The sequence below is a fragment of the Perna viridis genome, chromosome 6 (assembly GCF_037379345.1).
Source record: "Perna viridis isolate PV_CMFRI_1.1 ecotype Kerala chromosome 6, ASM3737934v1, whole genome shotgun sequence".
Lineage (NCBI taxonomy): Eukaryota > Metazoa > Mollusca > Bivalvia > Mytilida > Mytilidae > Perna > Perna viridis.
In genome coordinates this window covers 12,154,067-12,270,096 of record NC_142450.1, presented here as the reverse complement: position 1 = coordinate 12,270,096, position 116,030 = coordinate 12,154,067, and the positions used below count along the sequence as shown (strand labels likewise).

The 116,030-nt window shown below is 33.4% G+C and overlaps 5 protein-coding genes across 11 annotated transcripts in view; 4 read left to right on the top strand and 1 right to left on the bottom strand.

Moving 5' to 3' along the window:
• Window positions 1-2,988: 2,988 nt before the first annotated feature.
• LOC148613678 (peroxisomal targeting signal 2 receptor-like) lies at window positions 2,989-13,974 on the bottom strand. The gene is made up of 9 exons (XM_088587182.1): window positions 13,797-13,974; window positions 11,193-11,365; window positions 10,730-10,765; window positions 9,660-9,737; window positions 8,135-8,243; window positions 6,757-6,866; window positions 5,742-5,855; window positions 5,293-5,348; window positions 2,989-4,628 (listed from the first exon to the last, which is right to left on the bottom strand). The coding sequence occupies exons 1-9, from the start codon at window positions 13,897-13,899 to the stop codon at window positions 4,460-4,462; spliced, it is 948 nt and encodes a 315-aa protein (XP_088443308.1). The 5' UTR covers window positions 13,900-13,974; the 3' UTR covers window positions 2,989-4,459.
• A 168-nt stretch (window positions 13,975-14,142) lies between these two features.
• Window positions 14,143-40,294, top strand: LOC148613677 (uncharacterized). Of its 2 annotated transcripts, XR_015923423.1 has the most exons (14): window positions 14,143-14,291; window positions 16,685-16,855; window positions 17,569-18,654; window positions 19,027-19,246; window positions 20,197-20,314; window positions 22,855-23,052; window positions 23,682-23,775; window positions 25,792-25,860; window positions 27,496-28,301; window positions 29,735-30,209; window positions 32,503-35,249; window positions 35,959-36,231; window positions 36,504-36,533; window positions 37,221-40,294. XR_015923423.1 is itself a non-coding variant. In XM_088587173.1 (13 exons), exons 1-13 carry the CDS (start codon window positions 14,237-14,239, stop codon window positions 37,287-37,289), a joined length of 6,138 nt encoding a protein of 2,045 aa, XP_088443299.1. In that variant the 5' UTR covers window positions 14,143-14,236; the 3' UTR covers window positions 37,290-40,294. The 2 variants fall into 2 exon arrangements, 1 of the variants encoding a protein (XP_088443299.1); XM_088587173.1 differs by lacking the exon at window positions 35,959-36,231.
• Window positions 40,295-45,033: 4,739 nt separating this feature from the next.
• Window positions 45,034-61,734, top strand: LOC148613676 (solute carrier family 67 member A2-like). 3 transcript variants are annotated; one of them, XM_088587172.1, is made up of 6 exons: window positions 45,034-45,136; window positions 47,495-47,582; window positions 53,118-53,161; window positions 53,737-53,866; window positions 54,444-54,653; window positions 61,352-61,734. In XM_088587172.1, exons 1-6 carry the CDS (start codon window positions 45,101-45,103, stop codon window positions 61,354-61,356), a joined length of 513 nt encoding a protein of 170 aa, XP_088443298.1. In that variant the 5' UTR covers window positions 45,034-45,100; the 3' UTR covers window positions 61,357-61,734. The 3 variants fall into 3 exon arrangements, with proteins under 3 accessions (XP_088443298.1, XP_088443296.1, XP_088443295.1); XM_088587170.1 differs by lacking the exon at window positions 61,352-61,734 and adding an exon at window positions 55,975-56,874; XM_088587169.1 differs by lacking the exons at window positions 45,034-45,136; window positions 47,495-47,582; window positions 54,444-54,653; window positions 61,352-61,734 and adding an exon at window positions 50,271-51,665 and having other exon boundaries at window positions 53,737-53,869.
• An 11,508-nt stretch (window positions 61,735-73,242) lies between these two features.
• LOC148613675 (uncharacterized) lies at window positions 73,243-76,479 on the top strand. Its single transcript, XM_088586124.1, has 3 exons — window positions 73,243-73,344; window positions 74,806-74,842; window positions 75,537-76,479. The coding sequence occupies exons 1-3, from the start codon at window positions 73,254-73,256 to the stop codon at window positions 75,796-75,798; spliced, it is 390 nt and encodes a 129-aa protein (XP_088442250.1). The 5' UTR covers window positions 73,243-73,253; the 3' UTR covers window positions 75,799-76,479.
• Window positions 76,480-103,383: 26,904 nt separating this feature from the next.
• The window catches only part of LOC148613674 (uncharacterized), an 18,197-nt gene continuing 5,550 nt past the window's right edge, over window positions 103,384-116,030 (top strand). For 2 of the 4 annotated variants that reach the window (XM_088587168.1, XM_088587167.1), the window contains exons 1-6: window positions 103,384-103,685; window positions 108,804-108,854; window positions 112,073-112,093; window positions 112,829-113,182; window positions 114,449-115,339; window positions 116,024-116,030. The exon at window positions 116,024-116,030 is cut by the window's right edge and continues 72 nt beyond it. In XM_088587168.1, the coding sequence (XP_088443294.1) occupies window positions 103,646-103,685; window positions 108,804-108,854; window positions 112,073-112,093; window positions 112,829-113,182; window positions 114,449-115,339; window positions 116,024-116,030 (1,364 nt within the window). In that variant the 5' untranslated portion in view covers window positions 103,384-103,645. The remainder of the gene's footprint in view (window positions 103,686-108,803; window positions 108,855-112,072; window positions 112,094-112,828; window positions 113,183-114,448; window positions 115,340-116,023) is intronic. The other 2 variants (XM_088587164.1, XM_088587165.1) reach the window with 2 other exon arrangements.

Here is a 116,030-nt window from a genome sequence, read left to right as displayed (position 1 = left end):
AAAATACCGTCATTCACAATTTCAACATTGACCGTTGTTTATCAAGTACTATTTTGGTTGCTGAGCGAACCTATATGCGTAAGGAGCAAACATTTGATTTTAAGGGGTGGTTCAATATGCTTTCAAATGCATTAGGCGGTGGTGGCGGATCGAGGGAGGGTTCCGGGGGTTGGACCTTCCTTTTTGTTTTTAATTTTTGTAAATTTCGTGCAGTTTAAAAATTAAAGAGCAAAAACCATAGTGTGGACGCCTCCATTTTTTACAAAGTTCTGGACCGGATTCCCCTTTATAAATGTATTGGTCCACCCTGCTAGATATGGGAACATCAGATTCAAAAAACACAGTAATTATAACACCAGTGCAAATACAAATATTCAGCTATCATTTCAGCTCATAAAAAAAAAATCGAAATACTTTCTTAACTTCCATTTGTCTTGTAAATAAGCCTTTTTAGAGGATGATTCCGTTTCATCTAGGTTTTAAAGTGAAAATATATGTGATTACCTCACCCAATTAGATTTCTGCGGTCATAGGTTTCTTGAATCTGTGAATGCATATAATTGAGGATACCAAGATTTGAAAATCTTGAAAATAAGAGGGGTGAGAAAAAGTGGGGTTCTAGGCTATTATCTGGTCATTTTTGCAAAGCTTTTGCTCGAAATTAATAAGAGTGGGTGAGTTCGTCCGCCGTAACTATTCTGTAATCTATCACTAAATATTACATACTAATTGTAAGCAACAGAGGGTTAACGTTTAGAAATAAAGGATTAATTTCAACTATCGTGTGTTCCTGTTTTAGGGTTAAATACGGTTTTTAATTACAGTTTTATCCACGTTTTCTTTCGATTTGATTATTTTTCGCACCCATTCTTTTAATTTGTTTAAAACACGACATAACCAAAATTTAGCAGATTCCATTGATTTGGACGATCACATTTACCGGACATTATATCATTATACGAGGGAAAGTCAAGCCTTTCTTTTACTTAAACCATTAAAAAGTAAGGTAGTCATACCTACATCGTATACAGTGTACTATTTATAGGACCATAATATATATAGGTTTTCCAGTACGGACTTATTTGGTCTTTTGTGTACTAAGTGTTTGTAAGAATCAGGCAAAGTGGTCAAAATCAGAAACATACATATCAAAACCCCACCGATATGACAATGTAATATTATTCAAGGATACTTTCTGTATTTGAAAAGACCATATTTTATCTCTGTATCACTGGATTTGCTCAGAAATTTTTCAATAGAATATCTGAAAAATTAGGTTTTTGACAGAGTTATCTGCCCTTGAAATGTTCATTTTCAGTGCATTTCAATGAAATTGTAACTTAATGGTCCAGCATAATATGGACAATCTTGTCGGTTTTCCTTGATTCTGATGGTGCAAATAGTCAAATTAAACTATCGAAATGGTGTTTTTTTTATACCAGGTTTCACCGAGTGCCTAATTCTTACAGATACTGACATTCAATATAGAAAATGCACTTTGAAGTTTTTTAAACTGACACTAACAGTAGAAATAGGAATGAGCTAATGGGATTAAAATTTGCATAGGCTTATTTTTAAAATGCATTTGGCATAGACCATCTACTATTCGTGTATTTTTCTTTTGTTTGAATGAAACAATGAAAATAGTGTATACACATGTACATGTATGTACCGACGTTTAAATTGGATATAATATACCAAAAGCTGTAGTCGTCAGAACAAGTCCTTATTTATTAGATCATTCACTTTCAATTTCAACTGGTTCACATGGCTTTTGTTAATCTTGCGGTTTCTGTAGATTTCTTCCGTTTTGAAGTACATCAATAAATTAATAACTTCAATAAGGTTGGAATTTTGGTCTGATGTGCAAATCAGAAAATAGTGACCGCACACCTCTACTTGGGGATAAAAAAAATTAAAAAAAAAAAAAAAATCTTTTGGTCTACGCCTAAAGGGATATGCTATATGCGAAATGGCCATTAATTTTTGCAAAAGTTATAAATCCTCAATACCATTCATTGCTACAAAGCTTCACATAAACAAAGATTAGTAAGATAATTTTAATGCCCTCTTTTTATACATTTCTGGATTGGACCCCTCCTTAATTCTTTATTTCTTTTTATAAATAATTGGATCAATCTCTGTAAACTAAGACTGTCAGGACATCCTCAACCTCAAAACAATCGGTGCTACATGATCCACATTAACAAAGATTATATGGTAAGATAATGACTGAAATCTTATCTTGAAACCTAATTTACCCCCCCCCCCTTTTCCACACATACACACGCATACACACTTTAAAAAATATAGAACGCAAACCTCTCCCCCTATTTTTTTAAATAAATATCCCGATCCGCCCATAAAAATAAAGAGTTCAAGTTGGGTATTAAGCACATACATCATCAAATGGATCGGAACATCAAAATAGTCGTGCAGCTTATTTAAATAGACAGTTAAGAAATAGACAATAATAACAAATTTGTGTAATAAAAATAATCCTACTTCGTGAACTTTGAGTTCAAGGCGATATATGAAGTAAGATAAAGGAACAGGCGGTGTTATTCTCGTTTTATGCTCCATCATCTTCAATTATATAAACTAGAACGTGAAATGCTTGGTCAGGCTTTTGTATATCAAATGTCAATTTTCCTATATCATTGTAGTTATTCGTACTTTCAAATAAGTTTTTAGTGATACGATTTCAGTCTTATATGTGTTTATCATGAAAATTTATGGCTGTAATTTTTACTGTGCTACATTTTAGTACTTTTGAGTTAATAATCGTTGTCTTTAAGTTCTTTAATTGTATGTATTTATCATACAGCGAAATGCTGACATGAAAAAAAAAACAAACAAACAAACAAACAATAAAAGTGCACAAGAAAGTAATTAATAAAACCGTGATGTATTTTGAGATTTTTCAAACCAGGAGGACGGTGATTAACACATTTTCAGGACGCCAGGCAAGCCAAAGAAAATACAATCTTTTCTTTATATTTAATTCTACTTTAAATTCTTAAAAAAAATGCACTAAGAGATAAAATGGTTTTAACACTAGACTTTACTTCACGTGAGCTGACACCTAATTTTGGGTGAGTTTATTACAGGTAATACTATTAGCAAACTCACTAAGAGAATATTCATGCAACAAATGGAGTTAAATGTCAAATGTAAAACCCCTAAATTCAATTTTCTCCATTTTGAGTCCTCCAACAGTAATCATATTCCTTTATGCTTACATACTTATGATGTCCCATCTTCCTATTAAGTGTGCTAGTGATTATTATCACAGGGATTGGATATGCAGGGGGAGTCGAAGACTACTGCCGCTGACTAGCCTACTTGTAGGTGGAAAAGAAAGCCGAGTGCGTAAGTCTTTCTTGTCAGTACAAAGCCTCTACCAGTCTAAGACCTCTACAGTGCCTCCTCGCGACAGCATACGGTAACTAGGGTCTAGTATCCTAGGCTAAATTGTAGAGGATCTCGGAGTATCAAGTTCCCTAGAGATGCAATGTGTAGGCCCATCGGCGTGTGGATACGCCCTAGCACTCATCAACCTTGATCCAGCTATGGGTTAAATAGCATCACACTACTGCCTTGTAGTAGGTTTTGGACAGTCAAAGGCTATGGGAGAAAACCCAGACAGAAAATCCGTAAAGATGGTACTCGTTAGCATGGTGATGCATCCATCTAAGGGAAGGGTCCCACTACAGAAAATCTACTGGTCCTCCAAGTTATGGGGGTTAAGCTTAGGGCTAACAACCCTAACTTGTAAAAAAGATATGTTACGGAAACAGCAACAAAGAAAAAATCTACAACTGTGGAGGAGAGCCCCCACCGCACCAACAGTGGAGCTTTAATGACTGTAGGTAGAAAAAGCCGAGAGGAGACTACCAACATGACTAGGGAGGCCCTCAACATGGTAAAAACCAATACAAACATCGGGTGTTGGAACGTGAGAACGATGTATGCAACAGGCAAGCTCGCACAGATAACAGCTGAGATGCAACGGTACAAACTACAAATTTTAGGTGTCAGTGAAAGTAGAACAACAGGAGAAACAGAAATAAAATAATTCCTGTCACATCATGACATTATGGTGATTTCTCACAATACAAAAAGGCTTACTGGTATCAGAATACAAAAATTTGGCACATCATATATTTTGTACTAAGTGAATAACCATTTGATTTATATTAGGGGAAGCTAGGATCAAATTTTGTGTTCTTGATTTTTTTTTCAGCATAATTTCTGACATGACATTAATTTTTTTGGACTCTAGTCGGTCTTAGATTTACCCAATTACTCATCCTGGAATTGTTTAACCATACATTATCACCCTGTACTCCTATTTCAAATTTGATCCCAGCCCATCCCTACTTTACAAATCAGAAGGTTGCTCTATAATAATGACCAAGTATATAAGGCACAGCCTCAACCAAACTCCATTTTACCACTAGTTCACACCTGAGAGTAACGATTTGGCAGTATAAACCCTAATAGACTCATCCCATGCACAGTCAACTACTTGTCCTGGGTTGTGCAAGTTGTGATCTATCCCGTACACAAACTCTGTATGGTGTTCTATTGTCTCCAGAGGTGAAGGAATGGTTATGTCCCATGTTCTGGAAAAAAAAATTAAAATGCATAATGTCTCTAGAACTCACTGGCCATTTTTTGTTTTTCTCTTTTAAAAGAAATTAAAAAAAACCTAAAAAAAATTAATGGGAAGGAAGAAATGCAGATAAACCTGTTTTTACCTTCAAAAGGAGAGCAAAATGATGGTCACATAAGACAAGTGGCCTATCTCTATATATATCTAAAATGTACAACATTTAGGTCTGAATATTGAACGTTAAAATGTCAGTATTCAGAGGAAAAAACATTTTGCTTTACTGGATTAACCGTTCAGTTAACCCTGGTTCAATATATCTTTCAATATGAGGAGATAGACCTAGGTTAAGGGACAAAGCTCTTGAAATCAGTGAAATGTTTGTATCATATTCATATCATATTCAATTTCACAAAAGCCTCTCAAGCTTTCCTTTGAAACAGAATGAAATCAGTTAAAGTTACTTTGATGCTTACATGAGATTGATATAAAATGGTAAATACAAACTTTCCACTGATTTGTAAGAGTTGTGTCCCTTCGCATAGGTCTACCTCCTTAAATGAAGGGATTTCAAAAGTGTCTGGATTCAACAGGTTTTCATTTTTTTCTGTATTTGGTTTGGACAGGTTTTGGATTATATAGATTCCATTGCACATACTGTCTTCTATAAGACTTACCTTACAGTAAAATCATAAGAACATGATAATATCAAGTTTCTGTTAAATGGTGATGTCTGAAATGAAATGAACATACTCTTTACTTTTGTGCTAAATTTAGTTGCTTTGTTAGGGAACCTTAAAATAGTTTTCCGAGCCATCCATTGTCGCTTTAAAAAAATCTTTATATTATTTGACCTACATATGATATAAACATTACATTGAAACAAAAAATTCAGTGGGATAAAATTACCATGTGCAAACCATATCGTAGGATCTGCCTGACTTTTACATGGACAGACTCATATACTTAACAAAATGTCTTTAATGAAGTAGCAGTATAAAGGCTCATTTAAATCTGTTCATTAACACAAAGGATGTAGGAATGGAAAATGCAAGGTTTCCATTGAAATGGTGGGAAGACATCAGTTCAACAAAAATGTTTTGCAAGATAACTTTGTACATTATACCTTGACTCTCCTTACAGCATACTGGTGTCCTCTGAGCTCACAGACTGGTCCTTTTGAGTTCCTTACATCCCATCCTCTTATTGAGCAGTCCACACTTCCAGTGTATAGTAAATTCTTGAAATATATAACATTAATGAATGATCAATACAATGTAGCAGAAAACTTTTTGCAGGGTGTCTAATTTCACACTTTACTACTTATTAAAACCTGTGTAAAAATTTAAGCAGTTGTTTAATTTTGCACTAAGAAAAAGAAAACAAGAAACTCTGAGATTTGTTACGTGTAGAATCTCTCCTTTTCCATAGATTTGTTGTTCCAAAATATACATGTACTTCAGATAATTATTCAAATTTTTTCAGTTTACTTACAATGCACTTTTGATAAACACAACCCAGAACTTAGCTTAATAACAGTTGTCAATAACATAAATGTGTGTACATGTATATTATATAATGTAAATATCATTGTTAGAGTGACAATATTGACATACCTGTAAACCCTCCCATGTTAGGGGAAGACTCCCACAAAATCAATGAAAAAATTAAGAATCTCCCACATAAAAATGTAAGATTTTTGCATGTTTTTTTTGGTTAAATTACTATATTTTCTGTGAAAAAAAATAAAAAACTGAATTGTTAAATAAAAAATCTGTTTTTACATAAAAATCTCCCACATGAGACAATGTCAGTGGGGGAGAATCTCCCACTTGAACTGTTCCAAAGGTTAACATGTATACATTGAAGGAAGTGAAGTATATTTGGTATAGCCCCATATTTAACCAGATATTCTGAAACTTATCAACAATTTGTCAGTTTGTAGGCCTGCAGGCTCTTAAAGAATGATGGTCCAAAATATCTTTTACAAAACCAAGTAATTTTCTGTGTGCAAAGTAACAAATATATCAGACAAAGTGTCAAACAGAAAATATCATCTTGAACAATGCTATTGCAATTTGTCTGACAGTTTTGGCCACAATTGACTGACAGACTGACACTTTCCTTTGTCATCGACTTACTTGATCATATTTTGACCAATCACAGGTAAGAATTTCTGCATTGTGTGCAGGTATCACATTTGTTGGATAAGCGGAGTTTCTTGTATCCCAAAGTCTCAAAGTTTGGTCTCCTGTAACAAATAGATTGATTTTAATTGTTAGTGAATATGCTAGTTAAGTCTGGGTGGCATTTGTGAGTGCTACTTTATCCTTTTTCAGAGACTTTATCATGAAGAATTAACATTTCAATTGCAGATCATTAACTTGTGAATTCAGCACCATGAAAACTGATCGTTCATTGTGTGATAGTTTTCCTTTCCTCTTTCATCTACCCCAGACTTGACTTTTTATGAACAACTCAACGGGTGTTTCTAGAAAAGCAGAGAAGTCTTACCTTACCGGTGCACCTAGTTCATGCTCCTAGTTTTCAGTGGGGTCCAAGTTGCTCGTTTGCATTGTTACTTTGTATGAATTATTTTAATTACTTAATGTTCTTTGTTGTGTATGTCTATTTTTCATGTTTGGTCTTTGTTCCTGGAATACTTTCTTTTGATTTCTGCTAGAACCATGGTTTCCTTGATTACTCTTAGATAATTGAATCTAAATATTGAAAGTTGCCATGGTTCTATGATGAACAGTGAGAAGTTAATTACTAATAGAATGTAATGAATGGGAAAATTTACATCTTTAAATATGGTATAAACAAATGAACAAAAACTTCCCTTCTCATGGCGAACTTATAAAATAGCGTAACTTTGTAATACTAAAACTCCAAATTGTGCTGTTTGTTTTTCTGTATGTACTTGTACATTTTAATAGTTTCTACGACTGTAACTTTTTCTTCCTTCTGTTTTCTTTCAGTGTTCCTGGCTTTGTGCTGTACCGATTTTCTACCTCTTCAACATATACATGTACTGTGAAAGTACTTTAACTCCTGGGTATCAATTTTCAGGTTAGGAAAAGTTTATCAGTTTGTAGATTCTATAATTCGCAGAATTCAACAACTTTATCTAACAAACGAATTGGAAAATTCCCTTTTTGTTTGGAACCAAATTTCATGGTTTACCAGACATAGGAAAACCACGAAAATTGGTACCCCACAAACAATAATACTTTCACAGTATTTACATTCTTAGTACAACTGAAGTACTAGATTTTTACAACGGATTTACCATGACTGCTTTCTTGGTACTATGAACCTTGGAAAGCATTAATTAAATACGATATACTTGTCCTGCCATTATAAAATCTGAAAGCTTGAAATATTATATGTACTGATATTTAAAGATCAGGTCTAATTATGTAAAAAAAATATGCAAAATGCTGTAAATAAAGACAATAAGTTTTTTTAGGTAGAATACAAAATTTTTGTTTTATTTTTTTAATTATGATGACTTACCAGATGCTGAAGCAAAGCATCCTGGTATATGCGGGGACCATCTCACAGAGTATACAATATAATCATGTCCAGTAAAAGTAGCTAAAGAATTCCGCTGATGTATATCCCACTGAAATAAAAATAAAAAAAAGAATTAAAATAAAACCAATCAGACCATGATTAGAATCACAAACAGAAAATTTATGATCAGAGGACAAATGACCAAGAAAACTGATGAAACACCATAAATGACACAAATCTGACCAAAATAAATCCTATTTCACATTTAAAAAATAGGAAGGGTATGTACATATAAGTAAAACATTTTATTTTACAAAAGCATTTCTTTTTTTTGTTTCTAAATGAAGAAAACATAACAAGAACGACTATAAAAAAAATCCAGATTTTTTTTCAATTGGCAATAAAATGTTTAGGGCCAGCATTAAAAATGGAGGTAAGGTCAGGGGACAGGAAAAATTACATGCAATCAATTTACTTTGGCTTTAATTAAAAGAATATATAACAAAACTGGAAACCATATAAGCTTCCTGTGTTCTATTAAAAACTGTGAGGAAGGACTAGGTGCACAAGCAGGGTAAACTCCTCTAGAAAAAACAAGACTGAAAATATGTCTGGACCAGTTTTATTGTTACCAATATAGATAAAAATTATTATCAATCTAAAGAAACTCTTTTACAGTTTAGATAAAACAATATGTTTTCATTTACCTAGATTTATTTGGGTGATGTTATATGTACTGTAAAAGTAATATTGTTCGTGGGTTACCAATTTTTGTTCTTTTCGTGTATGGGCCAAACCATAAAATTTGGTTCCCAATGAAAATGAGATTCCCATTGATGTGTATACTGAAAACCTCAAATCCACCAAATAAGAGCCCACAAACATGTAGTTCTTCCTTAATGTACGAAAATTGGTGTCCATAAACACTTTCACAGTATGTAGTACTGAAGCAATACTGTAAAACACAATACTGAAAACTTACTGAAACATACTGTACTGAAAATGTACTGTATAACACGTACTAAAAATGTGTTGTAAAAGACAGTACTGAAGACCTACTGTAAAATTCAGTAATGGAACAGTACTTTAAAATTCAGTAATGAAACAGTGCTGTAAGTAACAGTACTGTAACATTACTGTGAATGGCAGTACTGTAACGTCACTTGTAAAATACAGTACTGTTTCAGTAGTCATTACAACAGTACAGTTTCAATACAAAATAGAAATGTATTACTTTGTCATTGGTAAATTATTGGTAGTGTAGAAGATGCATATCTTCACACTATACAAAGTTTGAAATATTCCACTTTAGTTTACTTTTCATGTCACTTGACTAGTAGTAGTAGGGGAATTATTCTATTTTTCAAAAATATTTTACATTGAGTTAATGGGGAAACAATGTAGACTTTAACTGTGCTTGATATATAAAAAATGGCCATTAAATGTTTAGGGTAGGCACAAACAAACTAGGGTAGGTAGAGTAGCAGAAAACACATATTATTTTTTTTGGCCTAACCTTACATACCAATTTGATCAGTTTGTCCCAAGACCCACTCAGAACTAAGTTTTCACTCCTTGTCTGGCTCCAATGTACTGAGTATACCTAAACAATTTAAAAAATAAGAAAATAAATAAATAATATCATACATTTGTATAATATTGAAACCTGTCTAAAATGAACATGGAACAAATCCAAAACCTGTCTAAACCAAACACTGAATAAACCCACAACATGTTTAAACCAGACACCTTCTGAAGTCATTGCATGCCAGTTTAAATGTCTTTCAAATCTGTGTAAACCAAACATCCATCTGATCTGAACACCTGTGTAAACCAAACACATCCTTCAGAAGGGGTTCCGTTTAGACAGTTATCACTGTATTAGTGAAAGAGCTTGTCATGAGTGACAGAATTATGGACCAAAACGATAAATATATCTATCTGTCTGGTTTTTTTAGATGTGGTTTTTCTGATATAGTACAGTGACACTTGTACAAACCAAACCCATTATGGCTTTGAAATTGGTTTGGTTTAACCATGCAATTGGTTAACCAAAGTTAAAAATATATTTTAACCAATACAAAAGAATAAAAAATAGTACCTGTCTAAACCAGACACTTTTTAAAGTCCTTTGTACCATTTTAAATGTCTTTTAAACCTGGATAAATCAAACACCTGTCTAAACCAAACATATTCTACCATTCAGAAGGGGTTCAGTTTAGACAGGTTTACTGTAGAAGTATGAAAGTGTTTGTCATGAGCACCAGAAATCATAGACTAAAATGATAAATCTATCTGGTTTTACAAATAAAGGGTACGGTTTAGGCAGGTTTCAGGATTATTTAGGGTTTGATTTAGACAGCTCTCACTGTATGTGCATATTCTTAATAAACTTTTGTCTCCTTTATTTATTGGCATGTGTTCTGTTATTATTTAGTTTGATTTTGAAAAAATGCTGCATAGAGGTACATATTAAGAGCTCAATGCACTTTAAAACAAATTTTACTAGCTTGATGCAATATGTCAGAAACACACAACCCAATATCATCTGACTTTTACTTAGACTGGGGAAAAATATCCTATAAATACTGTTACCTCTTTTGTGTGCTCTTTGAATGCCTTTATAGGACCCTGAAATAACAAAAATGACAGTGTTCAATTGTATTGAACCTAAGCATGCTATTGAGTGCCCCTAAATCATTATTGAATCTAAAAATACTGTTGGTTGAATTATAACCCATGAAAACACAAGCGATGAACCTTAATATACCATTGGTTAACTTATATCCTATTCCAACAAACCTTCACTGAGCCTGAACCTACTCTTGATTGAGTTATCTCCCATACCATCAAACCTTTATTGAACCTGAACATATCCTTGATTTAGTTATATACTACACCACAGAACCACCATCGAACCAGAGCATATCCTTAGTTGATTTATAACTTATATCCTTTTCTGTCAATTAAACCACCATGTTCACTGAACCAGAACATACCCTTGGTTGAGTAATATCCCATACCACAAAACCACCATGTTCATTGAACCTGAACATACCCTTGGTTGAGTTATATCCCATACCACCAAACCTCCATCACCAGAGGCTGTTACTAAAACATTTTCATTGTTCTCTGCCCAGGTTAGATCAAACAAGCCATCATTCCAGTCGTAAACTGTAGAAGGTACCAGCCCATTAGCTGTCTGGTCTATTATGTATAATGTTCCATTTCCTGTAAAGTAAGAAAAGAGTTGTAAAAATTCAAGTGTAGAGAAAAAGCATGTGAGAAAAAGACATATGTTAAGGATGTTTATTATGCATATCAAACTTGACTTGTATCATGATTACATACATTTTGTAGATATTGACACCATTGACACGTTGCTACATTGTACAATGTACATGTAACTAGTACCACCACAGGCTCTTGTATAGAAAAATAAATGGAAAATGAACAGTCTCTCAAGGAATAAATATTAAGGGCAGGGTTTGACACTAACTCTTCTAGCTAGGTAGCCCAAAGGACTTTCTGATCAATAAATTTGGTAGTCCCTAAAATTATCTTGTGGCCCTGTCTTTAGAAATAGTAAAACTAAGAATTAATTTAGGTAGCCCAAAGGACCTCTCATTAAAATTCCTAGGTAGTCCTCTATCAAATTAGGGTGGCGCAGGACTTAACCGGACCACTGTTAATTTTTACAAAATGAGAAGAAATAATCAGTGTTCTTGTTGCATGGTTACATGACTCATATTTAAGTAGGACAATTTTTCAATCTAAGTAAAGGCCAAAAAGTTTTCAAAGGTCTGAAAAGCCTACATGCATGCTTATAATTCATATTTAAAATTAACTTTAGTTTACAAGAATACTCCATTATAGCAGCATCTTCAGTAGATTTACCCCCATTCATTGGCAAACAATTCCTTACTTTATAAACTTCAAAAATAAATCTAGAAAACTTAAGATGTGCTTTCCAAATATCTGCACAAAAATACCAAAGCATCAGCAGTGGGATTATTGAAATACATCAAAATTCCAAAACATGGCCTAACGGTGAACACTGGAAACAAAGATGATCAACATACACAATGTAATGAACCGAATGAAGCAGTTTACGCATAAAAACTGAAGAAAAGGAAAACAAGACACCACACAAATAAAAAACTAGAAGTGACATCAGGTGCTCTGGAAGGATAAGCATGTGTGCTTCGCCAGTGGCACCTGTCATATTGCAAGTGGGTATAATTCATTAAGAGTTAAGCAAAAATAATGTAGCTCCCCAACACTAGTCACATTGAGGTGCTGTCAAAAAATATTCACATTAGCTGAGCTTAGAAAGGGGGGTCATAATTAGTTTCAACAAAAAATCAAACAGAATTGCCTGAAATAAGTAAAGACTTTCTGAACACCTAATCATAGACCAAATTAACCAGTCATCAGAACGCCTATTTATATTCGTACATACTGATTTATTTTTTATTGCTGCTTTAAAAAAAAACTACCAACTGGGATTAAATATTACTGTTTTGTTGTTTTATACGTCCAAGCACTTCAATGTCAAATTCTAGACTAAAGACAGTGACCAAGCTTCACAGACATGTAAATGCATACTCCAGCAATGCTAGAGGTTGTCTGGCAAGCTATTTTCTGACTTGGTGCCATCCTAACCTCTAGCATCTGACATGTTGAAAGCCACCGCAAATGTTAATTAGTTAAACAGGTGTTTTAAAATACTTTATGTCTTTTATTTACATAAGTTTAACCTACTGGAAATCGAATGATAAAAATCCTAAATATTTGTTAAATACCTAGAAAATATTTGTAATGGAGACAGTTGTCAAAATGACCAGCAATTTTGAATTAGGTCACTATAATTTTACGGAATACAATATACTTTTGACAAAACGAACTTAAAGTTGGTAAAGGCAATTCATTGGTTATTTTGTTCGTTTCGCAAATTTTAAAATCCGTAATTTTATCAACCGGAATTACACACTCAAAAAGCTAAAAACCAAATATGAAGTTCATTTTAACTGCTTTTACAAAGGGTTTCCAGGATTGCTGGATTTTCTCATCAGGTAGGTCATTGCTTTTCTTTAGTTTAGTCACCTTCTCCCGTCTAATGGTAAAGAAACTGTATAAAACATTTTACATAGAAAATAGTGTACTATAATTCTGCCGATTTCAAGGAACAGCGGAACGAGCATTATGCAATATAGCGCTCGGAAGTAAGAGGTTGGGGTATGAAGGAACTGAATTCCAACCTCTTATATTGTAGGAGTAGTAAATGTAAGGCTTTCAAGTTGCAAATGTGTAAGATTTGGCAAAAGTTTAAAAAATCAAAGGCAAAAAAAACAATAGATCAAAGGAAAATTCTGCCAAATCAGCTTCCAAATGTGTGATCAACACTCAAAATGCATGAAACTTGACAGGTCTGGTACATGTACATAATACATGAATTCACCCTTGTCATTTTTCTCCAAAATGACTCCAGATTTGCCTCCAAATAACCTTTTGATGTCAATGAAACAATGTAATTTTAAATTGTGACATTATTTATCTTTAAATTGAAGGAGAATTCAACGCGGAAATGTAATATTTTCGCCAATGGCGTCCACAGGTGTAAACTATAGTAAAAATAACTTGTTGAGGTTGTATTCTTTACCAGCTATCCCATAGTACTGCGATGAAGCACAAGCAAGTCGATGTGGAAAATATGGGGAGAATTCTACAGAGTAACCATGCCTTCCTTTCGTCTGCAGCGTCATTTATCTACATATTCAATATTTACAGTAGTCGGAGTTTTGGGGCATCTTGGACTCCTTTGTCCTAGATATTGAACTAATTGACTTTTTACGACTTTCACATTAAGGAAATATTTCAAATCAAATACAAGAAATATATATTCCGTACCTTTTGGAAGTTGTGAAAATGTAAATTAATATTCGAATGAATTATTTGGAATCTCTGTGAGGATTTAACTTTTTACGACATCTACCGACAATCAAACGTCAACATTGCCCGCCATTTTTTGGAAGATGAGATTTCACGGCCTCTTGATTATAGATATACAAACACAGACAATTTTTTGAAGTCTTATACAAAATGGACAAAGAAGCCCCTTTCTTTCTACCTTCGGAAATTGCAAGATTAGTCCTTGGTAATGAGCATGCCCTTAACTAGTTAAGAAATACATCATTACAATTAACATATACATTTAAACTCTGTAGTTTGTACGCTAACATGATAGACTTGCCTGACCAGTGCTCGGTAATTTTTTGTAATGTTTTGATAGTATATTAATGATGTTTTTAATTCATCACTGACATTATGTTAAGTTCAAGTAGGTAATAAGTCCCTCAATCTTAATTAGAAGAGAGATTCTGGACTGAAAGGGCAATTTGTTTACTAGTTGAATGCAACGACAGAAAATTCCAAAATTGGAGATCACTTAACCAGTGCTCAATATGATAATAAACTTTGAAGACAGTAACATTAGAAAAGTATGGTTGAGCATTTTCTCCTTTACATGTAAGTAACTTTTCACAGTTATTGTACTTTATATTTTGGTCAAAATGAGAAAGTAACGTTTCCTGACTACAAATGTATGTAAAATTTGTGATATTTTTATTTTTGAATTTTTTTTTTTCATTAAAGCCCTTCTGCACACTCTATCATTTTTCTCATTGTTATTTACATTGGAACATGGTAAAAAGGAAAACACTTACACATACATGCCAACCCTACCGTTTTAGGCGGTAGTCTACCGATTTTGTGGTGTTTCTACCACCTACCAACTTCAGAAACTTTTCTACTGATTTCAAAAATGAGTAACGATTTTTTCATCTTTATTTAATTCGACTCTACGTTATGGTCGAGTCCATAGTGTGACGACTTTGCCATTACCGGAGGAGTTTAATAAAGGGGAGTGAAATGCATGTCTGACATAGTATATACAATGTACCCCGACCTTTTCATTGGCTATTTAAATACATGTACATATGAACCAATTAAAAACGTTTATTGGCTCACTTGATTTTGAACTTGGGAAAATCCCTGATGCAATACAAAGATGGGGATGAAGTCCAAGTTAAGAAGCGTTATGACTATACATTCAAGTCCTCATGGACCGATAAATTCACCTTCATAAAGGACTCGGGAAGGGCAAATATGAACAAATAGTAAGTTTTCACTCCCCTTATCAGGTATCTTTTATCCTCCAAATTGTGCCCAGAGTGCAGTGTTTTGCTTCCAGGATAAAAAAAATTTCTGGGGGGCAAACCCCCCTGACCCACCTACTGCTTTTGGTTCCAAAAAGGTTGGCATGTATGCTTTCATACAAAGGCAATTACACTTTTTATTTAGGAACAACACAAAACAAAGTGTTTATCACACACTAGTTGTTATTGAGCATTGGTCAGGGTAGTATACATCATCATTGTCATGTTGAACAGTTGAATTGTTACTTGAAGAAATGAATGGCAAATCTAGGTACATGTATGTGTTACATGAAATGTTAAAATTCTATACCTCTACCCCTTACTAAATTTATTACAGTAAGATTGATGTATGATTTTGTAAAGCTAAGCCTCTTGTAATGCACCATCCTATTGGATTTTTTCTTTTTAGCAGCACTGGAATGGAAAATTTGAGGCATTGACATTCTGTTGGAATTTTCATTTTGATCTATTTTTTTTCCCTTCACCCACTTTAACCACAATGATTTCTCATTCAAAATATCCAGTCACTTGATATAAGTTGATCAAGAATATCAATAATCATGTTCAAAATTTATTACTGACAAATCAAGACAAAAACTTTATTAACACACATTGTAGCGGTCGGTACATACGTATATCAAGTTTAAGAAATGTTCTGTTGAAATGGCGATTTTGCTGTTTAGTTATGAAACAAGAAGATTAAACGAAACACTTTGGATTTTCTACCAAATTATCAATTGAGATAAACAAGTCCAACAAACTGCATGACAAATTTGCACTTTTCATATTGGAATATAAGCAATAGAACATGAATTATTGAAGCTGGAGTGAAGAATATTCATTCTGTATCCTGTCTTAAAAATTTGAAACAAAAAGCGGATTAAAATACTTGCTTGTAATCGAATATTCAATGGATTTTGAAGATTTTTACAATTTATTTTTTTTTTGAACAAGCACCATTTTTGTTTGAATTGTTATCGGAAGAGAGATAACTGGTCAAAATACCGCTAAAAGACAGAGTACATACAGTACTGATCATGGGCAATGTCTGAAAATAAGAGGGCGACTTCACTGCACTTTTGATGTCGTCTGAGGGCGAAGTGGGCAACCCCAGGGGGACTTTTTCACCCGAATCGCCCAGTAGTGTGAGCCTGTACATGTATGTTATCATCCAGCCATTATCTCAGATTTAACAGAAGTTACATACATGATTTAGTTTTGGGAAGTACATTTGTACATGTACAGTGTATGTCATCATTAATTAATGCACCATTACTCATGGAGCCATCTAAATGTATTACAGTGTACAATGTACAGTATTGTTCCATTACAGGTTACTTGGAAGATGAAGGGTATTCAACTACATGTAGATCATTTATGAAGGAATGCATCCACCTGCAAGAGTACTTGGCTTTGCTGAAGAGGGGAAGACAATATCCACTTACTATAAATGGATTTACCCTCATACAAATGATAGAAAAGTTTGCTCAGTTTTATCTTGTTGGTAAGATTTGTACAAATGTCCCAAGCTGTGTGAATTTATTTTTTCTGCTTTTTCCAATCTGAATGAAATCTGTAAATTGAAAAGCCTATTGCAAATATTGTCTTGCTTTTTAAGTTTATGAACAAAATATCACTTTCACTCCATTTTTGCTTAAAGTATGAGGGATTTGTTGTAAACATATTTTACCTGTATCAGGATTTGTACGCATTTGAGTCAACCTTTTAGTACACATGTAACGTACAAACATGGTAAATGTACATGTACATATGTATCACATGAGAAAATTATAAATACATTAGTACATTCAAAGGTTTCTCATTCTCAAGAAAGCAGGGGTTGGCAAGGCAAGGGACCAAAGGCCTTTTGCCCTTTCTAACATAAATCAGTCCCTTCACATAAAAGAAATCTGAATGGATTGTTAACAAATTGCCCCTTTAAAATTTCCTCCCAATTTAAAATATCTTTCCTATAACCTGAACATGGCTCCTTCCTAACCAGTTATCTATCTTGCACAATTACATTTAAACCTGACCAAACCAACCCCTTTTTTGACTTCAAATTTGTTCAGATTAGACAGGAGTTTTATTTAGCCAGGTTCAAAGTACATTTAAAATGCTTCTGGTTAAAACAAGTTTTTGTGGTTTATTCTGAGTTTTGTTGAGACAGGTTTCACTGTATTTAAACCTTTGTAAACAATCTATTTATCTTTTCAGATACAAATAGACAGACCCAAGGCCTTGGAGCGCTATGGAACCAGTTGGAGTCAATTACAGCATGCCTTAAGAGACAGACTTCTTTAAAAAATTTCAGGGTGGAAGGAAAGAGTCAGAATTCTAGAACAAGACGAGCTAATGTAATGGCGAGACTTGAAATTGATGAAGCAGGTGACAATAAACAAAGTAACGGTGCTGGACATCAATGTCTTTCTAGAAATGTTAAAAACCCTAGTAGTAATGTAGAAAGAAATCAACCTTCATCTATTTCAGGGAATATTAGGAATATATCTGGTGAAATTTCTAGTCCTTCTACAGCAATAAATGCCAAAAGTGATGGGAAATCTATTCCGGCTTCTTCTAATGTTGGTATAACTCCAGCAGTTTTGTTAATTACAACTCCTTCTCAGAGCCCAAATCCTGTAATACAGAGTCGCTCAAATATAAAAAGTCAAAAGTTGTTGGCTCCCAAAAGCAGTGATAGTGAATCAGTTCCTAAAAATAGCAGTACTGATATTTCTAATTCTTCATGTGCCATTAGTAAAAGCAAAATTAATAGTGACAGTAAAGGATCAACACAAAATACTTCTTGTAATGCCACCACTACTATTGATAATGATAAAATAGAGGTCCATAATTCTGATGTACATGAAAATGAAGAAGCAGGTTTCCTTGACGAGGAGGAAATGGGCTGTGCATCCCATTTGTCCCCCTCACCTGCATTGAAAAACGACGATGTGAAAGAAAATTCTGCGGATGGTGCCAAATTATCAGTCTGTGATCAAATTAGTAAGGAGAATTTAACAAGGAATGGACTTGATGGTAGGGAGAACTTAATATGTGATAAAACTCAAAAATCTTGTCAAAATATTGGGCATAGCAAGGATGATTTGACAATGAAAAACAACATTGCTGTGATAAGAAAACAATCAACACATGTAGAAAGTCCAATAGTTATTGTAACAGGAAGTGAAAGTGTTACAGATGTTTCAACCCTTAGTAAGGAGAATTTGAACCCTTGTGAGCCAGTGGAAAGTGGGAGCATTGTTACAGAAGGAAGGTCACATATACAAGTTACTGCAATTGGTATTGTATTACATACATTTGTATATACATTTACATGCTACAGTGGAATTTGTCTAAACCAGACACATTTGAAGTCCATTTAAATTAGTTAAAATGTGTTTTTTTTTGCACCTGAGTTAAATTAATAAAAAAAACTATAAAGTACGAAGAAAGTTTGGTTTTAAAAAGTTTCACTGTGTAGTTACTTGATGACACACACACACACACACACACACAGGAAGAGAGAGAAAAACAGGAGCAAAAACTGTTTTCAGATCTTAAATAAAGCAAAAAAGAAAAAAAATATCAAATTGAGAACTGAGAGTAAAAAAATGATGTATATACTTGTACTTGCATGACGTGTTACTTTTAATAGTTTTATTTACATTTCAGTACATCAGTCTGCAGATCTAAATAGCCAAAATCAAGAATCCCTGCATCCCTCTATGCCACAACTTGTTCCTGGTGAAAAGGCTCCTGAGCAAAGAGATTCTACAGTGCCTTCAACCCCCAAGAAAGGAGACTCTAAAATTGGTACAGCTTTAAAAACACCAGTGAAAAATCTGAGGGAGTTTGGATTTAAGGGCCAAGGGAAGTCACCCAGAAGGAAAAGGTTATTTTCTTTTATGCCCCCACAACGATAAGTTGGGGGGGCATATTGGTTTACCCCTGGCTGTCCGTCCCATAAGTTTTCCGCACTTTTTTTTTAAATCCTTGAAGATATTGAACTGATTTTTTGTATGTGAGTCTGTCATGATTAGTTACAGAATGAGTTAGAGTTTCGTTCCACTATGCTGAGTTTTACCAAAAATATGGGCCCTGGACTTTAAAAATTTCATGGAAATAACAGTTTTCCACACTTTTTTTGTAAACCCTTGAAGATATTGAACTGCTTTTTGGTATGTGAGTCTGTCATTAGTTACAAATCGAGTATAAGTTTCATTATTCTACGCTGAATTTTACCAAAAGAATGTGCCCTGCTTTTTAAAAATTGTATTGAAATAATAGTTTTTCGCTTTTTTTTTGTAAATGCTTGAAGATATTTGACTGGTTTTTGGTATGTGAGTCTGTCATGATTAGTTACAGATTGAGTTTTAAGTTTCGTTCAGCTATGCTGAGTTTTACTCAAAACCATATGCAGGGGCATCATTTGTGTCTCGCAGACACAATAACACATCTGACAAAGTGCTTTTTACAATTATGAGTTATGATATATCTGTATGAAGGTTAAATGCAGGGGCATCACTTGTTCTTGTTATCTAGTTCTTGTTTAAAATGAGTCTTTGAATTGAACTACATGTACTACATGATGAAGTCCCAAGAAAAAAAAAGTCTTTTTCTTACATGTGTCTGGAATTCTCGTTCCTTTTTTTCTCTTACCGCATGTTTACCATTAATTTCACTAATTTCTGCTTTCTTTTGGCTTCGTAGAATCAAACTCCACTGTCCTAGGTGGAGACACTCTAACTCCACTCGCAATATATCTACTGTGGTGAATGGAGAAATTAAAATTTGTATTGAAAGTCATGTTGATAATGTAAATTCACATTTATACGTTTACAGGCCACCAAAAAGGAAATCCCAGGGAGAGAAGGCTGCCGAGAGACGGTCCAGTCTACCTGCCTTAAACGATAGCAGTAACAGTAATGAAGGATCTCTTCATGAAAATTCATTTCCTACAGTATGTCTATAAAAGCATAGGTTGAATTGATAGGTTCAGGTCAATTAAAAGTTATTTCTTGGTTCTATGACCCTCCATTGTCTCTTGTGAGAATGCCTAATTTCCCAACTTTCATTGCCAAATAAATGTAAAAAGGAGTGCATCGCAACCTCAATGCTTGTAATGCCCTTAGCGGTTATCTCAGGGTAGCATGCTTGCCACAAGTACAAGAGGATGTGGGTTTGATCCCTGGCTGAGTCACACCAAGGACTTCAAAATTGGTAGCCACTGTTTCTCTGCCAAACACACTATTCATGATATCAGACATGATTTTTTTTTTGCTTTTTTAGCAGAATTCTGCTATTTCAGATCCGGAATTTAACGTTATGATTCTTTTTTACTGTATATTTACTTCCCATTTTGCCAATTTCTGATTTGTTTGTTGACCTGGTTAAATCATCTCTGTGATATGTTTTAGGGGATAGAGTGGTTACTGGTTAGCTCCGAGTCAGAATAATGTCTGACTTGGGTGGCATGCCTACCAGTGGGCCATTGCTCCTTTGAGCTAGCACAATTAAGATTACGTTCAGCGCTTATGGTTGAGTACAAAGTAGGGTCTATTTTCCATGGAGTGTCTGTCTTTGGACATTAAAGTCTATTCAATCTAAGCCATTAGACCTAAGAAATTTACTTTGGATTGCAGGGTTCTCAATAAGTGCCAGCGACCAGTGATTTCACCGTCTACTTTGACATTGGCACTGGCTATGTTGTTGCTAAAAAAAGTTAAATTGAAAAAAAAATATTGGAATGCAGATTAGTTTCCTTGATAACTTTATTTTTTGTCGTGATCGGCATTACAAATAACCAAACTTTAATCGTGGTTAATTCGGCTCTTTTGTAACGGACGTAATTCTTTTTTTTTTTCAAACGCAGTACTGAAAAAAAAAATATTGGAATGCAGATTAGTTTCCTTGATAACTTTATTTTTTGTCATGATCGGCAGTACAAATAACCAGACTTTAATCATGGTTAATTCGGCTCTTTTTGTAACGGACATAATTTTTTTTTTTCAAACGCAGTACTGATTCCGTATCACGGATTCTGTATGTGGGAAGTTTTAGAATCAATTTAACATTTCTGGTCATTATTGCATTGACCAAAGCCATGTCGTGCAAATCTGAAAAAAATCACATACATGTAAATTTTCAAACTTGAGCAAAATGAGCTCCAAAAAATGGGAATATTTGCATCAAGAGTATGTGATCAAAATCATGCTCATGCCCAGATGCCACTTCCTGCACTCTAGATTTTCCAAATTTTCCTGGGGAGGACCCTTGGACTGCCCCTCCCCCTACCAAGCGGGGTTGGGGGGTACCTCCTCTCAGACTCTCCCCCTTGCAGCTTCGGTGCTTGCTTTTTGAGGGCCCTCAGTGGTGCCACCTACTTTTAATATTTCATCTACTTTTAATTTTCTTCCACCTACTTTAAAACTTACTGAGAACCCTGGGATTGCCAGGGCGCAACATAGATATGTTCAACACCATTATTTTTATTGTTAGATGGCTACAAGTGAAAACCTGCAGTTGATTTTACAACAACTGTTTTTTAAGTGTATAATTACTTGTAAGTTATGGAGTTATTACAGAAAACAGCTTTACATTTACATTTAAAAAAAAAATGATTGACAGCCTGTGTCATATAATATTTTGACCCCCATGAAAATTTGACTCCGGTATATATATTCAAAAAGAATTAACATTGCTGAGAACACATGTCAGAAAGAAACTTTAAACACACCAAGGGTACGATTTTAAGGTATTATATAGATGGCAGTGATTTACTGAATTTTTCCCTGTGTTAAAATTTTTGATAATTCTCACTGAAATAAATTCATTAATTTCACTCTCTAATTTTTTCCCACCAAAACGTCACAAAATCTTTCTTTGCATGTATTAATCTGCTGCCCACAAAATTAAAAATTGTATTGAAAATAGCAACCAATAATGGAGAAAATGTATATAATAAATAGGATAATCCATTTGTTATTGTAAATAACCAAAATATAAGCACTATCGTGCCAAGAACACATTAAAATTTAAGATTTCACTTGTATTCAGATTGTTACTTTAAAACATACATTGATATCCCATTAGAAGCAACCAATTCAAACTAAATCAAGAAAGATAACTCTTGCAAAGTACCAATTTTATACATAATCAATATGATTTTGATCTCCAAAGTGCAACAACTGCACAACTAAAATTGACTGGTTATTTTGGTCTTAAATTGTTCCTGAATTTTTAATAAAGTACAATTTTTGGGGTTTTGAGATGCATGAATCACACAAGTACGGACTGATTTTTGCTACTTAACAAATGATAAGTGTACCACATTGTACAAATTCAATGTTGCTAGTCTAGGTTTTATGCTTTTTTTTCCACTGCTTAAATGTCCAAAATTTATGAAAATCCATTTACTTTTTTATTAGAAAATTATTTGTGATGCTTGTTTATTGATTTTCATTGATACCAATAAGCATACAAGTACTTTTATTATTTCAGCAACTGATAGAACAGCTTCTTAACAATCCTCTCCTTCATGAAAGATTGGCTGAAAATATCAACAAGACAATTAACTGCTCTGATTTCAGTAAATCTCAGAATCTGTCAAGTACCAGTATAGAACAGGATACCAGTCAGAAATCAGGACCAACAACTCCTAAACCATCAACAAATCTGGAAGATATCCTTGATCCTCATGTAAAATATAAATTTAACTAAGACATACTGTATGCAAAGTTGATAAAATGACAAAAATATGGTTTTATCACCTGATGCACGATTTTTTACCAGAACATGTAATAAGTGTCAGGCAGTGGGTGAAACACAGTTAAAAAAACCACCATTTTGAAAGTTTAAATTGACTATTTGTGCCATCAGAATCAAGGAAAAAAGACCAGTTTTCCATATCATTTTGATAAGTTGAATTATTATTTCATTGAAATGCACTGAAAATGAACATTTCAGGGGCATATAACTCTGTCAATTACCTCATCTTTCTTACGTTCTATTGAAAAATTCCAAATGCAGAGGTCAAATAGTGGTCTTTTCAAATAATGAAAGCATCCTTGAGTGAATTGTATTGTCATATCGGTGGGTTTCTGACATGCACATTTCTTGATTTTTTCCAATTTGCCTGATTCTTCCAAAACTTGCACTAAAATATAACCCAGGAAACCAAAATGATGAATATACGAATATAAGGAACATATTTTATAAACAAAGAAAGTAAACCTTTTTGAGAAATCTTAGTTTTTGTTTAAGTGCGTTATTGATTATATGAAAAGAAAAAAAAAGTTACACATATGCATTATTTTTCTCCATCATAGGAAACACAGATGACAGAAGATCAGATAAATGACATTATAGAACTCACTAAGCAGGAGAATGTGTTTGATTCGCTTTTTAAAATCTTTAATCATGGTATGTAAAGTAGAAATGTTTGGGGGAGGGGGGCATGCACTGTGGTTTATTAACAAGGGTTTTTAAGTTTTGATCAGGTATGTGAAATAACTAACTTTATGGTAGTTTATGCTTCATTGAATGCAGAGTGGTTTACTTGCCCAAAATTGGTTATGCTAGCATAATTCGGTCAAAAATTAAAACAATCCTTGTAATATAATTTATAATCCTTTATGGTCAAAATTAAGATTTGTCCATTCATCAAAGCCTTATTTGTTTGGAATTATTTGAAATGCCGACTGTGTTAATGACATCACAGTACCTAAATGAGCAAATGGAAAAATACCTTGCCTAGATGACAAATATGCAAACTAAATTATTGAAGTATAAAATGAAATCATACTGATATTTCTCTTTTGGGTTTTTCATAGACATTGGAAGGAAACCCCAACATGTAAAACATTGAATACACTTAAAATTAGACCTATCAATGGTTCCATTTAGTCACTGCTTGTAAGATCTTACATTGCTCAATTCTACTTTCTGTTCTGAGGATTTTTATGACCAGCCAATTCGATTCATCTATCATGATTTTGAAAGGATTATTGAAAGAGAAAAACTGGAGGATTATGAAGATGTCATCAGAACAGAAAGTAGAATGGAATGTTGTTAGATCCTACATTCAGTGACTACATGCAAAAATTGTAGGTCTAGCTTAAATTATATTGAGCCCTGTGCAGGTCCGGGTGTCAAAAAAATAGGTCGGCAGCATCGGTAAGCTCGTCATAAAAGGCAACTAAATAGTGCTCAGAAACCTGGCCTGGGGCTAGGTGCTCTGCCCACAGAGCAACTGGGTTGTGTGTTCAGGTGGTTGAATGGGGTACCCCTGGCATGTTACATGCTGGAGTTGTTAGGCTATAATACGGAAAACCTGACCGCAAACCATAGTAGTACACTGTGTAGGGAAAGATGCCACGTTCCTCGCATGTTAAAGAACCCTGCTGTGGTATTCGATAGGAGTAGGAACCTTTGCGCTCCGCCACAGGAGGCTAAATTGCCCGAGCTTACCCATCCCTCCCTTTTTTCTTATGGCAATTAAAATTTATTGACCCTATTATCCTTGTATCCCATCCCTTTTTTCATTTCATGTTTATTTATCACCCCTTTCATGCTCATCGCCTGAATATAGCTGAAATACTGCTGCTCGGGCGTTAACCCCAACAATCAATCAATCAATCATTAAATTATATTGACTCACTATTCCAAGTGGAAAATTTCTTAAGAGAGAAAAAAACTGTTTCAACTTTTTATTGAAACTTGTAACTTACCCATATTTGTCAGTACTTTTCCTCTCTTTTCTTTTTCTTGTTGCCTATATATATTGAGTTGTGTATTTAAGTAGCACTCCAGCTAAGGATCAAGCAAAATGTGATTCATGGGTAAAACGCCTGCATATTTTTATTTTTTGTTATTTTGTTTAAATTGCTGTAGTAAACAGAAATTAACATATAGTTTTCATATAACCGGTGTTCTGAGGAGAAAAAAATTATATAAAATGCACTGTAGATTTTAAAATTAAAGGAGATAACTCTGTAAATGACGCTCATCTATAATAGAATCAATTGGATTTTCAATGTTGATTATCTCACAAAAAGCAGGCAGATTTGAATGAATATTTACACATTTCAGAGTACAGACCCATAAAACAGTTTAATTACAAAAATAAAAATATGTAGCCTTTTTTGGGGTGTATCCCTTTTTTACAGATTTTGCATGATTCTTACAGAGACTGCTACTTAATACCAACTGTCCAGTATGCCCTCAATGTTTGTGGCTTTAACAACAAGCACTTTGGGGGGAGTTCAGGATAAAGGCTAGTATGTATTCCGTGAAAATTTGCTTATCGGTATTACAAAAGGAAAGTTGTCAAATTAATGTACATGTAGCTGGAAAGATTTTTTGGAATAGACTGCAATAGTCAATTGTTGTTGGATCCAAGCCTGCACAGACTTAATTTTTTAATATTTTTATTTTTAGATGCTACAAAAGAAATGACTGTATCTACTTCACATTTAGCAGAGCATTCTCAAGAACAGAGCAAGTCTGGTAAACAGATGATTTTTTTCTGCTTTTTGGTGGATATCCTGATTTTACTGCAGCATTTCTTTATTTCACCAATTATTTACTTCTGATTTTGCCAATTTCTGCTTACCTGTTATTCCTTGTAAAACCATCTCTGATGACTTTTAAAAAAATTGTATTAGGTGTCTGTGGTAGATTTTTTGAAAGTTTTTAAACAAAAATTTATTTACATATTTTGCCCAGTCACTAAACAACTTTTTCCTGTCTGACTTCATCATTTGAATAAGATTCAACCCTTAGATTTTTGTTAAGTTCATTAGGTACCTTATCGAAATGTTTAAAAGTGAAGAAAAGATTAACAAGTTCTGTATATTCTATATGGCTACCTGGAATGAATGCAAATTAACTAGTGCTAAAATGATGATTAGAGTGATTCTGAAAATGAAAGTCAATAAGACAAAGATTAGAGGAAAATAGAAGCAACAAACAATATATACATGTAGAATTGATATACCTATAAGTAATTAAAAAAAAAAAACAGCATCCCAACTACACAAAAATTTCGTAGATAATCTTTCAAAACAAAATTAAGCTCCAGTGAGAGTGCATAACGGAGAAATCTCAGCAAAAGCAAAGGTCTTTTTACAAGGCTGTCCGTATCTATTATAAGACAATGCTAAGTTAAGGAAACTCACCCAGGTTGTTTGAGATTACAAAGTCTTGTTGCCTATTTTGGTTTTTGAATTTTGATATCTGTTTATCATTGCTGTTTTCAATTAAAAATAGATTTATTTATATACATGTACATGTATATCAACTCAAAATGCATTTCCGGCAACTTCCTTCTTTATCTTTACATGATTCAAAATAAGTTTTACAAAAATCATTATCTTTTCCTCTCTATCACTAACAGAAGGAATGTCCTCCTCTCAAAAGGTAAAGATGAGACATGAGGGATCAACACTAACAATAGTTCTGAAGTCCTGTGCCACCCTAATTTTGGAGAGGATTATTGGAAAAATTTTCATGGTAGTCCAATGGGCTATCTAAATTTTGTCTTATTTTTCATAAGATCTTAAAACAGAACCATCATTACGGTCTGGGAACTACTTGTTTTACCTCAGAAGTAGTCCTGTTGACCACCAAACAAATGAAGTCAATATTAAACCCTGGACATATACATGTACCTAAAAAAAACAAAGAGTTACACCACAAAATGAAATTTAAAGCAGTTTGTTTAAAAAAAAATAGAAAAGTGAGGAGAGTATGGTATGGTGGGCTATTTTGGTGATCTGGCAATTTTGAGCCAAAAAGTACTCTTAAAAAAGCTGGTGTTTTTTTTTTAATTTTGATGGATGTTAATTGATGCACTGAGTATTGAAGTCCAGAGATAATACATTGTATTTAGCTTAATGGTGGAAGACACTTTTTTGCCAGGTCACCTATAGAAACAATTTTAGCCTGTCTATTTAATTCCTTCGTATGTAAAAAAGTGTCAATCACCTATGTATTAATTTAACGTGCCTTTCTCCCCATTCTTTGTGTTTCAATGGAACAACCCTTAGCTGTTTTGTATGGCTGAGACAAAAGTAAAAAATGATTGGAAAAGGTGATTAAGAAAGCACGTTCTTCAGTTTAAAAATCTTGCTTATCTTTCAGCTGTTACAACAGACACATCCACTGAATTCAGACCCATCAACAGTGCTGGAATAGGTGTAAGAGATTTTGTTCCATCTTTTTCTTCAGAATCTCATGCAAAAGAAAAGAGTTTTGAGAACAAATATGTTACTGAAGAATCAATCAATGCTGTCTTGAACTTTTATCCCTCACAAGGCAGAACTCTTCACACACCTACTGATTTTTCATCATTGTCTTCATTTGTGACTTTGACTTCTACTTCTTCTGGTATTACACCTACAGTAACGATATCAACTTCATCTAATGGTGTTCAGCCTTTAGTGTCAACCACAGTGACAAGCACTGTGCAGTCTGGATCAGTTGTGAGTTTTCAAGAATCTTCAGCACGTGGACTACAGCAAGAATGTACTAACAATGTCACTTCATCAACGATGTGCTCAAACCCAAAAGAAACTTATTTGCCTGGAACTTTAACTCGAGATGAAGTTGATGCTGCTGTGTCTGTTTTAAGTGAGAAATCTTTAAGTATGTCGTCTGCTTCAAATTTATCATCTCAACCAAGCCAGTGTAACCCAGTTGACACATCACAAAATCAGTCATTGCATATTTCAGCAGAATCAAACAGGGTATCTAGGTCGACACCATACTTGACCTTTGTGAGAGATGTGTCCTCTTCAGATAACAGCAGTACTCCAGTAGGCCAAAGAAGTAGTCCTATGACTGTGCAGATTGAGGATAATGCTGACACCTTCCATGGTTTACCATCAGAGGTCAAGCAACTTTACTCCTCATTTGAGGAGAATATGACAGATGTTGTTATAAATGAGGTAATTGCTCCTCGTGTGTTTAGGATGTTTTTACATGACTGCCAAATATCATGGTCAAATCATGGTATTGCACTGTCCTCCATGTTTTGTAGGTGTTGTCAAAAGACAATTGGTTTTCGTGTGTTAATTTGACCTTTAGTTATTTGATTTTTTTTCAAAGGTTCCAAACCACATAAGGACAGTGCTCACCTTTAGCCACTAGCCTGAAGCCTGGGGCAAGTAAAAATTTATTCGGGCTATTGAAATGATATGTACTTTTCTTGTTTGGGGCTAGTTGAAACCTATGCAGTCCTCTCTTATTCAGGCTAATCGTTGAGAAGGTTGGTATTGATTAGGGGTTATGTTCCCAACAGTTCATGAAATAGGACCCAAAAAAAAAACATTTCATAGAATTATAAAACTATAAAATTCCAGGAAAAGCATAGGAATGTCTATCACATTGTTCCCCAATGTTTTATACCACAATAGTCAGACTGGTTTTGATTTTTGAGGTTAAGACTTGAACATTTTAGAAATTAAGGGCCAAAAAGGGGATCAGATACAAGCATTTTCCCTAAGTTCAGGCAACAACTTGATTATTAGTGAATAGATCTCCCTGAAATTGTATTGCAATGTGCCAGACGACCTAAGGCAGGCTGGGTTTGATTTTTGGGGATTAAGATTTGAACCTTTTTTGGAGTTAAGGCCCGAAAGGGGTCTGAAACAAACAATATCTGTATGTCCAGACTATTGACTTGAGTAAAAATGAATGGATCTTTTTGAAATTGTATTTATTCAAGGTGCTATATTACAAAAGGAAGACTGGGATTGATTTTAGGTGTGACTTGAGCCAAGTAAGAATAAGGGGTCACAAAGGAGCAATAAACAAGTATTTCTTTCTGATATTTCTGGATAAGAACTTCAGTAAAAGGGAGAATCGATTGCTTTGAAATGTACCACTAGGTGCAATTCCCCCAAAGAAAGCTTGGGATTGATTTTGGAGGTTTTGACTGGAACCATTTAGGAATAAGAGGCAAAAAAGTGACCACTTCCATGCTGGTCAAGTTCTTATCTTGTGTCAAATATCTAACCTGAATCCAAATTCAAAGCTGTATTAAGTTTGAATGGTGAGTCTATACTTGCCCGTCTGTTCAGGGTTTTACCTCTGTGGTCATACATGAATTATGCACCCTGCAAAGCATTTTATTCTCTTAGTAGTAGTAATTTTTAAGATTATTTAAAACTGTCAGATTTCATTTGACAGAGAAAAAAAATAAAGTAAACATAACAATGAAGTAAATGCTGGTAAAATTTTACTGAACAACTTCATTTAATTTTTTCTTCTACTATACACATGGTACATTTTCCCATTTTTTTGCTTGAAAAAGCTACATTTGTATTTGCTAATTTTATTTTTTCCAGTGAACTTTTAATGTTTCTCTTTACTCCTACAGCAGACCACAGAGAGCTTTTTGCCTGGCCCAAAGACCAGATCAGCAAAGAAAATCAATAAAACACCATTTAAGAAGTCACCAAAGAAGGAAAAATTCAAAAAGGCAAGGAAAGGTGCAGGAAAATCACCTAAGTCAACAAAGACAAGAAAACCTTCAGGCAATTTAAATAATTCATACAGGTCACCAGATTTGCCAGCTGCTATAGAAAATCAGGGCAAAGATCAAGAATGTGAAGTATCCCCGACTGGAAGTACAAGTAGTAAACAATCAACTTCTCCAAAGGATGGGAAAACCAAGAGCAAGAAGTTGCCCCCTGTTTCCAAGCTAAAGGAGAACAAATCATCTCCAAGACCACTGATTAGATGTGACCCTCTACAACCAAGAATTAACAACAAGAAAGTGACCTCCACCTCAAACAATAAAGCTACCTCTGCATTAGCTTGTATATCAGACTCTGCTAGTAAATGGTCTGCAGGTACTTAACAAAATTTTCATATTTAAAATTGATTGATAAGCAATTAAGATTTTTGAGAACCACATTTAGAGGCTAAAAACCACTAATTCCACTTTCCATAGGCTTCTATGCTAATTTCACAATATTCAATGGCTTCTCTGGACTTTACCTTAACTTTAACCTGCAGAGGACTATATATCAGCATGATTCTACATATGTCAGCTCACAATCCTCAGAATGGCATGTGGGGTTAGCAGACTTGCAGTGCAGTACTGGTCACCGGAAGTGAAGGGTCTATAAATAGCATAGGAAATCCCAGTGTTTTCACAAGATAGGGGTATATTTAAAAATCATTATGGAGATTAGGCTTCATATCACAAGAAGCAAAATGCACCTATAAAATATACAGAAATGTTTTTGCTTTCAGAAACTGTTTAAATTTTTTAAATAAGATGAGAACTTTTTTCACAGCACTATGAGGAACAGGGGTAATTTCTGCGTAGGACTATTTTTGCGTACGTTCCAAATGCTCATTGGTTGAATTGGTGGTCTGTAACCTAGAGTACTTCCGTTGAAATATAATGTACTTGTAACTGACCGAAAGAACAAATATATACATGTATGTATATTAGTATCTCACTAGGAACACATTTTTTTTCTAACTGCCTGTGTAATAATTGATTTAAACTTGGACGATTGCGTTGAATATATGAACACTAGGGAAAGAATAATCAAGGGAACCGAGGTTATAGCGGTAATCGAAAGAATGTAATTCAAGGACAAAGACCAGACATGGAAAACAGATATACACAACAAAGAACATATAGTAACTAAAATCATACATACAAAGTAACAAAAGCAAATGAGCAACTTAAGACTCCACTAAAAACTGGGAGCATGGACCAGGTGCACTGGTAAGGTAAGCATCCTTAGCTTTTCTAGAAACACCCGCCGAGTTGCTCATTAAAAGTCAAGTTAGGGGTAGACAAACAAGGAAAGGAAAACTATGACTTGTTGAATAAATCAGTTTTCATGGTGCAGATGGATACACCATAACGATCCATGAGTTTATGATGACGACCATAAAACTTCTGTAGTGATGAAATCAATTTTGTAGCAACATAATCTTGTTCCAGAAGCTTATTTGTTAGAGTTCTTTTGCAAAAGCTTATTCAACTACTAGTATGAGCCCTCAGTTCAAATAATTTCCAACATATACACTGTATATAAATAAATTTCACCAAATTTTTGTTTACCTTCTTCAATTTTTACTAGTCTCAAGCGTATAGTCAGTGGCTGAAGACCCTGATGGTCATGCTGTATTTTGAAATAGCAATATTATTATTTTATTCTGAGTTTTTATCTTTGAATTACTGTATAAGTGGTTTTTTTTCCTGCTTGGAAAATTTCACATTTTTCTTAAAAATACTGGGTGAGGTATTTTGTGTAATGTAAATTTTGCGAAAGACAAACTGTTCATTGAATAAGACAAAGATGAATAACTCTGTTTAATCTCATAAGTATTTCGCATGATTTAATTTTCGTGTTCTAACTTTGACTGTGAATATCACGAGAATTCAATCACTGTGAAAATAACCACTTATACGGTACTCTTACGGAAATATTATGGGAAATGTCAACTTTATTATAGGAACTGTATATTTTATAGTCTTCGACTTAAAATTTTAAGAATGCATCTGGTTAGTGGTTTAACATGTAGTATAGCATCCTTCTAAAAATCATTCCAAAAAGTGAAAGAGATAAGTAAAGAAACAAAAACCAAAGAAAAAAAACCCAATTGATTCTTAATCATCTTTTATAGGGGGGCATTGCATCATTAATACTATTCTTCTTGCCAACATGAAATTCAAGAAAAATATTTCTGTACATTTCTTGCTTTGAACATAAAATAATGTAGGGAACCATGTTTCTAGCAGAAATCAAACGAATGCAATCCAGGGACAAAGACTAGACAGGGAAAACAGATACACATGACATTAAATACCATGAACTAAAATAACATGCATAAGGAAACAAAAGTATGTGAGTAGACCCCACTAAAAACTGAGAGCATGGACCAGGTGCACCAGTTGGGTAAGTGTCCTCTGCTATTCTAGAAACACATGCCAAGTTGCTCATAAAAAAGTCATAGAAGAAAGAGAAGGAAAAAAATATGACACACTGAACAAATTGGTTCTTTAAAAATGTTTTAAAAAAACAACGCGTCTATCTTCAATTTTAAGGTCTATGGCCTGAGAACTAATAAATAATCTTTCATATTTATTTACAAAAAATTTTATTTTTATCATTTCAGGATTGTCAGCATTAATAAAGATAGCTTCACCAGAAAAAGAAAAACCTGACTCCACTTCCACAGCTACTCCCAGTGGCAAAAAGAAAAGGTTAGCGGTCACCCAGGCTTCAATTACACCCAAAACTAGTCACCATGGACACAGTACTACTTGTCTAACTCCTAGTGGTAATGGAAATATAACGAAGTCACTTCCATCAACCCCCTTTTCAGGACATTCCCTGGACCATGTTGTACCTTATCTTGGACCAGGGTTTCTTACCCCAAGCCCTGAATCTGCCAAATCAAATAGAATGGTTAACAAATCTGTTTCTTTGAGTAAGGTGAAGAAAAACTTGTCATCTAAGACAATCACAAGTAGTCAAAAATTGATTACTGTAAATGAAAAACCTGTTGAGGATAAGGAAACTGGAGTCATCAAACTTGGCCCCTCTTGCTTGGGCTTTGTTGTCAAAGTAGATAATCAGAAAGGAGACAAGGCAGAGAGAGAGCTGATTGTACCTGCTGTTAAAAAGTTGACTCCAAAAAATACAAGTCCTAACCAAAGAACTATTTTACCTAAGCCTTCAATTCATGATCAAGTACCTCTTGGAGTTCTTTGTACAGCGTCAGTAGCATTATCAAAGGATGAGGGGAATCACCAGGCAATAATTGCCTCTCCAAACAACCACAATGCTGTATCATCGGAAAGAATTTCAACTGAAGTCAGTAGCATTACTCAAAATGGTGAACCATTATTGTCTATGCCAATGTTAGATTTAGGAAACTCACAGGATTATAATTTGCCCCAACCTGCAATCACATCATCATATTCCATTCAAGGAATTAAGAACAATATCAACAAACCTTACAGTGCGGCAGAAAATAGCGTTTCTGCCCAATCTACTCCTTCAAGGTCAAAATATGATGACATGGAGTACACCGAAAACTGTGACTTTCTAGATTCTCCATCAAAGAACAAAACGATATCCCATTCTAGTGAATTAAATACGGGTGGTTCATTAATTAGAGATGCTTTTGAAGTAGCATGTTCTTCAGTGGACGATAGTCCTGATCTACAGGATCAGAATGACTCTGGGTGTACCAGTCAACCACTGTCTGATGGGAAAACCCATGTGAATAAAATGTATATTGCCACTCCACTTCACAGCATAGTAGCCTCACAAAATGTTCAAATCAAACCTTCAAATTTGAATCAAATTGGTTTAGTACAATGCAAGCAAAATCAGGGAGCAGACAATCAAAAACAAAAAAGATATTTAAGAAAATCTGTGAAAATTAGGAGGGGCTTAGCTAAAAATTTGAATTCGTTTACAAGGCCTACAGTAGTGGAACGTACAGGATCAGATTCTTTGAATCAGTCAAATGATTTGTTTCATCCAAAATCTATGGCTTTTCAGGGGAGTGGAGTCAATGAAAATGCTAGTAAAATTTTGAACTTTGAATCCTTAGATGGTCCTCCTACAAATAGTGTAGAAAAGATAAAAGATCAGTCTGTCTATGGACCACTAAGTGAAACTGAAAGTGATAATGACCTGGGCAGGAATTCTCCAAGTTCTAGTAGAGGGGAGAAAACTCCTGCACCTTGGGAAACTGCTGATGATTTTATTCCAGATGCAGCTGGAAATGTCCACTTGAAAAATGGTGTTGTGAAGAAAATAGAAGGGTCAAACTCGAGTGAAGTAATTGGTTCTATTGACCAAGATTCTAGAGGTAGTTCTGCAAAGCATGTGTATGTTATAGGCCAAGATACAGGACATTTAGAATCACAGATGCAGACGTCTGTGAAAACCTTCCAGCAAAACTATGCTTCTGAAAGGTACAATATTTCACCATCTTGCCAAAAACTCATCGGCCAGTTAGGTGTTACATTACAATCTGATAGACTATTAGGCCAAGCCATTAACACTCATTATATGGTGACTTTGAATCAGAATGATACAAGTTCTCCTAAGCCAGTATGTAGTGTACCTTTGCCAAATGTTGTAGATTTACATTTAATGCGGGAAAGTTCATGTGATACCAATTCTGAACTTGAGGAAATATACAATTCTGCACAAAAAAATCAAAATGATAAGGAACAAAATACCAACAAAACATGCACAGTAAGTAAAAATTGTGCTGGCTCAGAAATTTCTAACGACAGTTCCGATATTGATGTGGAAGGTGATTGGGAAAATCCATGGAAAAGTGTGTCTCAGGAAGGATCTTCAGTTCTTAATTCTCCATGTAGTACAACTATGAATTCTACGGCAATAGAAATGAACTTAAATGAGACTAAAACACCTGAGAAGGTTTCTGGCAGTGCTATTGATTCAGAACAGTGTACCAGTATATCAGATTCAGGAAACAAAAGTCATTACCGAAAAGGGCAAAGTAAAGACCAAGGGAAAATGAAGTCTCCAGAAAAGGAATCTCCAACAAGTGTACATAACAGGTTTTTAATGTCACCTCCAAAAAAGAGAGTGACAGCATCCATGAAATGTGGAAGTGGATTGTATTTTGTGTCAACATCTTCTCAAAGTGGAAAGACACAGAAAAATGTAAATGCCAAAAAGACTCCAAAAAAGATGCAAACTATATCTACTCCTGTTAGACAAAGCCCTAGAATTGCCGCTAGTCCTAAAGGAGCAGGCAGAGTACTGCAAGGAAGTGTTGAAAAGGTGAAAAAAAATCTGAAAATAAGGGAGGGAACTGATACTGTGCAGCCTGGATGTAAGAGACCAAGGGAAGAATCAGTTGATGAACAGGTACTTGTAATTTTTAAATAAGTACATGTTGAAAAATATTTTAGGATTGATCCACATAAGAATTTGGCATGGGCTCATTAGTGATACTTTGGCCTTTAGAGGTCTTGCAATTTTATTTTTGTATTCCATCACTACCTGCCTGATTCTTAGATTTATAAAATATGTTATGCAACACTTCACTCTTTAGTGTGGTATTCAGGGGGAAGGAAGTGGGACCACCATCAGGAGAGCAGGTACTGGGGTTAAAACGGTCTCTTTTTTTTCCCTGCATTTTTGTTTTACCCATTAAGTTAAGTTCCATCTGCATACTTAAAGTTTTTTTTTATATTTGGTAATTCATGTCATAAAATATTTTTAAACATGTTTATAAAAGCTTTATAAATCGCTTTACTGTTACCTTAAAAAATATTAAGCATTTCTTAACATACTTAATTTTAATATCTATTCTGATGCATCAAGAAAAGTTAGTTTTCTTTCATCTGATGTAATTTACAAGTACATGTAGGTTAATCAAGGTTAGGTTATATTTCATGTGAATATTAAGTCATATCATGAAACTTGATATGCATGGTCCTTTTGAAATACCAGTAGACATGGTGAATACATATTGTTTTTAATAGCTACACATCATATTCGATACATTTAGGGATTGGAGGGGAAGGTGCAAGGTTGCAAATGTTATTTTTTCTTCATTATACATATAATATAGAAATTAGAGACCTGGTAAGATTGTCAATGAGACAGTCATCCATCAAAAGTCAGGCAACAAACTTCTCAAGTCACCACACAGTTTTTTAAAAATGATGGACAAAAGCTATATATCGTAAAGCAAGCTGTAAAAGGTTCCAAAATGAATGAAGTGAAGCTGTTCATAAAAGAATCAACCTAATGTAAAGAAAGAAAAAAAAATGAATAACAATGAACATAAAAAAGAAAATGAAAAACCACAACTACTGGACTACAGGTTCCTGGCTTGGGACAGGTACATAAGGTATTTGGCGGGGTTAAACAGTTTCGTGAGCTTTCAACCCTCTCGAAAATATAACAATAAAACAAAGGATAAAAATCTGTTGATTTTGGATTAACTCTTAGTTCGATAAAGAATACATTTTGTATAAGCACTGCAAGTCATATGCTTTATATGTATTGATTATAAACTTTTCTTAAATAAGCCATCTTATTTATTCTGGCTAGTAATTGAAGAGCTAGGAATTTGATTCAGAAACTTATGAAGTATGTGTTTCTTGGTTTCAGAAAGAACAGTCGAAATCAAAAGCCAGAAAGGTAAGACAGATACTGCGTCACTTGGCATTTATCATATTTATTACTAGAGTTCTAAGTTCCCAGCCAATGAAGAACTAAATGCAAAATAATTAATTAATGTTACACTTAGTGAGTGATTTTTAGATTTTTTTATACAACCCCTAAAATATGATTTCATTGAATGGTGTGGTGATTTTCCACTTCTGAAAGTTTTTATGGGATTTCTTTTATCAGGGATGATTTTTTTTTTTTTTTTTTTTTTTTTTGCTTTTTAGCGGAATTCCACTATTTTAAATCCAGATTTTACCAGTATGATTCTTTTTTTAAACTGTATATATTTACTTCTGATTTTGCCAATTTCTACTTTGTTTCTTGACCTGGTAAAATCATTCCTGTTTCTTTATCAGCGTTCATAAATACCATTAAACAATAAAGCAGGTCTTCCACTTTATTCTTGAAAGTATATTTGAAGACTTGATTTATTGTATTATGGTATTCATGTGTTTTTCAAGTTAAGGGCAATTCCAAAAGTAAATGTATGGGGGGAGAAGGGGAGGGCACTTTTTATTTGAAATACAATTTTAATTGATTATTTTCTTTCATTCTTATGGCTAACTATCTTGAATAAAAACCAATAATAATAAAATTTTAATAGAGGTGCCTCCTGCCCCTCACTAAAAGTGGTAATTTATCAGTTTGATTTTACAGGTAAAGACACCAGTGGACCTCACCAGTTTGAATGTGGACAAATTCCTGACTAAACTCTACAAGAAATGAAATATGGAAACTTGAAAACTGTAAAATACATATTGCAGGCAGCATGGAATACATTTTATCCATGTAATACTCAGTTTAGGAATTTATTTTCTTCTTAATCTTTGGTTTGTGCAATTGACTGATAAACAATCTTTTCATGGTTTTTTTTTTTTTTTCAAATTATAAATTTTTCATGTTTTTCTAATTTTGAAATTGAAAATTTTTCTTGTTTTTTTATCGTCTATTTTGTGAAGTAGTTTTTTTCTGGATGCTTCACAACATGCATGGGATTGTGAACCTCCCTTTAGGTTATATGATATTATTTTCTTGTCTTCAGATCAAATCATTTTTGCTCCCCAATAGATTGGTAAAAAGTAGGCCATGCCAAAAACTTACCCAGTAATATATTTTAAACATTAATTTTCCCTGTTGACAAATAAAGTTCAAAAGTAATAGCTGCAAGGTTGTTTTGCAACACTTTGAATAGTTAAGTATTTAAGTAGCACTCCACATAAGAATCATGCAAAATTTGATTCATGGTTGGAAAGCCTACATATTTTTTTTTTGGATATTTTGTTTGAAATGTCATAATAAACAGAAAGTTACATGCGGTTTTTCATACAGCCCATGTTCATAGGAGTTAAAAATTATATAGAATGCACTGTAAATTTCAAAATTAAGGGAGATAACTCTGTAAATGACACTCAAATACAATAGAATCTATTGGTTTTTCTATGTTGATTAGTTCCTAAGAGCAGGCAGATATGAATGAATAATTACACATTTCACAATATAGACCCATAAGACAATTTAAATACAAAGATAAAAATATGTAGCCTTTTTTGGGGTGTATCACATTTTTCAGATTTTGCATGATTCTTACACAGACTGCTACTTAAAACCACTAAAATCAATATCTGCAAATATATTACTTGACAGAATCTGAGAAAAATAGCAAGCGCAAAAATCAAAATATCTACATAACTAACTTGTACTTAAAGTGGTAGATCTAGGGTAAGGGAAATAACTCTTGAAGTCAGTGATATGTTTGTATCTTATTCAATTTCACTAAAGCTTTTGAAGCTTTCCTTTGAGTTACTTTGATGCTCACATGAGATTGGTGTAAAATGCTGATTACAAACGTTCAAATGATTTGTTAGAGTTGTGTCCCTTACCATAGGTTTTTCCTTAAAATCCCTTCAATATTCAGGAAACCAAGAAACATTAATATGAGGGTCCTAAACTTAGACTTACAATGGGTTAGATCTAAAAACTAAGGTTACCCTTTCCCATCTATCCAACCCAGAAAGAATGGCTCTGCAAAAAATTCTAATAATGATATTATGAAAGATGATGGGAATAGTATGTTCTAAATCCAAATGTTGAATTTGGATTGTGAAACATAATTATTTTCGTACTTACCTAACCAACAATTTCTCACAGTCTTTGAAGTTTGTATTTATACCCCTCCACACTAAGTGGCAAGTTGTTATGTGACACCCTCCAAAAAGTTGTTTGTTTGTCTGTCTGTACATTCCATTGGGTGTCCAGAAGATAACTTGAGAACAGGTCAATGCATTTTTTTTTAAACTTTGTACAGTTATGAAGTACCATAAAATACAGATCAGCTTTAATTATCAATGTAGTTTTTGAGTTAGACCTCTTTGAATATTCCGCCTTCCTTCATTTTTCAGCATGACATTGCAAAGTAGCACTTGATGTTCCATTAATGCCCTATTTTTGTTTTGTTATAATAATTTTGTGTCAGTGTAGAATCGCATTGTTTTGTTTTAATACTTTATTATTTTATTTACTTTTTATGTTCTGATTTATTTTTAGAAATTAAGGTTTTCCTGATGATTAAAGCATTTTTTTTTATTTTAGTTTTGTAATATTGTAAGAATAATTAAGGGAACCAAGGTTATAGTGGTAATCAGAAGAATGTAATCCAGGGACAAAGACCAGACATGAAAAACAAAGAACATAAAGCAACTAAAATCGTACATACAAAGTAACAAAAGCAAATTCAGGAAGAGAATTGTATTATGATCTTTATCAGAGAACATAGGATTATCTCCCTTTTTTTTTCTTTTTATTTTAGATTAAGTATAAATGGACAAAGATATAAATTCATATGAAGGGTCATTGGTGAAGGTCATACTTAATATCATTTTTGCAATTATTTGACATTTTGATTAGAATCATTTTTGGGGTTGCACATAGTAATACATAGACTTGGTCATTTATGTATACAGGATAATTTTGGGACCAATCTCTTATCTGTTACTCCTATCACACTGAATGCAATTGAATGAAACTTTCACAGAATCTTTATTACATGTTCCAATTGTGCATCTCATTCATTAGATTTTAATTGGAATAAATTGATGTGTTTCACTAAGAAAACATGGACTCTGTCATTTATGAATATAGGGACGTTGGGGAACCAAAACTTACACTGAATGAAAGGAATGGAGGACAAGAGGCACATGTTATCAAATGGGGGGAGTGGAGGGATATCAAAGTTAGTTAGCATTGCTCACAGTTTTTCAAGTATTGTCTTGTATCATGTGCTCCTTTCTTAGCTGAAAATACATGTACACTAAACTGTTAGCAATCATTTGAATTCTTAGGATGACCAGGCCTAGTTACTATCTGGTATATTTCTTTTAGTTTTATATTTTATGTCGTACTGGTTACAAATTTTACTTAATGTTTGGTTTGTGGAAACAATGGATAAACAGTTTTCATGTTTTTATTTTTTTTTTTAATTTTCAAATTGATTTAGCGGTTGTAACTGGATGGTTTCATGGGTAATGGTAAACACATAACATCTACATGTATGTATATAAGGAAATGTATTACATGTACAAGAAAAAAAAATCATACCAGGGATTGACAACTTGTAGCTGGAAAGGAGGTGCCACTGTAGTGAAAAATATGTCTTTTTACAAGTGCAATGATAAGCAGATGCTTTGTTATTTATGTATTTAAGTTAATTTATTCTAAAAGAAAATAATTCTGTAGTTTTGTTGTTTATTTTATCACTAATATACCATTAACCTACTATAGAAAACAAAAATTGATGTGGTGAAATGCAACGAATGCACCAACCTAAAGACGAAATAGTAAATACTTTGAGAGATCACATAAAGGTCTTCAATAAGTGTAAACTAACCTTTAAGTAAGCTCTTTAATGCATGCTACATGTGAACAAAGAAGTATCACAAATTATTTCACCAGATTTTCAAAATACTTTCACATGAATTTCACCAGAATTGAACAAATTAACTTTGTGACACATTTCACGTATAATTTAGGTGCATCGAGAATTCACACGAATTTTTCTCAAGAAACTTGTGTTAAGTGAATTTCATGTAAAGACGCATTAAATTCGTGTGAAAACCATTTGCCTCTGTTCAGGGGCAGATACGGAAATTGAATATAATGAGAATGGATATGGTGAATATGTCAAAGAGACAACAATTAACTCACTTTGGAGGAAAATGCCAGCTTAAGGCCATTCATGGGTCTTCAATGAATAGGAGGGTGTGCTTACTGACCAAGAAGGGGACACGCACTGTTATGCTTCTTTAATTTTATTGCTACTTTCCCAAAAAAAAAAATGGAGGGCACATGCTAGGGGTGCAAGGCCTGTATCCGCCTATGTTATAGAAATAAAAATATGAAGAAAATCCTATGAGAGTATATAACCTTAGGAGAACTACGGATTGAGACTGATCATAATCATTTTTTGTTGTCCGAAGATTTTCTATTTTTATCAATTTAGATCGAAGATCAGAATTGATATAGCAGTCACCAGAGCCTTTTGATTTGTAAAGCCTGATAGCATCTGCAATTATCTTGCACTACCGCAGTAAAAGTCCCATTGGCATACCCCATATCGGTTCAAATGCAGATAGTTAGATCCATTTAATAGATATTTCAAATGTATCAAATTTTATTCTATGTTATTTACGCCAATAAACAACTTTTACTGCGATCTTTATGTGCTGATTAATTAGGATTTGTACATGTGTATTAACAACGATCCAATTAAAAATAGTTGGCTTCTAATCTCTTATCAGTACCTGTTTGTTTCTATCCAATCAGTCGTTCACTGTCGATACATTCAAGTTGTCTTTTTTTATTTTTATACCCATAATATAGCTGAAGTGAAAACCTGCGAGGCTATAAATAGTGGAAAAGGGGCACACTACAGAAAGCTGACAAAAACTACTAGTATTACAAGGCAAGAACATTTTATGGTGGTACAAAAGAACAAAGTCTAATAGTTCAACAATGCAATGGATGGGTTCAATCCCCACCTGACCCAAGTCTTACAACGACTTCTCAATAGGCAACCGATGCTTAATCGTTCATCATTTAAGAGAGAGCTCAGATTCAGAATAATTATCGGAGGTGGGTGACATGCGTGTTAAGTTCTGTGTGATCTTAATCCTTGAGATACCACATTAAAAGCAGTTTGCGGCAGCTCCAATTACTTGGAACTCCAAAGACATAAATCATAGCAATGTTGCATAGTACATTCGTTTGCGTAGTATTAAATTGAGGTTACATTTAAGATCTGAGAGATTTCAAAAATAGTCATACGCAAATGTGTGTGCACTTATGGGCGGACCCAGTCACTATGAAAGGGATGGGTCACCCACGAGCCGGGGGTTTTCTAAAAAGGGGGGGGGGTGCTAGGACATTTGCTATTTTAATTTTGTCAATTTTACACATGAAATTTTCCAATAAAAAGGGGGCTAACCCTCTGGATCCGACATTGACTAGTGAATCATATTCTCTTTATTTTTTATGAGTTCTATATGATGATCTCCTTTTTATACGGCTGCAAAAGAACGCGGTCGTTGAATGGTATCGGGTTGTCGTCGTCCGTCATCGTCGCCTGTAGTGAATGGTTTTCGTGCTAGACCTTGGATATTATTTGATTAATCTTTTTAACATACTTGTATTATAACAAGATGGTCCAAACAACAAAATGAAGAGTGGTATTTAGTTTGGGGTAAAGGCCCCAACCGTTGTGAAATTAGGGACCAAAACAACCATTCCATACACTGCAGTCAAACATATGGATGTCGATGATATGTTTCCGCAATATTTTAAACCGCGAAGGACAGGTTGAGATTTAAACAGTTTAAGGTAGGGCTAGGAACCAGTATTTCCCTATGTTCCAGACAATAACGACAGTGCATGTGAGTATTATAGATCTCTTTTAAATTGTAGACAACAAAAGAGGTATGGGATTAATTTTGGGGAGTTGTGACTTGAGCCGATTATAAGAATTAGGGGCCAGAGACGAGCATTTTCCTTATTTCGCAATGTAAACTTGTGTACAATATAAAAGTAACAACAAAATAAAATTACCGCACTTAAATCACAAATCAGGGGGATATATTAAATAAAAAATGAATAAATTGGCAAAGCCAAGAAATACCGGAACAAAAATGAAAATAGCCATTATGTTCCTGACATGGTAAAGTCGGATATTTCAAGGTTATATGGCTAGCCTAACTTCCCCATTCACAGCGGACATAAGGGTTCCGGTGTAGGTTTGTTTTGTGTGCTCAAAGCCAATATAGAGAGGGAATCTTATAGAAATCAAACCACAAAGTTCTATACCCAAAAAGGAGGCTGTGATTGCAACCATTCAGGAATTAATGACAAAAAGGGGTCACTTTGATTCTGGTTAAATTCTTATCCTGTGTCACATGTCTACATCCAAATCGAAACTCAAAACTGTATCTAGTCTGAATGGTGTGCCAATACTTGCCGAAACTGTTAAAGGTTCGACCTCTGCAGTGAAGCATTTTATTGTGATGTGTAGAGGAATTCCCGTTCTTTTATTTGCTCTTTCAATTCTATGAGCTGGGGTTGCATGGTATAGTCTTCTTCAGGTTAAATTCATAATGCATTGAACTGAGAGAAATAGGCATTGAAGCATATGGAAAGCCTGGATTTCTGTCTGATGATCTAAAGTAAAACTGAAGCATTACAAATATTTCAATATCCAGTCACGATGAGGTTATAGCCCAAAGAAAGTGCGAAATTATATCTTCATTTCATGAAACATTGCTGCTCTTGTACGTGGCGCATGGAGTTTTTATATACCAGCTCATACGTCATGCAAGAGCTTGTCGAAGCTAGAGGGACTTTTTGTTCCCTGCCTAAGCTATTGGAACAATGTAACGTTGCCATAAGACTAAATTAAGTCATCACCATGAACTACTTGTTCGTTATGGTTTGGCTATCTCCGTATCACGAAACACTTCAGGGGTGAATCCAGAACTGTGAAAAGGAGGGGTACCAGCTGGGGTTCCTCAGAAACAGGGGGGATGCTAGGACATTATTTGCTATTTTTTGTAAATTCAAAATGACAAAAAGGGGGTTGCCAACCCCCTGTACCCCCTGGATCCGCAACTAGACTTGTTCATGATGATACCATAGACCTCCTCTTTTGTTTTAATCCTACTTTGATATCATATGAGCAACTTGGCGGATATTTCTAAAAAAAAAAAAAAAAGAAAGAAAGAAAGATCATTGAGTCCGGAATTAGTACCTTAAATTTCTGTGTTGTATTCTTCTATGCTGTGGGGAGGGGGGGGGCACTATACAGTTACAATTAGGCGCAATGTTTACCCGGTCTAATTTGGTAGATATGCTGATTAAACGTAGTTAAGTATTTATATACATAGACGGATGTAAAACAAGTGTAATTTAAATGAAGAAAGTTAATCGGAGTGTTTCAGTCCAATGTCGCATTAGGTTCCCTCCCTAGCATAAGCTGACTGATTTTCAAAATAAATAATTTCACACAAACTTAAGGAATTAAATTGCGAAAAAAAAAGAATCGAAAAAGATGATAATTTTTATTTTTACCCATTTATTCCCTCATCCTCCATGCATGCTTTCATTACGTGATAGCTTCGCATTGCTTTTTTTTGGCTGTTAGTTTTGGAAAGGCAACCCTGATTTGTACGAAAACTCAGTAACATTTTTTTTCAGTATGTTACTATGGCTTCTGGCTTTTATGACAATGTTCACTTATGCACTTTTAAATTACTTGAACCCCACACATCCAGAATGAAAAAAATATGTACTTACAGTATTATGAACCAAAAAAAAATAAAAAAAAATAATAAAAAAAAAAGCCCTTGAAATTTCTGTTTTCACTAACTCAAAACAATTCTAATACAAAAAATGAGACCACATTTCAGTAATGACCTAACCCTTTACAGTCTGATTAATGTTTTTTAATCATATGGTTTTTAGTCCGTTTTCGTGCTTTAGTGCTACTTCGCCCAAATCTAGACTTGCTACAAGTCCCTCTTTTTATATTATAGAATACATGAAAAAGTTTATTGATTGCATGTATCTCTCTGGTAGAAAATCTACCAATTATTCCGGGAGAGAGAAATTAGTAGTGGCATTATCAGAGAGGTTACATGTAATTACATAGATTTTCTGTGTCATTTATATGATAAAGAGGGACTTGTATCAAGTCTAACCCAGATCCTGAATATACTGATCAACGTTCCAGTCTGATATCTTTTTCTCTGATATTGTAAGTGCAAGACAATATATTTTTTATCTGAAATTTTTCAAATTAAAAGCAAAAAATAAGAGTGAAATCAATGGGCTTTACTATAGTTTCGTATCGATCCAGCTATGTCGTTCTTTTTTATGCGTTGATTTCTTAACCTTTTTGCTGGTTTTAGGTATTTTTTGGTATGTATTTACTTCCGGTGTACTTTCGATTTCAACTTTCGTTTTATTGTTGTTTTTTTCTACAGAGCAGTATAATCTGTATGGACAGTTTCGCTCTCTACTTTTCTGGATTTCTTGTAAGTTAAAATTCTATTTCTTTAGAAGGACTTTTTTCTTCGGACATTGAATGATTATCCCTTTTGGGATTCGGCGCTGGGGGTATTTGGTGATGGTCAAACAAACAAAAATATCTCCAGCGCCGAATCACAAAAAGGATAAGGAGTTAAATATAAATCCTTGGTTCAAATCAAATGCATGCATGATGCAGTCCGTGTTTGCGATGTCGAAAATAAAAACGAATTAAAATTAAGATCACTTTTGTGTTCGTGTAGACGAGTGGCAAATATGGCAACGAGTCCGTTGAACGAACTGGAAAGCAAATGAAAATGCGACTAGCATTTTGACTATAAACAACAACAACAACAACAACAAAAAATGAAGATATCCGATGAAAACATTGAAAGATAAACATAAAATGCGTGGGTTTATGTTACAGAATTATGACTCGACATGGCAAACTTTGTAGTTGCGAATTAAGATTGTATATATTCTGGGTCTTTTTAAAATGGGGATAAAGGCTCATATTCCCTGTTAGCTCTCTAAGAGTATATAGAAGGGTGATAGGGAATATGAGACCTTATCTCCTGTGAAGATCCCGAATAAGTTTTAATAGATAAATACTACTGGAGTGTTTAGAAACGTTTACTTTAATATACATAATATATAGTCAAATATGCAAGTCAAGGGGTAAATATTAGGAAATACATGCTGGTAGCCCAGACCATACATTTTTGTTTAATATTTTCTGTATGTTCATGCAACTGAATTTTACCCAAAAGTTTACCAGGTAGCCCAACTCAAAATCTAGAAGCCATGGGCTACTGGCATGGGCAACTGCTAATTTTTATCCATGCGGCGGGAGCTGACGTCTTTTGTGACATTACAATTCAAGGTAGCATGTTTTTTCTTGAACTTCTTATTTAAAAAGAGGTTGCTTTCCCATATTATTATAGTATGTTTGGATACTTATTTTAACACCATAGGCATTAAGTTTCCTTGTCCACTTCCATATCCCAGGGTCTCATAACCCTCGTCAAGCTGACCAGTCAAGTTGCAGGATTACCTGGTGTATTTCACTTCAGTAAACTATATTCACCATTTTTGGATCCATGAGCTGCTCTTGTGATATGCCCTCTTTTGTTTTAAAACTTTGAATTTGGTGCATTTGCGGGAGGGGCAAAGTTGTCTAACTATAGCCTGGAATCTCATGCCAAAATCTCTAAAACTGTGTCAGTTGTTTCACTATAACCGTCTCGGTAGCATTCTATTTTAATCTTGTAATTTCACATGTTTAAATGATGTTTTATTGGTAAACCATACCAAAATTGTAGTAATGTGTGCTTTTTTTTTTAAATTTAATTAAATAAGTATTTATTCATGGAAAAGTATCATGATTACTTGATTAGTTCTTCTCTCCAAACTTTTGACTTCTCAATTGTCACTCTTAATAATTTGAAGTCTCAATTGACGGAATCATTGGTAAATCTTTTGCTTATTCGAAAAAAAAATGTTGCTAATGGTTACAAATCACATAATTTTCTAAAACATCGCAGAAAAGAAAAGTGTGCTACACAGAAAAACAGGTTTGCGACATGCTTGATTTCCTAATTGATACCATATTTATCACATTTTGAGGAGCTACTTTTCAACAACAGGTTTGCATTCCAATGGGCACCTACTGCGTTCGTCTCTTAGCCGATTTTGTTTTTACATTTAAACAAGACTGAATTTCTTCAGAATCTGTTAAAGAATAAAAATGAAAAAAGCTAAATCCTTTAACTTTGCATACAGATATATTGACGATGTATTGCCCATTCACAACCCTTGTTTTTGCAAATTGTTACCTTCAGTATACCCCCCCAAGAGCTCGAGATAAAGGAGACTGCGGCTTGTTCTGCATCTTTTTTTTTTTTTGACCTACATCTCGAATTGACAACAGTGGTCATCTCAACACAAAGATTTATGATAAAAAAGACTGATTTAATGTTGATATTATTAATTTTCCTTATACGTTCATCTCCTGCATATGGTGTTTATATTTCACATCTGATTTCCATGCACGCCATGAATATCTGCGGAAAAGGCTCTTGAATATGTTCTTTGTGCTGATGTGACCGCTAATTTCCTGATTATGACGCAATAATATGAACATTTAATCCACCATTCCGTTTGAAATGCCTGTACCAAGTCAGGGCCATTGCGGTACAAGCTGCTCCGGTGGTGTAATATGTGTTTTGGACTCGACTTGATTATGGATCGGATTAGTGTTCGGTAATTTTGTTATCTTTATTGACCCTTTCTTCAAAATAAATGGAAAACGTAATGGCCTCAAATTGAACCTAACTCTAATATGGTTTACCATCTTTTTTTTTCAGGATATCTTTGGTGTTAGCATGATTCTTCCACTTATATCCCAACATCTACGTGACATTGGAGCTTCATCGACGACCATAGGTTTTATCGGTATTTATTTTTATCTTTAAGACAAGTCTCTAACAACCGCATAATCCAAGCCATGATGCTGAATATAATATGTGCATTACATAACTGGAACTATATTCTTTTAGGTTTTATTATGTTTGAGTTGTAGATATTTCTATTAAAGAATTCAATTAACCATGTCAATCCAGTAATAAGGGAAGCTAACAATATGATTGTCATGAAATTTATATAATTATGTAGTTTTCAAAACACAAAAAGTAGTAGTACTCAATCTGGGTCATCTATGACTAACGTATATAACTTCCTAACAAAGGTTACATTTCGGGGAGGAACGGAAGGGTATGTTTGTTAAAAGTTGCCGATGCTGTTTAGACCTTTTGGTAACACTTTATTTTCAATTAAATGTATTTACATTTTTAATAGGATCAAATTTTGTTGCAGAAAAGTCTTGAAATGCAGTGAAAAAATATATTAACCAAACTCCATTTGGACCACGTGATTTTGACTTTAAAATTGGTTCATTTTTGACTGGTGTTCGATCGGTTTGCCATGTTCAATATACATAAAAATTGGTAGCAAGTGATTATGGAATTTATCTGCTACAAATTCCCCCAACACACTTCTTGAAATGTTTTAGAAACTTGTTATTTGGCACAAGTCTACAATCATTAAATTTTTTAGCTTAATCTTTAGAAGAATTTTCCACTATTAGCCTGTGCGCCATTCAAATTGATGATTAGGCACAAAGTTGAAAAACAAAATAAAAGTAGTTATTGCTTAAATTATATTCGCGGTCGTTAACCGTCCTTTTCATTCCGCAGATTGGGGTTCCACATATAGTCAACCTTATTACAGGGCAATGAGGGTTATGAGGAGTTAATACTTGCTGTTATTAACCAACTACCCAAAATACGTTAAATATGTCTAAAACTGACCAATTGATATGAATTCAAACCTGGCATCTATACGTGGCCAATTTGAAAAAAAAGAGGGCCAATATGGATCAAACCAGGGCCAATACGGCATCATAATTTCCGGTCGTTTGACACTGCCATTTTGATTTAGATATTATCACTTCATTATCCTGCTGGATTATTTATGCATATGTATCTAAACATTTATATAATTAACCAAAGAAATAAAAAAAAACTTAGAATAAGGTAGGAAAACTTGATTTTGATTTGGCGTATAATTCAGATACAATCGCAAGCTCTAAGGAGCTTCAGATCAAATATAAAAACATACATTATGTAACATACACCAGACAAACTAGAATCAAAGGATGAACACATAGACAACAAAAAAAAAAGGAATCCAACATAACTATGATATGCAAACCGATGATTTATTACACCTGGCAACCCTATTGTAATGCCTAAAACAAAAGAGCAGAATATAATTTCAATTGCACATTTGTATATCTAAAATGTGCTTTCAGAATTGTGTTATTTCAGGAACTTTGATCACCAGGACTAAAAGTAGCAGAAACCCACAAAATAAGAATCTTCCATTTTATACAAAAAGGATATATAAGATTTATTAATGCAAATAAGCCTACATGTTCTTGGTAAAACACGAAAACAACTGTTCTACAAATCAACTGGTTGAGTTGGTTAATAAAATTGTCAATAAATATGTAAGTTCATATTGGCCCTGTTATAGGTTTCGGTCAATCATATTGGCCTCGATAGCCGTATTGGCCCTCGGCGATGCCTCGGAACAAATACGACCGCCTCGACCAATATGACAGACCTCAAACCTAAAACAGGGCCAATATGAAATTACGTATTTATTAACATATATTACAAAATGTCGTGCACCATAAATAAGAAAGGAAAAAAAACTGACCGAAAAACTTCCTTCGCCTTTGAAATTTGTATCTTGTTTTGTTCTCAGTGTCTTCGTTATTTACTTGATAATTGTTTGCATTGTTTGATTTCTGCATTTCTTGATTCGCTTAATAAAATTCCAGTAGAATATTTTTAAAACATGAGGTCCTTGACAGAGTTACCTGCCCCTTAAATGTTCATTTTCAGTGCATTTCAATGAAATTGTAACTCAATAAATCGAAAAGATATTGAAAATATTGCCTCTTTTCCTTGATTCTGATGGTGCAACCACATTCAAAATGTTTGGAATTTTCATATCATCTTTCCCTACAGAGGCTGACCCTTAATGCTTACAAATGATATCTTGACAAAGCGTTTCACCTAATATTAGTAATGAATACTTTATTTCTACACTACTTAACTAAGGTTCGTTGTTTACCATACCAGGGTAGTAGCCAGGTTTTCTGAATATTGGGTGCGAAGTGATCACTGATAAGCAATTTTACATGATTATCTGTTATGATTTCACTTTAAGTACAGGCAAAGATAAAAAAAAACAGTTTTTTTTTCAAAAGGGGGGTGGGATCGCATAATAGTGTTGAAAATTAATGATAAATGTTGCATTATACCTACATGTACACATGATAGATAAATTATTCACAAATGAGCTCATAATGTATAAAAATATAATGTAATCAATTGTACGTAAATTAAATTTTTAAGATTCTTAGTCAGTTTGATTGAACTGTGGCTGTTAATAATGCATTCAAATTTCTAAGTACAAGACCTTCCAAGTTGATTAGTTGGGATTTTTAAACAGATTCAAGACTAAAACACATAAATCTATTTATATATACGATTAAATATATGTACAGGAAGAAATATACTAGGTTCATGTTCATAAATCAAAATGGCTGAAAGTGCAGGTGTTGCTCAATCACCTGCTGTTTGCCAGTTTTGTGAGGAATCTAGTGAAATTGCATGGATCTGTTTTCATTGTGATATATATTTATGCAATGTCTGTAACATAAAAATTCATTCAAAGCTGAAAGCAAGTCAAAGGCAAAAAATAGTTGCACTCAAGGACTGTGGGACAAATGGTGCTGCTGATATCCGTCGTAGAATTGACCTTGAAAACTTGACCTGTGAAGTTCACGACGGTCAGAAATGTGAGTTTTCCTGTATTGAGTGTAGGGTGACAATTTGTTTGAAATGTTCCTATGAAATTCATCAAGGTCATAAAATATCAGACCTGAATGACTTTTATGAGGAAAAACTGATGGAGATTCAGAAAATTAACAAAAACTTGGATATAAATCTTTCAACTTTGGACTGTCAAGAAATGCGTCTGAAAAAGATGAGTGAGGACAAAACTATAGAGTACAAAAATGCCAAACATGATATTAACAGGAGAGAAGACGAAATCATATCTATTGTGAAAGAACATGCTAAAAAACTGCACAACGAACTCGACCATGTGTATGAGCCCATGTGTGCAGAAATACAAAATATGCTTTCTGAAGTATTGCATAAGAAAACCCAGTTGAAAGAAAAGAACAAAAAGGTGGAAAATATTTTGCAATCTATCCATGCCGCAGACATCTTGATGTCAAACAAAGTTGATGATGAAGTGCCATTACGGGAACTGTTAAATAAATTTCAGAATACAACGTGCCGTTTTATTCCTTGGGATTCTGAAGATTCTAAAGTTAATAAAATATTTGGAGAAGTCCATAAAATACCTGAACTAAAACTAGTCAATACGTTTGTGACTGACTTGGAAAGAGTCACTAAAGTGGTAAATTGTGATGATAGTGAAAAAGTCATTTCAAGTGTATCTAGCAATAAACTACAGTGGGTTAACTTTCATAATGACATCATGACAGTGTTGAAGGAGGAGGATATGAAAGTATGGGACATGGCTGTAATGGGGAATGGTGATATAGTCATATCATCTGGGACCAATCAGCTGAAGATCTATACAAAGGATGAAACCTTCAAACCTTATAAAACATTCTCTTCCTTATTGACATTAGGGGTTCATGTAAATAGATACAATGAGGTACTAGTAGGACTGGCAGAGTCAGGACCTATTGCTGTTACACAAAACAGCATCAGAAGGGTTGTAGTCCTGGATCAATCAGGGGACATACAACATACATATGAATATGACAGAGACAATCAAAGACTGTTTACTGTACCAAAGAGGATTGTAACTTGTCATGACATTATTTGTGTTGAAGATATACTGAATAATTCACGGGAGGGAAGAGTGGTGGGTCTGGATTATGGGGGTAACTTACAATGGGTTTATGATGGGAAAGGTAATGAAGGGAAAGATGAGTTTTATCCAAAAGATATTGCTGTTACATCTAATGATATGATTCTGGTTTCTGACTCTATTAATCATGGCATACATATACTGAACCCTAGTGGGCAGGTCATTATCTGTCATCAGGTTGGGGATATTTTAGGGGTGCGTGGTCCATTCAGTCTGGAAATTGACAACAATGGCCTATTGTGGGTGGGATGTACAGGTGAACATGGAAAAATCAATGTTATAGTAGTAAATTGATTAAATTGCTGGTACGTGTAAAAGAATTTGTAGTAAAATTTCGTTTTGATTTTCCTTGCATCATCAAATAGGAAAGAAGATGTGTCTTTTTTGTTTCTGATAAGTTCAATCCTAATATTGTTCAATAACTCAAGAATACATTAATGGAAGTAGATTTTAAGTATTTTGATAAAACCGGTTTTGTGGATAGAAACTCTTGCTCCTTTTTTGCTCTCTAGTTTTTGTTTCAAATTTATGACATTTTAGGTTTAAAAAAGGGAGTCATGCCATATAATGTGCTTTGTTTAAAGTACCATTCTGTGTAAGAATCAGGTAATGGGTGGCACATCAGAATTCTGAATTTTGGTCTTTTTTGCCTTAAATATATTCACTACAGCTAGAAAACAACTGAAAAGCTATTTGAATTTGTCCTAAAGCATGTATGACATATTTATTTTTGATTGGTTATGGAAGGAAAGTGCGCGGAAAAATTTTCCCGGCATTTTTTCGTAGTGCATTTCAACTAAATTGGACCTATCAATATCTTAGAAAGGAGAATTTTACAAACACTTTGATGGTTATTTCTGAAGGCTATCAGATATCAATACTTGGTAAATGCAATAAGATCATTGTGTTTTTTCTTCATTTACCACATTTTGCCCGATTTGGTTCTGTGTACACCCCCCAACTTTAAATCATGTATCCGCTATAAATAAAAGAAAAAACAGTATATTGTCGTGTTGAAATTCTAGAAATAAGATATCATACTGACGTCGTTGTCGTAGTCGGCATCGTCTTCCATCGTTGGTAGACATTTTGGTGTCCGGACATTAACTTGAGTATACTAGTAATTGTATAATGACTTGAGTAAATGTAAATGGATTTCTTTGATATTGTACCAAAAGTAACATACTACAAAAATAGAAGACATGGGTTGATTTTTGGGATTATGACTTACAATTTGACTTTTGATGTTAACTTGTTTTGGAATAAGGGACCAAACTGGGTCACGTTCCTTTTGCCAAACTCTTACTCACTCGTAATCGCAATTCAGATCTGTATCAAGCTTGAATGGTGTGTCCATACTTGCCTCAACTGTTCATGGCTTCACCTTTGCAGTCGTATCAATCTTTGCCCTGCGAATATTGTATTGTTTTCATTTTTTAACTGTAGGATCTGTGTACGGAGGAGTGCAGCTTGTATCAAGCCCTGTAATAGTGAGTAATATCATATTCAAACCGTTAGCAAGAAGTCTAAGAACTTGCCGATGGGCTTAATCTTAAGCACTTATATAGTCCCATAGTCCCTTAAGTAGACAAAATGCACATCTTGGTGGGTAACATTCTCCAAGCCTCAGTACAGATTAAAAAATTAGCGAAATATGTTACATGTATATCCATTCGAGATAGGGGTATGCCATTATTCATTTTTGACTCTTAGACTACCGAAAGCACTCTGAATTGGAATTTATATAAATATCATTGTTTCTAGTGTAAAAAGTGCCTTGCTGGTTAAAGCATTTTTATTTTTGCAAGATATTCTTGTGGTAAAGATTTACAGTAAATTTGTAATATTGATCGAAGGAACATCAATTTCATGACTACTGTATAGGAATAGGTACATATAGTTATTAAGTGAGTTGTTTCATTACACTATCATAACATGTAGATACAACGCTGATTGTTATCCATTATTAATGGGACAACATAATTTTTTGCAAGATTCTTAAAAAAATATATACTTAAGGTCAAGACCGAGAGTAAAATTAAAGTTTTATTTTGTTGTTGTTTAGGGACAATGGAGTGATATATCTGGGAGAAGATACTGCCTGCTGTGGTGTATGGTGATGACTGCAATAGGATACATAACTCTGGCATTCGCTACAGTAATTTCTACCATTATTTTGGCGCGGTTTATAACAGGTAATAAAAATGTCTATCCGCCCTTTGGTAGGGCGACTTATTGTTTTTGCCTTGTCCATGTCTACGTATCACACGTTTGGAAGCGCAACTCCCCGGAAACTGCTACACTAAATTTCATGTAACTTTGTAGGTAGTTTTGGTATGAGATGTAGCTGTACCTATTACCTGGAATTTATGGTCCACTAAATTTTGTGGGAGTCATACCCCCAAAGAACTTTAAAACAGGGAGGAAATTTATGTTTTTGTAGACAAAAACAAACTTTAACAATATTAATGTTGCAGTTTATATGCACTCTTGTTGGCTTTCCAAATCCGATGAATTGCTCAAAATGTTAACATTTAGTTGAAGGATCACAATTTCAGACAATTAACAATAGGCTAATTTGTTTATGTGGTTGGTAATGCGAGTTTCCAATTACCCTGCTACCCATCTTTTTATTTAGGTATTGATATTTTAAATCCAAATGAAATGTAATGAAATTCTGAAATTGACATAATTCACATTGATGTAGTTGGTAACTTAGGTTACTTTACTATGTGCTAAGGAAAATGAAGTACTTAACTTCTTTTTATGAAGGTATTTATAAACACAGCCAGAGTATCACCAAGTCCTTTCTTGCTGATGTAACGTCTAAAGACCAACACGCTTCTGTGATGGGAAATTTCAATGCTGCATCAAGTTTTGGGTTTATCGTTGGACCACTGGTTGGTGGACATATTGCTGAGACAACCCATGGTTTTGAAAAAGTGGCAGTATTAAGTGGCATCATTTTTATAGCAAATGCTGGTGAGTTCGACAAATTGTTATTTCAAAATGTTTAGCACCCTTTAGGTTCCTCTAAAGACAAAGTCTAGGACATTTCTTGTCAAAAATGTTTTTATTAATAGTTATCTTTGTCCCTTAAATCATTGGCAGTTCCAGTGAATGGGGTTACAAGGTTTGGACACCCGCTATTTTTTTTTTTGGAAAACTTTGATAAATGCATGCATAACCTGGGTAAAATTAAGCAAATAATAATCTCCCCTGTATTAAATGTTATAACATTTAACCTAAAAGTACTGACAAATTGCTGACAAAAATATTTTAAAGTTAGATTTATTATTTAATTTTCTTTTGTGTACGCCTTATGTTTGTAGTTTACATAACATAGTTGTTATACATGTAACATGTTTTACGAATAAATGAAACATAGTTATATGCTACATTGTTTTCCGTAGCAGCAAAATGTCAGGGGAATATCTTCATACATGATGCATTCTTGAAATTATGACTTAATACTTTGATATGTAATTTCTTAGATTTTTACTTTATGGAAACTTTAATATTAAACTATGCTAGATATTCACGATTGATTTCACTACCAGATGAAATGACATTCACGAATTTGATCAATAAAAAAAGTTAAACGCTCGTGTAAATTTTCACATAATTGATGAATTAATGAATTTGGGGTTTATATGAATGATATTGTTATGCCAACTTTCCAAGTATTTTAGTTTGTATATAGAAAGATAGTCACAAATTCATATTTAACGTAATAACTTTTGAATCATTGTATTGAAAAAAATAAAAAAAAAATGAATATTTTTATTGCAGATTCAAAAAAATATATATATCTATATTAAATAAGTTGACTATACATTGAATTTTCTACTGTTAATTAGCGATGCACAACATCTGATCAAATTCACAGCGAAAATAATGGTATGTATGATTTATGAGGTACGAACCTATTCCCTAATGACTCCACCGCCCCGCTGCTGTCCAACACACTAACCATTATGTCACCTGTCATGCGTTAATTAACAGTAGAACATTCCATATATAGCAAGTATCTGGCACTGATTCACTTCGTTAATTAATTATCTTTTTTGGCGGACAATAGGTGGCGTAGTGGTTTGCTTGCTGGACTGTGGCGGCAAGGCGGGTCGTGCCGAAAGCGAATTCGTATCTCATAAATAAATTAAGTTACAAATCAAATTTACGTAACAAATTACAGTCTGCAGGATTTAAGACAGATCAATCCTCACAATCCTATGTACACATTCTTTTCAGTAATTGCATACTTCTCCCCCTTCAGAAATTGTGTACTTCTTTTTTCTTTCAGTGATTGTATACTTCTGTGTCAAAACAACGGAGGCTTCCAGAAGTACAGAAGTATTGACTAAATCGGAGTCAGTGACTTCAATGAAGAGGTTAACGTCAGAGGAATTAAATTTTAGTCCGAAACTATTTATGAAGACTTTTCATAGTATTAACTGGACGCATACATGGGACTTATTTCTAATCAAGTTTTGTATGGGATTTTCAGTAATACTTTTTAGAAGTAATTTCTCTCTGGTGATGAGAGAATCATTCAATACCTCTCCAAGGACCATAGGTTATTTGACCTCTTTTACTGGATGTGTATCGGCATTTTTTGGTTTGATAGTTGGTTATTTAGCCAAATTTTATCGAAATGATACTAAGCTTTTCTTTCATATGGCTGTTTTCCAAGTTTTTACATTATTTGTATTGTCTTTCATTCAGTCATTTTGGGTATATGTTCTATTTTTAACACCATTAAGTTTCATAACGACTGTTTCGCGGGTGGCTGGTACGAGTTTGACAATACGACGAGTGAGTAAAGGTGAAATAGGAACAATAATGGGATTCAGTCAAAGTGTGATGTCAATAGCCCGTATGTTGGCACCATTTGTATCCGGTTTGGTTTTAGATGTTAACCCTGCAGGCCCGAGTGTGGTAGGAAGTATTGTAACATTATTCGCAGTTATATTAATGTGCTTTGTACCACAAGATGTATGCAAAGAAGAAATGCAGGAACACGGAAAAACTGAATAATTACATCGACCAATACTGTGGACAAAAGGATATTTTCTGTCAACCATATGCTTTTCTGGGGATCAAAGGAAGCTATGAATATTTATGAAAAAAAGTTTGTTTACAAATTTTGGAGAAAATATAATTTGTCGCCAGCAATGTGAAAAAATATTATGTGTAACTCTCATGTCTTTATAGCTTTAGCCGTATATTTGAAGAAAAAAAATCTTCCCGAAAAAAAAGGAGTTTGTTTTTGCCAAAGACGAGCATAAATTCTGTTCTGTTCCATAGCCCCCTACCGAAATCAAACGGTTGGTGCTAAGGTGATAAGTCCACACTTATACCAACTCCTCAGTATGTCTAAATATTGATAAACGAAACACCCAGAGTTATTAAATAGTTTGGAAAATTGTATATTTATATTATATATAAGTGATCTGTAATGAGAAAATAGGTTCCAAATATTTCCCCATAGAATTCAATTACACAATTTTGAGTAATTGTGATACCTTTCAAACCTTTAACTCAGGTCTTATATAAACGAGCTTATGAAAAAAAATGTTTAGTAAGTTGAAAAAAAATCCTTTTGATTTACTTTTTTTCTTTATTTTTAAGAATCTTAGGTCAAGCTGCACTTCAGTGTCAGTCTCTGTAAGAATCAGGCGGAAAGTGAAACATGGTATAAAAAGAACCACCATTTTGAAAGTATAATTGGACTTTTTGTCCCACAAGAATCACGGAAAACGGGAAATATCAATTGGTGAAGATTTGTGAAATGTTTAAGAGTAATTAAGCGTACCAAGGTTATAGCGGTAATCAAAAGAATGTAATCCAGGGACAAAGACCAGACATGGAAAACAAGACATACACAACAAAGAACATAAAGTAACTAAAATCATACATACAAAGTAACAAAAGCAAATGAGCAACTCGGACTCCACTAAAACATGGACCAGATGCACCGGTAGGGTAAGCGTCCTCTGCTTTTCTAGGAACACCGTTAAAGCTCCCTTTCTAATTGTATATTTATTTGCTTGAAGTTCAGGACTTCTATAATTACATTCATTACAAAGGGGGTTTTAGTTAATATAGGACAATGACTAAAAAATGCTTTTAGCAACTTTTATGAATTGTTAATATCACATCTGATAACTAATTTCGAAAAAAAAATTTTGATTTGTCAAAAAGGGACAATTGTTCTGTATAGCACTTATATTTGATATAAAATGTGGTCAGTTTTAGAATGTGTATTTGTTTTATGCTAGTACTAAGTAGCTGCCTAGTACAATTTTACCTTTTAAGCTACCAAGTGGAAAATAATATTCCTATTGCAGAAACTTTCCAATTGGACCAAATAATTGATAAATGATTCCCATTGGAATGATAATGCCGAGCAGTTACTCCCCTTCCGAGCCGAATACAAATACTTTCTATATATTTTCTGTACTACACTAATATTTTGTTAATCCTTGCAATAAGTCAATTTTGATGGCTTTGTGTTGTTAAGTGTAATTAATTCAAAAGTAGAAACCTGTCGTGGGCCCCCAAGCATTTGCCGTTCATTGAAAACCCGCGACAAAAAGTGGTTTTGAGAGGTCCTGCGTATGGAGTGTTCATATCACAACTCATACGTTATGCCAGAGCTTGACGGAACTACGCAGACTTTTTGTATCGCGCTAGAACTCTAACAAAGAGGCTTCTGGAACAGGGTTATGTTGCTACAAGATTGAAGTCATCACTACAGAAGTTTTATGGTCGTCATCATGAACTCGTGGATCATTATGGTGTATCTACCAGCACCATGAAAACTGATATATTCAACGGATCATAGTTTTCCTTTCCTCGTTTGTCTACCCCGGGCTTGACTTTTTATGAGCAACTCGGCGGGTGTTTCTAGAAAAGCAGAGGACGCTTACCCTACCGGTGCACCTGGTCCATGCTCCCAGTTTTTAGTGGAGTCCGAGTTGCTCATTTAATTTTGTTACTTTGTATGTATGATTTTAGTTCCTTTATGTTCTTTGTTGTGAGTGTCTGTTTTCCACGTCTGGTCTTTGTCCCTGGATTACATTCTTTTGATTACCGCTATAACCTTGGTTCCCTTGATTACTCTTTGAGAGGTGGACATTATTTGACGAAATATTGTAAATTGTAACTTTTACTTTCAAACGAGTCATAAACATAACATACATATTCAAAATTAAACAACAATATGACTCATTTAACATGTTTTTTCTGGTGTGAAATAAATTCTTCCGTGACCTACTTTCACTTTTGACAAAGTTATTGATTTGTTGGATTGTGTGTGTGTACACATTCAAAGTCGCAATGTTCAAAGTTACGGCGTAAAACATTGAATTGACACGGCTAGACATTTTTGATTGGGAGAAGGATGGAACAATGTCTTCGGAACACTGTGACTGACAGATCGACGCCTATTTCTGGTCGGTCTGAGTATGTTTGATTCATCCATATTTATATTTGTCCAGTTTAGAAAACAAATTCTGTTACAACAATTGAAAAGTGTCAAAATGCAACAAATCTCCAAGAATTGACAGAAAATAAACAAATAATACAACATTTTAATATTCAATCATTTATTTAGTACATTTTCATAAAAAAAAATGTGTGTAAAGTCTTTGTTACAACAACTGAAAACAAAGACCGTGCTTGTGGACATAATTCCTATGTCTACAAACTAGAGATCAAAGGTAAAAAAAAGTAGTCCGGCTTGTAACATCATGATAATGGGCGGAACTTAATTGGTTTATTCGCTACTATACAAATAAAGCAAAAATTTATTTGACACCCGTTATTTGCCCTTTAATGAACTTATTGCAGGATAAAATATGATCATTGTGTAGATAGTAAACATATTCTTTAAAGTTTAAAAAAACAAAAAAAAAAATGGAAAAATTCATTCCAATAGGAAAATTTGATTTCTAATTTGAATATCGGCTTTCCAATAGGAAAACCAGTTTTCTATTGAAAATTCCCTTTTTCCAATTGGAAAACAAACTTTCTTTGCATTAGAGAAAATAATTCCCGTTGAAAAATTAGTTTTCCCCATTGGAAAAAAATGTTCCAATTGTAACATTATTATTCCAATGGGAATCGTTTATCAATTATTTGGTCAAAAAAAGTTTCTACAATAGGAATTTTATTTTCCACTTGGTAGCTTAAAAGGTAAAATTGTACTAGGCAGCTATTTAGTACTAGCATACAATAAATACACATTCTAAAACTGACCACATTTTATATCAAATATAAGTGCTATATAGAACAAATATTCCCTTTTTGACAAATCAAAATTTTTTTTTTTTCGAAATTAGTTATCAGATGTGATATTAACAATTCATAAAAGTTGCTAAAACATTTTTGAGTCATTGTGCTATATTAACTAAAAACCCCCTTTGTAATGAAGTTATAGAAGTCCTGACTTTCAAGCAATTAAATATAAAAGTAGAAAGGGAGCTTTAAAGTGTTTCTCGAAAAGCAGACGACGCTTACCCTACCGGTGCACCTGGTCCATGCTCCCAGTTTTTAGTGGAGTCCGAGTTGCTCATTTGCCTTTTTTACTGTGTATGTATGATTTTAGTTATTTTATGTTCTTTTTTGTGTATGTCTGTTTTCCATGTCTGGTCTTTGTCCCTGGATTACATTCTTTTGATTACCGCTGTAACCTTGGTTCCCTGAATTACTCTTAAACATTTTACAAAACTTCATCAACATAGCTGAAAACCTAGTCTTTTAACATGTCAATGACAAAGGGACAAAATGTATATACCATGATACCTCGGTCTTGATTAGCTTCTGTTGTTTCTTTCTATGTTAAACTATGCTTATTTGTATGCATCAATGAAATTTGATAGTGATGAAGATTTTTAATAATGGTATTAGATATTATGTATATATGAAAGATTTTTTAACAGTACTTGTATTGACTACATGTACATATATTCCGCAGTAACCATCTCCAAACTTTCTAGACCAATTCCGACAGGGCAACAAAGTTCATTTTAAATGAAGATTGGCATATTGAAACTTGTCTGAGTTCTTTTATTCATTTGTTGTATCTTAATCATGCAGATATGCAACTCCATGTATCTTAGAACGAATGGTTACATTTGTGGACACAGGTTTCCACTAAACTTAAAACGATTATGGTTGGTTTTTTTTTCTGGATAGTGGGGTCACTGATAAAAGGGATTTTTTCAAATGATGTGAGATACATTCTAAAGTATGTGTTTATTTTGCTGGAATCTAATAAAAAAACCAAGGCTATTCGAAACAAATAGTATATTGATATATTATCTATTTATTTTGCAATTGTCCTTTATACCTATGTCTACATCCAGAAAATAAACAATAATTTGCACAAGGTATAATCTACAGAACATTATGTCCATATGCCAACATACCAGAAAGAATCTCAAGGCAGTTACAATGACAAACATTAGTATTCATGGCTTATTTAATGACTATTGGAATCATTAATGTATAACAGAAAGCAAGATTTGTCATTTAAGACAACGCAAGTTTTGTTTAAGTATTTTTAAAAAAGTTCATATCTTGATGTGTATTGCATGGAGAATAATTTTATTAATAAGGTATTGACTGGTTGATTATGACTAAACATCATATGGCAGAAATTTTATGCATTTCAGGATGAGAATGATTGCCAATCAAACAGACTCTGCTTTGTACTAGTCCGACAAGCTTAGCCGGATCTTCATTTGGTAGCTCACAGAGGCAACATCTGTAGGTAGGCATGTCACCCGACTTTGACACATCATTCTGACTCTGTGCCAACCAGCTGTCAGTCTATCTCCTGAAATACTGCTTGCTTGAATGAGATGCAGTAACTGCCAATTTTAAAGTTTTGGTGTGTCAAAGGTGTGATTCGGCAAGGGATCAAACTCATCATCTCCATTCTTAATAATGAGCATACTTACCCGAGACCACCAAGTCAGTTTGTAAAATACATGTAGTAATATTATGTTTGTAGTTAAATATATGCTTTCATTTGCAGTAAACATTTTTTGCTGTTCAGGTGTGCATAATTAAAATGTTTAATTTGCCCCAAATGAATTCTTACTGATTTTGTGACATATCTGAATAAAAAAGGATCCAATAAAAAAATTGAATTTGGACCAAAAACAAAGCAGTCTATGTTTTTGGGTGTGGTCGTTTGACCCCTTATAACTTAAAAACCATTATAGATATCTGTAATGTGATTGAAAAATGCAGACAGGGATTTTTATAAGGAATCCAATAAATATATCTACATATGACATCCAATATCCTATAAAATTTTATCAAAAACGCTAGAGCAATTAAAGAAGAGTAAGCATTACAAAAAATATGGACTGAGGATGAAGGTGATTTCCTTTATTCTCACAACCTTTGAGGGGCAAAACAACATACAATAAATAAAAAATGGTTATGTTTGTTATCTCATCTTCAGAAATTGCCTAGTATAGACAATTCATAACATTAAAATAACACATACAAAAAATTAACATACAGTACCTGAACCAATACAAAGAACCGTACATGTGTTCTGTCATTGATCTGTCAAACCACGTCGCTTCATTTTCTGACATGTGAACAACTTAGCATGGGACAATTGAGTACAGTTAAGCCCTTTTGATTCTGCTTATTTCCCTGTTTAAAGTTAATCCCTACAAGTATATGAATTCATTCATTTTATATGAAAAAGAGTGAAAAATTTGTTCATTAATGAAATAATGCCGTGCAATAATGCCAAGGACACAAATAAGAGGTAATACATTTTTGGTCAAATAAATATATAAGTAGAATTTCTCTTGTGACCGTAGAAAAATTGTTTCGCAGGGCACAGCTTGATATAGCAACAGAAGTTCAACACTACTCAAGCAGATCAAGCTTGATAAAATTTGGAACTTTGACTATGATAAGACATTTGACATACGATCAGAGTTTGACTACAATGGGAACTGTGGCCCCTTTTCGGTCCTTAACTCCTAAATGGTTCGAGTCAAAACAACAAAAATCATTCAAAATCTTCATTTGGAGGGAGGGTGTGGTACAATTTTATTAAGATCCATTCTTTATTTGCTCAAGTAATCCGATAGTAGGAAAATCCTTGTTCAATATTCCTTTTTGGCCCTTAATCCCTAACTTGTTCAAATCACAACCCAAAAAATAAGTCCCACTCCTTTTTTAGGGGTTTACAACTCGTTGTAATTTTAAAGAGATCAATTCAATTATTGTTAAATTATTGTCATGCATTAGGAAAATGGTTGTTTCTGGCATTGTAAAAAAAGATTGGCCACCTCAATCCTAAACGGTACAGGTCCTAACAAAAAAAAAGAACTCAATCCTACTTTTGTGGTATAAATATTGTAGAAAATATCACAGAGATCCATATATAAAGTCATCAGTTAAATATTTTTTGCCTATAATTCCAAACCATTTAGGACAATAACTCCAAAATCAAAACCAACCTTCTTTTTGTGGTTTGGATAAATGAAGATAAATTAACTCAACTTAAATATCAAAGTTATTCCACAACAACTTAGTGTCTTGGGACAAAAATAGCAGCACCAAACAATATAAGACTGCAAAATCTGGAGACTACACCACAATCATGGTCTCTGGAAAAACACTAACAAAACCTAACCTTGTGTTTCACAAGGGTGTTCCTGAATCTACATTTTCAATTTCTGAATGGAAGTTGTCCCTACAAATCATTTACATGTAGTGGAGGGCAGCTTCTAATAAAATAACTTCAGGTTTTGACACTAACAGTGGTCCAATAGTCCTGTCTACCTTACATGTATTTGAGGGAGGACAACCTTTAAATCTAAATTGGTAGTCTTTCAGACACCCTAAATTAATTCTTATTTTTTAGTCCTAAAAAGAAGGTCCAAAGAACAATTTTGAGGACCACATAATTTATCTATGTAATAGCCCTGTGGGCTACATAGCCAGAAAATTAAGTGTCAAGCCCTCCTCAACTTATAAAGCTCTTACTGATATCTCTATTACTTAAACATATACCTTTGAAGTTTTCAGTAAATTTTCAAATTTTTAAGATTTGTGTGGTCTAGGTTTTGTCTCAGTAGTTGTCTGTGCATAGTTATAAAATCTATAAGAAAATAATCGGTTCATTAATTAATTGGCCATAAAATGATTTAACTTTACCTCAGTATTGAATCAAATAAGGTAAGTGTTAGATTCCCACCCCACTTTAATCTTTAATGCCAGCAAGACATATAAAAATATAGAAAGACGGACAGAATAGCATATCTATATACAAGTCCCTCTTTCCACTTTCCAGAGTTCGACCCAATGTCAAATTCATATGTATGTTCCTTTAGAGGAATACGGGTAACCCTATTTAATATCTATATGTTTTTTTCTATAGGCGACAATGGGTAACCAAATGTTATATCTATAGATATGTTCATATAGGGGACCATGAGCTACCCAGAGTTATATGTATATGTTCCTATAGAGGACCATGGGTAACCCAATGTTATATATATATATATATATATATATATGCATGTTCAAATAAGGGGCAGTTGGTAACCCAATGTAATATCCATATGCATGTTCCTATAGTGGATCACTGGTAACCCAATATTATATCTATATGCTTGTTCCTATAGAGGGCCACTGTTATATTTATATGTATGTTTCTATAGTTGACCATGGGTAACCAAATGTTTTATATATATGTATGTTCCAGTTGGGGACCATGGGTAGCCCAATGTTATATCTATATGTTTGTTGCTATAAAGGTTCATGGGTAACCCAATTTTATATGTTTGTTCCTTTAGGGGGCCATGGGTAACCCAATGTTATACAGAAGTTTTGTGGTCGTCAACATGAACTCGTGGACCGTTATGGTGTATTCTTCTGTGCCATGAAAACTGATTTATTCAACGTGTCCTAGTTTTCCTTTCTTCATTCGACTACCCCGGACTTGACTTTTATGAGCAACTCGGCGGGTGTTTCTAGAAAACAGGAGGACGCTTACCCTACCTGTGTACCTGGTCCATGCTCCCAGTTTTTAGTGGCGTCCGAGTTGCTCATTTGGTTTTGTTACCGTGTATGTATGATTTTGGTAACTTTATGTTCTTTGTTGTGTATGTCTGTTTTCCATGTCTGGTCTTAGTCCCCGGATTTCCATCGTTTGATTACTGCTATAACCTTGGTTCTCTTGAATACTCTTATATCTATATGCTTGTCCCTGATCAGATGTACAATTAAAAAAAATGAAAAAATGGAAAAATAAATATGCATGTTATAAAAGTCAATTAAAATCCAACTTTGGAGCTGCATTTAACAGGCTAATCTTCCAACAAATGATTTCATAATCATTCAGTAATGTATTCAACGTCGCTACAAGCAGAGCTGATAGCTGTTTGTCTGTTATAATAACTACATTGATTTTTTGTTTTTTTTTTTTTTTTTTTTTTTTTTTATAATTGTATATTTTGTTATCATTGTTAGTATATTTTAGTGTATACGCTGTCATGTTTATTTTTTCCTACTTTCATTTCACCTGCCTGTATATTTAGCGTATTAAAAGAGGTGGTAAAAAAGACAGGAAATCTCTGGTCATCGTTGAACGACAGAAATACCCTCGTGCTGATGAACCTTAAAATCACAGTCATTTGTTTCATATGAAAACATTGGTGGTCACCTCCTCTTCCTTACCACCATTTTTTTTATACGAAACAAATACCTGTGCTTAAAATTGCTCCCCTCCGCCCTTGACGTGAGATCTACCTGGCTGAAACACTGAGAGTAAAACCCGTCATAAACATTTTTAACCTTCGTTCAGCGTGAACAAGATCAAACATAACACTATTAGGTCGATCAGCTTTGAAATTCTCTGCCACACTTTGATTTAATAGTAATCTGATGACAAACATTGTAAACACAAACAACTGAATGGAGAAACTTCGCGCTTTAAACTTAATCTTCCGCGCGCTTGCTTACCTTATAAATGATAATGATAATTACAAACATTTTTCTGATCACGAATAAAGCACCTAAGTGGCGCCCTCTTTATCAACACGTCATTAATTCAGCTATTTATTGATATCAATAAATGATTTTATAGCATGGGAATAAATATTTATCAATATGTTTACAATTTATTGATATCAATAATTAATTATCCACATGTTGATAAATCATTTATTGATATAAATAATTAATCCTTAATATCAATATATGAATTATTGATATCAATGAATGGGGAATAAATTCCACAACGACTTGCCATAAGGTCATCCCTATTACATTGTACATGTATAATGGAAGTGCCCACCTCTCCCCGAATCAAATAGAAAGTGACACTGTGCTTATGTAAAAATTTGTCACACTTATAACCAGCACAAAAAATGACATTGTAGTCTATCTGTGTTTGGCATCATATCGCAAATAGTTCTATTATAAACCAAGTTAATATTTCAATCATTTCCATAGGCATGTATATAACATATCAAATATACAGGTCTACGATATTTCTGACAACAACTACGTGGTTGATCGGCAATTTATGACATTACACAGAGAATATGTAGTAAAGCAATTATATAAAGTCCATAGCTAGGTTGTTCGTGGATTCTTAGTATCAAGTTTAAGGGGACACATACATTATGGTATGATAAAACCCATAATTTTGATAGTGTAATTTGACTGTTTGCACCATCAAAATCAAGAAAAACAGACAAGATTTCCCATATCATGCTGGTTCATTGAAATGCACTGAGAGAGAACAATTTAAGGGCAGATTACTCTGTCAAAATATCTTTTTTCTAAGATTCTATTGAACAATTTCTGCACAAGGTAGCGATACAGGGAATCAAACAACGGTCTTTCCAAATAGAGAAAGTACCCTTGAGTGATATGACATTGTCAGATCGGTTGGGTTTTGACATGCAGGTTTCTGATTTTTCCCATTTTGCCTGATTCTTACAAACACTTAAACTTAATCAAATTCAATTTAGTATGTGATACCCGGTCCGAATATACCATAGACTCGTAGTCACTACTTCTCCGCCTTGAACGCAGTAAATAGGAAAGACAAGGTGCACCGACAGGGTAAGCGTCCTATGCTTTTCTAGAAACACCAACCGAGTTGGTCACAAAAAGTCAAGTCCAGGGTAGACGAAAGAGGAAAAATCATCTTTCATGGTGCAGATGGATACACCGTCAGGACCCACGAGTTCATGATGACGACCATAAAACTTCTATAATGATGACTTCAAACTTGTAGCAACATAACCTGTTCCAAAAGCCGAATTCTAAGAAGTCTAGGAGATAGATGGACGATCAATTGGCTTGGGACCATTATACACTGAGCTTGATATTGGATAGACACCTTCCTTTTGACTGCTGCATATGCATTCTACCACCTTACGAAATCTACCAAGCTTGAAACTAGTACAGGAAGTTTCTATTCGGCTGTCATACAACGCTAACATCAAATCAATTACTCTATTCAAGGCAATGGCTTAACTTAAATACTAGATAAACACAAAACTGTTCCTGATTTATTAATTAACAATGAAAAGCGTGTTTTACTATTACTTTAAAATGTTTTGTTTCCTCGTTTCTCTGATAAATCTAATTAATTACGGAAATTATAAATAATTAAATAGTGAAATCACGGAAATATTTTTCAGTCATGGTACCCTTTCACAGCTGGCAGATCAATCTTATGTCATTTTTATGTCAGTTAGGTAAGTTGTGTGTGCTATATTAGTTTAAACCATATTTTATTCAACAATAATTGAAAAGTATTGGGTAAAAAAGCTTTCCCCATTAACAAAGAATACACTTTATGCATAAATTAACTGCGCGACAGATAGATAGAATGCGAAATTTTAAATTTTGCTTTTGGCAGCGACAAAAAAGTCGTTGATAAGTTCTTGAATTTTTTTGGGCAGCCATTTTGTACTACTTTTTCTATACTATGAAAAATGTCAAGTAATATACCATTCATATTGTACATCTGTAATTGATGAAATTGACTATCAATTACATTAGTACATGTACCTCAAACAGGTAAAAGACTTCTTAATTCAAGTGATAGAACGAAAATATATTTAAATGCAACTTCACGTGGCTGTTAGAATTAAAGAGAATGTCCTTGAACGTCAGCTTGTTATGATGTTAGAAAAAACAAAAAGTTATCAGTTGAAAATGTGGATGGGTCAGAATGTACATTTAAAAATTTCTGTAACAAATTAACTAAATTATGAACATATCAAAGAGTCGTTTTCTTTTTATTTTAAAGTTTGTATTCCTTTCTCACAATTTGTAACATTCTTACCATTTTGTCAGAAAGGTGTGATTTCTAAAGGTCGAAATATTTTTTGAAATGATATTAATACCATCCGTTACACGGGGTCTTATGGACACACTCTCAAATCTTTATTTTTTTCTCTGTATTGTGACAGGTTTTACTTTTTGTGAAAACATTACTTTACATGGTCCAGCCTATGCTATGTATGGAACCAAGTTTTGGATCAATTGTTCAGCGGAATCGATACCTTATAGATCTACTGCTGAGTTGGTTCTTAATGACGACACATATGATACATTGCACAAATATGACAGCGAATGTTTTTCAGCAAATTCAGGAAAGATTTGTAATCCGGATAAGTGTAGATGTTCTGAAGATGGGACATCATTCGCATTTAAAATTGACCCCTCCTCACTTGAAACTGAACTGAATATTTCATGTTTCATGAAATTCAAACAGTTCTTTCTGTTTTATGAATCATCTCAATTAACTGTTGAAATAATAAGCAAGTAATTTTATCAATAATGATGGGTAAATGAAGGAAACAAACCTCCAGAGACATATTGTGCAGTTTTAATGGGAAATCAGTTCAATAAATTATAAAAAAGATGTAATGGTTTATTCTCAATAGCTATTTATCTCATTCCAAGGTTTAAATTATAATAATTCATAATCGTTAGGGTTATATTGATTACTAGAAGATATATTTGAAATAACTAAGAATTTTGATTTTTTTTCTAATGGAATTTAGATTTATCTCCAGATCGTTCCAAATTAAAAGAACAACTTCAAAATTCATGAATAAAAGTGTCATTTTTCACAAGAAACTGGAGCCATAATTGAGGGTTTCATAAATGTTCTTATGTTCTGTAACCAATCCTACTGCACTATGAAGGGTTAGTTATACAAATTCAGAAACAAGTAATTGTAGAATTTTACATGAATGATCAGTGAAATCTTGACACTAACTTGTTTATATGGAAAAAAAATGTATTTGAATGTTTTCATAATATTTCGAAAATGTTACTGTAAAGTTGTGAAGTTCTATTTCATTTATTGTTTTCCAAAAGTAAGATTGTTGTAAGAGTAACCAAGAGAACCAAGGTTATAGCGGCAACCAATTGAATGTAATCAAACGACAAAGACCGGACATGGAAAACAGACATACACGATAAAGAACATGAAGTAACTAAAAACATACATACACGTAACAAATGCAAATGAGAAACTCGGACTCCACTAAAAACTGGGAGCATGGGAAACATGTAAAATGACAAGACGTCCATGGTTAAGAATATTCAATCAAGATTTATGGTAGATGGTAGATCATACCTAATTCTTTTAATGTAAATAGCTTTTTTCTCAAAGTTGACCTTAAAGGAACATGCTGTTAAATTTTGAATTAAAAATATAGGTCACCGATCATAATTCTGTAATAATTGAGCTTAAATGTAGATAATTAACAATATTTAATATAGATTGTATAGGCAATTTCCAGTTTCCCTTACTATTAAAAAATTAGTTGATAAAATTTCTTAACAGTTTGTATTATGAACACTTATCTGACATAATTTCATATTTCAAAAGGAGAATTGCGGGTTGTGTAACATTATAAATACAAAAATAAAATAAGTCACTTTACATTTATATAGACCATTTTCCCACCAATTATTTACCTTTGAAAGAAGGTTTTTAAGGTAATGTTAGTAATTTTACCACATAAATGTTGATCCCCAAAAAATCGCTTTCAGTGAATTATTTTGCATCCTTTAAAACATTTTTTGCTAAATACATCCATCTGTATGATTTTGCTAGATGAAAGAAAAGATAGTTCCGTGTAAAAGGTTTGATCAATCTTGAAATATTGGAATAAGATATTGTTTTTTTAATTAAATTCATCCGTTTTAAATATACATATGTGTGTAGTTGAAAAAAATTATTTCATTAGCTGTGGTAACTTTTAAGCAAGAAAGCTGAAACCACCATTTCCATTAACTGGTTCATAGTAATATTCGAGGAGACAAAAATCACTGACTGAAACTTTACTGAATTCCATGAAGGGTCTTGAAAATAATCTTTATATGTAGCGTATAATGGATTTGCTATTAATTTATATCCCCCAAAGTTTTGGAAGAATAGTCAAGGATACGAAGGTAATCAAAAGAATGTAATCTAGAGACAAGGAAAAACAAACGTACGCAACAAAAAACATAAAGTAAAAAACATACATACAAAGTAACAAAAGCAAATGAGCAACTTTTCAATTGATAAATGACTGAATACTACAGTACAAGCAACACAGTACTTTATATTTTAAATCAAAATTTTAACACTTTAATTCAATCATAGTAATAAAGATTTGTACATTTGTAATTAAATAATTTCTGTGGTCAATTCCGCAAAAATGCGTAAGTGTAATATTGATCGTAACTGATAATGAAATTTCTTTTATTTTTAGATATTTCATTTCCAACCATTTCATCAGAGAACGCCTTGCCATTAGTCATCGGGAAAGTTGCTACATTTCAGTGTAGAGTTGAAACCGATTTGGAAATAGCACTAGCTTTCGAATGCCTCAACAAAAAAGATAGTAAGGAAAGACGAGAAAATGAAACGAAAGTGTTAACAGCAGTTTCTAGTGTTGTTATGGCAAGCCACAATAACAGCGACTGTATTTGTAGATTAAAGTATAGAAAGTTTACCTTGAATCAAAGTCAAAGCATACAAGTTGCATGTAAGAATTATAAAGTTAATTAAAACCAGTCACAAATACATTATACTTCAAACTAATTGCAAAGTAATGTAAATTTCAATTCAGACGATTGGACTCTTTACATTTGACTTTTAAATATTCATTGGAAAGTTACACTTGTTTTACAACTTTTTTAAGCATTGTTTGTATAACAATTAATAAAAAGAAGAATAAATTAAAATTTGGTTTTAATGACAGACTTTATAACACACCGTACTAGCTGGAACACCAGCCGTAAAATATCGAAAACTATAAGTTGACAATATTCTTCTTGGATTTACACTTTGTGTATGAACATCTTTATAATCTATCCTATCAATTGTTGACGAAATCATGAATTTGCGTACAGGTATATGAAACATGGAACACTCGACACGCTAGAAAGTTATTGACACTTGTATTTAAGTACAACTTGGTTACATGTATACACTTCATTGCATCGATAATAAAGAACCATTGATAAAATATTTAAATGTGTACTTTCATTTCAGCAATACCTAAATTGCATTTAGAAAGTGGATTTGTTTGCAGAAAGCATCATTCTGTAACTCTCGATTGCACTATACTGGGTGATGCTTTTGAAAATGGGTTCGATGCCTGGGAATATACTACGACTAGTAACACAAACATAATGTTAAAGGGAAAAATTAAAGAAAGGCGATCCTGTCTCGACATCAATAATTGTTCCTTAGAAAATGCTGAACAATACGTTTGCAATGCCTGGTTTCGATTTAATTCAACAAAGTTTCGACTATATTCAACATCAGTGCTTCGAATTCAGGGTATTTATAAATTCATCAAATACGTCTTGACCAATCATGAAAGTCATTCACAAAGCAATCCCAGAATGCAATACTTAAATGTATCGGTTCATTGAAGCAAAATAATTAAGATGCAGTACTTTCTTACTGTACTGTTACCAAAAATGAACTTGTTTCATAGAATAGACGTTTTGAAAGGATTTTCCTCATGTTGGAGATAGCTTTATCATAAGAAAAAATTCTGTATTTTTTTAGTGATATATATATTTTTTTTATATTTCTACGATTTTGTTGACCTCATCTTAAGTTTAAGCTCATAATTCAGAATATTGAAGCAAAACATTTAACATGCATTTCTGGTTTTCTTACTGAATAAACGTTTTGAGAGGATTTCCCTCATGTATGAGAAAGCGTTATCATAGAATAAAAGGAAATTAATAGAACGACTTTGTAATATTTTTTTTATGTTCCTACGATTCTTGTAGACCTCATATTAAGTTTAAGCTCATAATTCAAATAAACTACATCAAGTTGCAAAATCTTGATTTAAATTATATATTTTTATTTTTCAGATGCGCCCTCTATAATATTTTCACAATCAACAGTAGACAAGAATGCTTCGTATTTTGTCCATTTTTTTATCAGACCCTTTTCCCTCACATATCAATTGGTACAGGAACGACAATTTAGTATTGAATTCGACTACAATGTCAGTAAGTGTTGTTCAAAAGACATTTACAATTCGTCAAAGACAAGTCCAAGTATGGAAATGTATGCTGCACATGCGCAATGCAGATTTTGCTCAATACGAAATCGTTATTGTAAATATTTATGGCGCTGCAAAATACACTTTCAAGGAAACTAAAAATAGTACGTATATGCTAAAATATCAATGAAAGATAGCTATAACCCAATATAAACAAACTTCATTTTGTGCGATTTCTAATTTCCGGATTCTGTCGATTGAGCATGCGGTATTCGCAGCTATTTTTGTTTCTTTTTTTTACATAGTGGTTCATAGTTTATATTGGTTTAATAAGCGAATTTCCATTTACTGTCATAACGGAGGTTCATACACTATTATCCTGACCTACCGTATGGCTAAATTTTGACAAATTTTAGCGGTCTGTCTTAAAACGCCAAAATACTTATAAATTCCGCAAATATTTACTTTGGACGGAAGTACTTATCATTCAACAAAATTTAAAACAACGCTAACATTTTTCGCATACATTTTTGCTTTGAAAAAGTCAAATGTTACACCGCAAATAAATGATGTAAACCAGAATTGTCTCTCTGTTACCACAACTGTTTCCTATTTCGGGAAAAAAACATGTAGGCTGATGGTAATTAATCTATTATACCAAAGAAAAAACATACTAAAGAAAGTACTATCTTTGAAAAAGGTATCCTAAGAAGTAAATTTTATCTTATAACAATTCCGAAACAGTTCATTTACTTTCGTTTTTAACCTACGAACTTTGACCAAATGTGGTACAAGTTAATTGTTAATATATTTTAAACTATCACTTCTAGCATAACAACTTTTAAGAACTCCCCTAGAAAAATGAATAATTAATAATAATAATAAAAAATAACAATACAAAACAAAGCCAAAACAAACCAAAAGATTTCTAGAAGTAAAAATATCAACCTCCACACTCTAAAATATTCTTCGTTTATTTCAAATACTCGGCTTTTTCAATCAACATACTTACATTGTAGCACCTAGTTTACCTGTGATGTCAATATTAATGGCAATTACATCAAGTGTTTGTATGATCGTTGTCAGTTTTGGTGTGTTTGGAATTATTACTGCAGTGCGTAAAAATGGTAGATATTTTTATCTATAATATGGCAGCAATTAATTTTAAAATTTTACGAAAACGACAAAATTTTAATATTTTTTAAACCACAACACATATCAAAGTTAGTGCATAATTTTCAAAGAACTTCACTGTCCTTTTGCACATAATACAAACAATACATAGGTAGCAAAGTAGACTCAAATTAATACACATGTTTACCTCAGATACATGTATCAGTACTGATATCGAAGCCTAAAAGTAGAAAGAAAATTCAGAGACATCAAAATACATTTACATTAATAATTTTAGGCTATACATATGAGCGCACTTAACCGTACTGATATCAGAATCACTCGGAAGTGATTATATTTCAATTTTTAATATCGCAAGTTCGTTTTCTTCTACTACTGTAGGACCTTAAAAATTTAGACGAAAAAAAAGAATTGCTAAATATTTAAGTGAACGTCCATTCTTTATAAAAATCTAAATAAAATGGTTTGACTGACTGTATTTCAGAAAATAAAATCGTGTGCATTTATTATTTCAATTTTCTTTATATAGTCGAAAATGCGTTTGTCTACATTTAAGTTACTTTCTGAAAGATTAAAACTCTTTCGGCAAAATGTTCACAAATTTTCCTTCACTTTAATCGTTTTGTGATGAACCGTTACTTAAAACAAATAGCTGTCATTGAAAGTCACTTTACCCAAATGTATGTACACAAGTGAATGTACGGAACAGGGCAGCTTGAAAATATAACTTTGACTTCGGTTCAGACTAATGCCTTTCAGAAGGAACAAAGTTGGTTACAAAACGTATTGAAAACATTCCAATCATTTCGCTAACTAAACATTTAAAATTTTTAAAAATAAAGTTATGCAAGAGTCATCAGGGAACCAAGATTCTAGCGGAAATCAAAATAATTCAATCCAGGAATAAAGACTAGACAGGGAAAACAGAAACACACAACAAATATCATGACATAATATACACAAAGAAACAAAAATAAATGAACAACTTGGACTCCCCTAAAAATTGGGAACATGGACCAGGTCCACAGGTAGGGTACGCGTCCTTTTTTCTCTTCAAGAAACACCCGCGAGATGCTCATAAAAAGTCAGGTCCCTGGTAGACGATACAGAAGAAAAGTGTTATCAAGAAAACCAAGATTTTAGCGGAATTCAAAAGAATGTATGTCAGGGTAAAAGACATGGAAAACAAACAGGCACAACAAAGAATATTAAATAACCACAATAGTACAAAATTAATAATACGTAAGTACATAGTAATACATAATACAAAATAATAGTACGTAAGTACATAGTAATACATAATACAAAATAATAATACGGAAGTACATAGTAATACATAATACAAAGTAACAAAAGTTAAAAACAATTTTTTACTCCACTAAAAACTGGGAGCATGGACTAGGTGAACCGGTAGGGTATAAATACTTGTTTGTTTGTATCCGTTTTTATTTCAGGTGGACTTGACGTTAGAATAGATCAACGTAGGTCAACGTACGTTTTTCTGTTTTGTTTGTTTGTTTGCTTTTTATTCTTGTCATTCTTTGTTTATTTTTATCTCAATAACTTGTTTATTAAGAATTGACAGTCCCAAATTTGGTTATATCGCATAATTTAATTACAATTTTTGAAATCTAACCAGTCATTTGATAGTGTTTTTTAATAGTGAGCTATAAGCATTTTTTCTGTTAAATTACATTTTCACGAGGATTTGATAGACGGTTTTATTGCGCAACTAATTTAACAGTATCATTGAAATAATGTTGATATTAAGTTTTACTCTATATTTAATTCAGACACTGTCAATAGTAATGGTGATTAATGATGAAAAAAACTCCACCAACAAAGGAAATATTCATATCTGTTTTGTGCAGAATAAAAATGTATCACTAATTTTAATCAACCAAATTAAAAACCATAACTCCTGCAAAGTGCAAAGTTCATACACAATTTATATTAGTCCATTGTACACTCACTTATCAACCAAAATATGATTTTCACGCAATTTCATTTTTTCCATTAAGATTTTGTAAAACAAAAAAAATATATCATTGTTATCTCAAAAGTGCTACGACCAAATGACTAACTAGAAACAGTCAATTTGTTTGTAAATGTTTATCAAATACAAATAAATTTAGTGAGTTTTTGCATGAATCACGTACTTATACTTACAACTGTCCTATTGTAGTTACTTAGCTGCTCCACCAGATGAGAATGAACAACGAGGCTACGAGACGAGTGCTTTGCAAGCACACTATTCATTACCTGATACATCTGGTTACGAAGAGATTAACGACAATAGTGATTACCAAATTCAAGAAAACAATGATTACATAACTCAATATAACAATGATTACGAAGTTCAAAATAACAATGATTACGAAGAAAGTTCAATAGAATTTCAACAACAACTTGAAGTGTACAATGAATACGTAGACGTTTGCCCATGAATTTAACTACTTTCATTGTTACATTTTTGTGAAGAGATTTAAAGAAGATGTAAAAAAAAATCAAAATTATACCATATTACTGTGAATGAACCTTAACTCTTGGATACCCATTTTAGGGAAGAAACGCTAATTCGTGGATTCTTGAGTTCGTGGTTTTGAGGTTTTCAGTATACATATCAACAGGAATCTCTTTTGTGTTTGGAACCAAATTGCGTGGTATGGCTTACCCATGAAAACCACGAAAATTGATACCCCACGAACTATAGTACTTACACAGTATGCCAATCTTACAAAAAATATGTTTTGAATTCTTCTTCACTTTTTAATATAACTAATTTTGTAATATGACGAGTATGATGACAGTTTCACTGCTAATTCCTTTAAATGATCTAAAAGCGTGAATGCAATTGTACAAAAATTGTCTTTGCTCATTAAGCAGAGTAGCACTTTTTAGGTCTTTGTAAGAATCATGCACTATGTGTTACACCATAGACAAGGCCACATATTTTTATTTTTGTTAGTAAGTTGCTTTATATGTATATATGCCGAAATTATGATTCATTCAAACTATCCAATTTTAGGAGGTAATCGTCATTGAAATTCCAACAGTTTCTGTTGTATTTTACTGTCGTTTACCAAGTTACATGTAGATGTCTTAATTTTGAATTTTACGGTACATTCTACATAATTTTACAGTACATTCTATAAAATTTTACAGTACATTCTATATAATTTTTGTCTCCTAAGAACAAGAATTATATGAAAAACCACAAGTAGGTTCATGTTTGCTATAACAAAAAAATACAAATATGTAGGATTTCCAACTATGAATCACATTGTGCATTATTCTTATCTGGAATGCTACTAAATTACTGGTAAATACTGCGTTTTAAAAAAAAATTACAATATGACTTTACCGAAACAGAAAATGCTCGAACGAATTTTTGAAAAGCACTGATTTCGATTAACAAGTAAAAAATCGAAATCTTTGCTGAATAAACGTTCCCATCATTTTGGATAAATATTTGACGAAAAAAATGCACCTAACACATAATTTTTTATGTTTGATCAACCTATATTTTTATGTAAGAAAAGTGTATTCTGTGTCCGGATTTATCTTAGTGAGAACATAATTCATGCAACTCCCATTTTATCCAACCAAAATAGGACAAACCATTCTTTCAAGGTATAAATTTTATCAAAATATGACCAATTCTGTGGTCTATAACTGTTTATTGGAAAGACCACTACTTAAGTAGTATTCCATTTAAGAATCATGTAAATTGTGATTAATGGTTGGAAAGGCCACATATTTTTATTTTTTTTATATATAGTTAAAATATTATAGTAAAAAGAAATTATCATCAATTTTTTCATATAATCCTTGTTCTTGTGAGATAAAAAGTATATGGAATGTACAGTAGAATTCAAAATTAAGGGCGATAAGTCTATAAATGACACTTAAATACTATAGAAACTCTTGGATTTTCCATGTTGATGATCTCGTAAGGGCAGACAGATAGGAATAAATCATTTCATTTCATTATAGAAACCTATAAAGCAACTTAATAACAAAAATAAAAATATGTAGCCTTAATTTTAGGTGTATCACATTTTACAGAATTTGCATGATTCTTACGAATACTTCTACTTAAGTTATTTTGGGTAGATTTTTTGAATATAGTGTTTTGAATTTAGGATTATTTACGGCCAAAATATCAAGGTATCTAAAAATGTTATTAAATGCACGTACCTGATTATGTTTTGAATGATCTTTAAAGATTTGAGCAATAAACTGTGATTCGTAACAGTAAAGGAACAACTCGACGATGAAAGTAGCACAATTCTCACAAGATCAACAACCTGTCTGAAAACAGAATTTAAATATTGTCAATTGAAAATTTGATGCATTGATCAGATATGAATATGTCCAATTAGTGTATTCCTATATTCGTATACAATCACTGGCAAGCATTGTTGTCATTACAAGGGAGTTAACTCCGAATATTAACACTAAAATACAATAGAAACTGTTGGATTTTCAATGTTGATTATCTCCTTAGAGCAGATAGATTGGAATGAATACTTTTACATTTCTTCGTAAAGACCTATAAAGCAACTTAATAACAAATATAAAAATATTTTTGGTGTATCACATATTACAGAATTTGCATGATTCTTGCAAAGACTACTTCTTAAAAAGGAATAAAAGAGTAATCGAGGGAACCAAGATTATAGCTGTAATCAAAAGAATGTCATCCAGGGACAAAGACCAGACATGGAAAAGAAAAACACGACAAAGAACATAAAGTAAATAAAATAGTACATACAAAGTAATACAAGTAAATGGACTCCAATAAAAACTGGGAGCATGGACCAGGTGCACCGGTAGGGTAAGCGTCTTCGGCTTTTCTAGAGTTGCTCATAAAATGTCAAGTCCGGGGTAGAGGAAAGGAAAACTATGACACGTTGAACAAATCAGTTTTCATGGTGCAGATGGATACACCGTAATAATCTACGAGTTCATGATGAATACCATAAAACTTCTGTAGTGATGACTTCAATCTTGTAGCAACATAAACCTGTTCTAGAAGCCTAATTGTAAGTCTAGCGCGATACAAATGTCTGTGTAGTTACGGCAAGCTCCGGCATAGAGTATGAGTTGTGATATGAAGATTCCATACGCAGGTGCTGAAGGGATATTGCCACAGATGAAAGGAAAGCTGACAATTCTGAATGAAATGTTTGTCGTAAAGTTTGGTCAATAGTTTTACTTTCCCATTGATCTCTAAGTGTAGATCAAGATATGAGGCTGACTTCACAGTATCTGTAGTATTCTTTATCTAAAGTTCTTTGGGGTAGATGTGATGTATCAAATCCCCGAAACTAGTGTTGTTGAACGATAATACGTCATCAACATAGCGGAAACTGAGGTTAATAGATCTAGCTAAACGATGTTCTTCCTTTCGGATCAGATCAGCTATAATGTCAGCCTCACAAGAGTGAAGGAATAGGTCAGCAAGTAAAGGAGCACAATTTGTTCCCATTGGAATGTCAACCGTTTGTTGAAAAACGCCTCCACCGCGCTGGGCAAATATGTTCTCCATAAAAAAATTCCAGCCTTTTGAAAGCAGCTTCTTCCATATATTTGGAAGAGAAGATGATGTGGCATCATTTTTACAACGTATGAGGAATCACTACCAAGAACTAAATATTTTGTATCTAGGTGTACCATCAGTTTTAAAGAAACAATGGTGTATAATGCTTTTGAGTCGGGATTTGAACTGAGTTTGGGGAATAGAAGTATACAGTGTTGAAAGTCATAGGTTTTAATGCTATTATATTCTGATAAGCATTCTGAAAAGCATTCATTCTCAAGAATTGACAGAACGATGTCAGAAACTTATGTTTCTGTATTTCCTTTATTTCTTTAAGATTAAAGTCATCGGTACAAATGTTACCGGTCGTCATCAAGAAATGTTTGTTGCTTAACATGCTAAATGCGCGTTATTTAAAAAAAAAAATGTTATTCCTGAAATTTGTCGTGCGTGTCTATAGGGCTTGTAAGTTTGTTTCGTCACGTGACATTGTGAATTTACGAGAATGGATACCTTACTCCCGATTCAAAAGCATATGAAGTGTTTGTTCATTGAAAAACACTACTATCTAATCGGAGAAAACCTTTATGCGTAAATTCTATGATAAAAATATGATGCTTAACTAGTTCTACGCTGTAATAAGCGCGATTGATAATTACTCACAATAGACATTCTTGTAAAAGTGCATTACATTGATGTACCCGGAAGTAGCTAGCTAAATAAAACTCGGTTGTCGATTTTGACTGAACTTAATAACAAAAATAAAATTGTGTAGCCTTTTATGGGGTGTATGAAATATTACAGAATTTGCATGATTCTTACAAAGACTACTACTTAGGTTAACCATGGTTCAAAATAAAACCATTTGATTAAAAGGAACTTAATGCGCCTGGTTAAGACAGGGTTTCAACATTTTCAGGTTTGTCAAAGAGTAATCAAGAAAACAAAGATTCAAGCAAAAATTAAAGAAGAATGTATTCTAGGAACAACAACTAGATAGAGAAAAAAGACATACATAACAACGAACATGAAAGAAATAAGATAACAAAGAAAACGGAATAAATGTTCTACAGTAAAGCGTATCTTAACCGAACTCGTTTTGGACTTTAAAATAACTTCGATTAGGACGGATGTTTGGTTTACTCAGACTCAAATTACATTTCAACTGCTAATAGGGACTTTCAAAAGAATGTCTGGTTTAGACAGGATTTTGGAATATTCAGGTTTAGTTTACACAGGTTTAACTGTATTACTTAAAAACACTGATACATGTATGAAATCTTTTGTCTTAATTTCCACATTGAAATTTCTGAAGAAAAAAAACCGACTTTCAAATTGAAATAAACTACGGTGGCAGAATGCGGCGATGAAAAAAAAAATAATATGTTGTTTCCTCAAGAAAGTATGTAGTTCACACAAGATAAGTTTCTCGTTCCCTCAAGAAATTATGTCGTCCCCTCAAGATACTATTTCGTTCCCACAAGATACATATGTCGTTCCCTCAAGATATTATGTCGTTCCCACAAGATAACTATATCGTACCCACAAGATAATATATGTCATTTCCACAAGGTAAATATCTCGTTCCCACAAGATAGATATCTTGTTTCCACAACATAATCAATATTACGTTGTTCCCTCAAGATAATATGTCGTTCCCACAAGAAAATATGTCGTTCCCACAACATATTTATAATTCCGTACAGACAACTCTCATGCTGCACAAGGGGACTACGGAGTCAAGACGTGATGGTCACAGTGATTTAAAGAGATTGTTCCCGAAAAGGTAAAGCGCCTTTTAACGTACACTAGCTCACTATTCCTTAACCCCCAAACACTAAAATCTATCGATGGTTCAAATTTCAGACAAAAAATGTAACTCTTATTGGAGTTAGGGTCCTTGAAAGTGTCATGTTTTGTGTGTGAATTTTTCCAGTTTTTCTTTATTATTTAGAAAACGGAAGCAGATTGGTGTTCAAATAACATTTGAAAATTGTTGAGCATTGTAAGATCTATTCCTGGTGCATTTTTCAGAAAAATGTGTTGATCCTTCTTGGAGTTACGACCATTGAAAGAGAAATTCTTGGTAATTTTTCCAGTTATAACATTATTAAGAAAACAATGACAGACTGATAATTAATGTAATTGAGAAAAAATGGTTGGAATAATAAGGTATATCATTTGTTCAAATTTCAGAAAAATTTGTTGATCCTTTTTAGAGTAATAGCTCATAAAAGTGTGATTTTGCTGATTATTTCGGAAATAATAGCAGATTAATTGAATGTAAATAGGAAAAAAATAATTAAAAGCTTAATCAAATAAGATCTATTCTTCATGCAAATTTGCATAAGTATTTGACCATCTGTTGTTTATGCATGTGTTTAACCAGGTGAGCGATTCAGCTCTCTAGAACCTTTAGTATATGACGTTGAAAAACACACCTATCTCAACTATAAATGACCATTGTAAACAATCAAAACTGTGATTATGTGAAAGCTATATACTGTTGGAATCTGAACTAGTAATAAGTTCTGAATATTTGTCACAAATGGTACTTCTTATTCTTTATAATCAATTAAACTTTCCAAAAACCCGTAAAAAAACGTCAAAATTCCTTATGTCAGGTGTAACACAGAGTAGATTCAAAAAAGCTAAAATAGTGAATTGCGTATTGCAGAGGGTATCAAATTTGCCAAATTTTGCATGGAAGAATAATTTCAAAAGTTCTTTTTGAGATAGTTATCAAAATTGCGTTAATTTTAGGCAAAAAAAAAATATACAATGCAAAAATGAAAGTGTTTTGTAAATGGTCAGATTTCTAAGAGCGTTCAGTAATCATATTCTGTTATTAATGTAGGAACTTATTTACACGATATTGTTTTCCGATTAATATTTCCTAAAAATGTACATACTTTCAGCAATTCTACGTCGGCATTTGATGAAATTTCCAGTACAAACAAAAAAGTTACATCTTTTTTGAAAACGTCTAGCGAAATGTCGGATGTCAATATTTTCCGGGTAATTAGTTGAAAAAATGTCATGCTCCAACGCAATTCTACAGTCCATTGGCAATTTCTTCTATGAAATAATGATACTTTGTAATTGTACATACACTTAGAAATATACATATTTCATTTATTATGGTTTAAACCGTTTAAAACGGATAAAATTCAACCACTTTTTGAACGTTTGGAACGTATTCCGTCGATCGGGTAATGTAGAAATAAAACGAAATCATGAATTTCCGCTTAAGATAACAAGAACTAGACACTTATATGCATCTCTGCAATTACAACATGCAACTGAAAGAGACAAAAAATCGAAATCAAAGGGATATAAAAAGACCAAGAGTATCTGTATTTTGTGTTAATAACAAACGTAAGAATAAAAAAAAAAAAAAAAAAGAATAAAACAAAGGTTTTTTTTAACGTCCTTGACTACCCTGTCGGGTCTCGCACGGACGGCCCAATTTGGCGGGCTTTAAATAATTTAGCTATTTATTTAAATTGTATTTTTAACCAAAAAAAAGTTGTTTAAAAAGTATAGGAAAAAGGTAATATAATTATGAATAGCTGAAATGTTAGATATTAAATAGTAAATAGTAAAAATAAAATTTGAAAATGGACCATGTAAAGGAGGAAAATGCCAAGTTGGATGGAGAAAAGCCAAGGATAACCAGTCGGACCCAGAAGGCAGGGGAGACCTGTGTGATTTAGATTGCAAAAAAGTGTATGCGTTTTAGAGTCAAATGGGTGTGGTTTAGTGAATATCCAAAGGTGAAGTGCAAATTTAATAGTTGATAATGTTGGAGTTTCAGTTACAAAAGGTGTATGCTATTTTAGAATGCCGAAAAATTTATGCCGAGCCAAAAAGTGTATGTAAATTTAGACTGTCTTGTCTAGCCGGGCGTATTTCCCAGATTTTACCGTGCTAGCACACGACGTTAGTACGCAGTTTTACTAACGCCACACAAGACCGTTCAAGCTCATGCTTCTGGTGAATGTGTTGACCAATTTTTTTTATAAGTTTGAAAACTGGATTGATTATCATTGGTTAGATTGGTCAACTTTTAGAATTTAACAGGTGTAAAATGTAAATCCAAAATTTACACGTGGACCTAAGAATGGCCAAAAGTTTAGCCATAGAAGCAAATAAAAAATGTATTTATAAGCCAAAGTAGTAAAATAAGGAAAATAAAAAAAAAATTATTATTTGGGAGTTTAAGCATGTCCACATGATTCACAAAAGTAAAAAAAATAATAACAGTAAAAAATAAATAAATAAAATGAGAGATTATGTGTATAAATATATTGCATAGTGGAACCACATGTCAGGTGATTAATTTTATTTTAATTCAATTATATATTATTTTGTTTTTTTTTTTTATTGAAAAAGAATAGAATAATTTGTTATATAGTTTACTGGAATTCGATCGGAGTAGAATGACTGAAACTTAAAATAGGGCTGACAGAACTTTAAAAATGTGTAGAAAAGCAGAATGCTAATAGATCACATGAATGCAGAAAAGGGAGTCATGAATATTTTTTTTATTTTGGAAAACGCAAATGAGCTAGTGAAAAAATAAATCAATGAGCGGCTATCTGACGGATGTTGATGAAAGCCCGATTTTCTGGTAGATAGAAAGCTCTTTCAATCGAAATACTAAGTTGTGAAAGGTCCAAATTCTGCAATTGGTACATGTAACATAAAATCAAACATGTATATCAAAATGCACATTTTAACTTATCGCAGGAGAAAGTTGCTATGTTCCCTCTCTAGAAAGACAGAGTGTGCATATGTGTGGCGGTTGCATTCCATGCTGTAGTGCACATGCATGTGCAAATTTAATTTATCAGTAGTTCTGTTAATCAAATTAATTAATATTTCGATTTTTTAAGAAATGTTCAAGATGTTTTAATTGCTACCAATAAAAAATTATTGTATATTTTGCTTTACTGTACCCAAAAAGTCCAGCACCGATGTAAACATATTAATATTTCTTTTTCAGATTTTTCTTAGAATATGGAAAAATGGTGGCTTCCATCTCTGTATTCCTATTTCAGACACGGATATTCTTACTCAGAAATGAAGCTTTTACTTCAGGATAAACATGATATCTGTATTAGTACACGGCATTTACGTCGAATTACAAATTCTATTGGGCTTTATAAACGCAAACAATCAAGTATAGAAAGATGCTATGATTTTATTCAATCGTTTCTGACAAAGACAAATGGATCACATGGATATTGCTTTGTTCATCAACAGTGTATAAAGAACAACTTAGGGATTAGCATGGATAACGTTCGTGTTATTCTGAAAGCTTTGGATAGGCAAGGTGTTGAATTTCGGAAAAGACACAAGTTAAAACGCAGAGCGTACATATCTTGTGGACCCAACAGCATTTGGCATATAGACGGGTACGAACCTTTCGGCATAACCATTCACGGATGTATAGATGGTTTTTCTAGAAAACTTATATGGTTGAAGGCTGGAATAACGAACAATGACCCAAAGTTATAACAGGATACTATATCGAAGCTGTCGTAGGACTGGGAGGTTGCCCGAAATCGGTCAGAAGTGACTTTGGAACAGAAAATAAGTTTGTTGAACATATGCAGCGATTCTTCCACCGAAATAGTATCCATTCAGTTAAGTGCTATATGTACGGCTCAAGTACACACAATCAGAGAATTGAATCACTATGGGCAATGTTCCGCAAACAGTGTGCGGAGTTTTGGATAAATCTGTTCAAACTGCTGAAACATTATAATCTTTTCAACGGATCAATCTTGGACGTCAACGTAATTCAATTCTGTTTTATGGAGCTTATTCAGGTATGTATAAATCTTAGTTCTTACAAGTTCTAAAAGTTTTCACGAGTGCAAGAGAAATCCCATTTCTAGATGATCCTAGATACATTTTCTATGAAGTTTTATGGGGGTACATGCTGGTCATGATTGTATCTCTCGTGCACAATATAACGTCTCCTTCATAGTTTATTTAACACATAATAGACCATTTTGTGGTAAGTTGATGAGAATTGTCAATATACACTTCAACGAGGTAGGGCTTGGATAGAACAAAAAAATTTTCCTGGCAGAAGTGTATATTGAGCATGCTCTACGCATGCTCATCGACTAACCCATTGTTAGCAAAAAAGGGTCCATTCGTGGAAAGGTAAATTTCTGGGGATTTTACTATGGGTAGTCAATTTATGCCTAAAAGTTTACCATAAGCGTTAGCGATAAATTATACGAAACACGTTTCAACTCTTACGTGACAAAATAATGATTTTTTTCCTTCGCTCCGTTTCGCATTTTACAGTTTCGTTTCGTTTCGATTTCGTTTCGCATTTTATAGCTACTCCCAGCGGATTAGGAAATTAGTAATCTGATTATTGATAATATTTGCTTATTTTTTCTAGAAAGATATAAAAGTTTTTGTATCGGATTGGAATCAGCACAAAATAAGGCACAGCTAATCAACAGCCGTTCCTTCAGGGAGGCCATACCTATTACACAGAATGCCAGCGTTGCTTGATGCTGAAGATTATATCCATAAAGTAAATGAAGACGAAGTCGACGTTTGTTTGAATGAATGTTCTTTTAACAATGATCGTGTATGCGACGTTGACATATATGATTTTTGTAACAATATATTAGAGGAGATAGGATGGGTAAGAAACGATGGTCCTTATTCCAATGTTGATTTATATATCGCCTTATGAAATTATATATCTCATGTATTACATTGATTATATAAAGGAGGCATTTTTTGAAGCGAGAGAAAATAAAATTGGTATGAATGCCCTTGTTAATAAGAATTTCAACCAAAAAATCACTTCTAATTGGCGTTATTTGTCTTATTTTATTTTATTTTATTGGTTGGTTCGTTTGTTTATTTATCTCCCCAAGCGTTGTTGTAGGATATATATATTTTTCGGTATGTTTGTTCGACCGTCACACCTATGTTAAGCTTTGCATTTCAGTTGATTTCTCTGGAGCTGTAAGTCTGATCTTGATGAAAATTTGTACACTTATTCATCATGACAATAACAAATCAACTACATAAAGGTTAGGGGGTTTCCACAAATAAGTGCTGAGCGGAACATCCGTGTCTTAGAGACTCATTTTCTTGTTTCTATATTCACTCCGTGGGAATTTGAACAATGGAAAATGTGAGCATATGTTGTATCTATGATTGAACGATAAGTAGATATTCAGTTAAAAAAACATTTGCAGACGAGTATAGAAAAGATGCAAAATTTCCTTTCTGTAATATCCTCGACAATTTTAGAATGCAATTATAAATTATCAAATAAATATAAAAGTTTCAACCCCAAAAAAATCAAAATAGCGCAATAAAATACAACAGTTATTTTTGACGCAAAAACGATGTAGATGTATAGGTTGTAGCGGTCAAAAAGAAGTCCTTGTCCATGAACGTGCGTAGCTAATATATTTTTACAAACATCTTCCCTGTGATAATTCCCCGTCGTAATATTATAGCTACACACACTTCTCATTGCTCAGGCTCCCATGGTGTGGTATTGTTTCCTAAATATCAAAACAATAGAAAATGGAGGAATACCGATTGAAAAGTACGTGTGACCACTCATGAAATACATATTCCAAGTTCTGGAAAACATCAAGGTTACTCTCCTGCTCCCCACCCGTCACACATGTAGGGGTATGCTTAGAGATCTCTAGCTAAAAGCAAAAAGGTAAAAGAAGGGCTTGGTCTTTCTACAAGAAACAAAAAAAATATAAAAAGCCACACAAATGAGTTGTTTAAGTAACATGTTCAACTTGACTTGAAATATCTCAACATCTATAAGAGATTGGATGGTATCTGGTCAGTGGATCAGGAATGATGTTTTAAGGCTCGTTAACCAAGTGGTATATGCAGAATGTTAAGCACCCGTCCAACACGAACATAGGTATAGCCATTAACAAAAACTTGATCAAATCAATTCTGCGGAAGATGTATTTCAAGATAACTTTTTTCTTGTAAGGTTACTACCTATATGCAAGATGTACCCACTGTCTAATTGGAAATGTCAACCTGTCTGCAACTTGTTGCTGAGATGACAATGACCAAAAACTGAAAATCAATCATGCAGAAAATACACGTCAAGGCGACTTTATCCTGGTGCGGATGTTAGTTATTATCCAGCAAGTTTTATCCTCTTTCTGACTGACCAAGTATACATGTACTTCCACCACTGTGGTTGCTAAGGTATGGAAAATCAATCATGCTATCATAAAAACTTCAGGGTGATCTAATTCTCGTAATCATGACATATGTGTAAGTGACTATCCAAGATGTATCCAGTGACTAAATATCAACCCTTAACAACGGGTAACTGAAAGCTTGTTCAAAGCCAATAAAATATGTCGATTAAGGTGATCTACTTATGGTAAGGACAGTTTAAGTGCCAAGATTTATTTCCAAAATAAAAAGTATTCCTCTACAATATTGATGAATTATGAAAAGTTATCGAAAACTTGATAATAAGAGTCAGTCATTTAAAACATAGGTAATCTATCGATTACGAAGCTCATCTCGTTTTGCAGTTTGTCTCTCAGCCTATTGATGACAGCATCCCACAAAACAAGCAGAAAGAAACTACTTGGATTGATAACAAACTCAGACTAAAAATTAACAAATCAAAACTTCTTTATAAAAAAAAAACAAGAGTGCTGAATATACAAAGAAGTATAAACATCATAAAATAATAATCACAAGATATGAGAAAAGCCTACTGGTGCTACATCCAAAACTTTATATTTAACTTAATTGCTAGCATGCGAGCCTGATGAAAACAGAAAAACATCCAAAAAATCTCTTTACTTACATCAAAGGTATGAAAAACGACAACAACGGCATAGCAGCACTACGAAATAATGGCACACTCACTGAAAATCCATCTGAAAAAGCAAACATCTTCAACTGCCAATTCGAAAAAGCATTCCAAACTGAAACTACTGATAAACCACTACCATATTAAGGCAAATCAACTCATCCACTAATGGAAAAATCAACATCATAAAATAAAGTGCAATCAAACTCTTAAAACAAATAAGTCCACACAAAGCCACAGGCCTGATCTGATATATGGACAGGGACTAAAAGAACTAAGTACAGATGTGGCAACAAACATGCATCATTACATGCAAAAAAAAACAAAAAAAAAAAAAAAAAAAACACTGACACCGGTAGAATACCAATAGATTGTGGTAACGTGCAAATGTTCGCCTAGTCTTCAAAAGAGGAGAAAAACACAACGTAATAAACTATAGACCAATATCACTCGAACGCATTCTCTGCAAAGTCAAGGAGCATATCATTGCAAGTAGCGTAATGAAACACCTTGAGTGTAACAACATCTTACACGGCCTTTTGCATGAATTTCACCATTCAAGATCCTGCAAAACCCAGTTAGTTTCATTTATTCAAGTCCTTGCTCAAAATAACTATAGCAACATTCAGATGGATGTAATTGTGGTGGACTTTGCTAAAGCCTTTGACAAGGTCCCGCACAAAAGACTCCTTTATAACCTCAGTCACTATAGCATAGATTATTACAGCTTAAAGTGGATTGACGATTTCCTTTCACTAAGAACACAGACAGTCTTTGTTGATGAGAGTTCAGAAACAATTCATGCCACATCCGGTGTATCACATGGAAAGTACCGGATCCTATACTATTCCTTGTATACATCAATGACTTTAATGACTACATCAAACATAATATCTAACGGCTTTTTGCAGATGACAGCATCATATCTAAAACTATCAAAAATACACAGATGCTGAACAGCTCCAAGAAGACCTATCAGCTGCAGCTGAATGGGAGGAGGACTGGCTCATGTCCTTCCATCCTGAAAAGTGATCAGTTTTCTATGCAACAACGAAGAAAAATCCAATACAGTATAACTACATGTACACACTCTTCAACATGTACTACAAGAAGAAATCGCTATACAATATCTTGGACAACATCAAATGGAACAAACACATAGATAACATAACACCAGCAGCAAATACCACAACACTAGGTCCGTAACTGACATGCTGGAACAACTAAATTAGCTAACTTAACAAATACGACGAACAAGAATACGTCTCATCTTCTTTTACAAAGTAATTCATCACTTAGTAGATATTTATTCTACAAACCTGCTCACTCCATTAGACGTCAATATCAGACAACATACATACAATTTCTCCCTCAGACATATCCAAACACAGTAAGACGCGTACAAATACTCCTTTTATCCAATAACAATAACACAGTGGAACATCTTACCGGCAACTATTGTACACTGCATAACCTCAGAGATCTTCAAACAGCAGACCACAAGATCTACTCTTGAAAGCCTCTTCCAACAGTGAAATAAAACATTGTACATTGTTTAACCCTATTTGACTCTTTAGTCCCCAAATACGGAATGAGAGTTGTCTGTACGGAATTATAATTATGTTTTTGGGACGAGATATTTATCTTGTGGGAACGACATATTATCTTGTGGGAACGATATATTTACCTTGTGGGAACGACATATATTATCTTTTGGGTACGACATAGTTATCTTGTGGGAACGACATATTATCTTGTGGTAACCACATATTATCTTGAGGGAACGACATATTATCTTTTGGGAACCACATATTATCTTGAGGGAACGATATATGTATCTTGTGGGAACGAAGTAGTATCTTGAGGGGACAACATATTTCCTTGAGGGAACGAGAAACTTATCTTGTTCGAACTACATACTTTCTTGATGGAACAACATAGTATTTTTTATGGCCGCATTCTGCCACCGTACTATTCATAATACTTTGCGAAAAAATGTTTTTTTTTAATTTCATTTAAAAAAAATTGTATTTTAATACGCATGTAAGGGTTGGTTTAAAACATTTAAGCACCTGCTCAAAAATCAATATTATACATAATACGAAATTTATTGAATAAGAAAACCATTAAAACCATAATATGGCTGTTCATTCTTTTGAACTTTCACCTTAAAGAGCCTTATGTAAAGAATCGATTTTTTGCTAGCAAAATTGTGCCCTTCTAATATATTGGGCATTTAAACTAGTATTTGTACATGTATTTTCTCTTTCGCTTACTTAATCTATATCCTTTGTCAAGAAGTTTATCTGAATGACTGGGTCTATATTTAAAATCTTTTGGACCATTCGGGTGACAACACATATTCCAAAAATTAGTATAACGGTTGTTTAAATTTTTGTATACATGTGGAACAAGTTTTAACAATTGTTAAGTAGTGTTCCATGTAAAAAATCAGACAATATATGCAGAAACAGTGGTACATGGAAAAAATTGAAAATAATTGTTTTCTTGTGTAATTATGATTAATTTGATATATTATTTCATGGCATTTATATAAATGTCAAAATATGATAGGTTTATAAGAAGATCTAATAAATTTGTATTTTCCACATTTCACTGAAATTCCTATAGAAACCATGTAAATTATACATTTTATAAAGTTAATTTTTTCACATGAGCAGTTATATTTTTTGTTGCACCCTGCATAAAAATTAAGATATATATTTTCTTTTTCATAATATTCAAAAAATTATATGTGATTTTAATTTCGAACCTTGTAAAAAAATTTTTAACTCTATAATTTTCTGCATTTTGTTTACGTGAGTTATCTCCCTTTTTAAAAAAAATTACCCACAATTCTCAGTTATAAATAAATGGCAACTTCCAGTCCTTGCTCCATTATCTATAAATATATGACGTACCCTTTACGGATTAAACAGCTTCCTACAGAACGTACAATAACGGCCCTTTTCAGGGCCACCAAAATCCTTCAAAAAGATTCTTATATATGATATGTTACATGTAGTTGCCAAAATTTAAGTACGAATGTATAAAATATACGTATCTATAAAAGCATCCCTCCCTTTTCTTTTTTTACCCACCAAATCTGTCTTCTGCAAAGACAAGTGTGGCCTTTCTCAACACAACCAAAATAATTTTTCACTGATAACATTGAGGAAATGTGACAGATCTATCCAGGCACACCTTTCTAGAGTTGGATTACGGTCAGGCTTCAGAAATGAAGCAGAAGTAGAGTCTGAAGGAGACCTATCTTTTTGTGTAGGTTTATTTGATGTAAACCCAAATTTTAGTGTATGTTAACTACATAGAGACATTTTTGGAGTATATTGGCGCAGCAATGCAGCATGTCAGTACCCATTACACCAGGGCAAGGCAAAACCCTCCTGGAGTTTTACAGTTATGAGTAGACTTGTTCTAGAGGAATTTTGAACTTTGGTCCCACTTGGATCTGGTAAGTTTTAAAAAAAATATGTTCTATGTAGATAAAATGACTGGGACTTGTTGAAACATTTAACTCTTCATAATACATTCACTGTTTGCATTTGCCATATAGGTAAAGAGAAACAGGTTTAATCCCCCACCCTCATTTCTTGGGGAGTGTAAATAATTTTTAACCATCTTGGAAAGGATAATACAATAAACTAAACTTTTTTTGTAATTTGAAATTAAATGAGTGATTTTGTTGTAAACTGATAATGGAAAAGTACTGAAGAGGTGGAATTTTCAGAAGGAAAGAAATAGTGAGGGGTTGGGGGGGGGGGGTTCCATCATAAATTATTTTTTAGAGAAAGTGTTCATTTAAATTTTTAAAATGCAGATGAACTTGACAATTAACATATTGATGCAGAATTTAAGTAGCTGTCTTTGTAAGAATCATACAAAATCTGAAAAATGTGATGCACCCTAAAAAGGCTACATATTTTTATTTTTGTAATTAAGTTGTCTTATGGGTCTATAGTATGAAATGTGTAATAATTCATTCAAATCTGCCTGCTCTTAGGAGATAATCGACATTGAAAATCCAATAGATTCTATTGTATTTCAGTGTCATTTACAGAGTTATCTCCCTTAATTTTGATTTCTACAGTGCATTCTATACAATTTTTGTCTCCTATGAGCACGGGTTATACGAAAAACCAAATGTTAATTTCTGTTTACTGAAGCATTTTAAACGAAATATCAAAAATAAAAATATGTAGGCTTTCCAACCATGTATCACATTTTGCATGAGTCTTAGCTGGAATGCTACTTAAAAAGAAAAGAATGAGAATTGAAATATGTGTTTGAAAATACAGACTAACAGAAACACCCCCTTTTTTAACAATGAGGTTAATTTACGTAGGGTGCATAAGTCACAGTATTTCAATCTAGCAACATTAAGACTGAAAATGTGTATTCCTGTCTATAAAAAAAATTCATTGAATTTAAAAGATTTCATTTATGACATACATTACTTGACTTTATGTTAAAAATTATTTAAATTTCAATAAACAATATAAAGACAGCTACAATGTACAGATATTGATAATGTGCATAATTATTTTGGCAAATAAATATACACACAACTTAGGCCAAAAAAAATGTCTGTTTCGGGTTTCCCGACCGATACTATTTTTTTCTCCCGACCCTAATACATTTTTTCTCCAAAATTAACAAAATCGGTAATTTCTACCAATTTCGAGTATAATACGGATCATTTCCGATAAAACCTAAGGTACGTTTAAAACCAGGTCACAATAGCGTTTGAATACTTAAAAATCTTCTGGTCTAAAAGGTTACAGACCACCAATTCAACCAATGAGCATTTGGAACGTACGCAAAAATAGTCCTACGCAGAAATTACCCCTGTTCCTCATAGTGCTGTGAAAAAAGTTCTCATCTTATTTTAAAAATTTAAACAGTTTCTGAAAGGAAAAACATTTCTGTACATTTTATAGGTGCATTTTGCTTCTTGTGATGTGAAGCCTAATCTCCATAATGATTTTTAAATATACCCCTATCTTGTGAAAACACTGGGATTTCCCATGCTATTTATAGACCCTTCACTTCCGGTGACCAGTACTGCACTGCAAGTCTGCTAACCCCACATGCCATTCTGAGGATTGTGAGCTGACATATGTAGAATCATGCTGATATATAGTCATCTGCAGGTTAAAGTTAAGGTAAAGTCCAGAGAAGCCATTGAATATTGTGAAATTAGCATAGAAGCCTATGGGAAGTGGAATTAGTGGTTTTTAGCCTTAAGCTGAAGCCATGGCAAAATGAAAAGTTTCTTGAAATAGCTTTAAACTACTTGAAGATCTTGTTAACTTTGCCATGAGAGGAATACACTACAAAAATCCTTCAAAATATGCATTTTTTTAAGTTATAGGTCCAAATTATGGAAAATTGGTCTTTTTGGCTGATTTTTATGTCCTATCTTGTAAAAAGTGTAGAAAATTTAGTAAAAATATCAAATATTAAACTTTGAGGGCTATATTTACCTAAATATGGTAGTAATAAGCACTTGAAATCAAGTTTTGTGTAGATTTGAGCAAAAATTAGGTTAGAAATGAGGAAAAACTCACTTTCATTACTGCGGTTAAGGCCATATAAGCATTCCCCTATGGCAACATGGAAAATCCATTATTGAGCACTTTTTTTGCTTTAGGTGCCCTTTACTGGTCATGTTTTAATGTGAAAACACTGTATTTACAAATTTAAAGCCAAATATATCACCTTTTGTGAAAATTTAAAGATTTAGGATGTTTGACATGTGATCAAGAAAAAGGGGGAGGCATGTCAGAAATAAATTTTTAAAAATAGACCAATTTCTCAGAAAATGATTACTTTTAAAACTATTTCTTCATTAATATTGTTAAAAAACAAGTTGTGATTGATATTTTTTATTTGAAAAGTCAGAAAAAGTTCTTTGCAAATATTTAATGCATTTCAGTATGGTAGAATATTTTCACTTTTTTGCTCGCACAACTTGGTTACCCTATATTTAAAAATCAAATATTTAAAAAAGTGCTTGTCACATTTCACTGAAACTTTGCAAATGCATTCAGTATGTGTGTAGGAAGATACCTGTATAGTTATTTATTTTTTCTAAGACAAAAAGTGACTCTTTAGGTTACAGACCACCAATTCAACCAATGAGCATTTGGAACGTACGCAAAAATAGTCCTACGCAGAAATTACCCCTGTTCCTCATAGTGCTGTGAAAAAAGTTCTCATCTTATTTTAAAAATTTAAACAGTTTCTGAAAGGAAAAACATTTCTGTACATTTTATAGGTGCATTTTGCTTCTTGTGATGTGAAGCCTAATCTCCATAATGATTTTTAAATATACCCCTATCTTGTGAAAACACTGGGATTTCCCATGCTATTTATAGACCCTTCACTTCCGGTGACCAGTACTGCACTGCAAGTCTGCTAACCCCACATGCCATTCTGAGGATTGTGAGCTGACATATGTAGAATCATGCTGATATATAGTCATCTGCAGGTTAAAGTTAAGGTAAAGTCCAGAGAAGCCATTGAATATTGTGAAATTAGCATAGAAGCCTATGGGAAGTGGAATTAGTGGTTTTTAGCCTTAAGCTGAAGCCATGGCAAAATGAAAAGTTTCTTGAAATAGCTTTAAACTACTTGAAGATCTTGTTAACTTTGCCATGAGAGGAATACACTACAAAAATCCTTCAAAATATGCATTTTTTTAAGTTATAGGTCCAAATTATGGAAAATTGGTCTTTTTGGCTGATTTTTATGTCCTATCTTGTAAAAAGTGTAGAAAATTTAGTAAAAATATCAAATATTAAACTTTGAGGGCTATATTTACCTAAATATGGTAGTAATAAGCACTTGAAATCAAGTTTTGTGTAGATTTGAGCAAAAATTAGGTTAGAAATGAGGAAAAACTCACTTTCATTACTGCGGTTAAGGCCATATAAGCATTCCCCTATGGCAACATGGAAAATCCATTATTGAGCACTTTTTTTGCTTTAGGTGCCCTTTACTGGTCATGTTTTAATGTGAAAACACTGTATTTACAAATTTAAAGCCAAATATATCACCTTTTGTGAAAATTTAAAGATTTAGGATGTTTGACATGTGATCAAGAAAAAGGGGGAGGCATGTCAGAAATAAATTTTTAAAAATAGACCAATTTCTCAGAAAATGATTACTTTTAAAACTATTTCTTCATTAATATTGTTAAAAAACAAGTTGTGATTGATATTTTTTATTTGAAAAGTCAGAAAAAGTTCTTTGCAAATATTTAATGCATTTCAGTATGGTAGAATATTTTCACTTTTTTGCTCGCACAACTTGGTTACCCTATATTTAAAAATCAAATATTTAAAAAAGTGCTTGTCACATTTCACTGAAACTTTGCAAATGCATTCAGTATGTGTGTAGGAAGATACCTGTATAGTTATTTATTTTTTCTAAGACAAAAAGTGACTCTTTAGGTTACAGACCACCAATTCAACCAATGAGCATTTGGAACGTACGCAAAAATAGTCCTACGCAGAAATTACCCCTGTTCCTCATAGTGCTGTGAAAAAAGTTCTCATCTTATTTTAAAAATTTAAACAGTTTCTGAAAGGAAAAACATTTCTGTACATTTTATAGGTGCATTTTGCTTCTTGTGATGTGAAGCCTAATCTCCATAATGATTTTTAAATATACCCCTATCTTGTGAAAACACTGGGATTTCCCATGCTATTTATAGACCCTTCACTTCCGGTGACCAGTACTGCACTGCAAGTCTGCTAACCCCACATGCCATTCTGAGGATTGTGAGCTGACATATGTAGAATCATGCTGATATATAGTCATCTGCAGGTTAAAGTTAAGGTAAAGTCCAGAGAAGCCATTGAATATTGTGAAATTAGCATAGAAGCCTATGGGAAGTGGAATTAGTGGTTTTTAGCCTTAAGCTGAAGCCATGGCAAAATGAAAAGTTTCTTGAAATAGCTTTAAACTACTTGAAGATCTTGTTAACTTTGCCATGAGAGGAATACACTACAAAAATCCTTCAAAATATGCATTTTTTTAAGTTATAGGTCCAAATTATGGAAAATTGGTCTTTTTGGCTGATTTTTATGTCCTATCTTGTAAAAAGTGTAGAAAATTTAGTAAAAATATCAAATATTAAACTTTGAGGGCTATATTTACCTAAATATGGTAGTAATAAGCACTTGAAATCAAGTTTTGTGTAGATTTGAGCAAAAATTAGGTTAGAAATGAGGAAAAACTCACTTTCATTACTGCGGTTAAGGCCATATAAGCATTCCCCTATGGCAACATGGAAAATCCATTATTGAGCACTTTTTTTGCTTTAGGTGCCCTTTACTGGTCATGTTTTAATGTGAAAACACTGTATTTACAAATTTAAAGCCAAATATATCACCTTTTGTGAAAATTTAAAGATTTAGGATGTTTGACATGTGATCAAGAAAAAGGGGGAGGCATGTCAGAAATAAATTTTTAAAAATAGACCAATTTCTCAGAAAATGATTACTTTTAAAACTATTTCTTCATTAATATTGTTAAAAAACAAGTTGTGATTGATATTTTTTATTTGAAAAGTCAGAAAAAGTTCTTTGCAAATATTTAATGCATTTCAGTATGGTAGAATATTTTCACTTTTTTGCTCGCACAACTTGGTTACCCTATATTTAAAAATCAAATATTTAAAAAAGTGCTTGTCACATTTCACTGAAACTTTGCAAATGCATTCAGTATGTGTGTAGGAAGATACCTGTATAGTTATTTATTTTTTCTAAGACAAAAAGTGACTCTTTAGGTTACAGACCACCAATTCAACCAATGAGCATTTGGAACGTACGCAAAAATAGTCCTACGCAGAAATTACCCCTGTTCCTCATAGTGCTGTGAAAAAAGTTCTCATCTTATTTTAAAAATTTAAACAGTTTCTGAAAGGAAAAACATTTCTGTACATTTTATAGGTGCATTTTGCTTCTTGTGATGTGAAGCCTAATCTCCATAATGATTTTTAAATATACCCCTATCTTGTGAAAACACTGGGATTTCCCATGCTATTTATAGACCCTTCACTTCCGGTGACCAGTACTGCACTGCAAGTCTGCTAACCCCACATGCCATTCTGAGGATTGTGAGCTGACATATGTAGAATCATGCTGATATATAGTCATCTGCAGGTTAAAGTTAAGGTAAAGTCCAGAGAAGCCATTGAATATTGTGAAATTAGCATAGAAGCCTATGGGAAGTGGAATTAGTGGTTTTTAGCCTAAAACCACTGAGCCAATTTGAACCAAACTTGGCAGCAATGATCCTTAGGTGGTCCTCTTTCAGAACTATATCTGATTACCGGATCTGTAATCCAAAATAGCCACCACAGCTGAACATAGTTAAACATAGGATCCTATGAAAAAATCACATAAAAATCTTCTTGTCTGTAACCACTAAGCAAATTTGAACCAAATTTGGCAGCAATGGTCCTTAGGCGGTCTTCTTTTAGAACTGTATCTGATGACCAGATTAATAATCGAAGATGGCTGCTACAGCCGAACATAGTTTCAAATAGGATCTTATGGTAAAACAACTTAAAACTCTTCTTGTCTAAAATCTAAGACAATTTGAACCAAACTTGTCAGCAATGGTCCTTTGAAGGTCGTTGTTCCAAACTTTGTCTGATGACCCAATCCGTAATCTAAGATGTCTGCCACAGCCAAACATAGTTAAACATAGGATCCTACGGGAAAATTATACAAAATTCTTGTCAAAAACCTCTTTTTTACCAGGTGAGCGATGACTGGCTCTATGGAGCCTCTGTTTTTTTTAATTTACATTATGGAGTTATGGGAGTTTGGGTTTAGTGTCCAATGGCCCCGCTGTCCAATATTAAAAAAATGGCTATCAAAGCCAATACGAGTGTCCTTTGAATAAAAAAGATCTTCTTGTCTAACAACAATTGACCATTGTTTATAGTCCTCAGGTGACTCGCTTTCAGAATTCTGTCACTGATTTATGATGGCTCCCAAAACTAAACTTGTATAGCATGGCCCTGTGCTGAAGATTACGAAAAGATCTTGTCTTAAACCAGTTTACTTTTTAGCTTACCCGGCGTCAAAGGCCATACATGTGAGCTTTTGCCACCACTTGACATCTGTCGTCCGCCTGTTTGCCGGAATCCAAGACCTTACATAGTTTACCATAGAATCCAATGGGTAAATCACTTAAAAATCTTGCCTAAAATCTCTTGATAACAAGGTGAGCGATAGCAGGCTCCTGTGAGCCTCTGATTTCTCATATTCCCAATTCAGAGGTTTGCTTTATGTTCAGTCTAGCAATATAGGCTGCTGGAACCACTTGCATTGTCTAAACCACCCTGTTTTCCAAATATACTGACACTACTATGAATCATTTGTGTAATATAGATCTATTGCACATTAAACTCTACATAGATAATGAAAAGAACCTTTTTTTAATATTATACAGGAATGTCAGTCAATTGAAGATTCACAATCTTTAGAAAATTCTCAGCCAACAGAATATTCTGCTTGGAGTGAAGAATCACCACTGCACAAAAAAAAAGTAGGAGGTTTAGAGAAAATCAACTGCTGTCAGAGATGAGTAATGAACAAATGAGTCCCTTGAGATCACAGCTAAAAAAAATGGGTTAGTATAGCACATCGTACAAAAAGATATTACAAGCGTAAAGCACAAGGAATAACACATGTTCTAGAAGTTATAGCACCTGGACAGTCACATGAATTAAAGGCTTCGAAACTATCTGCTGTTGCCTTGGAACAAACAAATGATTCACTTATATAAACTATTGTTAAAATGATTGACAATACTGACAACAATAGCTTAAGACTACAACTCATTAGTTTACTAGCAACTGAATATACTAAAACAGAATTTCAAAAAGCTATGCCATGACTGTCATCTGATCAATATTATTAAGACAAGAAGTTACATATTGAAACATCAGGTCTCATAATTCAACCCAAAGAAAATCTTCCAAGAGAAAAAAATGGACAAAACCAAGCATCAACATGCCTTATCTTTTTTCATGGACCCATCCTTAGTCCAGGCAGTTAGTTATGGAACAAGAGAAATAAAGCTAGAAAGTGGAGGAAATCTTACTATACCCGATGTTGCAGTGGCAGGAAAATAATACCACACGGAGCTCAGAAAGAAATGAAAACCGCAACAGATGATTATGGAAACCATCTTTTTTTCTGGGAGGGACTATCTATCTGTTTCTTAGATAACTTCATTTTTCTCAAGGCTTGGTAACAGAGCTATTTCTAAGGGACAGAGTATTCAGAATGATGATGACTTGATGGCTGTTTTGGCAGATTTGGATGAAAACTCTGTTTTCGAAAGTTTACAATAACTGTTTAATAGATGGTTATAAAATGTTGTAATTGTTCTAGACATGAGATTTTTATATGACCGTCAAAATTTGATGCATTATATTATGGTGTAAACAAATATCTGTCTTTATACACGTGTCTGTTTGTCTGTCCATCTGTCTGTATGCTTGCTGTAAATATGCTTTACAGTATCTGGAGATTGCCATATTGGTTGATGATCAAGCTTTACAGTTATTTATCGTGATTGTCTTTTGGTCTTACTTATGCAGATTTTTTTTAGGTTCTGGAGTCATGATACTGCTATTTATTTTTCTGTCGATTTGAAAGTTTCATTGCTGTTCTTCATCTTTGGAATTACATCGAGATCTTCAAAATAGAAAAATCAGTCTATCATGGCTATGCATATAAAAAGAATTTCATCATTTAAAGTCGTCGTGCTTTCCAATAACTACTTATTTATGCTCGACTGAAAATAATTTAATTCGGTTTATAACATGTTATTTGATTGGCTGAATAATTTAGGTTCCATGTTTATCTATTTTCAATTGATAAATTTTTGCATTGTCATAACTTTGAACACTATTGATTCAAATTCAAAGAAATTATTTTGATATTTAAACGTTGTTTCAAATTAAATAATAAGTTATAATGATAATTATTTTTCTGTCTATTCGAAAAAAAAATTACTTTTGGTGTCCACATCTATTGGTAATATGCTATTTTCGACAAAATTGCATATGAATTAATTGATATCTTGTAAAGACACATTTATTATTTTCTACAATTTTTTTTCATGATAATTACAGAGATTTTAGAAGCACGCAACAGTCATCGCAAAAGAAAGAAAAACAATTGTATGCCCTTTTCATTGAATTCAATATACCTATAAGGAACAGCGTACAAAATTCTTTATTCTTAATAATGGAACCAGAATATGGAATGACTGTTTCTTGATGTGTAATTTTTAATTATTATAAAAAAATTTTGTTTACTTTTAAAATGATGTTTAAAAAAATGTATTTTATATCATTTTACAGGTGCGCTATTAAAATTAATGACTTTCCATCCAATGATCTACACAATTCCACAACATTTTATATACCGTAGTACAATATGTACGTGTTTAGAAACACTAGAACACATTACATTGTATAATCATCACCTATATACTATGAGTGAATGACTTTGTCTGCACAAAAGGGCATAATTTGTATCATAAACATATTTAGAATTGCATATTTCGAATTTTAATTCCTTAGCAACAGAAATATTCATTAGCAATTACAAATTTTTGAGACTTTTTGTCATTTTTTTGTTTTAAATGGCATACTACATCATTTCAATTAACAAGCCTTTAAATGCAATTTTTTTTTACAATTTAACATTACTTTGATTAAAATTTCACTTATTCAATTTTGCTAGATTAACTAAAAATTACCAATTTTGGATCGTAATTTTAAGAAAAATAATTAAAAAAAATATACATTGTTTTTTGGGTTTTTTTTAACAACCTAGACTTTAAATTACCCCCTGTATTCATTTTTCAGGTTTTGTTTTCTGCTCTTGGGTTTAAATGAACTTTAAATTTGCAGAAATAGTGGCTTTTTCTGGTGTGTTACCTCATGTTGATTTCTGTATGAAATTCATGTAATGTTTAAATAAAACGATAAATATGTGCTAATTACATTCAAAACAAAGTATTTTCATGTTTAAATATCTTTAATGTCATCAATAAGCAACACAAGTGTAATAAATGCAGTTGAAATTGTTTTTTTTTAATGGATTTTCTTGTGTTTTGTCTATATTTGAGGAAAAGCATGGTTTCCATGACAACCAAAATATGATAACAACTTTTATGTTGGTTTTTACTCAGACTTAAGTACATATGTGCTACAGACAAAATTTCATAAAAATATGCAACCGCTGTATGCCACTCATTGTGTAAGATTTACATGGAACGGTATTTAATAATTTAAACAATTATGTTACAACTAGGCTTTGTATCTACCTCATGTATTTTGAGAACTGGTGGAAAATGAAAAAAAAGGTTGTGTCCGACGAAGGTCGATGTTTTTTTTTTTAATTCCATCTGAAGATTTTTGATTGGCAGGATGTACATTTCACTCGTGTTCCTGATTGCATTCTGCCCCGTGCAGGTCCGGGTGTTAAAAGAATATGCCTGCAGCAGCGCTAAGCTTGTCGTAAAAGGCGACTAAATAGTGCACAGAAATCTAGCCGGGGGCTAGGCGCTCTGCCCACAGAGCAACTGGGATGTGTGCCCCAGGTGGTGGAATGGGGTACCCCTGGCGTGTTACATGCTGGGGTTGTCAGGCTATAATACGGAAAACCTGACTGCAAACCATAGTGGTGCGCCGTGTTGGGAAAGATGCCACGTTCCTCGCACGTTAAAGAACCCTGGTGTGGTATTCGATAGGAGTAGGAACCTTTGCGCTCCGCCACAGGAGGCTAAATTGCCCGACCTTACCCATCCCCCTTTTTCCAGTGGCAATCAAAATTTGTCGACCCTATTATCCTTGTGACCCATCCTTTTTTTTCATTTCATGTTCATTTTATCATCCATTTCATGTTCATTGTCTGAATATAGCTGAAACATTGTTGCTCGGACGTTAAACCCCAACAAACAAACAAACAACTGATTGCATTCTCAAGATCAGCTACAATGCATCTTGTAATTGTGAGTTGTTTGTCAATAAATACAAGTATTCCAATTTAACAGACTTACAGTTAGTATAAAATAATTATATCGGATTATCGACCGGACCTCTATTGTAATCAGCTTTCCGTCCACCCGTCTATCACAAGATCGTGTCTTTTATATTTTAAATACTTTTCTTTGCATTATAATTAACCTTTATATTAGAAGGTGTGTTACAAACAGGAAAGAATTGTGTACGTGTAGGGACTTTGTCAAAAAAACTTCAGTAGAATATAGATATCCCATATTCCAAGTGTCCGCTCTTTATTTTGTTTTTACGTTTTGATGTTTAGTGATGAAAATTGGCATGTCTGACCATGATCAACTACAAGAAAGTGTGTTGAGTACAAGAAAGAATACTTAGGTTAAAACACATATTTCTTTCTTGGTATACCTCTCCTTGAAATATTTATGGATAGTTCTATCACGTCTTATTCTCAAAGTAAATGTAGGAGAAACATAACAATTTTCGTTACTTCATACGATATCTTGATTATATACGGTTTTATTTTGAGGTCACGATTTACCAATTCGTGGCCACGATTTAGTTATCCAGTGCCACGATTTATTAACTCGTAGCCATGATATACTGATTGGTTGCCGTGGATTATTTATAATTTCACCCACGGATCTTTTTGTTTACAAAAAATAAACTGAAGCATTTTTGTACTTTTTTTAGCTCATTTGTATACCTCGTTGAGACAAAAATTCATTTATTACGTTTTTTGATTCTTCGAATTTTTTCTTTCTATAAAATGACATATATAGGTATAAACGTGTATCCCATTGTCTCTGCTTTCAAATGGTATCAAGGAAATTGCGGTTGCACTTAGGGTTTTGGAGTAAAATGGAAACAATGTACCCTACCCCACCGAAAAATCGCTTACATTAATGACATGTTTTTCAAAGTTAAAACCCCTATAGCATTTTTGCTTCAGTAAAAATTGGTTTATATTGCATTTTCTGTTTATTAATATAACAATTAACACTTCTGAGGTTGTTTTGGTGATTTGTGGCGATTATCGTAGTCGGAACTTATCAAAAAACGCAAAAAATTTAATTGTCGATTTTCCCGTAAAATGTCGCATAATTTCGACTCTACAAGTTACTGCTCAGCTAAAACGTCTCTAAAACGTGTCATATTCACTTCCTTTCTACCAGTAATTGGCTTTTTTTTTCAATTACCGTACTTCAAACAAGCGTTTTTATGTTCAAACCCATTTGTATAGTCTAAGAGTAGAATCTTTCTGATGAGCCCAGGTTGAAAAATTTGAAGTCCAATTACATGTAGTTGAAAAATTTATGCAGCTGTTCATAAGACCGATATTATAAATAATACGAAATTTATTGAATAAGAAAACCATTTAAATCGTGATATAGCCGTCCATTCCTTTGAACTTTCACCTTAAACAGCCTTATATGGAGAATCGATTTATTACTAGCAAAATTGTGCATTTCTAATACATTGGCCATTTAAACTAGTATTTGTATTTCCTCTTTCGCTCACTTAATCTATATCCTTTGTCAAGAACTTTATCTGAATGACTGGGTCTATATTTAAAATCTATTGGACCATTCGGTTGATCGTATACGAATGACAACACACATTCCAAAAATTAGTATAACGGTTGTTTAAATTTTTGTATACATGTGGAACAAATTTTAAACAATTATGTTACAACTAGGCTTTGTTTCTTTCTCATGTTTTTGAGAACTGGAAAATGAAAAAGGGTGTGTCCGACGACGGTCGATATTTTGCTATTCCATCTGAAGATTTTTGATTGGCAGGATGTACATTTCACTCGTGTTCCTGATTGCATTGTTCAAAGGTAAGGTCTTATATGTTAATCAAATTTTATATGTAATGTTATACCTACAATAACGATTCATCAATTATGTACCGAAGTACACTGAGTTTCGATGGACTGTTGGATGTAATTAAAAATTAAAACCATGATATTTTTACATGTAATTAGTTTTAATTTATAAAAATGATATCAAGAAACCAATACATGTACATATTATAGTAAAATAATACTTATCTTTATACATGTAATAAGTATTCATTTTTAAAAATGATATCAATAACCATATACATGTATGTATTATATTTAAAGAATACTTCTCATATAGATACAAAGTAATATCCAGCAGCCTATGTTTTACCTAATTGAAATTGCAAGAAATATAGTATTACCAATAATTAGCAATATTGTACTTCTTGCTAGTTATATACATATATATATTGCAAGTTTTAATATGCTGTATTTGTACATTGTATTACAAGGAGTAACCATCAACCGAATGAAATCTGCTTATTCAGTCTAGTTAGACAGATATATTAAACGATGTCAAACAGTTCTATCTAATCATTTTTTTCTTTTTCTATGGACAAGACGATTCTCTACAAACATGAGGGGAATTTAAAATTTATATGATAGAATACTGTGATACAAATGTAATCTATTCTTGCCTAAATCAAAAACCTTTAAGACTGTGAAATTGATTCGTTTTAGACAAGTGTTCGGTTTAGCAAGGCTTTAACTACATGCATGTATAATTTGATATACAGGGACTTTAAAGAAAGTGTCTGGTTTAGACAGGTTTTTTGTATTCAGGATTCGGTTTAGACAGGTTTTTTGTATCTAGGGTTCGGTTTAGACAGGTTTTTGTATTCAGTGTCTGGTTTAGACAGGTTTTTGTATTCAATGTTCTGTTTAGACAGGTTTCACTGTACATGAAAATAATTAGTAAAGGTATATAAAGTTTTTTTTTTCAATTTCGCTTTATTTACATAAAGAGATTCGGGGACTGTTCCGAGGTTGTAACCCCCCTTTTGGTTGTACGTAAAAGTTTTTTAATTGTGTGCATTATTTTGGCAATCTGGAAACTCTTTTTTGGAACGCCTTTCAAAAATCTATAAATCCGCGCTTGGTAGACGTATCTATATGTATCCACATATACACTGTGTACAGAAACAAATCATAATTACCGTTCCCCCTTTTTTTTTTTTTTTTAATGTTTCAAAATCGCTGTGATCCTGGCCTAACGATGACACCCAGTAAATTCATTTTGCAAACAACTTTCTGGTTGATTGCACTTGCATTTATCATATAAAGATACGTGCCAAATTTTCCTTTTTTTTTCAGCTTTATCATACATATTTTTTTAAAGACTGATATTGATGATTTTTACCATTAAAAAGAAAGTTCTGCAGTATCATTTTCAGAAGTGTCAGTGAATTCAGTACAGAAAAAAAAACAAGTAATATCATAAAAAAAAATAGCAAAGCTGTCATAAAGTCTGTTCTATTTAATCATCACTTTCTATGTCATACATGAAAGTAACATATGGCACGCAATTTCAATTTTCGATACAGTTTTTTCGACCGCCACTAAGTTATCAGTATTTGGCCAATCGAGAAACAGAAGTGCGATCAGGTGACTTGCGTTTCCATACAAGGGCGCCTTTAAGGTCATAAGGTCAAAAAGCGAAATTATATCGACAGCGTCGGAAAAAAAGATTAAGCGTCATAAATTCCGGTGAAAATATTGTCAGATTGTAAATCATCTATGTTTGTGGTTATTAACCCCCCCCCCCCCCCCAAAAAAAAAAAAAAAAAAAAAATTTTTCTTAATATTTGAGAAAAAGGTATGATAATTAATTAAGAAATTCCTTTCAAATATTCTTTTGAATAAGAATCGCTATGCATTAAGTACCATTCTTTGCAAGAATTAGGTAATAGACGGCACATCATAATTCTCAATTCGGCCTTTTGCCTCAAATATATTTAATACATCTACCAAACAACTGAAAAGCTATTTAAATCTATCCTGAAGCATCTGTGACGCATATTTTTACTGTTTATAAAGGGGACAATTTCAATTATGGTGCATTTCAACTAAATTTGACCGGTCAATACATGTATCTTAAAAAGGCAGCCTTTACTAACAATCTTTTTGGATATTTCTGGAGGTTACTTGGATAATGCAATACATTTCTGGGTGTGCCTGATCTATCGGTTCCAACTTAAAATACGCTTATTTGGAAATAAAGTTAGGATATTTCAGTGGAATTGGCACCCACCTTTATAATGGAAAATTTATCATTTTCATATGTAAATATGACAAAAAATGGCAAACGATGTCCATGCACACACCCATTTTCTGAGAAAGCCCGGCTTGCACACCTCCTTTTCAAAGTGTCTGGATCCGCCTCTGTATTTACATATACATAATTATATACACAAATTTAAGATTAGGACCATCGCGATAATTTTTTAGAAGATCTGCAGAATGCAATTAGTATACTCGTATTGAAGCATCTTCATTCTTGCCGACACTGAAATGGTTTCAATGCCAACGCTCAGTGGCGGATCCAGGAGGGGGTGCAGGGAGTTGGCACCCCTCTTTTTATTGAAAATTTGTCATTTTCATGTGTAAAATTGACAAAAAAATGGTAACCTATGTCCAAGCACCCCCTTTTTTTCTTCAAAGATTTTAGTTTTGTTCAATAAATTTGCATTCTAATTGATCTTGTTTCTCTTATTTTCATACATGTCTTGAATTCGTGAAAATCAAATTTGTCTCCGTAATAATGATCATATTCCGATGTACATGTATGTGACTTTTACATTTGTGTGAGTTCTATCATGCAAATGGCTATTTTCGGACATGTATGGTTCATGATGACTTTTCTGCATTTCAAACTGCAAGTTTCCTGATTGTCTTTAGTTTCGAAATGTGCCGTCCCTTTTTTGCAAGCCCGGACTTCTACTTCCTGTTTACACAATAAAATGAACTGAGGTCACAAACCTCCGGTACACCTCTTGTTTCACAAACCTGTTACCTATAATCGCTTGTAATAAGGTCATGACGGAAACAGTGCTATAATAAACAAACCACTATCATTCTAAATCAGTGTTACCAGACAAACTTTGTTTGCCCCTGATGTGGTAGATTTTTAAAATAAAACAAAATATTTCTGTTGCTAAATACAGACCTAAAAGTTCACGATAAATTACACACTTTCCTATCATAACATGTAAATGTATGATATCAGACCTTGTATTGTATATTCTAGTCTGGTGTTTCTGTTTATCATCCCATAATCATGAAATATTAGCAGAGTTCATGTACAAGCAAAAAATATTTTTTCAGAAAACTCGGAAGTAGTGAACCTTGATTGAATTAATCTGGTGGTAAGGGGTAGATCCAGAAATTTATAATCGGGAATGAGGGAGATTCTGACTTTTTAAAAGGGGGTCACAGACTGTCATTTGCTTATTTGTGACTAAATTGTACACGAAATTATTTATACAAGAAAAAGAGGGATGATTTCAATCCATGCACGGGTCACCGCTCTCCTTTGATCCGTCAGTGCACAGGTTCTACAAGCATGTATCGCTATACTATTTTAAAACTTGAGTAAATCAATGTTCGAGTTTAGGCGTATTGTGCAGATGAAGCAGGTTATCGGTTCACGTACAGATGAGATCAATTCTAACCTCTCACAAAACTGTTCTAGAACTGTCAGCTCTGTGACATATTTAGAACAGTTCTCGGACAGTTCTAGAGCTGGCCCTACTAGTAGCACTGTTTTCGTAGGGCTGGCTCTACTACTAGTTTCCGTAGAGCCGATTCGGCCAGCAGAACTTTTAGAAGAGCTGGCTGTAAAACTGTTCTATGACACATTTAGAACTGTCCTTGAGCCGGCTCTTCTGACAGTTACTCTGAGAGGTTAGAACTGATCTCGGTTTGACGATGTACCCAAATGCTATAATCTCCATCCCTGATTTTACGTTTTCACTAGCCTGATATATTTGATAGGATTTTTTTTTTCTTTATTTTCTCAAATACAATGCGTCATGCTTCAAAACTGGTTATTTCATAAAAAAAGATTTGGCGACATTAAGAAACGAATTCTGTGTTAAGGTTATACATGTATATACAGTAATTTGCATAATATTCAAGTTAATTGTTCTATGCATGCACATTGTATGACCTGCTTGTAAGGTCAAAACCCACGTAAAATTTCCGATTTCAGACAAAATATGATCCTCAGGGGCGGAACCAGAAAATATGAAAAGGGGTACCTGATACAATGAAAATAAGGGTATAAAGGCTATTTTCGCTCATTTTTTCCAAAATTTTACGCGAAAGCAAGAATGGTTTACCAAACAGGGGGTCCCACCAAGTGACTGATGATTCATTATATATGTATTAACGCCAATCACCCTAAAATGAGATTTATAGCCGAAAGACTTGACACTTTATCTGGATTTCTTTTACGTTGAAAATGTTAATATCATTATTGATTAGTGTTGAAACATCAATAAGTGTATAGACAATCCATTTAAGTGTCCTTTTAAATTTTAATTCTTTCGTATTATAATACGTACGTGTAGATACAATGTAGTACGGTGAGAATATTGTTGATCGATTTTCTGTAAGTTCATTGCAGATTGCAATACTCGATAGTTTAGCATAATATCATATATTCAGATAAAAATATATCTTTTTTTGTATATGCATTATATGTGTTTGTTTAAAGCCTATATCGTTTATCCAATATATCGCATACCCTATATCACACCTCTAGACCTATATCGCACACTCTGTATCACATCCCTAGACCTATATCGCATACCCTATATCATACTTTTAGACCTATATCGCATACTCTATATTCCATAATAGAATTGTCATTGCATTTCAAAATGGTGTTAACCAAGCATGTGCTTAAGCCAAACACATTCATTACTTCAGTGCCAAATGGCTTCACGTTAGCGAGTTTTCACTATATAGTGCAAAAACTTGTGCGCAACTATTTTATGATTAAATGTAACTGTCGAGCACGAAGTGAAAAGAAAAGAAGAAACTTGATTCATTTTCTATATAACATCATGTTTTTCTTTAGTTTAAAACATTCACTTTCATTTTTTTCAGAAACATCCGGTACATTCTGCAGTGATGTTGGGGCTCAAATGAGTATTCAAGGTAATTTTAATTAAGTTAACATCATTTGTGATGGGTTGATTGTAGTTTAACGTCACATGGAAGATATTTCAAGCATTTCTGAAAGAAAAAAAAACTTTACATCAACCGAACCGACTCGAATTTGCAATAGTCCGACACCCTAAGCTAGAGTTTTTATTGGCTACAGCCTGTAGGTTCCCATGGCATTCAACTCGGGCGCATTATATTACTTTAAGCAAATCAGTCGTTACCCTACCTTCCTTCAATGCCATTTGCTTTGTGAAGAAGCAGTGACTACCAATTCAATTGTCTTTTGAATGACTCCGGGAGGGGCCGAGCTAACGACATTCCGCACTCGACAAGGCATGCCCACACATTTCATCTAAACCGACGAGCCGGTCATGTTAACCTTTGTACCATGTGTTCGAAAGAAAGTTTGTTAGGCCAACATTCACATTTAATCTTGGGAACTAAACTAGGTTTTCTCTTTGATCACGGTTTTCTGTTTTAAGTCGAACCTTATAAACAAGAACGCTTCTTTCAGTACCTTGCAGAGCATTTGGTATGAAAATAAATCTCGAAATAAAAGATATTTGTCAAAGTTACCAATGATTAGTTAGAAAATGTGCTAATGATCATATTGTGTTAAGCTTAGATATTGCTGCACCATAAAACAGAATTTGTATTGGTCAATTCAAAGTCATAAACTTTATAGATAATGATTCTTTCTGAGCAGATATCGTCAAATTTAATGCTCTTTATTGTCATTGAAATCAATATCGGGATGACTATAATGATATTCCGGAATCGATTTGGACGGCACCAGAATACGAATAGAGTACGAATCTCTGCAATAAATCCGATCATGATATTAATAGTTATAATTTTATCAAACGCAGTGATAACAAGGATAACTGAGGACTATATATAGTTTGTGTTATGTCCAAGTCGGTTTTCTATTGCTAGATGTAGTAATGTTTGAAAGCACTCGTTCAATTAAAGTTAAAAAGGTACCAAAATGTATATATATCTTTTTAATACCATCCCACTTAACGAGTGGGTGGTATTTTGGAATCACCTTGTCTCTCATCCCGTCCGTCCGTCTGATTTTCTTGGCAATTACATGTATCTCATCTGCCAATGGATGGATTGATTTCAAATTTTGCTTTATATAGATGGGGTATTCGTTGAAAATGATGTTCTGTGCTGTCCGTTTCAACTTCCTGTTTCGTTACACTTTGCCATTTTCACTAAATGGAATGATTGAAGACAGGTTTCGTCCAAAACTTTTCGGCTCCCAATCAAATCCCAAATTGGATTGGTTTCAAATTTGGTGTTTTGATTTATATAGTATTGACATAGTTAGTAAGTGATTTTGGGTGCTATCCGATAACCGCTTCCTGTACAAGCTCGACTTTCGTTTCCCTTGTACGAGTTTGACTTTCGTTATCGTGTAACTTCATGTTTATGCACATGGGGTGAGAATTGGGTCATAATGAAAATACAAAGGCAGGAAAGGATACGATGAACCTGCCATGACAAAAATGAAACAGATTTCCATGTAAAATACGTGTAAATATTGAGAAAAGTCGGGACAAAACTAGAAGGGGTAAATACGAATTAAAACCTTAGCCCTTTTGAAAATCAAGCTATTTCTGACTTAGACATTACAGATATCTACTTTAGTAAAAATACACAAATGTAGCTAGATTTATAGAACATGCAGTTTGCAAAACGTTGTAATGGTGTTTTATTTGCCATTTGAAAATAATAAGCTCGGAAACTCGCAAATAAATGTACAATTTTTCCAACAAAGACACATGTATATCAATTTAATTATCAATGCACTGTTTCTAAAATTCAATTTTAAAAGAATTATCTCTATTTCCTCAAAGATCTTAAAAAATAAACGATATTTACGCCTCGTTTTAAGCGTCAATATTTCATAAGGTTACGCCTCTTCAACTGAAAACCCTGTTTAGCATGCGGTCCATGACCTTATCGACACATTTGAAAGTCCTACCTTGTTAGAAGAGAAAAATAATGCTAAGTATAAAATACTAAGTACATTTTTCGACGCATTTCTCCTCGCTCATAGAAACGATGTCTTTCATTCTTATCATTTTGTCATTAATACATATTTTCGTTTTCGTTGAAGGTTTGTAAATGAATGAATTGCAAAATAAATTATTTGACTTGACAATAGGGGCATTAAAATTCAATTTTAAGGTAAAATATTTTATTCGGAGGATTAGCCGGATGTGTGACCTTAAAGATGAAGAGAACGGGATTAAGGAGAGTTATTCATTTCGATGTTGACATGTGAGACTCACAAATTTTAATTTACATCTTTGGTTTATTCTGATAAACGTCAACAATAAATAAATAAATAACATTTGCACAAATAAAACTTGGTTCACTTGTAATTCCACTGAAAAAAAGGGTGAGAACGAATATTTTTTTCCGAATAACTAAAAATTCTAAATTCAGGTGCGGATCCATCTACTTATATATTTGTATGTTTAAACAGAGTTCCGACACCGAAAGTTAGAAAAAAGCGGTCTATCTATGCTATCATTTGCTCATTTTAACTTCAAAATTAATAAAATGTTTTAATAAAAAAATCAAGCAGGGCTCTAACCTAGGGATCCTTCTATGGAGTTGCTTCTGAATATAGCAGAACTGCATGTCTTCATATTGTCAAATAAACATGTTCCATTAAGAAACTTTGACCACATAAATTAAGTAACTAAAATACCCACATTTCAATGAAGGATAAAGCAGGGAGGTGATCCATGGGTTTGAACCTTTCTTTTCACCTCTTGATTGTAAAATTTGTCAGTTTCGTTCAAATTTTGGTTGAAAATGAGCAAACAATTGTGCCTGGAACGCTCCCAGGAACTTATATAAAACCAAAAACAATTTTAACAGTTATCATGTATATCTATATCGTGTTTTGACTCCTTTTTATGTAAAGATACATGATTAAGAGTTTGTATGTCTGTTTGTTTAATACGGCTGTTATGAGTTAAATCAAATAATTCATACAAATGTATATATTCATTTTGTTAACTATTGACTTATTTAGGAATATACATATTGTATATGTCGCCTTATAGTTCCATTGAACCAAACCAAACAATAAAACAAAACAAAGCAACAAACAAAATCAACAAATAAACAACGAACAACAAAACACCATCTCAAGTCAAAAATTATTTTTGTTTTCCCTTCATCAGTTGTTTCTACTGATCTGAGTAGTAAGTATTTTGAGGGGAGGTTTATGGGGGAAAAAGAAATGTTCCACAGTTAAACCTGTCAAAACTAAACCTCTTTTGGGCTTTATAACTGCTTTGGTTTATACAGGTATTCGAAAACATTTAATTTAGTATAGAGGGACTTTAAAAAAGTGTCTGGTTTAGACAGGTTTTTGGATTATTCAGCGTTTGGTTTAGACAGGTTTTTTGGTTATTCAGGGTTAGTTTAAGACAGGTTTTTGGATTATTCAGAGTTGGGTTTAGATAGGTTTTGAATTATTCAGGGTTTGGTTTAGACAGTTTTTTATTATTCAGGGTTGGATTTAGACAGGTTTTTGGATTATTCAGGGTTGGATTTAGACAGGTTTTTGAATTATTCAGGGTTTGGTTTAGACAGTTATTTTTTTATTATTTAGGGTTGGATTTAGACAGGTTTTTTTATTATTCAGGTTTGGGTTTAGTCATTTTTTATTATTCAGGGTTGGTTTAGACAGGTTTTTGTATTATTTAGGATTAGGTTTAGACATGTTTTTTTATTATTCAGCATTAGGTTTATACATGTTTTTTTTTATTATTCAGGGTTATTTAAGACTGGTTTTTGGATTATTCAGAGTTGAATTTAGACAGGTTTCACTGTATCGATGCATTACTAACAATATCTGCACCTGAAAGTTACTTTACATGTGCTATACAGTATTAACATGGCGTTTCTATATATTTTCTGTTTTGATATTTTAGTTGCTACATTCTGCAAGCCTTCACAAGCGTCAGGCAACATTGTGATAGTGGATGGATACTCATCATTTGATAAACCCACATCAAAAGTTTGTTTATGTAATGCCATTGTCAAAATCCCTGAAACCTCATCGGCGAATTCTAGTATTGTTAAAGCTTCCGCATATTTTAATCTTCAACCAAATTACGATGCTTGTGGCTCTGCGGTGTCCCTATCTAACGGAGATAACTCGATAAGAATGACATGTTCAATAAACGGAAGAGTCACTGCTAGAAATAATGATTTGGTACAATTGCGACTGTTGAAGGAAACTCATCCAGAAGACACACGTTACTGCTTACATATTCATGCTCAAAGTAAGTACATGTATGAGACAGGTCTTATATGTATGAAGACGAAATTATAAATTGAAGAGACATTCTTAGGTCAAAGTAAACTTGGGACGACTTGTTTGTGGACCGAGTTTTCACTTATTTTAAACATCTACATGTTATCTTTGAACAGAATAGAAGATCACTTCCGAATCTCCTGCACTGATGGCATATTTGCTATTTCAAAGTTTTTACACCTCTGCCACACTCAGTATTAAACCCACGCCCCCCTTTATGCAAATTAGTACAGTACAATGGAAACAGCTTTGCATAATTATGATGCGAAGACTAAATGCACATTCCCTGTGCTTTTTCCACATCCTGTACAGAAAAGCCTTTATATAAACTAACAGAATGGTACGTAATAAATCAGGAAGCGCAGGGCGGATCCAGACATTTTGAAAAGGTGGGGAGCCAGCCGGGCTTTCTCAGAAAGAGGAGGCTAGGACATTATTTGTCATTTATTTTGTCAATTTTACATATGAAAATGACAAATTTTCCTATAAAAGGGGAATGCCAACCCCGTGCACCCTGGCCTGGATCCATCACTAAAGCGGTTGAACATTTAGGTTTGATCATTTCCTTTCAGATCGAATTCAGAGCCTCGGTGATTCAAATATGTCAGTGGCAGATCCAGAGTTTTAGGTAAGGGGGGACAACAAAAATTTCTTGACAGGATCACCGGTGAGGATCAAGAAGTGATCCGAATTTGCGAGGGGGTTCGGGGGCATGCCCCGAAGAAAATTTTGAATTTTGAAATATTGAACCTCAAATCCTGCATTCTGAGGGTATCTTGAACAATTTGTCAACAATCTTTTTAAAAATTGCAATTTTCTATGGGGGATCTGTCACTGTATGTCATCTATTAAAAAGCTTCTCAACCTTCAATTACAACAGAAACTGGATTTGCATTAAATAGTCAATTTGTTAGATTAAACGAGAAAATGATCTTTTTAAAAGTAGACTTTACCAACAATTATTCTGAGGTCGAATTGCATTAGGCCAAAAGGAAAATATGTCTGTTTAGGGTTTCATGAAAAAAGGTAGGTAATCATTTCTTTTTTTAATCTTGAGTTAAAGGGGAAGAAATATATAATTATAATTTTAACGATGCCTCTGCAAAAATGTCAATGAAAATTCCCGAATAGGCGACACATCTATGGTAGGTAGGGAAACCTTGAACACACACATTTATACAAATGAAAAAAATCAAAATTCATATTCTATAATCTTTCTTTTTTACATTTTAAGATCCATCAGCATCTGTTTCAATAACATGTTACGAAGGTGATCAAGAATCACCATTAGTTACAACAACACCGTCGGGGCTGACAACGACTACGTCGCCATCATCCACAATTACAGCAGCCTCATTTTCATCGTCTTCCTCTTCCTTAGAAAACTCCACTGTAAATTCGTTATCATCCATTGAGCCAGATCAAACAATTGATGAAATTTCAACCATGCAAAAATCAATTTCAACGATATCAGAGGAAATAATGACAATAAGAACTTCATACAATCCACAACACAACACGACGCCGTCATCAACCACGCTTCCACCTGATATTGAAGAAGACGATAATTATCCGCTAGAAAACACCACACTTTCGTCAAATATGACTGAGGATAGCACTGATATGTTTTCTTCTACGCGTTCTAATCACGAGTTTCACGAATCAACAACGGAAATCACAACTACAGTCAAGAGACAGGAAATCATTAGTGTAACCACAACGCCGGAATTATTAACGTCAACCATGATACCAGAAGTTACAAGGTCAACATCGACACCGGAGGTATTTACTACACAACAGTTAAAAACAACAGGTAAAGGACAAGTTCCGTTAACAACAGATTCAAATGAAACTAACGAACAAACAATGATTTCAACAGAGTCCAAACATCTTTCGTCAACAACCAATCTCGAAGTAACGTCTCAGTATCGAACTACGTCTGAATCACCGGATGTTATGACAACAGTCCAAAGGAAAATGAATGTAACAACAAAACAATCTACAGATCGTCGAATTACTACAAAATCGATGTTGCAATCGTCGTCTTCGTCAGAGCAACCGTCATCGCAGACATCCAGTAAAAAGCCACCAGAAAACGAAAATTTAAAATCTGATGATATACCAAGTATGTATTCCAAGTTTTTACAGTTCCAGATTTTTTTTTATTAAGACCATGAGCGGATCCAGAAATTTATAAAAGTGTCCGGTCCAATAACTTGTGGGAAGAGGGTCCAGTTTGCACAAAACAACTTTTTTCTCAAAAAAGGAGGTTCGGTCAGCCAAACCCTCCAAAAAGATCCGCCACTCTAACAGGTATAAAATGTTACTCTTAAGATCTAACTTCCATTATTTATATACTTGTCTTATCCGACTTACATGTACATTTTAGTGTAAGTTCCTATCTCGTTTCGTTTTTTTTTCTAAATTTTTCATTGCTTTTTATCTGACTGATATTTTTCTTCCTCGACACAATAGAGAAGAGCGAGAATGAACATTAATGGTATGGACAAGGACGCCATTTTCAAAGTCAACACAAAATAACCACATGATTCAAAGTGATTCATCGTTTCCATATTCGTGAAGTGATTTAATATTATTATATGATTCCAAAGCATACAAAGATTGGAAAAGGGTAGAATAAACAAATTAAAATAGACTAAAATTTGGGTGACTAATATCGGAAATGCGTAAATTTAAACACAAGCCTCTACCAATGACTTTTGTATTACATTTGTAACTCAATTTTAACAAAAAAATATACATGTACATGTAGGGTGATCGTAATTCTTTATATTAAATGTACTTCCAGTTGAAGT

What these genes read in the sequence shown, in the direction of transcription:
- LOC148613677 (XM_088587173.1), top strand. Translation starts at nt 14,237, where the DNA reads ATGGACAAAGAAGCCCCTTTCTTTCTACCTTCGGAAATTGCAAGATTA. An exon ending in AATTGCAAGATTAGTCCTTG is followed by an intron (nt 14,292 to 16,684) that starts GTAATGAGCATG and finishes GTTCCATTACAG; the next exon opens with GTTACTTGGAAGATGAAGGG. An exon ending in CGAAATCAAAAGCCAGAAAG is followed by an intron (nt 36,534 to 37,220) that starts GTAAGACAGATA and finishes TTGATTTTACAG; the next exon opens with GTAAAGACACCAGTGGACCT.
- LOC148613675 (XM_088586124.1), top strand. Translation starts at nt 73,254, where the DNA reads ATGTCAATATTAATGGCAATTACATCAAGTGTTTGTATGATCGTTGTC. An exon ending in TACTGCAGTGCGTAAAAATG is followed by an intron (nt 73,345 to 74,805) that starts GTAGATATTTTT and finishes TTTTTATTTCAG; the next exon opens with GTGGACTTGACGTTAGAATA. An exon ending in ATAGATCAACGTAGGTCAAC is followed by an intron (nt 74,843 to 75,536) that starts GTACGTTTTTCT and finishes GTCCTATTGTAG; the next exon opens with TTACTTAGCTGCTCCACCAG.
- LOC148613676 (XM_088587169.1), top strand. Translation starts at nt 50,301, where the DNA reads ATGGCTGAAAGTGCAGGTGTTGCTCAATCACCTGCTGTTTGCCAGTTT. An exon ending in ATTCACGGGAGGGAAGAGTG is followed by an intron (nt 51,666 to 53,117) that starts GTGGGTCTGGAT and finishes TTTTAACTGTAG; the next exon opens with GATCTGTGTACGGAGGAGTG.
- LOC148613678 (XM_088587182.1), bottom strand. Translation starts at nt 13,899, where the DNA reads ATGACGCTGCAGACGAAAGGAAGGCATGGTTACTCTGTAGAATTCTCC. An exon ending in TCAAAGAGCACACAAAAGAG is followed by an intron (nt 9,738 to 10,729) that starts GTAACAGTATTT and finishes TAAATTGTTTAG; the next exon opens with GTATACTCAGTACATTGGAG. An exon ending in ATGCTTTGCTTCAGCATCTG is followed by an intron (nt 6,867 to 8,134) that starts GTAAGTCATCAT and finishes TATTTGTTACAG; the next exon opens with GAGACCAAACTTTGAGACTT.